At 35.9% G+C, this 144,179-nt stretch overlaps 4 protein-coding genes and 1 long non-coding RNA gene across 6 annotated transcripts; 2 read left to right on the top strand and 3 right to left on the bottom strand.

Annotated features, from left to right (window-relative positions):
- Nucleotides 1–24,712: 24,712 nt before the first annotated feature.
- On the bottom strand, nt 24,713–30,989 carry LOC127854549 (uncharacterized protein TM_0508-like). Its single transcript, XM_052389614.1, has 4 exons — nt 30,983–30,989; nt 26,968–27,293; nt 26,045–26,492; nt 24,713–25,801 (listed from the first exon to the last, which is right to left on the bottom strand). The coding sequence occupies exons 1-4, from the start codon at nt 30,987–30,989 to the stop codon at nt 25,512–25,514; spliced, it is 1,071 nt and encodes a 356-aa protein (XP_052245574.1). The 3' UTR covers nt 24,713–25,511.
- A 14,847-nt stretch (nt 30,990–45,836) lies between these two features.
- On the top strand, nt 45,837–65,491 carry LOC127855063 (NCK-interacting protein with SH3 domain-like). The gene is made up of 11 exons (XM_052390398.1): nt 45,837–46,095; nt 48,725–48,834; nt 49,398–49,456; nt 50,293–50,807; nt 51,512–51,685; nt 52,162–52,248; nt 53,288–53,432; nt 54,242–54,322; nt 57,905–58,126; nt 59,469–59,641; nt 62,866–65,491. The coding sequence occupies exons 1-11, from the start codon at nt 45,928–45,930 to the stop codon at nt 63,049–63,051; spliced, it is 1,920 nt and encodes a 639-aa protein (XP_052246358.1). The 5' UTR covers nt 45,837–45,927; the 3' UTR covers nt 63,052–65,491.
- Nucleotides 65,492–68,929: 3,438 nt separating this feature from the next.
- LOC127855086 (dolichol-phosphate mannosyltransferase subunit 3-like) lies at nt 68,930–80,710 on the bottom strand. The gene is made up of 5 exons (XM_052390443.1): nt 80,589–80,710; nt 74,118–74,240; nt 73,421–73,450; nt 70,630–70,707; nt 68,930–70,138 (listed from the first exon to the last, which is right to left on the bottom strand). The coding sequence occupies exons 1-5, from the start codon at nt 80,589–80,591 to the stop codon at nt 70,085–70,087; spliced, it is 288 nt and encodes a 95-aa protein (XP_052246403.1). The 5' UTR covers nt 80,592–80,710; the 3' UTR covers nt 68,930–70,084.
- Nucleotides 80,711–80,934: 224 nt separating this feature from the next.
- LOC127855077 (GDP-fucose transporter 1-like) lies at nt 80,935–122,499 on the top strand. 2 transcript variants are annotated; one of them, XM_052390432.1, is made up of 7 exons: nt 80,935–81,078; nt 102,235–102,295; nt 105,315–105,455; nt 110,059–110,175; nt 111,025–111,133; nt 114,538–115,028; nt 116,660–122,499. In XM_052390432.1, exons 1-7 carry the CDS (start codon nt 81,023–81,025, stop codon nt 116,675–116,677), a joined length of 993 nt encoding a protein of 330 aa, XP_052246392.1. In that variant the 5' UTR covers nt 80,935–81,022; the 3' UTR covers nt 116,678–122,499. The 2 variants fall into 2 exon arrangements, with proteins under 2 accessions (XP_052246392.1, XP_052246391.1); XM_052390431.1 differs by having other exon boundaries at nt 114,538–122,499.
- A 6,739-nt stretch (nt 122,500–129,238) lies between these two features.
- Nucleotides 129,239–134,966, bottom strand: LOC127855091 (uncharacterized). Its single transcript, XR_008037348.1, has 2 exons — nt 134,903–134,966; nt 129,239–129,327 (listed from the first exon to the last, which is right to left on the bottom strand). It is a non-coding gene; the product is annotated as an uncharacterized LOC127855091 (long non-coding RNA).
- Nucleotides 134,967–144,179: the final 9,213 nt, after the last annotated feature.

Raw genomic sequence — 144,179 nt, 5'->3', positions numbered from 1 at the left:
AAGAGTATGAAAGTGATGATAATTATAGAATGTTTTTAATTAAATGAATTAAAAAAATAAATTAAATCAATTCTAATCATTACAAATCACAAATTGCCTTAACCACATAAGGGATTTTAAAGTCAAAATAAATTAGTATAAAGCATCATTACAACATCTTATTTATGCATTTACTCCTCTCAAATATTAATTTCAGAATTTAATGAATAAAATTAAAATGCCTTGGCCATAAAGTATTAAAAAAAGTACAACGTATCTACAAAATAGGGTTAAAGACTTTATTATATATGGGGACGAAGTAATTCGATTCCTGTGTAATGACGGTTCAAGTGCCGTGGGCTCAATTATCTTTTCCTCTTAATAGTCATGCTATATACATGGTACTGTAATTTATTGACAATTTGTCATTTGTATTTTAGATGTGAACAACAATATTTCTTATTACAATTGATCTGCAGTTTCATATTTAATATATCTTGACATTATACGATAAAATGATTTTTTTTTTTTTAACCTAAAAGGAAATTCGGTAATCTGATATCAATAAGTGCGAATGGGTGTTTCAAATCGTTTGACTATTCAGTGAGAAAATTTCTAATATGAAGATAGCAAAACCAATAGAATAACAAATACAAGTAATGCACATGTAAATTGAATTGGTTATACATATATTAAGGCACTTAAACTAAAACAAATCATTCAAATTATGCAGATATGACAGAAGCATATGGTTTAATTACCTATGATAAATTAACATTAATAGGAAATGGTACATGGAAATAAATCTCAACAGTGTGCAGTATGCTAACAAAATGGTAGAACACCAACCATTTAATAACACTATTGCTCAGGAAATGCAATACATCTAATTGTGAAACTGACATACTTAAGGGTAACATGGATTCTTGTCATGAAACGTAACTATGTGTATTTTCGATCCTAAACATACTAATAGATCATATATATTTTACAAAACGTTTCTTAAAAAGTAGTCTTACGAGCAATATGTCAGATCCAACTTGTGACACTGTCGCTTTAAGTAACTTTTATCGTATTTTATATTGATAAGAGGACGTTTTGTCATTACATTTTCACTGTTCGAAGAGCCGTTGATCGTTACCATCAACGTTAAAATATATTATCAGTGAAGCGCCCATTATGTTTAAAGTGAACCATCTAAACAACCCAAATAATTTTCCGTCTGGTTAATATTTTCATTAAATTTATCAATGCCAGTCGACGTATGCATAAAATGCATCAAATAAGAACGTTTTTTGTTTAAAAGATTTGTTTTAATGTTTGCTTCGCAATGGTAACATAATAAATTTCTATTCGGCACACTGTAAGGTGTACCAACCTATTATAGTTTAAGTCTTTTCTTTGCGGACAGACTTTACATTCGCGCGTGTTCAGACCTAGGCAGTTTATTTACAACGAGCGTAATATCCTTAACAGTTACTTACGCCTGAAGGTGGTGTTATCAACCTTTTTAAAATGGCAATATTACTAATAAATAAAGCTTTTAAGAATTAAAATCTTTCAAATGTGAGGCCCTGATATAATTATAAATAATCATATTTAAATTTACATATTAACATACACCTTTTCAACAAAATATTTGATAGTGGTTGATTTTAAACTTCTTGTTCTATAGGTTGCGTTATAGATAGGCAAACGCAAGGTAGTATAAATGACAATAATAACTTAATACGTATTACATTATTGGGTATTTTAGGAAAAAGGTTTTCTCGCATTGAAATATCGGACTCTCCCAATGGGTGAAACATAATTATGTATACATTCGAGATCATCGACAATAAAATGAGCATTCTTGATAATATTTTTGTATTTTATTGTCTAGTGACTCACTTATTTAATAAAAGGAAAACAGTTTAAGAGTGTATAAGTGGACGTAAGTGAAGTACAGCCTTTGATTATGTTGTTCGAAAAAAGCTTTTGTGCAACTCATTAAAGCCACACACTTTGCCTCTGACCTTGAAATGAAATACATGTAAATCAAAACATAAAGATGCAATTTGAAAGTGTGCAAAATGTCATTTAATCTATAGCTTAGTTAGCAAGTAATATATTATTAAACGGTACCGCTTGTAAAGCTGACAGTAGGATTTCTATACGTATACGTGCATTCCGAAAAACGCGATTGTTTTTAAGTTTTAAAACGCAAAAAGATGGATTTCTATCTTGAAACCACCAGATATATTCTAATTGGCATAGATAAAATTGAATCTATAGCCTAGTAAGCAAGTAATTTATTATTTTTCAAACGGTACCGCTTTTAACACCGAAAGAAGGATTTCAATACGTATGCGTCCATTTCGACAAACGCGATTGTATTTAAGTTTTAAGACGGATTTCTACCTTGTAACCACCAGATATATTCGTATTGGCAAAGATAAAATTAAATATATAGTCTAGTTAGCAAGTAAGTTATTATTTTTTAAACGGTACCGCTTTTAAAACCGAAAGTAGGATTTCTAGACGCAAACGTCCATTTCAACAAACGCGATTATTTTTAAGTTTTAAAGCGCAAAAAAGACTGATTTCTATCTTGTAACCACCAGATATATTATAATTTGCATAGATAAAATATGTTTCTAATTTATACTTAATATAACTATGCCAAATAAGTTGTGTGGCTTTAAACTAGGAATACAAGGCACCAAGTTCGATATTGTTTAAACAATATAATCATCTGTTAAATCTGTTGAATATTGTAAAAGATACAATTGAAATTTCGAAAACTAAAATTATGATTTTCAGGATAAGAGGGACGGCACACAGTATATAATTCCACTACAATGATACTGAACTAAAGATACATACGAAGTTTAATTACCTTGTTGTTGTATTAATATAACATGTACACGAATTACTGTGAAAATCAGACTCGATTTACTTAGTATTTGATTGACTTTAATTACCGCTGCTTAATTATGAAAGCGAAATTAGGGGTTTGCCATGGGCGATGAACTTGTTTCTATGCACTTTTATCAAAGTCTGCTTGGTTTTAACAAAAGTTATCAAAATGATATTATATGCGTTGAACGTTGGCTTTAAAACTGTCAAACAAGTAGATATTATAACATGATTCAATCAAAGCGCTGAAGGCACTGAAGTTGTTCGCTGTTGTCGTCCTTGTTTAGCTTGTGCGCATTGCACAGGTTAATCAGTGTACACAGGCTAATCTCATTTGACATGCAATGAGCCCCGTTGTCCCTGAAAGCAGCCAATATGTACAGATTTCAAAGATAAACACTAGAATGGCCAATGTCGTCTTACAAGCTGGTAAATACACTCACTGCAAGAGTGGAGCAGACGCAGTAGTAGTAGTTGTTGTAGTAGTTGTTGTTGTTGTTGTTGTTGTAGTAGTAGTTGTTGTTGTTGTAGTAGTAGTAGTAGTAGTAGTAGTAGTAGTAGTAGTAGTAGTAGTAGTAGTAGTAGTAGTAGTAGTAGTAGTAGTAGTAGTAGTAGTAGTAGTAGTTGTAGTAGTAGTAGTAGTAGTAGTAGCAGCAGAAGTAGTAGTAGTAGTAGTAGTAGTAGTAGTAGTAGTAGTAGTAGTAGTAGTAGTAGTAGTAGAAGTAGTAGTAGTAGTAGTAGTAGTAGTAGTAGTAGTAGTAGTAGTAGTAGTAGTAGTAGTAGAAGTAGTAGTAGTAGTAGTAGTAGTATTTCGTGAGTCCGCGTGATTTCATATTGCGGCCCGGTCGGATACCATACGCAAACATTCGATAATACGATAACAATGAGCGAAATCAAGGGACGATTTACGACAAAAATGCAAACTTTTTTTGCAAAAACATTTTAATACAGAAGTAAGTTTTTTTCAAAAATAATTCTCGAAAAAAACTTTTTTTCATATATTGTCTTTAGGACAACAAACATATGAAAAACGAAAAACCCTTTAATAATTACAAAGATGTATTTATAGTCTAGTTGGAACGAAGGTCTACGGTGCATGATTGGAACCTTTTTTAAACATGCTGATGATGTTCTACATTGTATTGGGTTAAATAAAAAAAAAATGCCCACGGGATCTTATGCCAAGATGGCCGCCAAGATGGCCGACCAAAATCATGGGAAATACCGTTCCTTTCGCTACTGACACAAACAACATATATTTTCCATGTTTTTGGTAAGCTTTTTTATTTAAGCAATTGAGAACATATTATTCTTATTAAACAAAAACGTTTTTGGTGAACTATGAAAAATATGAATGTATCAATGAAAAAATGTAAAAAAAAACAACAAAACATGTGTGTTTGTGCTAATGACATGTTTCAAATTGTACCTGAAAAGAGTTTAGATACAATTTTCATCCTATATAATTCTACAGTTATACATTCTTATGGGACTAAGGAATATAAATATGTAATATGTCATTTGAATATAATCAATAATTATGATCTGTAAGACAAGAAAAGTGGGCGGGGTAAATGAGTAAAGAGAAAATGCCTAATGTGCATATTGATATATTTTGAGAAATACTAAATTTGTTAACTTGTTAAAAAGCTTACCGAAATCATGGTAAATATATGTTGTTTGTGTCTTTAGCCATCTTGGCGGCCATCTTGGATTTAGACCCCGTGGGTATAATTATTTTCTTGGGAACAAATATTTTCTTTTACCCAAGACAATGAAGATCATCATCAGCATAGAAAAAAAGTTTCTAATCATTCACCGTAGACCTCGTTTTCTTCTTGACTATTATGTTACTTCCACCGATTGAAACTAGTGTTTCACAAAAATTACCTTAATCATCATCATATTTTGGCTTGCTTAACTTTTCTTCGATGTTTCCTTATAGATGCTCTGATCATATAATGATAATAATGTCACCCTGTTAAATCTAAAGTGGCAAATAGGGACATACACTCCATTTGTTTAATGATCTCCTCTTTTCTCTATCTCGTTACCAGGAAATACTTACTCGAGGGAAAGAGTCACTTGCTCGTGGGAACGAGTAACTATGTCGTGGGGACGACTTACTACGTCGTGGGAAAGAGATAGAAAAAAGAGATGAGTGCACAACTAAATTAATGAGGTGCAATTAAAAAAAAGAGCGATGCAGTCAATAAAGAAGCGTTGCATTTAACAAAAGAGGAGATAATTTTAGCTATCTCGAGGAAACGAGTTATTCAACTAATCATGTGCAAATATTCTGGAAGCATATATAAATATAGCCGGCGTGGTATGATATAACACCGGATGCATGTGATTTTAGTTGGTGGCCACCATACCGGACAGGAGGGGTTTTCCTCCTGGCACTATGGCTTCCCCCACAGCACAGGACCACAACAACATTATAAATATCTTTCAATAAAAAAAAGAAAATAGCTGGACATTGCAGCTTTTATCCAATATTCGTAATTCCAAAAGTGCTCGTGTGTCAAATAGTTAAATAATTAGGAGTGCTGGGACACACTCCGGGCCCTCACATAACGAAGCCTCGGACTCGTGTGTCAAATAGTTAAATAATTAGGAGTGCTGGGACACACTCCGGGCCCTCACATAACGAAGCCTCGGACGTGGAAGTACCTCATAAACTTCGTAATACACACAATTTAACATCGAAAACCCACGCAAAATCTGCGAAATCTCAAGACAACGTATTAAACACCACAGTATCAATGTGTATCGCATGTTCTGGCTATTAGATAAAGATATTTGACAAATAAGGTTCAATGAACAAATTTAAATTGGGGTTTGATTTTCCTTTGATTTATCTTTGATTCAATTCGCTTCATTTCTTTAGGTTTTAAGATTACACAGTTGACGATATGAAAGTCCTTTCTGAAAATACCTTACGATCATCTCGTTTCTGTCGGCCATGATGATCATGGGTAAATGTTAAATTTATATAAGAAACCATTCGATTTGCTGACTAACACAAGTGAACAAATTAGCGAACTCTTTCCCTCGAGATAGCTAAACTTCTGTCCTCTGTTGTTTAATTCACCCTTCCTTAATGTACTGCATCGCTAAGTTTTTCATTGCACTCCTCTTTTATTTAGTTTTTCACTCCTCTTTTTTTCTCGTTCCCTTGACTTAATTAGTAGTTTCGACTACATGGTAACCTCGTTCCCACGAGTTAGTACATGAATGTGGTTCCCTCGAGTTAGTATTCCGTGTGAACGAGATGAAAAAAAAAGAGGAATGCAAATTTAAAGCAAGCGGAGTAAATCTCACCTCTATGCCACTGTAAAAATACTAGCTAAAGAAATTTCAGCGTACCGTTTATATAGTATTGACATACCTGTACGCTGAAGCCAACCCCTTATCGAAAGTCAACCAGAGTCGTAACATATTTGTGTCACTCTATAAATCAAAGAAAGCTCATTTTCTTGGATACATTTCTACATATATTGGTGAATGAATATAGATTACTGCATCGGGGAATAGTTTAAGGTTCAACTGTTTCAAATGCATCTTACAATAGATGAAAATGACTCTCATCAGTCTGAAATTCACAATTTTGACGCCATTGTCGTTTTGTCATGTGACGAGTTTTCATTAGGATACTTTCGGATCGACCTTGACATATTTTGCTGAAATTGTAAACATTACTTTCGTTTTCTGAAATCTATTATTTGCGATTAACAACTTACGTCTGGTGGATTATAAGACTAATTTCAGTGTGAATCAGGTAGTTATAAATAATATTTACTTTGAGTTTGTATTTACACTACAATTTTTTTTACAAAACAAGCCAGTATAATATTTAATACCGGGAAATGTAATTCTAAATTTGAAAACACTTGAGCACATGGTATGTTACTAAAAATAGAAATAACGTCATATGACCGTGAAATCTCGGGAGATTCGCATTTCAAGAAAGTCTGTCACATCGCTGTTTTTGTCGATATGTAAGAGCAGAATAGATAAATTTTGATTGTTTTAGATGGTATTTTGTGAAAGAATATATCAGTTAAATGTGAAAAATGTCAATCTTTCCGATTAAGTGGTTGATTTTTGGCCAATAACGCTGTTTTTGACTGGTCTTTGTTAACTGTACTTTTCGGGAATTTCTGGCTGACTTTCCTAATGGGGTTGGTCCATAACTATAAAGTCGCGCCAGTCAAAAATCATAAAAAGCGACATTTAAAGTTATGGTAGCCAGAACTATATAAAATCTTACACGTATATACACTTACATCTTCTTTAACTATCATGTATTGGTTAATAGTGAAGTATAAATCATCATTTGTTGTTTTACAAGCTCACACTGCAATCACATGACACATTTAGATTCCGGCGTTTGGATGTTTTGGAGTTTGATTGATTGTCAACATATCGGAAACAAGTCCAGTTATATACAGTTTATTAATTGGCACATGTATAGGATATTTTTATACGTGTAAGGGGATATTGCAAACAAATACAAAGCAAGTGCAATAAGCCGACCAAGTTTGGTTGTACAAATATGACATTCCTTGTGCGAATCAGAATACATTATTTAAATAACCGTCACAAAAACAAAACACATACCATCTAATACACCTTCAAATAGCATACGCATACACGAAATTAATACACATTATATCATTTGCCGTTCTCACGCTTTGTCAGTGTGATGCCTGTTTAACCTGTCACATTGAAAAACAACATCAAAAACGACGTTAAATCAAATATCTATTGAATCCGTTGTTGTTTTAGCACATTTCACTCCGATATGATGCTTGATGAGAGACGCCGTCGTGCAAAACGTATTGGCGTACGTAACAAAATATCTAAGGTTCAGTGTAACCTCGACGTGAACCCTTTTGTTATAAGGCAATACATGCGCTGCCGTTGTCGCTAAAGCTGTCGTTTCTAACGCCGTAACAAAATATGTAAGGTGCATTGTTACCTCGACGTGAACCATTCGGTAATATTATCGCTCTTATTTTCAAGATGTGGGAAATAGGCATATAATTAGGCAGTGCATGGTAATAATAATAATAATAATAATAATAATAATAATAATTACAATCTCTTAATTTTGAGAAGATAACTCATTAACACAACACATTGATACAAAGTCATGCAAACAGTTAAACAATGGCGGCGTTACTACGGTGTTACCTCGGGAGGCGGAAAACTACAACGGGCAAGGCATGGTCAGGGGTGATAACCCCAAAAAAGGGTTAGGGTAAGAGTTAGGGTTAGGGGTCGGGTTAGGGTTGGGTTTAGGCTAACCAAAACCCTAACCCGACCCCTAACACTAACCCTAACCCTAACCATAACCCTCTAACCCCCCCCCCTTGCGCAATACCATACCATGCCTCGCCCGTTGTAGTTTCCCGCCTCCCTGTTACCTCGACGTGAACCCTTTGGTAATATTATCGCTCTTATTTGATAGATGTGGGAAATATGCATATAATAAGGCAGTGCATGCGCTGCCATTGTTGCTAAAGCTGTCGTTTATTAACTAACGTGTTAGTTTTTGCGCCGCGAGAATGCACGAATACAATTTCATTATAAAGATAAATGCGTCTGAAGCGTTATTCTTCAAAGTTATTATAAAGAATAACAATTGTGCAAAACAAATATAAAATTAATAAAATATATTTAAATAATAATAAACTCAATTAAAATACGAATACCTGTGACATGAGGAAGAACTGCGGATTCGTTGATATAGTTAGCCAGCAAACAAAACTGTACGTTATTTAAACTTCAATACATAATTGCTTTGTTAAATCTTACTGAAGTGCATAGTCAATCCACATTATTACGTTTTATTCTAAGAGCTTAGAAGATTTTTTGGCACTTAAATTTACGTAAAATTTTGTTTTACATTCAACAAGCCGTGTATGTTTTTTAATTATTAATAACAAAAGAAATGAATAAATGCATGTATTCAATCCACCACTTTGGAAATATAAGATAAAGCACCGCATATCTGTCCATATTTTATATCGGCAAGAAAGTGTAAAATTCATCAAATTAATGATGATATTATTATTAAAAAGGTGATATCACAGGTGACGTATAATAAAATACATCATCAAGCTATGCAGTTTAATGCACTAACATCAACGTTACAGATGACAAAGATAAAAGCAAAATACGTGTATAAACAAAATCGAAAAATTGTAAAAAAAAAATAATAAATAAATAAATAATAGAGCGTTAATATACATTCTTGAAAGCATGCCAATAAACCTATTTTAATATACGTTGAAATAAAAAATGTTATTTAACATGAATGCTGTCAGGGTAAACATGTATAATTTAACACTTGCGAACTTATTTTTTGCGTGTATTGTGTTTTGCAGACTGTGCAGACTACGTCCTGTGTAAATATTACTTTTAACCAGTCTATATACGCATACATATATAATTTTCTTATTTAACATGGTTAATATCTTTACACTTTTTTATCAATATATCAAATCACAGTTATTGTATTTTTTGCAAATTGTATTACTTGTTTATATATCAACAACATAATGATTGTTGCACTCAAATGTATGAGGAATTGGAAAGTATTTACGTCGGATCGGGAGAGTCAGGGGGAATACATCTAATTATATACAAGCACGACTCGTTTATTGACGACGCCCAATAATGTTCGCACGAAATCATGCAAAAGTCAAAATAAGTATAATTTCAACGTTACCCTATTATTAGTGAATGACCCACGGGTAGCTCTTGTGGAATCTTTCAATACATGAACTAGCCAACATTTTATGTTCTATTTCAATTACACATCATTGATGAAGGGTCTCCAGATTTTTTTCTATTTTACTTGGTGGCAAGACCCCGGGAAACTCCTGCGTTTAAGCCTTGTACCTAAAAAGTTTACAAAAGTCGATTTACTTGATAATTTGTAATACCCCATTCTGTTGAGCCCTTCTACGCATGCCCAGGATAAGATACCAGATATTCCGAGGATAAAAATTAATTATATACCATGTACATACCTTAATTGACATGCCAAAGTCCTTCTGACTCCTGTCAAAGTAATTTAATGCCATTATTACTTAAGTATGCGAAATTAAACATGAAATGTAAATGTATCGATGGGTTTGATACTTTGAAAACTTATTTTGATTAGTTGATGGTTATTCATAGTACTTGTACAAGAACTGTACGTTCAAGCAGTATATGTGCATGTTATACTTAAAGTTAAATATCATTAGTTGAAAGTAGAACAGGAATTCTTCCCCTGATTTGATATTAATGAAATGGTTCCCCACGAGAAAATAACTTTTATATTTTACTCGTATATATATATATATATATATATATATATATATATATATATATATATATATATAAAGTATTTCGGTTAATCTTAGTAAGTTTTCCAGTAAGTTTAAGATTATGAATTTTGAAAACGCGGCTCTAAATGATATTTAGACCCATCAGGTCAAATATGACTTCCTGTTTAGCATATATTATGGTCATACTACTTATGACAAAATAATCTGAAATTTGAGCTTACGATTCCGAACACTGACTCTATTCTTGCTATGAGCATAACCTACATCTGGGTGCAAAATTCTGAGGAAAAAACACAACAACATCGAAATTCATTGGTTGCCAATGGAACAATTTACTTTATTTTTATATTTATTTTCATTTTGTAGCTAATCCATAAAATATCAGCAAATGTAAAAAAGATATTTAAGGCTGCTTTTATATAAATGCCCTCATTTCCATTCCAAAGAAAAATATCTTGAAAAGTATGAAGTTCTTTATAATTTAATTGTGTGCAATGGCCTAATATTCTAAACTGTGCTATACACTTTAACAGGACATTGATTATTGAGAGATGAAAATCGATGGATAGCATCATATTCCTTTTGTGACTTTTCTGCTACTATACAACTTTTAGTGAATGAAGTCGTTGCATAATATTTTGTGTAAATTAGTAAACGTTGGAGAAAAATGTGGAAACAAAATCGTGGTTGCTCAGGAAACAAACATCGCAATGATATTAATAACAATTCAAAGGCAAATTTTTTAAATGTGATTATTTAATGTTGACAAAAGTACACATAACTTGTTCATAAAATATGTGTGTATTAGCAGATATTAGTGCATATGTAAGCAACACAATGAATAAGACAGAACAAAGTGGAAAAGTTTACGATTGCATTAAAAACAATAAATAACAAAGCAACCAGTTTTACACGTAATATGCTAACGGTATAATTTGCAAACGTTGAATAATAAACAATGCACATTTTTAGTTTTATACTTCACACTTAATTCGACAATGATATATGTCGTAATGTACAATAATCCCCCGATGTACACTTACAATGTTCATTTAGTATGTTTGTTCGTAATTGTTGTTGTTTGTGATCCATTAAGTCAGCATTATACAATATTTTTGTACAAATGATATCTCAAATGTGCAGTCAAACACAATTTTAGGTTGATCTTATCATACAAACATAAAAATACTCCTTCCAACTGAAACTACTCAATTATCAAATATCTTACTCTCCGAAGTAGTTCAAAAGACAGCCTAACTGCCTGCTTGAGTGTGTGTGTATATCGAAGTTTTTGAGGTCCTTTCCGAGCCAGATGCTACCTAATTCGTGGTTCCCCAGCTCTCCTACTTAATGTACGTACTAGAATCATGAAAATGTGGATGAATTTCGAATTATAGCTGCAGTTTCAAGCTACATGTCATTTGTTGTCATTGAAATGTTGTTGTCACTTTTGGTGTGGTCTTGTGTTGTGGAGGAGGCCGGAGTACCCAGAGGAAACCCTAACTGTCCGGTATTGTGACCACCAACCAATCTCACATACTGGGGAGAACGGAAACTGAAACCGGGTCGCCTAGGGGAGCAGCAAGTGTACCAAAAATTGCGCTAACCGGACAGTCCGATACTGCCTTCTCTGTGTGTGTGTATGTCAGAGTTTATTTACAGGTCATCGCTAAGTCTAGTCTTTACGACTACCTTATATGCTGACCTGCTCCTGTGACCTATCAGGGGAAAATAATTAATTTTGAGCCAAAGTAGGTCAAATTTACCCCGGCTGTCCGGCTTTTCGCCAAGTTGTGTTTTAAATACAAATACACCAGTGCACGGTGACCAATGGAATCTTAATGTTCACTGGTAGTCATCATTATCATTACCATCATTATGATTATTAATATTAGTAGTAGTATCCTTATTCCCATCATCACCCCATCATCAGTATTATTATCAGTTTTACAATTATTACCACCATTATTATTTGTATTCATGATTGGTTATTTATAGTTTGTTTATAACATTGTGTGTTTCTGTGCTCTCCGCCTTACTGCCTTCTGTGTGTGTATGTCAGAGTTTATTTACAGGTCATCGCAGAGTCTTCACGGCAACCTTATGTGCTGAACTGCCCATGTGACCTATCAGGGGAAAAACAATAATCCAAAGTAGATCAATTTTCCCCCGGCTGCCCGGGTTTTCGCCGATATTTTTAAAACAAATACACAAGTGCACGGTTGCCAATTGGACCTTAATTTATGTCTTTTTAAGAGAAAATTGTTGTGCGGGTATACTGTTACTTTCCTAAATTATACCGCTTACTCGTCGCCCATATAACACATATCATGCACTGTAAACCAAATAATAAGAAAAATACGAGATAGCGTGCGATAACAAGAGAAAGCCATCACCATTTCTTTGTTTTATTAAGTAGGTTATGTCATCAGGATCAAGCGAGCGGTCGAGATGGAAATTCGCCAGGTGTGCGCCACTAGCGCCACTGACATGCTCTATCCAATATATTATAGTATATGTACCTAAATTTGGAAGTAGAAGTCATATTTAGATAAAAATATAATTTACACTTACGCGTACTTTTTGTTATTGAGCACTGTGGTGGACAGTGAGGTTGGTGAGGTGAGGTGGACCAATGTTCGCACTTTTTGCATCTTCAAACGATGGGTTGAAGTGTGTTATACACGCGCATGTCCCCTATCGCGTAGTCGGCAGCTGGTTACAGCTTACGAGAGGGAAATTAAGAGGGTCTCGCGGAACTCTGGTTTTGTTACATAAAGCGTTTTTATTAAAGTTTTACCATAGTGGTAATTCAGCCTAACGATATGCGTTTGGTGAGTACCCTTCCGTCAGTTTAGTGTGCGAGATTTGCTGTACGTTATATCAGTCTGTCCCCGGCCAATACCATTGGTGTGTAGGCAAGGCAACGACATAACGGCTAATGGGTAATCTCCCTTAGCCCGTCGTCGGTGTCATCATACTGCCTTCTTTTCTTGTAATAAAGAGTTTATTAACAGGTCGTCCCGGCGTTTTCACGACGTCATTCAGGATCAACCTGCTTACTGCCTTCATGTGTGTATCAGAGTTTATTTACAGGTCCTACCGGCCTCTTCACGAGGTCTTTGAGGTCCGACCTGAAAGTAGTGCCTTCATATCGATTACCGGCCTTTATATACAGGCTAACCGAGCTCCACCTTGTTCGTGAATGGAGCAGGTACGACTCAAAAACTAACAGCGCACCTATTGCATTCGACAAAGATTTATCATCATAGAATACAGAAATCAGCCGACATTATGAGAACGATTTTTTTAAATATATAACTAAGCTATGAAATGCCCTGAAAATGCTTACTTAGTGAATTCCGAACAAAACATCCATATCATTTACTTGGTTGATGGAAAATTTGGGAGTTATGAATAATAAAATATTAACGAAAATTGAAGCATCTACTTCGACCACCATCGTCTTATCTTTCTTGCTGCTTGTTTAAAAAAAACGTTGTCTTTCATTTTGTACTGAAAGGACGAAGCTTGCATCATTCGGTGCTAACATTTTGTCGTATCATGCAATCCAAGGATGCCTAGATTGTATTTACTGTGTCCATATTATCGTCAACGAAATGAATTTCTTATAGTGATGTATTTTATACATGTTACAGAAATCAAATACGGCCTTTGCATACTTGGATGTGCAATACTTAATCGGGATACCAAATATATTTGGAACAAACAAACACTGTTTATGATAAAAAAAATATGTGGCTTTACAATAGATACAAAAGCGCAAAAATATCTTTAACGTGTAGCTGCTGCATAAGATATATAATTGAAATCATTTCGTTTGCTGCAACAAAACAGCATTGTACAGATCTCGCCCACATGAGGCATAGCCTTATAATATGTTTATATCATACTCATACCATCGCGAACCTATGGCATAGATAACGCTCCGATAACAGAGCCGTCCAGCTGTTGTCACGGCAACCTCTCCTACATTAATGCGTCCATTTGTTTTGACATAATTGTCGCACTCTCTCGTAAATTCACTTCCAGCGCCACTTTAAATGGCGTACGAAACTCCTGCATCGTGACTCAGCATATCATTAGATGCACTCACTATGCAAATAACATATAGATGACAAATGCTGGCTTTATAAACAAAAACTGTTCAGGGTGTTTTGGTATTCTGAAAGCGTTTTGTATTCACTTGTCCTATTGCCCCACGTCTGTAAGTTTAATGCTCACATAAACATTCAAGGAACACATTATGTGAACACAACGAAACAACAATCATTCGATGAATACCGATTTAATAATAATTTAAAATAATGCAATTTAACAAATGAATTAATTTACTTTTTTTAAATAAATTGTAGTCCGTATATTTTCGATATTGTTTTAACTGCATTAAAACGTTTAAAGACATATGTATTGCCCTCCTTCCGACAAAAAATATTGTTTTTCAAATTATGAGCTTTAGAATGAGGAGTTCTGTAATGAGTTTGAAAGAATTTCGTTTTAAGTTTGAACAAAGTAATTATGTCATTAGTTAGAACGAAATGTTAATTCAACCATTGCAGCATTTCAATGTCGAGGGTCGTTAAATAAATAAAAAAAATGGGATGTGTATAAATGTATAAATTGGTTTTACATATCGAATAATGTTAATAGTAACATATTTTCAAATGTGTTACTATGCACTTTATAATCAAATCAAAATCAAAGCCTCTCACCTGCCAACTCCCGGAATTCATCACTACCAGTAGCCGCCTCTTGCAAAGAACCAATAACAGAATTAGTGCTGAACAACACTTGTTGTAAGGCGTCGTTTGGCTTGAAACGGAATTTCTGAATATGATATGTTCTGACCCACATTTGTTAATTTGGGTTTTATTACTCCTTTTTCTAAGGAAAACTCATCATTGCTACATAAAGCCGCCCCTGGTTCTTTATCACAAGCTATTCCTCGATTAATCTATTTTTGTTCACTAACAATCTTCATAACATTCTTACATTTGTGACGTAGTCTTTGAAACATAATAAACGTACACAATTCTATTTCAATGCTCATAGCGATTTATTTCTATTAATTTATTAATTTAATTCTAACACAACGTTTTCCAATATTCATAAAATATTCTGAACTACAAGCTAAATGTTGCCTGTCAACCCCTTGACAATAACAAATTGTAAAACCGCAATATCCGGCCGTTTGCGTGGCACTCTTCTGTCTACTGAAGAACAATATATTAGTATAGATTGGAACACTCAATCGTGACGTGTACAATTTCTGACGGGAACGTGTGCAAAACCACGTGCCCAAAGGTAGCGACGTAACATGATTTATGCAACGGACGTATATGGATATCAGCGCGCCATTTGCATGATATTATACAACACTTAATGGTCTGCATGCATACCCAAAACATGACTTATTAGCGAGATAAGCCAGGGGTTTTTTTTAGAAAAAGGGGAAGACGCTGGACGCTGGGTAAAAGGGGAAAATCGAGCGCGAAAAAGACATATTTGGGGAAAAAATGAAAACTGTTCATTTCAATGTCTATAACTCGCCAACAGACTTCAGGTTTTTTTTTTGAAAAAGAGACATGTCTCTGACCTTTTTGTTCTTAAACACATGTCCTAAATAAAGTTGCAGGGGTAGATCTAATAATGGGAAATGTTTTCAACTGGGGCCGGGGAACGATTTTAATATTGTGATTTCAATTTCATGATGAATGGGTTGACGATCTAGATCTGCTACAGTATTGGAAGGGAAAGGTGCGGCAGCTGCCGATTGTCTACTTTCACTTTCACAATAATCCGACAGTATTAATCGATGTTGATTACATGTACCTCCGAATCCTGCTGGGTTTCAACGGTTTTTGATGATTTATTCTTAAAAAATGCGTCAACGCAATTAATATTTTCCGAGTCCGAACGTTTTATTTTGTTCGTGTATGAACGCCAATTGTGAGACTTTTTTTCTGTTTTAACGTTTATACCCATCTTGGCTTTCACATAACCCGGATGAAAACTCGACTGGTTTCCGGTAATTAATTGACGAATCACCCTTCTCGCGCAAGACCGGAATCCAGTAAAATAGTCACATGATTAATACGATTAGGTGCCCGGTTTCCATGGCGTAATTTAAGAGCTATATATAGAATCACTGGGATTCCCAGATTTGAGTGTTCGTCGGGAGAGAGAGAGAGCGAGATCGTTGTACATGGTACAAATAGGATAAGTGTCGACTTCCCAAAAGAAAGAAAAAAAAACATTTTTTTGAGGGTAAAATATTATATTTTGGTGAAAAATTATATCTTTGGAGGGGAAATGGTAGTTTTAGGGGAAAAATTCTGGTAGGGGAAGACGCCGATTATCGGCGTCACTTTCTTAGTAAAAAAAACCCCTGTAAGCAATGAGTAATTAACTTGGTGCGTTCTTCTCGTCTAGTTTTACGTTATTTAGAAGATACAAGGGATGGGAACGAATACTGAAAATGATATTCGAATATTCGTGTGTCATTATTCAAATATATTCGAATATTCGATTTTTAAACCTTATATTAAAATGTCCGAACTTATGACCGTCCAGAGCAACATACTATTTCATATTACCACTAATAACACAAAAAATCGTATCATATGTGCAGCTTTAAAGAAAATGATTGAGTAATAATTTTAGAAAAAAATATTATTGATTATTGACTATTTAGTTCTTTTTAGATAAATACTGTTTATTTTCATAATACATATTTCCGGAAAACACATTACCGTATTTCTAATTTATTTTAATACTTCTAATTGATTCGGATTACTTCCCATCGGTAATATTCATGCTTTTGATTTCTCTATTTATTTTCTGGAATTAAGAACAACGACGATTTATTCTATTAATATGAGAGAAACTAAATTCTGATTAAATAAAAATGTGTTAAATATACGGATAAAGCATTCAAAACAAACATGCCATACGTCCCGATCCCGGTGTTACAGTCCCGCTTTAGGGGTATTTGGCCCGTCTTCCTGATATGAGACAATTTCTCCCGACATTCGTTAAATACGACGTACGTTCAATAAATTAACAATTTATTACGCTATTCAAGGTTTGTATTGCTAAAACGTACTATCACTTATCCCTTTATCGCCGGTTATTAATTATGGCGTACCATTTTGGTCGAAGGTCAAAAAGACCTACTAGGTCAAAAGAGAAATGTACTTCGACGTACAATATGACCCTTGAGATATTTGACATTGAACACTATTAGTATTAGTATTATTATTACTATTTATTATTACTATTATTATTATTTATACCAAATTATGCGACTGTCGACCGCTTACTTATAGATATTGTGCGTATTTATTGAACATTATTATTATTATTCATACCAAATTATGTGACAATCGACCGCTAATTCATAGATAGTGTGCGTATTTATTGACCTGGTGCGGTGGAATTAGCCTCTGACTTATGCAAATAATGGTTATCAGAGTATACGGCCAAACCAGGGAAGTTATTATTCATTTTAAATCCCGTAATCGTTTGGTAACTGTTTTGTTACCGTTGGGAATTTCCTACTTAGAAATGCGCTGGACCGTGATGCTCTGCCCCGTATGGTCAATAAATACTCACATTATGCTTGATAATTTTAATTTTAAAAAGGTAACCTTGAATCTTCTTCAAATTGGTCTATAATCAAAGCATTATATACTTGAAACTTCTTTGTTTTTTTTTTGTTTTTTTTTAACTTTAATATTTTTATTCATTTTGTCCTCAATTAAAAAGAGATTTTAAACATTTGTTATGAATAAATCTGAAGGAAAAGCGGCTCAAGAGACGAGTGTTTTGATATGCTGTTCAGAAAATTTGTACGTCGAAGTACAAACATGTACGTCGAAGTACAAATTGTACTTCGACGTACAAATATATACTTCGAAGTGTATTTCATATTTGTACGTCGAAGTACAATTTTTGTACTTCGACGTACATTTTGTAGGTCGAAGTACATTTCTCTGTTTACCTCTTAGATCTTGTTGACTTTCTGTGCGCCATAGTTATTACCATCTACTTCTACTACTCGAGTGCACCAGTGTAGTTTTTGATACCTTATCAGCGATTTATCGGCAAATTATTAACTTTATCAGGCATTCACACCATGGTGTTTCATGATATGGGTCGCTAATTGCTATTGATAGATGTGTCGCACTGAAATAAAAGCCAACTGCCGCCCAATCATGTCCGAAGATACTGTTTAGTGTGTATTATACCACCTGAGCTAAAAAGACCTGTCAAAACACAGACTTTGTATGTCAAACAAATTTAATGCTTATGGATACACATTGATTGTTCACATAAATTAATTTTCATTTTCGGCGGATTATCAGAAAATTGTTTGTACATGTTGCATCAAAATAAATTTAAAGAAAATTGGCGATTGGTCCCTCTTATTATACCCTCCCGTTTGCCAATTATCATCTTGTTTATTGATGGCAGCTGTTATCAAAACAATAACATATACAGGTAAGTCGTCTGCACTAAACCTTAACTGCGACTCTGTACATGTACTTATGACAACTTTTTTATAAGTATCTTTGCATAAAAATGTGAATTTTGGAATCGAATATTCGGCCGATTTTCGAATATTCGGTCCCATCCCTAATGACGAAGCACCCACTCACTTAGTATAAAACTCATTTATTTAACCTGCCTGTATATGCTTTAGGCACCTGCAGCCAATTGTATAAATATGGATAACTTTAGCCAATCCAAAAGATAACCTTTGGTTAACTTTATCCGTTTTTGGATATGTTATCCAATGTGGTTATCCTATTGTATAGTATTGTATTGTAAAGTTAGCCAAACATAAAAAAAACACAATGCATATTTAATCTGTTTCCGGTCAAGACGGTTTCGCGGAAAGTGTCATTTCAGACGACAACAAAATGGCTGAAACGCTTTCGCTTCGTAAAAAACGTTCAGTTAACTTTTCCCATGAGGAAAATGCTATTATCCGTGAAGGTGTTCTGAAATTTGACAAAGTATTGACAAAGAAATTTTCAAGCGGCTCAACACCAGTCACCAAGAAAATTCAAGATGGGGCTTGGGCCGAAATAACAGAAAAAGTGAATTCCGTCGGTCGTGCGTGTCGCACGATTGACGACGTGAAAGGTATGCGAATGCTAACATTGATATTTTTCGGCCATTCGTTAATATGAGATATGTAAATATATTTATTTATTAATACTTAACTGATGTATTTAATTGTTAGTATTCCACAAGCCGAAGTCGAAGATCAACGTCCATGCGCATGTAATCATTGCGCCGTTTGAAACGCAATATGAATCCGTACACAATTTCTTGAGACTATTATATAGAGATTATGCATAGTTACAAAAATTTATAGAGCTTATTGTCATTCCTTCAATTTCAGAAATGAACAATTCGCATTTTCCGTAAATATCTGACAAGTTTCAAATTGCGCGAGTGACTGATTGTAATATGTTGCCGAGATAGAATAAGAAAGAAAAGAATTATGTAATCAGTAATTTTATTGTGTGTTATTTATTTAGAAAAATATCGGAAAATGGTCGCGAAGGCCAGAGAGTCGCTTACGATGGAGCGAAAAAAACGCCCGGCAGACGGGTGGCGGACATCCGATGAAAGCCGCAGACACGGTAACGATGTCAATCATCGAAACAATGAAGGACACGCCGTCCTTCAGTGGGATTCATGGTGCTTCTCAAGGCGAAACCACCATCGGTATGTGACCACCCGTGTACTTAATTATGAAAAAAATAACTATGTTGATTATGAAAGCTCCACTGCAATTGTACCTAATTTATAAATACAACACAATTAGATACCTAAATCATAAACCACTGAAAAGACACTGTCGAGTGCGTAATTTTTCTGTGCCAGCTACATACATGTATCTAACTATTCTTACCTTTCATTCAATATATTCACATAATTCCAATTTAATCCATACATATTTTTATTCTCGTTATGAGCAGTGCAGTGCAACAGGATTTGTTGAGCTGCTCCAACTGGATGGTAATTAAATCCAATTTATTTTAATTTCCTTTGCAAGAAACAAAACACATTCCATGTGCCTCCATGTCGCTCAAAAATCACACTGGCACTGATAAAGCATTACACGCTTCTATGCATAGTATTTTCTAGATTGTGTAGTCTTTTGGAAGAGTTCATTTTTTTCGTACCTATTTATTTAAGCTCGATTGCATCGAAAGCTGTAGGCTTATATAAACGCTCTCGAGTCCGTTTCCTGGGACTATAAGCAGTACTTGGTGTCTTTGGGGGAGATCAAAGGAACGTTCCCAGTGGGGTTCGAACCCATGACATCCAGTTCGCTAGGCGGACACCATATCCATTACGCCACGGCGAATAACCTTTTAAAAGTATACATTTATAAATGAGAAACAGGAACATGCACAACAATTAATGAAATCGCATTAAAAAAAATCAATCCATTTTAGAATATGCGCTTACCATGATGATGGGCTTCCAAATAATCAGACAGTACTGAGGTTCTGAAAACATGAGCATCATGAGTACTTCCAGGCCATGTGGCATTTATGCTGGTGAATACACCTGAAATATGATTACATAGAATATAATGTATGCAATTTAACTATAGACGTTCCAGTGCAGTAAATCATTCAAATAGTATGATACATCTTATTATTAAAATGTAGCAAGAAAATAATTCTTTGTAGCCTCTTTTACTGTATATTCATCCACTTAAGAGTGAAATTGACTTTTTCTACTGAATGAAAAGAATTTCACCACAAGTGAGACATTTAATTAAACATTTTATATCTTTCCAACAAAAGTATGGCAAAATAATTTACAACGCACATCCTAGCAACCACTAATTTGTCTGTATCTTTCCTATCAATCTGTTCAGTCAACATTTTTATAGGAAAACATAAATCTTTTGAAGTAATTTTGATATAATCATTAAAAAATATATCTTATAGACTAATAAACACAAAAACACTGTTTAAAAATTAATATTTTCAAAATTATTGTTTTTTCTCTAACAAAATCTAAAATTCACATGTTTTTAACCAAAATACAACATCTATGTTGTATGTTTTTAAATAAGCATTACTAACTTAAGTTTTATCAGAAAAATGTCATAATTACCAAAATAAGGGGGTGGATGAATTTATAGGGCTGGATGAATAGAGAGGAAAGAAGGCTATTGGAATTCCCTGTCTTGTGCCTCTATAATACAAAGGATCAGACTATATTTTAACCATGAAACAGACTTTACCTATCTTTATTTAGAATCGTTACGTCATTTGAACTGAGTAAATGTGAGTTTTTGGGCGCAAAATATGCATTACACTGTGGAAGTTTGGACTTAAAGGACGTGTGTTAGACGAAAAACGGAATTATAATAAATCGTACCAGATCACAAGTAAGTGTTACGGAATCTTTGATCTGGTGTGTAAAACAGCAGGATGCATATAAATATAAATAAATGGATATATAAAACGAAGGGATACTCAAACTTGAAGGTAAGACCTAAATAATGTTTTGAACTTTTGTGTACAAATTGATAAATACCTCGATGGTCGCACGTTGCTTGTACATTGAAACTGTGATAGTGCTTTCTGTTCACATATTGCTCCTCGGGTTCATGGGGAGCAATGATGCGAACGTGTGTTCCGTCGATCGCCGCAATTACAGACGGAAATCCAGCGATTTTGAAAAAATTATGTTTAATAATTGATTTATGTCTGTCCGTCGTCGGGAATTTAATTGTTTGGTCTTTCAGGTCACACAGTTCGTCAGTTACTCTGGTCACTACCCTTGAAACCGTGGCAATGTCCACCCCAAAAGTATCCCCTATTAATTGCAAAAAAATTCCGGAAGCAAACAATCTCAGTGTTATCAATATTTGCTGCCTCGGTGTCAAGGGTTGATTCCGTCCAGTTGGTCTCTCAAGTCTATGTCCGAACAGTCGTTCTATGCGGTCGATGCTGTCAGGTGTAAATCTAAATCGTCGTCGTATTTCTTCAGGGTCGTCAGTTTCCGTAAATCTGTCAATTCGTCGAAATTGTATTGATCGTCTAGCGTTCGGTATGTCAATGTTAGCCATTTTGTCAGCGCGTTCTTCATTTGGATAAAGATAACCGACGTCAAATATCTTGGCTAAATCTTATCCAAAACTTAACCGGAACGTGAACCGTTTTGAATAACTATTTTTTATACAATCGCTAACCAAAAAAGATATCCTAAAATTGAAGATAACCAAAAGTTATCCGCTGGATAAGAGTTATCCATATTTATACAATTGGCTGCTGGTCGATTTTTGCAGCGAAACGCTGTAGCGTATTGAAACGTATACAATTTTTCTCTCTTTAGAACCGGGGCTTTTTTAAAGGTTACACCTACAACGTTGTTTTTTCACAATTTTCAATACTGTAACGGATTTTCGCGTTTTTTAAAATACATTTTACGGTTCACAACTAAAATCGGGCCTAAAATACGTTTTTATCCGTCACAGTTGTTTATCGTCAAAAAATTATCTGGTTAAATACGTTATAATTTTTTTCAGAAAGGGATGCCCCATAGTGGTTTCTACCGTTTTTTTACGCTTTTATACAACTGAAAAATGAAGTGCATGAGAATACTAAGAACTGTAACGTATTTTTACGGACTTTGTCAATAGAAAATAAACCTCTGTAACGTATAAAAACTTATTTTTGAAAAAATCAATACAGATCAATAAACAATATTACACAGGATCCGTTGTATGATTTGATCTTTTTTTGCCAAAACGTTGTCATATAAACATTCGAAATGCAGAACTGTCTTAAGTTTATACCACAAACATGACAGAAAATCATTGTTTTCGAAATACCACTCATTTGCTTTTTTAAGATGAATTTTGAGCATTTAAATATTTTTTGATTTTAACTAGTAATTATTAACCATAAATGGTCGAAACTTTATTTGACAAGTTTATAGTCAACATACTGTATATTGAACATTCGAACGTCGCAGTCTTATTTGATAAAGTTTCAGTTCATTTACAAACATTGATTATTGTAATTTTTAAGAAAAAAAGTTTCAGGGTTCCTAGGCTTAATAGGGGTCAGGTTTTGAAACAACGAAATGTGTATGCGTTCTATAACGTTGTAGTCGTTCACTGTAAAAATCGCCCCGGTTTTGAGGAGAGAAAAAACGAGTACGTTCTAATACGTTTCAGGTGTGCAAAGGATATAGAAAACATTTTATGTAATAGTTTTTTCTCCCGGCCACTATATGCGAACAGCATGACTTTAAATAAGTTCAAGATCTATTAAATGTATGTATGTTTACCGTATGTTATTGTACCGAAAATGTGTCTGTTCGAAGCACATTAAGAGCGTTAAACTTAATTTGCTTATTGTCAATGAACTAATTTTTGCGAACAATCGTCACCTAGACTTCTAAATGAAACATACAATACACGACTTTTGTGGGGCTAAATTCGCTGGAACAATATCGGATGTACATGTATGCAAGTAGCTGCTAGTACTGTAAATGTTCCCCTATCTCTTATTGAAGTAGGATCATCACAAGCTACTTGCAAAAGTATGTGAATATCAATTAGTACTGCTTAACCGCTTATATACCGGTAAGCCTGTAGCATACCGCTTTACACATATTGATATCTGCCTGATATAAAACTGCCATCCCCGTACATATCTTCGATGTTGTTATATTTTCAGCCTTCAGAGGCTGGTGGCGGTATTGTGTTTTTATTATTTTTTAATTGTTTTTAATGAAAATTCAATACTGCTCCAGCAGCTGGAGTTTCACTTCTTTATATTGCATGGCACAACAGTTTGATGTGTGCTGCGTGGATGCAGTAGCGTGTATCCCCGTACATATCTTCGATGTTGTTATATTTTCAGCCTTCAGAGGCTGGTGGCGTTATTGTGTTTTTATTATTTTTTAATTGTTTTTAATGAAAATTCAATACTGCTCCAGCAGCTGGAGTTTCACTTCTTTATATTGCATTGCACAACAGTTTGATGTGTGCTGCGTGGATGCAGTAGCGTGTATCCCCGTACATATCTTCGATGTTGTTATATTTTCAGCCTTCAGAGGCTGGTGGCGTTATTGTGTTTTTATTATTTTTTAATTGTTTTTAATGAAAATTCAATACTGCTCCAGCAGCTGGAGTTTCACTTCTTTATATTGCATTGCACAACAGTTTGATGTGTGCTGCGTGGATGCAGTAGCGTGTATCCCCGTACATATCTTCGATGTTGTTATATTTTCAGCCTTCAGAGGCTGGTGGCGGTATTGTGTTTTTATTATTTTTTAATTGTTTTTAATGAAAATTCAATACTGCTCCAGCAGCTGGAGTTTCACTTCTTTATACTGATATATATATATTTATATCAGTTCAACAGGAAGTTCTTATATCAGTCGATGATATGAACTATAAATGAATCAACTATAAAGCCATCATTTTTATTAAAATAGAATCAGATTCAACAAAACAAACAATATGATACCAAGATGTAATATATTTTAGACACAAAAAGCAACACAAACATAAAAAAAAAAGTTTTATAAATGTTAAGCGCAAGTGCTCATTACGTCAGAATAAACACGTCAAACAATACAGCAAGTTAAATGTCAGATTATATTGTCACTTATGTGATCACTTTAACTTCCAACATCACTTAATGTGAAGGATAACGGCATTAATAGGAATCATACTTGATATGTCACTATATTTATACTCACTGGTTTGATTGGACTGGATTCTCTTAGGTTTTCTAAATCTGCATGGAGCTGACATCAGATATGTCAGCCCCTTAATCAAACCCCTATTTGAGCACTTAAACTTAAGGACTTCTTAAGTAATACAGACTTCTCTTATTATTTGAACAATTTAATTACTGATGCTTGATTTTCCTCAAATTTGATTTAGCCTATGAACCAGGACCCAACACTCTTGCAAGATACTCTGTCTATCGACGTCCACAAACACCACCGTAACTGCCGCCGCAATATCCACCACCGCCACCACAACCATAACCGCCGCCGCCATATCCAACACCACCGCCTCAACTGTAGCTGTCCTAGCTGCCGCCGCCACCACCACCGTTTCCGAAGCTTCCACCACCGCTGTAAGCCTGGTTACCATAGCTAATATATCCAACCTGGTATCCACCATCGCCATAGCCGCCGTATCCACCACCTCCATAACCACCCTGGGGGCCCATGTCATTCTTGACTTGCTTGTGCTTATATCCATGTCTTTGTGAAGCGACCGTTTGCCTTCCGGTTTGCATTTTTTGTTTGTAGTTGCAGTGTTCTTGCATTTTGTACTGGAAGAAAGCAGCGTGAATCATACGTTGCTGGTTTTTCGTCGCGTATCATGCAATCAAACGATTCCTGGATAGCCTTTACTGTGTTCATATTTATGTCAACGAAATGAATTTCTTGCAGTGATGTATTGTTAGACAAGGTGCAAAAGTCCAATACCGCCTTTGCATACTGGACTGTGCAATAGTTCAGCGGGACACCAAATATTGCTGAAAGATACCTATTACGGTTATATAAAATACATTTTGCTTTATATCGTTACAAATACAAAAGCGATAAAAATATGTAACATAAAGATACGTATCACGTCGGTAGAATTTGTTGCATTTATTTTACATATACGTGGCAACTTAAACCAATGCATGGTTAAATCGATGCACAATGTTATTATTGGATTGCGCTTAAAATTGCAAAGAACTCAAATATGTAAATTTCGCATACACATGTCTTACCAGAACTGATCGCCGGTAATGCCACTGATCTCATGCTCAATTTGTTGGCCTCAATGAAACTGTTCAAGACAGCTCTGTACAGATGCCCACCACATGATTCGATACCCTCTAAGCTGCTCGTATCATAATCACCCCATCTAGGTCCAATAGCATGGATAACGTACTTATAACTAAGACACCCAGCTGTTGATACGACAACCATTCCGGTAGGAATAGGCCCGTGTGCTATGATATACTTGTCGCATTCTTTCGTTAGTTCGTCTCCAGCTCCTCTTGCAATGGCGTTCGATACTCCTCCATCGTGACTCAGCCTTTCATTAGATCCACTAACTATGCAATCAACATTCAGATGACATATGCTGGCTTTATAAACAAACACTACTTTAACTGTGGACTTTGTATGGTATACACAAAGCTCGCTGTATTGGCTTTTCCAATTGCCACCCGTCTGTAATGTAGTTTAAGGCATACATAAACAAGACACAAATCATGTGGGTAAAAATTCATTGGATTAATTACAATTTTTCTATCACTAAAACTCAAACAATTAAAAAAGTAATCAATTTACATGTTCTTTAGTCAATGGTATCCATTTGTTTTTTTCACTGTATTAAAACATATTAAAGACATATACATTTCCCTCTTTCCGACGAAAAAGACATTTTAATTCAAATTTGAAAGGACAAATTGTGTAATGAGTTAGAAAAAAAAGGAATATCGAAAAAAGTTTGAAAAAAAAGGCATTGTGTCCAGAGTTGGAACAACTATTAATTCGACCATTTCAGTATTTGAATGTCGATGGGAGTTGAATAAACATAACAATTGGGACATTGGTTTATCACGTTGAAAAAAATGTTAGTAGTAACAGGCAATATTTAAATGTGTTACTATGCATTTTGTGTTTTTAACCAAAGCCTCTTTACCTGTACTGGCAACTCCTGTAATCTATCACTACCAGTAGCCTCCTCGTGCAAAGAACCTTTAACGGAATTAGAGCCTAACAACACATGTTCCAATTCATCGTTTGGCTTCTTTCTGAACTCATAATAATTACTCTTTTCCTGCACTTCCAACTCCTGAAATTCATCACTACCAGTAGCCGCCTCTTGCAAAATACCTATAACGGAATTATAGCTGAACAATACATGTTGCAATGCGTCGTTTGGCTTAAAACTGAACTTTTGAATATGATTTTTCTGACAGACATTTCTTAATTTTGTTTTTATGTCTCCTGTTTTTCTTAAGAAAACTCCTCATTGCTACATAAAGGCGCCCTGTGTGCTTTTTCTCAACTAATTCCACTAATAACCTCTTTTTGTCACTAACAATCTTCTTTACATCTTTACATTCAACAGTAAGTTTAATTAGTGCATTGCCATTAAGATTATGTTTAACCGAGCCTGCTTCTTCTGCTTGATTTTTCATCAAACTGAGCTGTTCCGTAAGTTTTAAGAAAAACGTTTCAATTTCTCTCTTAAATGTTGAGTTACAATCATCGTTCACTTGACCATTTTCAGCTATGACATCTTCAGTTTTGGTTATTTCGTCTTCTAACTCTTCTATAATTGACAAGCTCTCTCTCACATTTAGCTCTTCCAGTTTAATGTCCAGAAGGTCTATAGTTTTATCTATGCAATCTTTATGATTAATTCGTAAACAACGCACACATATTGCAACATTGTGATTTTCACAATACATTCTCGTTTTTTCTGTTTTATGAATCTCACAATTTTCATTATGCAAATCGTGTTCTAACTTTAACTCATTTGTAAGTTTGATAAACCCACTTTCTGCGTTGGTACATGGTTACAAATCTTCAAAAGTAAAAGTAACGTGATCTGCAAATACTGGAAGTTTCTTATGATTTTGAAGGCAGTTTGAGCCGAGCATGCAATTACAGTTTTCACAAAACCCCATCACTGATTCAGCAGAACAAAACGCGCACATTTCGATTTTGGATTCCATACTCGTGTTTACTAAAATAAAATATATAATATTATAACATAAGTATTACCATAAAAGTTATAACAAAATCAAGAAACAATTTTTTAGAAATCAACAATAATAATGCTATGCGAACGAAGCAAACACTCATTCTTCATAAAACTCGTATTATTCTTCCCGCCTGTGAATTGAAAACATTTTATTAAACTATATTGTCTACGCGACATAACAGCTATACTTTGCAAAAGTTTTATTAAGGGGTGTTGCAGCAGTTTATTAAACCGGGGATATATTTAAAGAAACACCGATTATGCCTATTATTACAACCCAATAAAAAATGTCTTTGATACAGCGTTAGTTTTTCATGATGCCACGCAAAAAGATAAATTTGGATAAGAGAAAAAGTTAAAAACGAGCATTTTTGTCATACACTGGCCTAGTTGCAATAATGCAACTCTATGCTTCATAACTTAAAGGATTGCTGAGAATTGCAAAGCGTCGTCTTTGTTCCAAAGGTGCAAAATTTGACCACCAATGCAAGGGCTAAGGAACACTGAAACTGAAAAAAACTTATCAACGTTTACCTGTCTAAACCACAAACCCATGCAAATAGCACCATTAAAGCTACAAATATTTGCTTTTTATTTTCTTTCTTTTTCTTTCGTACTCTCTTTCGGTCACCACGGTTACCATGAAAAACGTTATCAGTTAGGCTGCAGAACACCAATATTTTGCGCCTTGTTATCTGTGATGTAGCGTAGGTCGATAACGATTTTCTTATTTTGACACTGTCCCAAAATTTCAACATAAAAATGTCAACAAGGAGAGTGTGTTGACACGTTGTCGTGTTTTAAAAGGATTGTTGCAAAGGATAACTTCCGTAGATTGCTATTCTGGTAAATTTAATGTGTTTTGAAGTGTATGCATCGCTTTCCTAAAAAGGTTCTAGAACCACGTCTGTTAAGTGATGCGCACTGATCAGTTGTGGAGAACTGCAGTTGTGTTTACGAATGGGTTTATATGGACTCCCGCAGCAAATATTTTCAAAGGCTCTGGGAGTCCGTGTATATGGACTTACACAGAACTGAAGGCCTGTTTGAAAGAAGGTAGGCAAACAACTGACGATGTCCAACATAAGGCAATAGCGGTAGTTTCGGATACGATTGTTTAGGACACAACCAAAGCGATATTCTGCCAAAAAGTGCGTCCCTCACAGAATATGAGATTCCGAAAGAAGGCGATGTTACTTCTTATACCCCTTTAAGTAATAAAGCTGAATGTGACACAGGTAAATCTGTCATAACTATAAATTGTATTTATTTAACAGCAAACCATAAAACATTGTGTTGTAATATTACTATATTCAAACAGTATTTAAGACAAAGCCCTATTGTTTATACACATGATGAGCTGCAAAGTCTTGTCGCAAGAGCAAATGTTAAGTTTTTTTCACATGTGTTTAATTATGCAGAAGCGTTAGACAAAATTATCTATGATCAAAACTTTGAAAATCCCAAATTTAAAGAGAAACGGTGTATACCAATTGTTGTTTCAAACATAATTGTTTTTATACGTCATTGTTATGTTTTTCTGATCAGTTACATAAACAAAAGTTTAGTTTATACACTAGAATAGACTATATAGTAAAAAAATACAGTTGCTGTTGGTGCATAAACCTAATTACGATCAGACTATACATATTCAATGTTATAGGCTGCCTTTCAGGGCAATTCAAATATGACACAGGACTCCTGAAGATGCTATGACAGCAGATCAGTCGAAGGAACTATGATCAGTAACTTGAAAGGCAAAATCAGTGCATACGGTTTTGGCTCCAAAAGTGAAAGAAATGTGACAACCATATGGCTAAGGGCAGCATGGTTCCTGATCATAAATGCAAAAGAAAGAGAAGAAGAAGTTAGCTCTAAAGCAATGGAGCCTGATGTTGTAGGAGAGCAGATTAAAGATATTGAATAAAAAATGTATATGTTTGTGTCCTTATAAGTAATGAAGACGTAACTATGTTAGCCAGGGTACATACAGATCTGACACACAATGTAGAAAAATGAAGTGACCAAAACCACGCGTTGAAGCATATTGACAATTGTTTGGTATATCTTTCAGACGAAACATTAAGTTCTTTAAGTAATGATAATTAAACATAAACAAAAGTGTTTCAACTGTGGTCAATAGGTCAAATCATAGAAAAACCTTGTGTAGACAATAGAGGTCACAGTTTCCATCAGATCTTTATGAAATTATGTCAGAATGTTTATCTTAATGAAATCTGGATTGGGATTGTATTTGGGTCATCTGGGTACAGAAACTAGGTCACTAGGTCAAATCATAGAAAAACCTTGTGAAGACAATAGAGGTCATAGTTTTTATATGATGTTATTGAAATATGGTCAGAATGTTTATCTTGATAATATCTGACTTTGGATCGTATATGGGTCATCTGGGGTCAAAAATTAGGTCATCGGGCCAATTCTAGTAAAACCTTGTGTAGATGAAAAGGGTCACAGTTTTCATCACGTCTTAATAAAATGTTGTCAGAATGTATTAATTGATGACATCTGGCTTAGAATTGTATATGGGTCATCTGAAGTCATAAAGAAGGTCATCTGGCCAAATCAAAGTAAAATTTCCTGTAGACGATAGAGGTCACAGTTTATCAGATCTTTATGAAATATAGTCAGAATGTTTATCTTGATTGAATCTGGGTTGGGATTATATATAATTCAACTCAATTCCTAAAAATGAACTTATTCACAATGATGACCTTTAATTTTTGACCACTTGTGCAACTTAATTTATTGATATGAACTGTATGAGTTATCAAGTTAATAAAGAAATTATTTATACTATATGTTCTGTCAATGAGAGATTTCATTACTTAACATACTAATATCTTTAGTTTATTTATATTTTAGTGTACTATGCGAAGAAGGTCAGCCGTAAACGTTATGGAATTCTTTCGAGATGATGTGTTACATCTCATTTTATTCTGCATTATGTTTGATTTAAAATGACCTAATTGAGATGTTATATTCAACAAACATTATGTATGTAACTCAGTCATGCAAAGTTACCAAAAATAATTCTGACCATTAACTTCGATTGAATCATTTTTTAAGATACTTTAGCTATGGTCCTGAAATTTGGCCCATTGGTACGTCATGATATAGCTAGCCATAGTCTGACTGAATTTAAGTTGATGTAGCAAGGTTAGTCAGGTGAGCGATTTAGAGCCATCATGACCCTCTTGTTTATTTGTTTGGTAAGATGTTATGATACCAGTTAAGACTGCAAATAATGACTCATATGTGAATAAGTATTTCAAGCAATCTATATACCTGTACTGGGACTGGTAAATTTCTGAAGTTTGTTGAATTTGACTTAGACGCTTGTGATTGTTGAAAAATTAGTATCTGTTAAAAGTGCGGTGACTTTTTTTTGTTTTATGATGACACCACGTAGATGAAGACATTTGAGCAATTTCGCAGAATTCTATTAGTCAAAGCGTTTTATAATGCCAACTATGAGGTTAAAATAGTGATAAAAAAAATCTGTTTTTAGGTGAAGTTAAAATGATAAATTATTATTTAAAAAAATATATTTCTTAAAATTTAACTTGTGTCCTCTATTTTATTAGTAATGTTCAAATTCATTAAATAGTATGAGACTGATGAATCTTTGATCGAATAATATCTTAATGTTGCAAATTTAATAAATTATTTGTTATTATGACGCAATGAGAGATTTTTCGGTTTTAATGAAAAGTACATTTTATATAATGGTAAATACAATCAAAACAAATCCAGATATCCAAAGTTTTTATTTAATTTGTTTAGTATTTGTATGTAATACTTGCATATAAACTGTGAACAAAATCTATGAGATGAAAAACACTGCAGTAACACCCCTTAAATATATATGACAGTGTGTACGTTCATACTTTTTATTCCATCGACAACATGTCTATTGGAAGCGAAATGCGAGGGCTAAAATAAATTTGCGTATTGTTCATTAACTGATTCTGCGTACAATCGTCCCCTTGTCCAGTAAATGAGACAACAAATAAAGAAATTTTGCAAAACTTAATTCGCTGGAGCAATAAGTATTGGAGTACCGATAGCTAATAGTAGTGATATAAAGCTAACTTCAAAATGATGTGACAATAAATTAGTGCTATTTAACCGCTTGCATTAGCCTGGCTCTTAATATAAACAAGAGCAACTGATCCCCGTCATACGTTACTGTACGATTCTTTAACCGCAAAAAATCATTTTGATATCTTTCATTGACATATGCCTTTATTTTGACAGAGTTTACGCAAACACGCCCACAATTAGCGCATTTTTGATAAACAAATAGTGTTATATTACTGATACTAATTTAACAAATCTTTTTAATAATAATGCACTGCAGATCACAGAAATATAATAGTAGATCTAATACTACTTTTATTTTATAAGTTACCTCAACACAAAAATTCGGATTCGTTTCAATACTTATTTGCAAAGACCTAACATAAATTATACAAATGTGTACTTTCGATTTTAAAACGTAGTAAAATAAATACAATAAACACATGTTATTTAAAACGTTTCCGACACTGTTGTTTGTGGTAGAAGATCTCATTTATACCTGCTTCCAATTGAAATTAAGTTTTTAATTGTAAGTTATAGAAAATGGAGCTTACTTGTTTAACAAAAGAGAATAAGCGTTCTTATCAACTACTGCTGTGTTGAAGCGGTCTACACGTATACACCCACCGACGTACACAAATTGCGCAGTTCCGTTTACACTGGTGGGAAGTTTAAAATAAATTAATCAAAGTACTGACAGTACTGGTGTGACGATGCTTTTGAGAGGATGGATATAAAAGCATCAAGTTAAGTTTATCTACATCACCACAATCACCACAATTGTGTATGTTGATACGAAAAAAAAATTGGTACAAAAATTTTGCGAAAAAATATTTGGGAACAAAACAATTGGGACCGAAAAAAATTTGGGTACGAACACAAAATTGAGGATGAAAAAAAAAATGGGTACGAAAAAAAATTGGGTACGAAAAATTTAAGGTACGGAAAAAAAAATTGGGGGAACAGTAAAGTAGTACCTGTGGGGAACTTGACCAACACTCGCACATTTTCGGCCCTTTCCGTCAAACATCAGATAAGTTCCTCGAAGGCAATAGTATGAATACACATTTCGGAAGCGGTAATGCGGTCCTACCTACGCGCGTCAAAATGTAAGCGAAATATGTACACAAGTCTGTCAGGAATGATTGAATTAACGAAGAAAATCGTGTATTGATGTAAGTTTTTTGAAGAAATGTGTAGAAAATATATTAAACAACAGCTGTGTTTGTGAAACGCAATGCCCACTGCTGCGCACCTTTGAAGCCATATATTTTACCTTTGACCTTGAAGGATGACCTTGACCTTTCACCACTCAAAATGTGCAGCTCCATGACATACACATACATGCCGCATATGGAGTTGCTATCTTCAATATTGCAAAATTTGACCTTTAACCTTGACCTTGAAGGACGACCTTGACCTTTCACCAATCAATATGTGCAGCTCTATGAGATACGCATGCACACCAATATTGAAAAAGTTATGGCTAATGTTAAAGTTTTTTGACAGACAGACAGACGTTTTATATTTGACATTTGATCTTGAAGGATGACCTTCACCTTCACCTTTCACAACTGAAAATGTGCAGTTCAATGAGATGCACATGTATGCCAAATATCAAGTTGCTATGTTCAATATTAAAAAAGTTATGGCCATTAAAGTTTTCGGACGGACGGACAGACTGACACACTGACTGACTGACTGACTGACAGTTCAACTGATATAGGCCATCCTACCGGGGGCATAAAACGCAGCCACATTATTGTTAATAGTTTGATATCACAAAATGAAAGTGAAAGTAGAACTGTCAAAAATGACAAGCTGTCAATGTGTTGTTTTTGCTGGCATGAGAGGGCGATTACACTCAATGTGTTCACATTTTGACCATAGGCTTTGTCAATGACCTTTATAGTATGGGTAGCTTTAATATTATTTATTGCTATCATGTAACTGCATCATTGTGTATATGTTTACAATACACAAAGCATCAATAATTATATAAATATACTGATTGAGCTTATAATAATCTGAGAACTATAGCCAGGTCAATTAAGGACTTAAAATACAATTTTGTGTCCTGATTTCATGAAGAAATTCCCATGCATGTCCTAGATTTCAAATTCAAGGCCCTGGTGTGACACATTGGTAGCATTACCGTTAAACTGTTACCAGGCTTATGAAATTAGTTTTTATTGAACTATCTAAGAAAATCTAAATCAGGCACTGATTTTTCTTGTTTTTATACAGTAATAGATCAGTTGTGGCCTCTGGGTAATGACCAATGTTTGCTTACTTGTCACACCCTTAAAACTTTCCACACGTCTATAATAGCAAATCTGGATTTAGGTGATCTTCAATGGTACATTTAATCTTTAGCTCTGTTACAAGAGTGCTGGTAAAGTCCAGTCACATATTTAAATCTAGGCCATGTCAAAATCAAAGTGTCAAAGACAAATGAAAGATGCGTTCATTAATTATTGTCCAGTTGTTTACTACTGCTGTAAGTTTTTATATAATATGACTGATGAACATCATGTGAGAGAAAATTCACATTATCATTGTATATCAGGTTTAGCAGCCTTTTAGATAACAAAGTATGCTAGTTTTCAATGTCGCTTCTGGGGATCAAACCCGTGAGGCTTTTAGGAAGATTCTGAAATTTTCGATCCCTCGAGAGCAACCAAACCAAAAATTAAGTAAAATATTGCCGAATCGGTTTTTTGAGTCGGTTCATGAGGGATAATGGAGCTCGATTGGACATTGTCGGCTCTGGTACTACTTACATGTACCCCGGGTACTCTTAAGTATACTTACATGTACCTTGGATACTCTAAGTATACTTACATGTACCCCAGGTATGGTAAATAAACGTAATTGTACTCGGTCCATATTAGACTGTACCCGAGTTGTATTCGCGCCCAAAATCCGATGTAAAACGCGCAACCTATTATCTTAAACACACTTCTCTTCAAAAAACACTAGATCAACATGCTTTTTGAGTATGTGTTCCGGTAATATAGAGGCCATTCTACAGAAAATTGACATAAATGTGCAGGGCTTAACACTAAGGCACGTCCGAACGACATTCACTGCCCGTACCTTGGTCCGGGCTAGCCAATGTCCCAGGAACATGCCCGACCGGTGGTGTGTATTTTGGGCGGGATTATATGTTCTATATCAATAAACCGCGTTTTAAATAAGCTTTTCAAAGATGCAAAAATCTTAATACAGTACGATCAGATGACAATTAAATCCCAGAGTGAGTTCGGAGACAACAAACGGATTGTATCTCGAAATAGATTCGGAACCACCTGATTGCAATCAAAAAGAGGCCGACAATTCAGAAAATCCCCGGCGGTTTTCCTGGTAAAACACGTCAGTGACTATTTTTAAACGGAATGCCGACACGGTTTTTGATTGGTTTCCTCGAAGTGACGTGTTTTCTTAATGAAAATACGTTTGAAACTAAAAGCCGGGATCGCCCAGGATCGTCCGGAATGATGAAGGTATAAAACTCGACATTAACACAAAGTAACTATAAAATTATTAGTTATTTATCAATTTTAAATAATTTTAATTTGTTGTCAATATGGAAAAGTTATTCCATCCTTTAGACGATTAATAAATCCATTTAGAGGAAGATAGAGACTTTATTTAGATAAGAAGTGTTTTGACAATATTTTTTACGCATTTCAATTAGCAAAACTAATATTAATGGTCGATCCCGGCTTTTAGTAGAGAGTTAACCCTGTACAATTGGTACAACTACCGTAACACGTTATTTTGCTAAGATTCACTTACCATTTCTTTTAAGACGGTAACCCGGCAATCTATGTAAAAAAGGTTTTAACATTCATGTCGTTGTTTAAGTTTGGCTTTACGGGTGGGGATGCGGGTTCCTCGGATACGAAAAGAAAAGGGAAGGAGGAAAGTAAGAGGAAGTATGAGGAAATAAAAAAACAAGAAAAATTCTCCAGAAATGGCGTGAAGATTACAAATAGATGTCTTAAATTAATGAATATTGAATTCAATAGCATTAGTAATGCAAGCTAATAAGAATGATTTCATCATAATTGCGCATCTCCAAGCACAAGAAAATACAAGTTGAATGATAAATATAAAGGTTTTTATAATACTTGGGTCAGGGCACATGAAAGATTGGTCAGGGCTAGTAGGTTCTGCATTTACTAGCCCGAACGGGCTAGTTGAAAAAAAAAGTTAGTGTTAAGCCCTGATGTGTTTATTAGAAAAAAATAGTCGACAACGACGGATTTAGGGTTAAATTTCCCGGGTTCATTTTAGTATATTTACCGTACCCGGGATTCATGTAAGTATACTAAAGAGTACCCGGGGTACATGTACGTAGTACCCGAACCGACAATGAACAATCGAACGATACTGGAAGGTGCAACATCTCTCACGCCCCCTAGCATCGCCTTTAGCAGTATTCAATTCTCAACAGGAACGTGCTGGAGTCATTGATCCCGAGGGACAAGAAAAACAATTGATTATTTTACGAAATAAATAATTTGATTAATGACAATTCTATTATTTGAGCCAGGTCACAGGAAAAGCGCAGTCAAATCAGTATCCAATTAAATTATTTGTTATTGTCAGAAAAACGCTTTTAAGCAAACAGCTTTCAGGCGACTGCAGGCTGATCTAGATCCAAACTGGCCACAATCGCCTTAATGTCTCTTTTACTGTGACACAGTTCATTTAACTTTAATATGATAAAAAGTACTAACACTAAGAAATAGTACAAACCAGTAAAGAGTTTGAAATCAATGTTGAATTTCAGTACAGCTTGGTGATCTGCAAATCCCCGATGACATGTTGATATCGGGTATCATAGTCATTCAATAAGTCGCAAAATGCTCGAATACAATTTATAAAGCACATTGTGACTTATATTGATAACTAAAAATACCAGTATGCCAGTTTTGCCGCGTCAAGCTGTTACGATCCAGAAAGTCCTTCATTCACATCGAGTATATATCCTTCGAATTCCAACTATTGTTGTCATAAGCGGAGATTTAGTGAATAAATAATTCATATATACTAAAAAACAGCTTCTAAATAGCGAAACAAGCCAATTTATGCAGTAAGAAAGTTTTGAATCGAGACTCTCACGGGGGCGGCCATTGTTGAATGTTGAAACACGAACGACAACTCTGCTAGGAGAATGTTATCAATGACGAGCAATTTCCTACGCAGTGGCGAATGCAAAAGGGACGTAACTGAAAAATGGAGTTATCTCAATCGGACTGGCTCGGTCTTTTACATAGGTCGCCATTGTGAAAAAAATTCTACTGTTATGATACCTTGGACGATGCTGTTCGCATCGTCAAAAAGTGATCACAAGGCATGTGGACGGTTGTTCACCTAAATAAAGACACGTATAAAACCGTTCCATATTAAATAATTTCAAGCAGATATTTATCTTGTATCAATGTTATATAGATGAATTAGTTAAGACATAATAATTATTTCATATAATGCCAATTTATTCTATACACGCTTTCGGAAAGACTCAAACTCATGCCAGCAAAATAGCAAACTTCAAGTGATTCATTGCGTCCGTGTGTTCTTTTAAACAATGAAAAGAACGATGTGCGTAATTATCGGGGGATAACTCTGGTAAACTGCATGACCATTGATGAGCGTTTTAAATAGTCGATATATTTATTTTCTGTTGAACTGTTGTTTTGTCGATATGGAACGTGCATTTCATTCCGTATATTTAAATAAGCTATGGTATAAGATTTTTATCTTACAGCTAAATGATTTCATCGAAGGAAACCATGGGTGTCGAATAAACTTGAGATTTTCATGCATGATGGTATTTATCCCGCTTCTCAATGTACACAGCGGACCACTTGTTTGGCCTTTCACATACGGTTAATGGTCAAATGGAGTGAAGACCTGTATGTATCTATCTAAATTTAAGAACAAATGAATGAGGATGTTTATACATTTTATACACTTAAATCGTCTACAAATGTTCTTAAATTTTAAAATAATCATATTAATTGAATGAAAATACAACATGTAGTCAAATTAGTGCACCGTATAATAATTAATACAATACTGCATTTTCATAGATTTTGTTTTAACTGAATACAAAACAAATCGCCAAACTGCATGAGCATGCCTTCTAATATTAAGTCCCTTTATTGCATCAAATTGCAACAACTGACATATAATTCACTGGCCGTGAAGCCATTAAATGTGTATTAATTAAAGTACATCATTCATTCATGATTGCAAATGGCGACCTTAAACTTTTTTTTAAAGAAAACAATTTTTCTATAATTATTGAATACTTGATAGTTTTCACCCAAAGCGATCGATATTTAGCTCTTTTCGCTCCGAAATATGCATATATTAAAAACCTAAACGGCTTGCGGCGTTTTTCGAACAGAAACAAGCAAACGACAAGACTGCTGCTGCTTATGAAGATGATGATAACATATTTACTGATGTTCATTCATCTGTCATAAATACCAATGCTGATACTGATTATGTTGTTGTTGATGATAATGATAACTATGACGACGATGCTGACGATGTTGATGATTTGGGATCTTCATTTTGGAACGTCAAGCAATTGATATGTTGTTAGTCAATTGAGCAATTGCCGCTGTTTACAGGTCAAATGTTTATACACTAGTGACTGCGAAACAAACTGTCAGTTATTGTTTACCACCTGAAATGGAAATAAGGCCACGACCTTAAGAATCTGAAAATGGAAAGTGACGACGAAAAAGCTTAGTCGAAGTCATTGAAAACACGTCCACATAACAGAGGGGAAACCACTGCTCCACGTGAGATTTGGTTACGATTAAAAAAGCACATCTGATTTGTTCAATTCTTCGAATAAAACATACCATGACTTTTAATGAAATGTTAACAAATTTCTGCAATGTTTAACGTACCACAGAACAAGACTAAAATCCCATCTGCAAGACAGGGTAAACGAGCCCGCAAGGAAAGGCTATGTCAACTATGACCAAATAGTAATTATGAACAAATCAATAATGCCCTTAAACAAATGGTCCATTGCAGAACACAAAACTTTACAACGTTTGCCAAGTTGCTGAATACTTTGATTCAGGGCTAATTTAACCCTTTGCATGCTGGGAAATTTGTCGTCTGCTTAAATGTCTTCTGCTGAATTTCTAAAATTAGCATTTTCTTTGATTTTTTTCAAAGAACACTATCAGAATAGCAAACAGTTTGGATCCTGATGAGACGCCACGTTCTGTGGCGTCTCATCTGGATCCAAACTGTTTGCAAAGGCCTTCAAAATCCGATTCCAGCGCTCAAAGGGTTAAGGAAATTCGAAGTGCTCAGCTGTTAGCGGAACACTGTTACTAGCTGGTTAGTGCAAACACCAAAACGCTCCGGATTAGTATGTCAATCCAGGAACAAACGTGTAATTCAAGAAATTGAGCCAATGCAAAATTTCAGCAACTAAGCTAGTTACGTCCTCTAATGATCAAGCTTGAACTGCTGCCCCAACGACTAACGGCAAAAAATCCAGTTACTTTAGGTAATATAAATGTCCGAACTACAACACTGAATCGCCCAAAAATTCGCAAAAAGGTTTAGTAACCAAGTAAAAGAAGATAACAGTATTGCGGAAACACATTGTTATTGCGCAAACTAATTAAGTACCATTATTTATTTAGAGCACACGCCCGTGTTGTATATCAAGACATTTGGTCATGTTGTTAAGAAGCTTTGTAATTGAATCTCGCAATTTTCATTGATAAACGTTTTATAGTTTGTATATATTTTTGTGTTTGTATGTATGTATGAATAATAATGTTCAGGTATTCAGAGTCAACATAATAATTTAAAGGTGATGGAATATGACGGGAAACGATATCCTGACGAAATTCTAGATGGTGATGTGGATAAATTGGAGGTTACCGTTATGAACCATAGTCAACAACATGAATAGGCAACAACATATTTTTCTGGCCACTGAGTTAAGACAGACTGTGGTATAACAGAATCCCAGGTTGTAACACTTCTTGACATACAGCCGCCATCGGTTACATATACTAGAAGACACTGTCAGATTCACCCATCGGTTTGGCGGGCTAAAGTTGAAGAACAAAATCTCGATTATTTTCCTTTTTTCAAGACAAGATTTATGGGTTTCCAACTGTTATCTTCTGCGTTAAGGCAAAGACGAAAGTTTTTTTTACATAAAACAAATTCTGGTGAATATAATCACTGCTAGAATGTATTTGAATGTAAAAGTTTATGGTTCGATAATTGCATATGAAGTCGCTTTTCTTAACGTACATGTTATTGCTTTTCTATGTCGTTTGCAGTTTGCTTGTTTCATTTGATTTTAATGGGTAATGTTCGCAACGCAATATGCCATGTTAATTGCATTATACAATATATAATAAAAAGGTTACATATTGATATGCTAAGTGTACATTTCAAAATGGTGTTTACGATTTGAAAACAAGAGTCTTGGCAGATTTTTTTTTTTATATTGTGATAATCTATGTTAAAATATTTTCAATATCCAGTGATACTTTTTTGTTCAGATTGGTGATTATCTGTGAAATATTCTGATTGGTTTATAATACCGGTATAGTGTTTTTGAAAGAGCTGTATTGAAATTACCATGTGCAGTCTCAATAAATGGTCATCATCGCAACGTTCGCGTCATGTCCGTAACACTAAGTCATTATCGCATAATTTCCCAATAAATCCCGTAGTCCGCATAGAAATATGTTTTGGTTAAATGACATTAATTGTGTGAACAATAAGATTTGTTTCAAGAATTCTAAACTTTAGCTAGAATTTTTCAAATTATCGTTTTTTTATTAGTTTTATTTTCAATCAAAATGTTATAAATGCATGATTTTTTACCCAAAAACTATTTAACTAAACATAAGTTTTCTGATAGAATTTAGAATTTTATGAATAAACATTAAAATCTAGCATATGCAAGTTGATAATGAGTTATTTAAAATAAATTTGTTAAATTTAATAAGACTTATTATCGTTACGGTAATGGCAACTGTGCGCACTGGCCATGATTATATATACGAATAATACACCGTTATGTGCTTTCGACAAGTGTGCTGACATTGTATTTCATTGCAGGGATGTTTATACAAATTGTTTACGTTGCAAATAATAATAAAATATGAGTTCTGGTTTTGTGTATCTAGTTTTCTCCTTTTTCACATTTTGAAGAATCGCCAATCGATGCACACTTGTTCGTGTGTTTTATACTTGATTGTTTATGTATATGATAAATATAATAAATGCATTAATTGCTTGTTATCATTAAGATATATTATCCTAACATACAATTAATATAACTTTAAAATATATATGTTGTGGTTTATTTAAATAGATTTTAGTAGATTACTGCAGACTTTTGTATTACCAGCTACCGGTTGACGACTTCCGGTGATGGTCGAAAAGAAAATTTGGAGAAAGAAAATTAAGAAAATTGTTGTGTGGTACAAGTATTTGCGTGAAATGCGACAGGTTTTGTGGCTAATAACTTTTATATTTGTCTCTAGTGTATGATTAGTGATGGATAGTATGAGATTTACGCTAGATTCGGTGGATTTGGAAGGTAAGCACATGCCCCCAAAAACGTCCAACGAAAAGGTTGATTTTTTTAAAAGCTCCCAGAGAAAGGCTAGTGTTAGCAAAGTTGCATGGACATGTATGGATTGTGATCAATCATTTACAAAGGACGGTGACATGCTCCTTCTCTGTCAGTATTGTGAAAAACCTAAATGTATCACATGTCTCGGTCTATCAAAAGCATTCTACAAGCAAGTCAGTGGTCGAGCAAACTTCCCATGGTTCTGCGATATTTGTGTAGGCAAGGCTATTGGAAGCGTAAAGACTAGTAAATCTATTGAAGATCAGTGTCACGACTTCTTGTCCAAGTTTCAGGAAAAAGTGGAGACCAGGTTAGTCGATATTGAAAAGGACGTGAAAGAGGTAAAACAGGAGCTTGCCGGGCTGAAGCAAGTAAAGGACGGAACTGATGGGAAGGGAGAGGCAGTCGCATCCGAGAACATTGCGAAACAGGCCACAACTGAAATCCAGTCAAGGTTTGATAGACGTAACAATATAGCATTTTATGGTATCAAGGAAAAAAATAAGAGTAATTTGAAAGAAGAGTGTGAAAAGTTAGGCAACGACTGTATAAATGATATAATCACAGAAATAGGGATCCATGTACATAGTGAAGAAATTAAAAACTTGAAAAGATTTGGCAAGAAAGGCTTGACTAGGGTTATTGAGAATAAGGACGGAAATAAGGAAGAGGTCGAGGTACCACGGGTTATAATTGGAACTTTCACGGAGGAAGCTAAAATTAGAATCATGAAAAATGCTCATAAACTTTCTTCTTCTAAATCAGATCATTTCAGGACGATTGGTATTAAGCACGATATGACAAAGGATAAGCGTGATAAGGACCTGAAGAAAGAAGCAAAAGACCGCACAGAAAAGGAGACTGAAAAATTCGTGCACGTAGTGCGCGGAATGCCGTGGGAGAGAAGAATCGTCAAAGTAAGGAAAGGTGGAGGCGTGGTGGCCCAGACCCATCCAGGTTAGATGAAAAAGGGACAAAAAATGACAATGTAAATATGTTTGAAAAGTTTTTTGTTATTTTCACGAACGCAGATACGTTCTCTGTAGATAAACTTCACGAAATCAGGGCCGGATTGGACCTCATGCAGGAGAAACCTGTCATTATTTCAATTTCAGAGGTTAAACCTAAGAATTTCAAGTTTGAAAGACAGTTATCCGAGTATATTATAGAGGGATATGAAATTTTACCATTAAACTTGGGCAAACATGATAAAGGGAGAGGAATACTTATATATATATACAAAAGTTTGAAATTTAACCAGGTTGAATTGAAGGTGGCATTTGTTGAACATGTTTGTATTGAAATAGAACTTAATAAGCATGAAAAATTAATGTATACTACCATTTACAGAAGTCCCAGTAGCGAAATTGAAAATAATTTAAATTTAAATGTTCTTTTGAAGGAAATATATTCTAGAAATTACAGTCATGTGCTGATTAACGGAGACCTGAATTATCCAGAAATAGACTGGGTGAATACAAGCACATCGCAGGGACCAGGTGAAATGGAGTATGAATTTTTGGAATCCGTGAGGGACTGTTTTCTCTACCAGCATTTTCAAGAGAGTACCCGTGGAAGAGGTAAAGACAAACCTTCATTAATTGATCTAGTATTCAGCAATGAAGAAGGTATGATCTCAGATTTGAATATTGAGGCGCCTCTAGGAAAAAGTGATCATGCATTTATCAGTAACTGTTTTAATGTCCACAGGTATGGACCTAATTGTGAAAAAATAGTGTATAAATATGATAAGGCGGACTGGGATAGAATGAAGGAAATACTCGATATAGACTGGGACAGTAAATGTAATAATTTAAGTACAAATGAGCAATGGGAAGTATTTAAGGAAACCTTAGGCAGTGCTGTTGACCAATGCATACCAAAAATATCAGTCAATAGAAATAGGAAAATTAAGGTTAACCTTGAAAGCAAGAAGTTTAAATCTAAAATTAGACAAAAGCAAAGACCATGGAACAGATATGTAAAAGAAGGTGACTTAAGGGCTTATGAGGATTATAAACGCACAAGAAATCAAATTAGGAATTTGACAAGGAAAATGATTAAACACAGAGAGAAGAAAATAGCTGACAATTCTAAAAGTAATCCGAAGGCTTTTTGGAACTATGTGAACAGGAAAACTAAAACTAAAGTATCAGTTACAGACTTATATAAAGATGAAAATAAAATAGACATGACAACAAACGATAGTAAAAAAGCAGGGGTTTTGGCGGACTTTTTTACATCAGTTTTTACTTTAGATGAGGATATTACACAACCAGATATTAGTGCTCCTCAAGATGTGCCATTTTGGATTTTTTAACAATTACTCCTCAAATTGTTGAGACAAGGTTGAAAAAATTAAATATTAGTAAATCCCCGGAGCCGGATAAATTACACCCAAGATTACTTCATGATTTACGTACAGTTTTGGCTACGCCATTATCGATTATCTTTAATAGTTCTTGGACTAAAGGTGAATTACCAGATGAGTGGAAATGTGCGAATATAACTGCGTTGTTTAAGAAGGGTGATCGCAAAGATGCGGGAAATTATAGACCAGTTAGTCTAACTTGTATTTTATGTAAAGTTATGGAGACCATTGTCAGGGAGGAAATGGTGAATCATATGAAAGTAAACAGATTATTTAGTGACAAGCAATATGGCTTTATCACTGATCGTTCGACAGTTTTGCAACTCTTAACAGTTATAGATAGGTGGGCTGAAATTTTAGATCAATGGGGAGCTGTAGACGTGGCCTATTGTGATTTCATGAAGGCATTCGATAAAGTAAGTCATGTAAAGTTAATTCACAAACTGAAAATGTATAATTTTGGGTCAAAAATATATAGACTGGATACAGTCTTTTTTGAGCAATCGAAAACAACGTGTTTTAGTAAACGGAGCGAGTTCAGAATGGAAAAGTGTTGTGAGTGGAATACCGCAAGGATCTGTGCTCGGGCCGATATGTTTTGTACTATATATAAATGACTTACCCCTGAGTCTATAAAATGAAATTGAAATATTTCTTTTTGCAGATGATACTAAATTTTTTAGGGAAATAATGAATCTAAATGATTGTGAGTTGCTTCAAGAAGATATATTTAAAATGAAAGAATGGTCAGATAAATGGAAATTAAAATTTCACCCGGACAAATGTAAAGTGATGAGAATTGGTAAAAATAAAACTAGTGACTTTGAATACAAGTAAGACAGGAATTTGAAACCTATGGCAAAAAGTATTGAAGAGAAAAATATAGGGGTTGTTATTGACAACAAATTGAAATTTGATAAACATATAAATGAAAAAGTTAATAAAGCAAATTCAATAGTTGGAGTAATAAGGCGAACGTTTGAATATATAAATAAAGAAGTTTTTAAAACTCTGTTCACATCGTTAGTAAGACCACACCTAGAATATGCTAATCCAGTCTGGAATCCACATCTAAAAAAGACATAGAAATGTTAGAGAATGTCCAAAGGCGTGCCACCAAACAAGTCCCTGATTTATCCGAAATGTCATATGAGGAGAGATTAAATGAATTGAAATTACCTACTCTTGCCTATAGAAGACTTCGAGGAGACCTCATTGAAGCATACAAAATAATTACAATGAAATATGACCCAGCAGTCTCAAACTTATTCGAGAAAAAGTCTAGTCAATCAACAAGGGGGCATGAGCATAAACTTTTTAAACTACGATCAAGACTGGATGTTAGGAAATATTCGTTTTGTTGTCGTATTGTGGACACATGGAACAAATTACCCGAACAGGTGATATCCGCCAAGACGGTACACTCTTTTGAAAGACGATTAGATAAATTCCTAAGCGATCAACCCATTAAATATCAATTCACGGAGTGTCTCAAATTTACTGGAGGTATAAGGGACAATTCTAGTGATGAAAACGAGGATCTAGCATTAAAGGATGCTGACACCAACCTACTGCTAGAACGACATCTGTATCTGTAAGCTACCTGCTTTAAAAAATAATTGTTAATGGGAAGTAACCGCTTAATCGGTTATGACAGCAATTCGCACAATCAAGCTCGCCAATTTTGGCAGATGCACCGGTTGTCAGTTTTTGCAATGATTCATTGATTTATGTCTTTGTTCTGATTATTTTTTCTACGATGTATCGTGCGTTGTATGATTATAAAACTGACGTGAACAAGTATTTGTCCTTTCAAACGGGCGATCAGTTCACCGTGCTTGACACTTCTCAACAAGACTGGTACTTGGCACAAAATGGTTTCGGAGAAGTCGGATACATTCCAAAAAACTATGTGGTTAAGGACGTAGTACGTTGATTGTAATTTTTTCGTTGAGTGCTTATTTTGCAGTTTAACATTCTATGACGTCTTTAAGAGACATTATCCGATGTTCTGTCCCCCGTGGCATTTGACATTTTATTGAAAATTAAAAAATTATGTAGCCGGTACTTATTTCTTCATCTGTATCTTTCAGACGCTTGACATGATTACGCCATATAGTAGGCGTGTGTAATATAAGTCATGTGGTATTATAAAACGGTCCAAAATCTGATGTCGTAAAATGCGTTACCGATTACCTTAAAATGATATTGTTTATCTTAAACAAACTTCTCTTTTAAAACAGACTGAATCAACATGCTTTTTGAGTATGAGTTTCGATTATATAGAGGCCATTTAACAGAAAATTGCCATAAATGTGAACATAATTAATTTGTTTTTAAATGCGGACAATGACCAATTTAGAATTTAATTTTTAATTCCGGGGTACGTTTGAGTATATTTACCGTACCCAGGGTTCATGTAAGTATACTTTAGAGTACCCAGGGTACATATAAGGTACCCGAGCCAACAATGACCAATCAAGCCTAACTAAGCCTACCTGGCATACTTCATCATAAAACAATTTGGATGTCCTGGGTAAAATACTGATCATCTTTTAAGTTGCGACATTTGAGAGCTAAATAGAAAAACAACAAGCTACATGTAACTTACAACAATACAACTTTTTTGTTTATGATTATATCATCAAAGTTGGCTAATTAGCACCACAGATTAAACTAAAATCTCAAAATATGCATGAACAGGTGTCAATAATCTTTAGTGTTTTATACAGGAAGGAAAAAGGGCGTGGTGCGAAATTTCAAAAAAGGGCACTTTAGCGCGCGACATCCATAAAAAGGGCACAAATATATCTGTATAGTGACTTAATAACAAGCTTTGTTACACACAAACATTGTATGTATAGTTTTGAGATTTATTGTTGAATAATTAAACCAACAAAACCCAGAATGTATATTTTATTATGTGTTTTATATTTTCATGTAGAAACAAAAAACAAGATTAAACACCATAGGATATATATCTTATACAAACTATAGCTTTTCAAAGAAGTCTTAGAATACTGTTAAATGAGTTACCCTCTTAAACAATTATTTATATTTAAAACGTTACACACATTGCACAAACAAGTCTTTTATATGCATCTTAAATGGAGATTCACACACACTAACACTTTGTTAAATAGTCAGAAAGTTCTGCGTAATGACATTGTTTTCATGACCACGTGATGTATTGTGTACATTTTATTTCGCAAAAAGTGTAATTAGGAACGGCGCCGTACTGTCTTTTGTTCATTGTCAATTAATTCAATACACGTTAATTGGTCTCCGATATAAACTTGTTTTGCTTACAAAGCAATTTGCATCAATTTCTAATTTATGTTACGTCGAAAGTGGAATGCCAAAATCGGAAAGCGTACGTTGCGACATTCTAAACACGAATGATAAGTGGTACAAGTTCAATATTTTTGTAAAATTCATATCTGTGTTTGCCAATTAACATATTTTGACAAGTTACAAACGGGTCATAATGTTCTTAAATGAACCAATGGTGCAGGCCTACTACTTTTACAACAATTAACAACTTTTGGCCAAGCAGGGTCCAAGACGGGGAATCAACTTCTTTGCCGACATTCACACGTTATTGTAATCAAAACATGGTGACAATAAACAAGCACGTGCTCCAATTAAGCCCGGTCTGCATAACCGTGAACAGCAAACGTGTTAAGATTGTCGTCTGCTACAATTCATCAACACACATCTACTGTGAGCCTGCGCCAATTGTATTGGATAGGAGGCGGAGCGTTATTTTAATCGACAGCTTTAATATGAGCCTGCGCCAATTGTATTGGATAGGAGGTGGAGCGTTATTTTAATCGACAGCTTTAATATGTCACGGGTTGCTATTTTCGGCGTATGGCCAATTTTCAGTAAGTACAGTGGACGTCATGGGGTTTTGTAATTGGCGTATGGAAACAATTATCGGGCGTAATATACGGCCGTACGCCGCTTAGTGCAAGCCCTGTAAATTAATTTTTATTAACTCACACTGTTTTAACTGAATTATGCATGAAATGCACAATTTCCACGTGAATAATATCGAGGTTTTCATCAAGTCTCCTAAGTAACTGTGCACGATTGTATCCGGACCGATTAGTGTTACAAAGCCACTGAAATTATCGATTGATATTGACACATGGTTATTCACGCATGACGTATTCACAACCGTGCGAATCTTCGCTGATAATAGTCGGCTTAGAAGCTTGGTTAAGAGGCAATTAAGATGTTATCAATAAGGTCGCGCACGGCGGAAAACAGGGCGGCGGCCTTTCAAAAGGGCAGCGTGGCGCTGATTTGCTTTGAAAGGGGCAGCGAGGCGCTTCAAAATAGCGGCGTGGCGCCGCGCCACGCTAAAACGGCCTGGATAAAACACTTATCTTACGTCATCACTAGAGCTGCTGAAATTTTGTCTAAAGAAACTACATGCGCAGCTCTGTGTGATGTTAATTTCCACCAGTGACCTAATGTTTCATCATAATGAACTATTGATATTAATGGTTGTTCCTTCAATGATTCAATTTTTGTTTTGTGCAATGCAGGTAGAACTTGCTGAGATCCTGAAATCCATTGATAGGGCACTGGAGATGATACATTATGAAGCTAGTAGCAAAGGTGGTCAGTACACACACATACAGAGAGAAAATCTCAAGTAATAATGACATATGTTTTTATTTAGTTTTGTATATTCACCAATCAACAGCATTTGTCAGTTTCAAAAAAACAACAACACAAGGTAGTTAGCCAGAGTAATTAAATAGTATGGTAAAGAAATATATATTAATCAAACATGATAATTAATAAAAATTCTTTATAAATTCTTAAATGATATTATATATATTTGTGCTATTGAACTGAGAACTAAATATAACCATAAAGTTAAGTACTTTGTTTTGCATTTGTATGAGACTTTTGATAACAATATTGTTTTGTAAGATAAGCAAGATGAACAAGTACCCTTTTACTTATATCTGTAAACCGATTTAAAACCTATCCATTGAGTCTGTAAATGTGGTCTGTAAATTGATGAAGATTATGGTATTTATAAACTTTTCAATGAATAGTTTAAGTGACTTTAGAATTAACGTAATTCATTCATGAAAAGCATTTCATTCACATACCCATGGCATTTGTTACACTAGTGTTACATGGTTGATGAAAGCATCACTTTTATCAACACCAACCAAACATAATTTTAATCTGTTTTTGTTTCAGAAAATTAACAGAACACAGACAGAATGTATTGCATAATTCACAAGCTGGGCATGAAGAGGGTAAAAAGCATATCCTTTCAAATATATTATTTGCTTTTTTATTCTTTGATTAATTCAATTAATTAATAAATTAAATTGTATGCTTAATTTGCTTCAAGACTACCGGTATACAATACATTGTATGCACTAACTGATGTTTTCCCTTAGTGGTATTTGTCTAAAGACTGAAGTAATGACTGAAATTATACAGTATAAAAACCTCCTAGGTTTAAAGACTTCAAGACTGAGAAATATACCATAGATCCCCTTTCGCCATTAAGTAGTACATCATCTCACATCGGGTAAGGGACAACGACAACGAGCGAGGCCTAGTATAGGGGAGATAACCCTGGGTTATGGTTATGGTTAGGGTTAGGGTAAGGGGTCGGGTTAAGGTTAAGGTTAGGGTTAAGGCTAACCCAAACCCGACCCCTAACCCTACCTCTAACCCCCCAATGCGCATTACAATACCCAGCCTCGCTCGTTGTCGTTGTCCTCTTCCCTCTCACATCTCTGATGTAGACAATAATTTTTTTGCCCTGCACACACTAGAATCATTTGATGTAAAAATTATAACAAATATCAATGAGAAATTAATGGAATAATTCATGAAACAATTATGGTTAAGTAATAAATTGAGGTAGTTTGTGCATTTTAGGAAGCAATGACTTGTACTTAGAAAAAAACAATACATTGAACTTGTGTATATGAACAAGCAATTTAAATTTGGAGAACACCAAATCAACTCAATATTTTAACAAATGGCTGTGATCTTGTTTTATCCCAGTTCAAGCTAGCAATGCCATATTGTGTAATATTAATTTAACCTCTTAAATACTTGAAATTGTTAATTTCAGTTGTGCAACCAAAACGTCAATCAGTAAAAAGATCTGCCCCTCCCCCACCCACCAGTGTGAATGAAATAAAAACCCAAGAAGGGGGACAACTCTTAAATACTGATGTATCAGCAAGAGTTACAGAACATGAACACAAAGAACAAACGAATAATTCTACCAAACACAATACTTTCAGTCATTTTGTATCAACTAGTCAAAACTTAGATACAGTCAAAGACAATTTGGACATGAATGTGAAATCTGCAGTGGACTCTATTGACACTGCTACAAGTCCCTTTCCATCACCCTCCAAACTGAAGACAGATGGAATATTATGTGGAGGTGGTATGGTTGTAGATGAAAATGTGGAGATCTCTGGACACCTAGGTAGCACTTTGATTGAGGAAGTCAGGAAAAGTACAGGCATTAGCTACAAGAAATCTTGTGTAGCTGTTGAAACTGTGTTGAGAATGATTTCTGAACATGTTCCAGAAATTGCTTCAGTTATCAACAGGATTTATAAAACAACTGAGGAGGTAATTTTCAATGTGCCATATACACAATATATTTTTTTATTGAGACTTTAAAAAGGATGTCAAAGACACAGTTCTGTGATTTATTCTGGTCAGTGAAAATTATTGTTTATTTAAGATTTAACTAAAGCTCTCATTTTGAACCTCTTTTGTATTAATTGAGGTCATGAACTTTGTAAGCGAGCCTTTCATACAACTTTTATAATATGCTTTTTAAGGCAAAGAAAACAGCTTAGTATTTTACCAGTATTTGTGGATAAATCTTCAATTTTATTTTTGTGTATTTACTCAAGTGTTGATGACAACAAATAACGTCCTGTAATTAATTCTCAAAGAATATGTATCCTCTGAAACTGTTCATAATATATCCTTAAAGAAATTGACAAAAAAATCTTCGAAATTTTACTTTGTATAACATGTAAGCCAACCTAAGGGAAAAGAGGGTTTAATGCGTGTGCGTAAAGTGTTGTTCCATATTAGCCTGTGCAGTCAGCTGTGCTGTGCTTTCCACCATAACTAGATTTTTGCTAAAAAGATACTTTCTGCATAGAATAAGTGCCTTAAAAGCAGAAAGTGTGGTCCCTGATTGACCTGTGCAAACTGCACAGGCTAATCTGGTACAACACTTTACAAATATCGGTATGCTTAAAGCCCCTTTTTCTCAGAGTGAGGCTCATGTTTATATATAGTTCTATCCCCCCATGCAGTCAGTGGTGAAGGCCGCAGTGTCTGCAGAGGAGGCCAGTTCTGACTATGAGCACCTGTGTGAGCTGTTCTCCCAGCTGACAGCCTGTAAGGACGACTCCCAGCAGAGGAGCTGGGCCCTGCATGAGGATGAGGGCACCATCTCGACATGCCTGCTTGACATGCTCTCAATACTGGTATGGTTTTGTGGGGCTAAATGCATGTGCGTAAAGTTTCGCCATAGATTAGCTTGTGCCGACCCAGTACGAGACTCATAAAGACAAATCTATCAAGCCCTTCAGGATAAAAGCTTGCAGATCATGAAGTTTATTCAAATTATAAATTTACCTTACCCTTTTACTATCTTGTTGATTAATTATTCTCAAGAATGGAAGGTTAGGCCCTTTTCTGGAATCTAGAAAAAAATGTATACTGGGTCTAACAAATGTTGAAAGCAGGTGCTATGGAGTCACTGTTAGTCTGTATGTTCATTGGTAAATATAGAAAAGGAAGCATTTTCGCATGTTGCTGCTCATATTAGTATCTTCAGAAACTGAAAATTCCTAGTAATACATTAAGCAATGGGTTTCAGTCGAATGTCCATAAAACATGTCTGGTGCATTGTTTAATCATCTTTGTGTCTTACACGGCTTAATAGTTGTTACGTTTTCAGGAGAATGCCAAGCCTTCTGTGTCACTCAGAGCCCTGGCCTCTGATAGCTATGAAAACATTCATCATTTAGTGCAATATTACCAAATGGTGAGTAAACATAAATGTATTTTTCGACATGGGAAATTACAATGTTATTCTTCTTTTAGGTAATTTGAATAAATACATGTATAAACACTTCTAAAATGTCAATCAAGTTTTGAGAAGTCGACTTTAGTTATCGTATATTTAGCAGTAAAACTCTTTTATTTATGTTTGTGATTTTTTAAAGCACTTGTCGTAGCGATTGTGTTTTAAAATGAAAGGTTATTTATTCTGTAGCTTGGAAGGAGTTTACATTGTAAACTTATTGTGTTAGAACTTAGACTTGCTTTTTAAAAAAGTTGAAAACATATTGCATTTTTTATTAAAATATCCTGAAAAAGGACAAATTGGTAAGAAATAATTAATTGGAGGAGCTGAAAATATTTTTTGCTGAAGTGTACATTATTGGCACGTGATGTTAACAAATTAAATTAAAAACTCTTTTTGTTAATTAAAGCCCTCTTTTGGTTCATAATTCCAAAGCTGTAATGGACTTCATCTGGACACTTCCATGTAATGGACTTCATCTGGACACTTCCATGTAATTGACTTCATCTGGACACTTCCATGTAATGGACTTCATCTGGACACTTCCATGTAATGGACTTCATCTGGACACTTCCATGTAATGGACTTCATCTGGACACTTCCATGTAATGGACTCATCTGGACACTTCCATGTAATGGACTTCATCTGGACACTTTCATTTAATGGACTTTATCTGGACACTTTCATGTAATGGACTTCATCTGGACACTTTCATGTAATGGACTTCATCTGGACACTTCCATGTAATGGACTTCATCTGGACACTTTCATGTAATAATGAGCAGCATTCTGGGGAAACTGTGCTTAATGCATGTGCGTAAAGTGTCATCCCAGATTAGCCTATGCAGTCTAAACCGACAGAAGACACTTTCCGCTTTTAAGGAATTTTAAGTTGAAAGGAGGTCTCTTTCAAACAAAACTCTAGTGTAGGTTAAAGCTTTACACACATGCATTGAGTCAAGTTTTCCCAGAACAAGGCTCTCATATCTCTAACAGGAGACCCGGTTAAAGCTGCGTCTGTTGCTGCTGCAAGTGTTTGGGGCCATGTGCACGCTGGACAAGCAGGGCCCAGTGATCACACTACTGCTGTGCTCTGTACTCACCACAGAGCTAGCCAAGGAACTACAGCTGAATATTGAAGGTACAGTGGCTTGATATGGGATCTTATGTGTCCTTCTCTGGAAACACGAGGTTAAATGCTTGTTAAACACTATAGCGTAAAGTATTGTCCCAGATTAGCCTGTGCAGTCAGCACAGGCTTATCAGGAATGACACTTTAAGCTGTTTATAGTTAGTCTCTTTCAAATTAAAATAAAGTGTAGGCGAAAAGTGTAGTCCCTGATAAGCCTGTGCCGACTGCACAGTCTAATCCGGGACAACACTTCACTTACATGCATTAAGCCCAGTGTACTCACCACAGAGTTGAATATTGCTGGTACAACAGCTGATAGTGGCAGTTAAATAAATCCGGTAAAACAGGGCATTACACATGTGCATAAGGTGTCATCCCAGATTAGCCTGTGTAGTCCTTTTATGTTATTTTTCGTATTAAAGGATGTCTCTTCTAAACAAAAATTCAAAAAACTTAGTACTGGTTATACCTATGAAAAAAACTTGAGAGTGTTTTGATAAGCCTATTGATGCATTCAAGCTTAAATATATAGGTTTAAACGTAATTGTATTAATTGAAAAGGCATTGTCTCGGCGGACATGCGCAGGTGATGGCAAAGTGTTTAAGAACATAAAAAATGTCAAGTGGAACTGCATATTAATTTGTTCTATGCAGTTATGTAAAGAACTAAGACTTAAACATCTGGTAAGACCGATATTTTGTTATAAATGATACGCCAAAATATGTAGGTCTTGTCTGTCCATTTGTGGGAAACCTGCATAGGAACTATGTTGTATTGCTGTTGTCATACCATGCTTTTATATATGTGTGTTTTACAGACTGCCAGCGTAGCAGCTATGTAGCGTTGCTGTTGTCCATGATATTTTCAACAGGGGAACCAGTGCCAGCCAGCTTGCATGGTATCTGATAATTTACTCATTTTTAAATTCTGTCTGTGACTGATTTACTCATAGTTGTGAAAAGAATAACTACCTCACTTGTTTTTTTTTTAAATTATAGGCCATTTAATTGAAGATTTTCCAGCATGTGTTCTAACAATGAATCAATCTTTTTTTCAAAAACTTGTATGTGTTTAGAAGTTTCTTAGGTCCTGCGGGGTCTGGGGCTGCTTTATGTGTAGACCTGGAGTGTGAGCACTCCTTCCTAAATTAATGAACTATTTGACTCAGGAAAGATGAGACAATTTGTGAACTATAGCTGCAATTTTCAATCAGAGTTTATTTTTTTACTCAAAGATATTAGCTCATCTATTTTTTGAAGAAAAAATGAGCTATTGTCATCACCTTGGCATCGGCGTCGGTGTCGGTGTCCGGTTAATTTTTGCGTTTAGGTCCACTTTTCTCATAAAGTATCAATGCTATTGCATTCAAACTTGGTACACTTACTAACTATCATGAGCGGACTGGGCAGGCAAAGTTAGATAACTCTGGCTTGCATTTTGACAGAATTATGTGCCCTTTTTATACTTAGAAAATTGAAAATTTTGGTTAAGTTTTGTGTTTAGGTCCATTTTATTCCTTAAGTATCAAAGCTATTGCTTTCATACTTGCAACACTTACTAACTATCATAAGGGGACTGTGCAGGCAAAGTTATGTAACTCTAACCTGCATTTTGACAGAATTATGTGCCATATTATACTTAGAAAATTGAAAATTTGGTTAAGTTTTGTGTTTAGGTCCACTTTTTTCCTAAAGTATCAAAGCTATTGCTTTCATACTTGCAACACTTACTAACTATCTTAAGGGGACTGTGTAGGCAAGTTATGTAACTCTGACAGGCATTTTGACGGAATTATTGGCCCTTTATACTTGAAAATTTGGTTACGTTTTGTGTTTTGGTCCACTTTACCCATAAAGTATCATAGATATTGCTTTCATACTTGGAACATTTGCAAACTATCATAAGGGGACAGTAAAGGACAAGTTGCATAACTCTGGTTGTCATTTTTATGGAATTAAGGCCCTTTTTTGACTAAGTAACTTTGAATATATGGTTACATTTTGGGTTAAGATCCACTTTACTTTTAAAGTATCAAGGCTAATGCTTTCAAACTTCAAATACTTTCATGCTATAATGAGGGTACTGTACCTGGCAAGTTGAATTTTACCTCGACCTTTGAATGACCTTGACTCTCAAGGTCAAATTATTACATTTTGGGAAAATTGCCATAACTTATTTATTTATGATTAGATTTGATTGATACTTTGACAAAACAACTATAACCTGACATACCACAATAGACTCCACCCAAACCATCCCCCAAGCCCCCCGAATCCCCCCCTCAATCCCCCCCAATTTTTTTTTTAAAGATCATCAAATAAATGACCACCACACCCTCACACTATACCCCCACCCCCCACCCCAAATTTTTGTTTATGCCCTCGGTAGGGTGGCATATAGCAGTTAAACTGTCCGTCAGTATTTTAGTGTGTCAGTATGTCAGTTAGTCCGTCCGTCCGTCCGTCCAAAAAAAACTTTTACATTGGCCATAACTTTTCAACTATTGAAGATAGCAACTTGATATTTGGCATGCACGTGTATCTCATGGAGCTGCACATTTTGAGTGGTGAAAGGTCAAGGTCATTCTTCAAGGTCAAATGTCAAATTTATGGCGTCTGTCCATCCGAAAACTTTAACATAGGCCATAACTTTTTCAATATTGAAGATAGCAATTTGATATTTGGCATGCATGTGTATCTCATGGAGCTGAACATTTTGAGTGGTGAAAGGTGAAAGTCAAGGTCATCCTTCAAGGTCAAATGTCAAATATATGGCGTCTGTCCGTCCGAAAACTTTAACATTGGCCGTAACTTTTAAAATATTGAAGATAGCAACTTGATATTTGGCATGCATGTGTATCTCATGAAGCTGCACATTTTGATCGGTGGAAGTTCAAGGTCAAGGTCATCTTTCAAGGTCAAAGTCATCCTTCAAGGTCAAAGGTCATTTTTTTTTTTAATTTCATAGCAGCATTCTCATGAAGCTGCACATTTTGAGTGGTGGAAGTTCAAGGTCACGGTCATCATTCAAGGTCAAAGGTCAAAAAAAAATCAAGGCGGCATTATCATGAAACTACACATTTTGAGTGGTGGAAGTTCAAGGTCAAGGTCATCTTTCAAGGTCAAGGTCATCCTTCGAGGTCAAAGGTCAAAAAATTAATATTTCAAAGCGGCGTTCTCATAAAGCTGCACATTTTGAGTGGTTGAAGTTCAAGGTCAAGGTCATCCTTCGAGGTCTAAGGTAAAAATAAAATAAAAAATAAAAAATTCAAAGCGGCGCAATAGGGGGCATTGTGTTTCTGTCAAACATATCTCTTGTTTTTTTCAAACATGGTTAAAAAACACAAATATTTATTTTTATTATTTTATTTTTAAAATACCGTCCAACCATCCCACCCAAGAATCCCCCCCCCAATTTTTTTTTTTAAAAATTGCATTTTTGGAAGATAATGTAATAAATGACCACACCCCCACACTATACACCCCCTCCACTCCACCCCTCCCTCCTTTGTGATTGAAATTGAGATAGGTCCCTACACCTTTAAAAAGAAAAAATAGATGAGCTGTCTGCACCCGCAAGGCGGTGCTCTTGTTTTAATTTTGGTATGGTCTTGTGCTGTGGGGGAAAGCCGGAGTATCTAGAGGAAACCCCACCTGTCCTGTATGGTAACCACCAACCAAACTCACATGCGCCATGAACGGGGATTGAACCTGGTCCGCCTAGGTGAGAGGTGTGTGTACCAACCATTTTTCTAGCCGGAAAGCTAGAACTGTTATTGTATTCAATAGGGACTGTTCAAATAACACTTGTATACTTATTACTGTGTATATTTTAAAATAACAAGAAAACTACAATTTATCATTGAAACTTGTTTTATAAAAACTATATTAATGAATAACAGTAATACTTATACTGTGTTTAGAAATAATATTAATTGGCAGTTAAGAAAGCATACATAACATGAATGAAACCCTTTTCATGCAGCATATTGAACATTTATTTGGGACTGTACTTTCATTTGGCATGCATTTTTAATTTGTTACATTTAACTCAAAATAAGAGAACAACTGTTAAGCAGACTGTGCATTTCACTGGAAACATTAAAACATATGGTATATAAACTTAATTCAAGTATCAAAATTGAGAATAATCATGAAAAAAACTTTTGCATATGAGATGTCCTTGTATAGGTTCATGTCAAACGTCATGTACTATGTTGTGGTGTACTTTTATTAGTGTTATTTCTCTTTATTTTATTAGACAAATTGCAATTGAATATACACTTGTTTGGCTTTTTGTTGCAATTGTTGAAACAAATTGGGCTTTCAAGTGTACAAGAACAAATGATGGACAAAAAGACGGCTTTTTTAAGTGAGTAAAAGTAAGATCAAAAGGAAAAATGTAGAACAAATTATGCTTGAAATTCTGAGGCATTAGCATTTATTACAAATATAATTGTTCAATGTTGTTGTTTTTTCAGAACACCTGAACTCAGAGTTTGTTCAGTTTCTTTTCAACAACATTGAGAACCCTGCCTCAGGAGAGCACGAAGATCAACTCAGTGATTTGCTTGTAAATCTTGTGCTAGCCTTCAACCTCCATTTTCATGTGCCCAGCAAAAACCTTGTCCTGCAGGTGATGGAGGAAAAGAAGACTGTGAAAGTGTTCACAGAGAAAATACTCCTGCTCTTTAATAGAGATGGTATGTGTGAAGTAATATTGCTGTTAAATGGAGATTGTATGTTTGAAAGTTTTGACAAAGGAAGTACTCTTGCTGTTAAATATAGAGAGATGGTATGTGTGAAAGTGTTGACAGAGACTATCCACAGGCTGTAAAATAGAGATGTATCGTGTGAAAGCATTGACTGAAAATATACTTCTGCTTTTCAATAGAGATGGTATGTATTATTAAATTTATGTGTGGGGTATGCCTTTGAGAGAAACAACATGGAGATAAACTATGAAATGGGTTATATTCGAGTCACTCCATAGGTTTGTTGATCTATCAATCGGTCTGTCCGCATAAAACAATATAAGTTTATTGAACAAAGAAGTACATTTCTTTAGTGATTTTATAAGCTCGGCTGTTTTCGGAGAAAACACGAGGTATTGTGATAGCCAGTCCGGCGTCTACCGTCCGCGTCGTGCTAAAACCATGACATTTGTTTCTAAAATCAAAGTGCTTCCACCTACATCTTTGAAACTTCATATGTAGGTGCACCTTGATGAATTCTACATGCCACACCCATTTTTGGGGTCACTTGGACAAAGGTTAAGGTCACTGTGACCTCTAAAAAAATAATAATCTGACAATCTTTCTTTTATTCAAAACTGCAACCGCAGCCGAGCGTTGGCACCCGTTATGCAGTGCTCTTGTTTAAACTTGCCATCACCATAAAGTGCAGACATAGGAGACAGCAGTTTCATGTGCAATAATCCATTTGTTCACGAGCTATGTGGCCCTAAACTTAGTCATAGGCATGGGTGCCATATAAAATGTTTAAAGTGTGTAGAGCTAACTACTTCATTTTTCAAGCCATTGAATTGAAAGATGATATTTTTTATCACTAAAGTGCAGATATGCCAAGCACAATTGTTACATTTATTGATTCACTTATTTTTGAGTAGTGTACCAATAAAATTGTCCATATTCATGGGTACCATAAACATGTTATTAGTGTTTACTACCTTACTCAAGTGACTGAATTTTAAGATTTAATTTGTTGTCACCATTATGTGTACATTTGAAAGACACAATTTGTACTCATAGTGGTCCATTTATTCTGAGCAATTTGCTCTTCACCATTGCCATGGACATGCAGTATTTAATTAAATATGTATACAATAAAAATAATAAACTAATAAGGGACAACACTCCACCTTCACTGGATTCAAGTTAAGAAGAGAACAAACCATTTGACAAAAGCTGAAAGTTTCATCCCTGATTATTCTGTACATACTTCACAGGCTAATCTGGGATGACAGTTTACCTTCATGCTTTAAGCCTAGTTTTCCCAGAATGCAGCTCATTTTGTCTCCCACAGAGGACCCTGTGAGTCTGAGTGAGGACACATCCAGCCCATGTAACAGCGTGATGAAGATGTTGCAGGACATGTACAGCCTGCCCGCCACCTCCTGTATCCTGTACACCAACGACGCCAAGGTTCTCATAGACATCATACTGAGACACGTCATTGACCTGTCGCCCGGAGACCAGGTGGGTGTAATATGACCTTGAGGTTGTCATGGACATCATACTTAAGCACGTCATTGACCTGTCGCCCGGAGACCAGGTGAGTGTAAAGTGACCTTGAGGTCCTAATAGACATCATACTGAGGCATGTCATTGACCTGTTGCCCGGAGACCAGGTGGGTGTAGTGTGATCTTGAGGTCCTAATAGACATCATACTGAGGCATGTCATTGACCTGTTGCCCATAGACCAGGTGAGTGTAGTGTGACCTTGAGGTCCTAATAGACATCAAACTGAGGCATGTCATTGACCTGTTGCCCGGAGACCAGGTGGGTGAAGTGTGACCATGAGTTCCTAATAGACATCATACTGAGGCATGTCATTAACCTGTCGCCCATAGACCAGGTGAGTGTAGTGTGACCTTGAGGTCCTAATAGACATCATACTGAGGCATGTCATTTACCTGTCGCCCGGAGACCAGGTGGGTGTAGTGTGACCTTGAGGTCCTAATAGACATCATACCGAGGCATGTCATTGACCTGTCGCCTGGAGACCAGGTGGGTGTAGTGTGACCTTGAGGTTCTAATAGACATCATACTGAGGCATGTCATTGACCTGTCGCCAGGAGACCAGGTGGGTGTAGTGTGACCTTGAGGTCCTAATAGACATCATACTGAGGCATGTCATTGACCTGTCGCCCGGAGACCAGGTGGGTGAAGTGTGACCTTGAGGTCCTAATAGACATCATACTGAGGCATGGCATTGACCTGTCACCCGGAGACCAGGTGAGTGTAGTGTGACCATGAGGTCCTAATAGACATCATACTGAGGCATGTCATTGACCTGTCGCCCGAAGACCAGGTGAGTGTAGTGTGACCTTGAGGTCCTAATAGACATCATACTGAGGCATGTCATTGATCTGTCGCCCGGAGACCAGATGAGTGTAGTGTGACCTTGAGGTCCTAATAGACATCATACTGAGGCATGTCATTGACCTGTTGCCCGGAGACCAGGTGGGTGTAGTATGACCTTGAGGTTGTCAAAGACATCATACTGGGACATGTCATTGACCTGTCGCCCGGAGACCAGGCGGGTGTAGTGTGACCTTGAGGTCCTAATAGACATCATACTGAGGCATGTCATTGACCTGTTGCCCCGAGACCAGGTGGGTGTAGTGTAACCTTGAGGACCTAATAGACATCATACTCAGGCATGTCATTGACCTGTCGCCCGGAGACCAGGTGGGTGTAGTGTGACCTTGAGGTCCTAATAGACATCATACTGAGGCATGTCATGTTTTATCATTAAATATTTATTATTTATTAAGGTGGTATTATTCATGGGACAGTTATTGTTTGTGGATTTCATTTGTTGCTGAAAGCACATATTCAAATGTCAAATTGTGACAGTAATTGATTGCATTAAAATAATTTAATCTATTTTTACAGAAATGTCCACATTTTCATGCCCCCTTTCGAAGAAAAGGGGGTACTAGTATATAGTTTTTACACTGTCCTTCAGTCTGTCTGTCTGTCTGTCACACTTTTCGTGTCCGCTCTCTTATTCAAATAGTTTTCATCCGATTTTTACCAAACTTTGTCAGAAGTTGTATCTAGACAATATCTAGGTCAAGTTCTAATATGGGTAATGTTGGGTCAAAAACAAGGTCACGGGGTCACCTAGTGCATTTCAATAACTTCTATCAAAGCGTTTATTGGGGGCATATGTCATCATATGGAGACAGCTCTTGTCAAGAAGATATTTTTCAAGAATGATTAAGACTCCAATTATCAAGTGACACTTAAGTTCAAACGTTTTATGCACATGTATAGTGAAGTTAAAGGGGAATTGCTGTTGTTATGGTTACAGAACTAGATAAAAACTGTATGAACAAGGGCTGTTTGTAAAACATGCATGCCCCCCATATGGGCTGTCAGTTGTAGTGGCAGCCATTGTGTGAATACGTTTTTTGGCACTGTGACCATGACCTAGTGACCTGAAAATCAATAGGGCATCTGCGAGTCATGATCAATGTACCTATAATGTTTCATGATCATAGGCGTAAGCTTTCTTGAGTTATCATCCGGAAACCATTTTACTGTGTCAAGTCACCGTGACCTTGACCTAGTGACCTGAAAGTCAATAGGGGTCATCTGTGAGTCATGATCAATGTACCTATGAAGTTTCATGATCCTAGGCTTAAGCGTTGTTGAGTTATCATCCGGAAACCATTTTTCTAAGCTGAGTCACTGTTACCTTTGACCTAGTGACCTAAAAATCGATAGAGGTAATCTGCGAGTTATGATCAATGTACCTATGAAGTTTCATTTTCCTAGGCATAAGCGTTCTTGAGTTATCAACCAGAAACCATTTTTCTATTTCGGGTCACCTTGACCTTTGACCTAGTGACCTGAAAATCAATAGGGGTCGTCAAGTTTCATGATCCTAGGCATAAGCATTCTTGAGTTATCATCCGGAAACCATTTTACTATTTCGGGTCACCGTGACCTTTGGCCTAGTGACCTGAAAATCAATAGAGGTCATCTGCGAGTCATGATCAATGTACCTATGAAGTTTCATGATCCTAGGAATAAACGTTCTTCAGTTATCATCCGGAAACCATTTTACTATTTTGGGTCACTTTGACCTAGTGACCTCAAAATCAATAGGGGTCATCTGCGAGTCATGATCAATGTACCTATGAAGTGGGTCACTTTGACCTAGTGACCTCAAAATCAATAGGGGTCATCTGCGAGTCATGATCAATGTACCTATGAAGTTTCATGATCCTAGGCCTAAGCGTTCTTGAGTCATCATCCGGAAACCATCTGGTGGACAGACATATGGACAGACATGTGCAAAACAATATACCCCCTCTTCTTCAAAGGGGGGCATAAAAATATACAATGTAGATCCTGCAAAACATAAATAAGTGCTTGAGCTAAGTTGATGGAACTCTGTATGTGGATAAAGGGCCATATGGAAAATATGCAGTTAGTTCGTGTTTTTTTCTTCCGATTAAATATTTGGTTGCTATGGTTACAGAAAATAGTAAAAAATATATTCTGGTTTTTGAGATTACTAAAAATGTATTTGAGCTGACTCCAAGACATTAACTTGGTAAGGGTCTGCTGTTTTTTTCTTTAACAAAGCACTTGTTAATCTTAATTACAATAAATTTGTGAATTAATTATAACAACACGAGGATCATAAGAAAAGTAATGTGATTTCATAAAAAATCTATTTCAGAATCGATCAGCCCACCTAAAGTTGATGCGACTTTACCTTGAAAATGCAGACTACTCCGAGACTCGACACAGGTATTCAGAACTCAAAGAGTGTCTGCACAGAATACACACGGAGGAAACAGAGATGGAGGACGATAAACATACTGTGGAGTACATTTTCAGGAAGCTCAACATGTTAAATGATTAGTTTTGTGTGTGTGTGTGTTTTCATTCCCCTGAAAGGGAAACATAGTTATGCACTGTCTGTCAGTTTGTCCGAATTTTTGGTTTTTCGCTTTCTAACCAGTTTTAAACTTTCTTGAAATGTTCATGACCATGGTAGCCAAGTTTAATAACCTGGCAACTCTCTCCAGGCACATCAGAGTTAGTGCTGTCTGTCTGTCCTGCTGTATGTACGAAAGTTCCTGTCACAGCCATAACTTTGCCATATATTGATGGGTTTCAAAATAACTGAACAAATGTGAACGACTTGTATGTGTAAAACTTGCCCCCCTACACAACAGGTCACACTTAGAGGTCAAATTTGGCCGTTAAACAGCCTGTCTTATAGTTGCTTGTATCACCCGTCTCTTTACCTCAAAGGTAAAGGTTACACTTAGTGGTCCAAAGTCAAATATGGCCATAACCAGCTTGTTTTTGGCAGATGTGAAGTTTTGAGACAAAAGATAAATGCACAGGCTGGCAAGGAGATAAATGCACAGGCTGGTAAGGAGATAAATGCACAGGCTGGTAAGGAGATAAATGCACAGGCTGGTAAGGAGATAAACGCACAGGCTGGTAAGGAGATAAATGCACAGGCTGGTAAGGAGATAAATGCACAGGCTGGTCTAGAGCTACTTTGACCAAGGACATCCATGCTGTTTGGACACGTCTTGTTGTATCTTTTTTTAATAGGTTGTTTAATGATGTTTTTAGCGTTAAGTCAAAGAAGTGTGCTAGCAATAAAATTATGTATAAATATATTTATGTATTTAATATCATTCATGAATGCATAGAAGTTACAGTATTGTGTATCCAGAGATTTCATTCAGAGGTATTCCTGAAATGCAATCAGAATAAACTTACTAAAACATTTATGTTATTTACTCATGTAAACAGAAAAGAAACTTGTTAATAGGTATGTTTGTATCAAAACAGGTGCTTTAATTGTAACAGAATGTTTAAAGATAATTTTTAAACCAGTTATTAGAATTAAAACATTTAAGCACCAATAGCATTCAAGAAAAGAAGTGAGCTTGGCTTAAAGATTTTTATACTTCCTTATCAAGTAGGTTTGTGTCATGGTACGGGTTACTATTATTAAATTATGCCTAATATCATAAGGAACAAATTGAGCTATTGTGATGTAACTTATCTTTATATACCTTATATCAAGACCTCACGGCTAATTATTAGGTATTTGGTGGGCAAGGTCAAGTGGGTTACTGTTATTAAATTATGAACATTAAGAACAAATTGAGCTATTGTGATGAAATGTATCTTTTTTTTTTAATTTTATCTTTATATTCAAGGTCACCAGCATTAAAAATATACAAATGGAACATGGTTAAACAGTTTGTGTTCAGTTATTTAAGTGCACATTACCCTTGTTAGTGATACAGAATTTTGTTTCATACCTACATGTTAATACATATAAAGCATTTCCACATGGTGTATTTAAGTACATTTTGAAACATTATTGAAACATGTTATTATGATTATATTCATATATGTCTTGTGTATAATCAGTTTTTTAACCTAGTAGCAGATAAGCTTTTTGTAAACCCACTTGTTTTTTTCATTTAAACAAATTGTAGCACATTAAAAATGTCACTTATTTTAAAGTTTTATATAAAATTTCACCTCTTTGTGTTATTGAACATGAATTTTTTTTTGTTTACAAAAAAATCAAAATAATGTTTAAACAATTCAATATGGATTTTAATCCTGCCCTATAAATCATTGTTTCTTTTTAAATTAATGTATTGTTCAGATTAAGTTTTAAAGCAATAACTTTTAAATAAAGGCTTTTTTCACTTTTAAATTCAGGCATTGTGCACTATAAAATTAAGTTTGTTAAGTGTAACTGGTATAGCTGCCTGACTGAAGCCCGAGTGCTCCGTCTCACTTACATTTGTATACCTTTATGTGTCAATAATAATATGATTGGAGCCTCGATCTAGAAAATCAAGCTACTTGCATGTGAGTAAAGTTTAGTCCTAGATAAGCCAGGGCAGTTTGCACAGGCTAATCAGAGGATTCTGCTTTAACAAATATTTTTTGATTGAAGGGAGTCTCTTGTTAGCGAAAATCCAGTTAAGGCAGAAAATGTCCCTGATTAGCCTGTTATGACTGTTAAGGCTAATCGGCCACAACACTGTACACATCAAGCCCAATTTTCTTGAGCAAGGCTTATATATTTCATATATCTTTCATACATTGTTGTTAGTTGGTGTTTTCCTTAACACTTTCTGATACTTTTATAAGTTACAGAAAAATAGCTTTTGGTTGTGGTACATTATAAAACAAATCGATCACACTTAAAATGTATGTTTTTAATATGTTTTTTCTTCCATTTGGTTATATTATCACAGTTTATTTATCATTCCACATGCTTAAAATATTGCCTCAATAAACCAACAAGTGTATTTGGTTTGTCTTCATGAATTACGCTATCATAGGCTGCAACCACAATCAGTTTCTCTGCACAATATATGCAAATAACTTGAAATAAGACGTTATGATTTCAGCTGAGGCAGACACACACAAAAACAGATTGATTTGAATGATTACCTATTTGCTCATCTGAATGACTACTTTGCATTTGCTTTATTGCAGGTGAAAATTTTATTTTTAAATGTAGTATTCTGGCTGCATGCAGCAGATGAATTTTACACTCTGATGCAACAATTAAAGATTTTCTATGGGAAATCTATATTTACCCCTTACAACAGGTGACCACTGGGTCAGGTTAGACAGTACATATTCCTAATGTCTAAAAGAGACTCGTTGCAGATTGAGAGAGAAGTTGCTAGGCAAAATGGTAAAAAACCCTTGACCTATCATAGAAGGACCTAAAACAAAATCACTGTATTTATCCCCTTCAAGATGCTGTGCACACAAAAGAAAGCAAACACTATGGACGTGTCAAACCCAGCCCTGTTGTATGCAATTCGGAATTATTTTACTTAGTAGTCATGAGCGTTTATCTAGAACATTATAAAGCGTTTGTAACGCAAAACAATGGCATAATTTTGAAAGTTAGTTTTAGTTAAAATTTTAAACACTGTTGCTTTCATAAAGTAACCCAAATAAGCCAGTTACTGGGGGGTTAGGTGTTATTCTATTGATGAAGAGATCCTGGATTTGATTTTGGATGTTTTCCTAATTTTACTTTAGTATTTTATTGTGTATCGTTCTCTTACAGATTACATTTCATGGCTTTTTTTCTTCTTTAACAAGGGCCTTATATTGGCTGCTTCCCCCCAAGAGGAAGGCCCCTTCCCCTAAGAGAATATCTTTAAAATGATGCAAATTTCCCCAAATTTCAAGCTTTGGGAAATGTCTTTCAGTTTTGTCGATAATTTTCCCCAAAATGAAAAGCCAGGTCCATTCCTTACACCCCCACCAAAAAAGCCCTGCATTTTGTATATCCAGCAATATTTAATGCATCTGCGCCTTGTTTTTTTAGAGAAGATTTTAAAGTTATTTTGCTACACAAGTCTGTATGAAGGATGGGTTTAGGAGGACAATTCTGTAGCAAAATGTTTATGCATGCACACACTGATTACTTAAGGACTCCACCATAAGCAGATATGTGTTCCGTTCAGCTTACATGAGCTGTCAGAGGACAGCGCGCTCGACTATTCGAATGCTTGACAGTATAACGTAAGCCATCATGGGGAGATTGTTCAAATTATTCAATAAAGTCAAGGTAATAGTTCATGTATATTTTCACAATCTATTGAACATTTGTAAAGACATAGAACAAACTAATAAGATTTTATTTCAAGTTTGATAGAAATAGCTTGGGTGGGATGGTTGGACGGTCCTTCAAAAATAAAGTAAATAAATATTTTTGTTTTTTTAACCATGTAATGTTTCAAAGAAAAAAATTTTATTTTTGGGTTGGGTAGGGGGTGGGTTGAGAGGGGGGTATAATGTGGGGTGTGGTCATTTATGAGACCATCTTTCAGAAATAAAAAATTGGAGTGGGGGGTTTGTTTTGTCAAAGTATTAATAAAATCTGATCATAAATAAAGAAGTTATGGCAATTTAACTAAAATTTATTCTTTTGACCTTGAGAGTAAGGTCATGGTCAAATTGAACTTGCTATGGGGTACAGTACCCTCATGATAGTAAGAAAATATTTGAAGTTTGAAAGCAATAGCTTTGATACTTTAGAAGTCAAGTGGATCTAAACACAAAATTTAACAAAATATTCAGTTACTAAGACAAACAAAAAACCGTCGGAGTCGGGTGATGCTCCCCAAAGGTTTTTTTGTCACAATATTGCACTATATATTCAGATAAAAGGAAACGTCTTGAGGGGCATAACTTTGGACAAAATAATACGACGGATGGTTTAGCAACTTCAAAATTTCAAAGGGCCATAACTCTCTAAATAAATCATCTAACCAAAACCCACTTATAACATGTGCATCTCCTCAAAGTAGTTAAGCTTCCCATAAAGCTTTATTGTATTCCAGTCAGTAGTTGGGAAGAAATAGCCCGGACAAGAATTGCACTATATGTACAGTTTATAGACAATTTCAAAGGGCAATAACTCTGTGAAAAATCATCCAACCATTACCAGCTGATAATATGCACATCTCCTGTTGGTAGTGAAGCTTCCCATAAAGTTTCTTTGAATTCCTGTAATATGTTGCTTAGAAATAGCTCGGACAAGAATTGCACTATATGTACAATGGAAAATTTCAAAGGGCCATAACTCTGTGAAAAATCATCCGACGAGAACCGGCTGATAATATGCACATCTCCTCTTGGTAGTGAAGCTTCCCATAAAGTTTCATTAAATTCCGGTAATAAGTTGCTGAGAAATAGCTCGGACAAGAATTGCACTATATGTACAATGGAAAATTTCAAAGGGCTATAACTGTGAAAAATCATCCGACGTGAACCTGCTGATAATATGCACATCTCCTTTTGGTAGTGAAGCTTCCCATAAAGTTTCATAGAATTCCGGTCATTAGTTGCTGAGAAATAGCCCGGACAAGAACTGCACTATATGTACAGTTAATGGAAAATTTCAAAGGGCCATAACTCTGTGAAAAATCATCCGACCAGAACCCGCTGATAATATGCACATCTCCTCTTGGTAGTGAAGCTTCCCATAAAGTTTAATTGAATTCCGGTCATAAGTTGCTGAGAAATAGCCCGGACAAAAATTGCACTATATGTACAGTTAATGGAAAATTTGAAAGGGCCACAACTCGGTGAAAAATCATCCGACCAGAACCCGCTGATAATATGCACATCTCCTCTTGGTAGTGAAGCTTCCCATAAAGTTTCATTGGATTCCGGTCATTAGTTGCTGAGAAATAGCCCGGACAAAAGTTGTGCACGGACGGATGGACGGACACATGGACGGACGGACAAAGCAGCGACTATATGCTCCCCCCCAAATTTTTTTGGGGGAGCATAAAAAGGGCCATAATTCTTACAAAATGCTTAATACAGTTGTCTGCTCTTGTTCATAGATTGGGGTCATGTTGGTAAAGAAGTTTGCAAAATATAAAAGCAATATGTCAAGGGACATTGAAAATATTTGAGGTGGTACGCAAACTTTAACATAGATTTATCAATAATATGCATATTCTAAATGGAAAAAGGGCCATTATTCTTACAAAATGCTTGATACAGTTGTCTGCTCTTATTTATAGATTGGGGTCATGTTGGTAAAGAAGTTTGCAAAATATGAAAGCAATATGTCAAGGGACATTGAAAATATGTGAGGTGGTACGCAAACTTTAACATTTGCACGCTCACGCCAACGTGAGTAGGATAGCTCCACTATATATCTTTCATATATAATAGTTGAGCTAATAAAACACATACTATTTGAATGCATTGCAATGAGCTTTATTTACTATTAAGACGAAGAAGTGGCTAGCATGTGAGTTTGAATGGTGGTCACTATACTGGACCATACCGGACAGCTAAGGTTTCCTTCCGGGACTCCTGTTTCCCCCCCATAACACAATACCACACCAAAATTAACAATCTTTCAGTAACAACCAAATACCTGTACATTGCAGCTATAATTTAAAATTCCTACCAACTTTCGTGAGTCTAGTTATTTAATTAGGTAGGAGTACTGGGGCACACTCCAGGTCTACACAGAATGTAGCCTCTGGCTCGGAAAGAACCTCATGAACTTGAAAATAAACAAACACAGACATAGAGGTCTTTATGTTAACTGTTACACAGTTAAACATAAAAACTAAATCATGTGAATACATATATATTTGTATATGGAAAAACTGTAAATGAATGATTCAAATGAATGAAAATGTATATGGGATTTCATTCAAGTTAATATATACAGGGCATTTTAACAGAATGATAAAACAATGTACATAGCACTTGATAACATGTAAAATAACAATTATTAAGAAACCAGTCCACTCGAGTATCGGTCAAAAATGTTTTGGTTACAAAGTACTTTTAACACATTTATCCAGGCAGTTCACAATGCACATTAAAACTTGTCCCCCTTTTTATAAAGATCCTGACTTAACATTTAAATAACAATTAAGTCTAAAGCTCTGGGGAAAACAAACAGTCTTGATATATGTATGTAAAGTGTGTTCCAAGATTAGGGAGTCTGCACAGACTTATCAGGGACGACACTTTCTGCCTAAACAGGATTCACGCTGAGAAGAGACTTCCTGTACACACAAAAAAATCCATGAAAGTGTATAGTGTCCTCCCTGATTAGCATGTGCAGACTGGATAAGCAAATCTGGGATGACACTTTACACACATGCAATAATCCCCGTTATCCAAGAGCATGACTTGAATAATTCCTTAATCCTGTGCACAGATCTCGAGTACTGGACTTAAAAACATCAAGTTTAATTGCTAAACATCAAGTTTAATTGCTATCAGTGTCTATCTGCTGGTATTGCATTGAAATCATTTTGAAACCTGCCAAGTTCCAGACATATATATATATATATATATATATATACAAAAGTGTAAATGTGTACTGAAAGCATTCAGTCAAACTTAAATCCTTTTGACTTTAAATCTGCTTTTGCTTCCTCGATTTCCTGAAATAAATTTAAAAAATTGATCAAAGAGCAAACTGGAAAAATTTAATAAAAAGGACATGAATATTTTAATATTTAATAGAACCATTATCAGACTTGTCAAGTGTGTATATCAAAGCCTTTGATCTTTTATCATCTGTTTATTCATTCACATGTACTTTAATTAAATCCATTAAATTATTTAATTTGTCAAATAGTTAAAATTAAAATGACCTTTTTTGCATGTCAAGAAGAAAGTTAAAAGTGATCACTGATAATGATTTGAAGTTAACAGCGTTAAATTTCAACTCATTTCTACATGTTTTAATTACTGTAAATACAACTGAAATTTTGCAAGAAATCTGTCCAAGCCAAACAAATTGGCAACTACCGGTAACCATAACTTTAACTCCAACATACAATTAATATACTCCCTCTTCTTCATTTGCAGGTGTGTTATTAGTAGAGCCATCATTTAATTTAATCAAAGAGTTCTTTGCTTGACTACTTACTGTTTGTAATTCTTTAGCAGCCTCAATGCAGTCATTAAAGGTCGCAACTCTGTATCCTATCACAGCCACGGAAAATAACTGTAATGTAACAAAGAAATGAACAATTATTCGAGTCTCAGTCTGGAAAAACTGGGTTTAACCCTTTCAGTGCTGGAACCGAATTTTGAAGGCCTTTGCAAACAGTTTGCTGTTCTTACAGTATTCTTTGAGAAAAATCGAAGAAAATGCTAATTTTAGAAATTCAGCAGACGACATTTTAGCAGACGAAAAATTTCCCAGCATGCAAAGGGTTAATGCATTTGCATAATGTACCATCCCAGATAAGACTGAACAGTTCTCACAGGCTCATCATGGACAACAGTTTCTTTTTATATGTTTTTTGTTGAAAGAAAGTCTCTTCTGAAAGATGATACATTCTAGGCAGACAGTGTTGTCGCAGATAAGCCTGTGCTCGTTGCACAGGCTAGTCTAGGATGACCCTTTACGCATATGCATTCAAGTCCAGTTTTCCCAGAACAAAGCTTATTATGTCAAATATACACTAAACAATGTATTATGTGAATTTGGAATAAGACATAACTGGGAATGAAAATCATTTTGGTGATTTTCTCAAACAAAACTTTTTATTTCATGATCTAAATTTATTTTTGTAATATTTTATCTATACTTCAAGCTTAATAAGCAATTTTCCATGACTTTTTCATTAACAGTGATTGTATTTTTATCCTTTTTACTGTATTTTTAAACTGTGTTCATGCACCACATGCACACAGTTTTATTTTATGAGTATTTAAAAAAAAATCAAAGAAAAATCCAATTTTGTAGTAAAATCAATTTAAATGATGCTATTATATATGCAAGTATCTACTTTAATTATAATATGTCAAACTAAACAAGAGGGCCATGATGGCCCTGAATCGCTCACCTGACTCATTAAGATCAGATGAAAACTATGACCTCTATTGTCTACACAATGTTTTTCTATGATTTGACCTAGTGACCTAGTTCCTGACTCTAGATGACCCAAATACAATCCCAATCCAGATTTCATCAAGATAAACATTCTGACCACAGTTCATAAATATTGGATGAAAACTGTGACCTCTATTGTCAACACAAGGTTTTTCTATTTATTTGACCTAGATTTTTACCCCAGATGACCCAAATACAATCCCACCCAGATTTCATCAAGAATTCTGACCAAATTTCATAAAGGTTGTATGAAAACTGTGATCTCTAATGTCTACACAAGGTTTTTCTATTATTTGACCTAGTGACCTAGTTTTTGACCCCAGATGACCCAAATAAAATCCCAACCCAGATTTCATCAAGATAAACATTCTGACCAAATTTCATAAAGATTGGATGAAAACTGTGACCTCTATTGTCTACAGAAGGTTGTTCTATTATTTGACCTAGTGACCTTGTTTTTGACCCCAGATGACCCAAATACAATCCCAAACCGGATTTCATCAAGATAAACATGTTGACCAAATTTCATCAAGATTGGATGCAAACTGTGACCTCTACTGTCTACACAAACAAATTGTTGACGGACGGACGCACGGACAAACGCAGGCACGCACAACGGTCGCCGGACATCACACGATCACATAAGCTCACCGTGTCACTTCATGACAGGTGACCTAAAAATATGTGTCGGAGATAAACATGAACAGTTGTGGTTAAAATCCCATAGAAACAAGGGCTGTTTGTAAAACATGCATGCCCCCCTATATGGGCTATAAGTTGTAGTAGCAGCCATTGTGTGAATACGTTTTTTGTCACTGTGAATGGTGGTGGAGGTGGTGGTGGTGTAGTAGTAGTAGTAGTAGTAGTGGTAGTAGTAGTAGTAGTAGTAGTAGTAGTAGTAGTAGTAGTAATAGTAGTTGTAGTAGTAGTAGTAGTAGTAGTAGTAGTAGTAGTAGTAGTAGTAGTAGTAGTAGTAGTAGAAGTAGTAGTAGTAGAAGTAGTAGTAGTAGTAGTAGTAGTAGTAGTAGTAGTAGTAGTAGTAGTAGTAGTAGTAGTAGTAGTAGTAGTAGTAGTAGTAGTAGTAGTGGTAGTAGTAGTATTAGTAGTAGTAGTAGTGGTTAAAAGTAGTAGTAGTAGTGGCAGTAGTAGTAGAAGTAGTAATAGTAGACGTTGGTGTGGTGGTGGTGGTGGTGGTGGTGGTGGTAGTAGTAGTACTAGTAGTAGTAGAACTAGTAGTAGTAGTAGAAGTAGTAGTAGTAGTAGTAGTAGTAGTAGTAGTAGTAGTAGTAGTAGTAGTAGTAGTAGTAGTGGTAGTAGTAGTAGTAGAAGTAGTAGTAGTAGTAGTAGAAGTAGTAGTAGTAGTAGTAGTAGTAGTAGTAGTAGTAGTAGTAGTTGTAGTAGTAGTAGCAGTAGCAGTAGCAGAAGCAGTAGCAGCATTACAAGACCAATACTTAAGAATGATCAAATGGGAAAAGGTAACCTAGCACTGGCAGTAAATATGGGGCTCATTTACAGGTCAGATTTGGAATCTCTGCTGTAAAATGAGATTTTGAATGCAATTTTTTATGTCCCCACTTTTAAGAGAGAGTAATATACATGTAGATTTTATATTGTCTTTTTTGCACTGTCTGATTTTTGTGTCACTGAGTGTCTATACGCAATAAATTGAATGGAAATGCATTCCCACACACATTTTAGTCCTGAAAAAAATGCACCAATTCTAGTCATTTTCTAGGTTGTGAGAGTGAAAAATCGAAGTTTATTTTGTTGCTTTGCGCTTGTATTGTAGATGTCCAAAATATTTATATGGAACACTTACCCCAAAAGTAATTATCACATATAATGGAAGCTGAAAATAGAAGAAATAACACATGTCAATGACAAGAAGCAATTCGAACTCATAAAAAGTATAATAGAGCTACGTTGACCATCAAATATGTTTTTCTCCCTAATTTTGTTAGTTAAAATCATATCTGACTTGAACTTGACATTTAACCACAGAATTGCTACTGAAATTGTTGTCACAAATTCCATGACAACAAGAAATGGCAGCTATGATTGTGAAAAGAATTAAAAATGTATGCACCATGATAACTGTCGAAGATATATTGGACATATCACCTGTTGTTCTTTAACTTATTTGATAATAAATTACTTTAAACTCCAATAAACTACTTTTACAGTAAAAGTTTTTGTAACTCTTTTCTTTGATGTTTCAGATGCGTCACTTTGTTCTTCCATAATGATATACATGGAAATAAATATACATCACATTTACCTTACTAATAAATAGCAAAGATTGAAAATAGGCATTATGTCAAGATATTTATTGTTTTTAAATCATACATTTAAGCAAAAAATTAACTTAACAATTGGATTTGTTTGTTTCCCTTATTTTTCTTTGGTAGTATCTCATAGGAAAGAGCGCTGACTTTAGTCCTCCAATGTCTGACATTGTCCTGCTATGTGTGACATTTTCCTGAAAATGATGGGTTAGAATAGTGTTATTGACTTACAAACAGAACCACAGTTGGTGTGGAGGTGCTGGTCCCATCCTGTTCTCTATAGCCGAGTACCAGGGCAATCCACAACACAATGAATGTCACGCCTGCCAGCAACCACTGGAACAGCTTGGGAATCTACAAGACAACACAAACAACATTGATATATTTTGGTAAGACAAATGAGACTCCCTCTATTAAAAACATGCATAATGCATGTCTGTAAAGTGTCATTCCAGATCAGCCTGTGCAGTCTTCACAAGCCAATAAGGTAGGACACTTTCCACTTTGATGGAATATTTCATTGCAAATAAGTCTCTTCTTAGCAAAAATTGTGTTTAAACAGAAAGTGTCTTCCCGGAATGCACAGTCTAATCTGGGACGACATTTTTACACATGCATTTAAGTCTGTTTCCCAGAGCGAGGCTCAAATGTTTGCAGATGACACCAAGTAGATCCTTATTGCATAGTCACATAAATCAAATGTTTGCAGATGACACCAAGTAGATCCTTATTGCATAGTCACATAAATCAAATGTTTGCAGATGACACCAAGTAGATCCTTATTGCATAGTCACATAAATCAAATGTTTGCAGATGACACCAAGTAGATCCTTATTGCATAGTCACATAAATCGTGCAGTAACACTACACAGCAATTCCACCAATTATTATGTATGGTCTGATTTTTTTTAAACAAATTAAGTGATATTGCTTTTTGAAGAAGTTGTTCATATAGGATTGTGTTTCTTTCTGTTTCAATGTTATTATATTCAATGTATTTATTTACAATACTGTTATATTGAGGACAATATAAAATAATAACTACACTTCAACAAAATAAACATGTTATTTCCCCAGATGCTTTAATTGGTAGCAAAATAGAACAGGCTGTTTATGGGCTATTCAGCATTTGCAAACTTTTCCAAAAATAAATAAATATGTGAAATGGTTTTCCTGGTTGGAATGTTACTGTTCTTAACTTATATTATGTTGTTGTTTTTTAATTTTGTTTTATTGGGTAAAATTATGATTTTCAAAATAATTTTCATATATACAAAGAAGAATGTATGCATTATTTTTAATCAAACAAACTCAACACAAAACAGACTGACATCATTTTATTCTTTTAAAAAATAGTATACATAAATACATGTAGTTCTGTTTAATATTTAAGCAATTTGTATATGTTGCTTATGCATGTTTTTTATCTGAGTGCTGTTCCTCACATGTGCTTGTAAATGTGCTATGTATACACGTTCTGTTATAATTTATAATATGATATTTGTTTGATTGTATGTGTAACTGTTTGAAAATATTGATTAATTAACAAAGTAATTAATATTAGTAAGTATATATTTGGCTCTTATTAATTAAAAAGCAGTGAAATGTAACGACTATTAGCGGCATCATTGAATAAATACAATACTTAAATTTTTTATCAACATACAATCTTCAAAAAGCAGTTTCGCCTATAGCATTTCATTGCCTCAGGTATTAAAAGATCAAAACATCGGTCAATTACGTATGTTTTTGTTATTTGTCCGTTGCATACGTCATATTTACGCTGCAATTGTTAGACATGTGACTTTGCACACAGACCGTCAGAATTTGCACATGTTACAATCAACTGTTTCATTATTTACATCTGTATTTTGACTTTAGTAACAAGACAGAACTACGCACACAGCCGGACATAGAAGGCTCACAATTTGTTTTGTAGTGGTGAGCTTGTGCCGTTACGCGGAATATATCTTGTAGTTCACAATATTGTACGGACATTGGAAAACGTTATGATATAATTAAATCAACAGAAATAAATCAATATAAGCAATGAAATGGAGTTGCGTACCTTTATTGAGTTTCAAAGACTACGTGACTGCAGAAAGTAGTAATGAGTAGTACCGAGTTTAGGCAGTATGAATACTCTTCAATTGGAAATGCAAATCTTTTGCAGATTCTTGTTAGTAAACACATGTATATAAGAAATTAGTTGGCTTAATTTTCGGATGGCTCAAACTTTTGTTGGTGGTCCCCGTGAGTTCAAGCTATTGAGTTGATGACTGTTAATACATGTAGACAACACAAACTGGAAACTCCATTTGTTTCTCAACCACACACTGGCACAGTATCTCATTTTGGAACTGTTCATGAACATACTGGTATTGTTTCATAAAGGTCTACATAGGTTCTAAGAGATTATTGCATTTCTGTGATTTAACTATGTCCTTCACATATACTTATGTTGCTATAATAAACATTAACAAATGCACTTCATAAAAATAAAGTCGACTTAAGTTATCTTTAATTTGTTCAATAACTATTTAAAATGTCAGTAATGTCAGTTATTATGTCACATTGCCAGTTCCCTTCAAAACCATTACTTAATTCCTGCAGTACATGTTCTCTTGACAAATTTAACAGTGTTGATGTAACATCAATTACTACACTGAAGTGCACAATCAGTGGCTTGACTGGTTTAGATGCGAAATGATTTAAATGTTAAAATGCAGAAAAATATGTGTGTTATTAAACTGGAAATATTAAGACACAGGTCCATTGATTTCATTGCAAAGTAGACAGTATATTTGACGGCAAGTTAAAAACAAGAGCACCGCCTTGCGGGTGCAGACCGCTCATCTATTTTCTTTTTAAAGGTGAAGGGACTCTCATTTTCAATCACAAAGGAGGGAGGGGTGGAGTGAAGAGGGGTGTATAGTGTGGGGTTGTGGACATTTATTACATTATTTTCCAAAAAAGCGAAAAAAAAAGGGGAGTTTTTGGGTGCGATGGTAAATAAAAAAATTAAAAAAAATAAAAATAAAAATTGGGGGGGGTGGGGTGGGGTGGGGGGTATAGTGTGAGGGTGTGGTGGTCATTTGTGAGATGATCTTAAAAAAAAAAAATTGGGGGGTGAGGGGGCGAGGGGGGGGAGGGGGGAGGGCATTGGGGATGGTTTGGGTGGAGTCTATTGTGGTATGTCAGGTAAGAGTAGTTTTGTCAAAGTATCAATCAAATCTAATCATAAATAAAGAAGTTATGGCAATTTTAGGAAAATTTAATAATTTGACCTTAAGAGTCAAGGTCATTCAAAGGTCAAGGTAAAATTCAACTTGCCAGGTACAGTAACCTCATGATAGCATGAAAGTATTTGAAGTTTGAAAGCAATAGCCTAGATACTTAAGAAGTAAAGTGGATCGAAACACAAAATTTAACCATATATTCAAAGTTACTAAGTCAAAAAAGGGCCATAATTCCGTAACAATGACAACCAGAGTTATGCAACTTGTCCTTTTACTGTACCCTTATGATAGTTTGTGAGTGTTCCAAGTATGAAAGCAATGTCTATGATACTTTAGGGGTAAAGTGGACCAAAACACAAATCTTAACCAAATTTTCAATTTTCTAAGTAAAAAGGGCCCATAATTCCGTCCAAATGCCAGTCAGAGTTACATAACTTTGCCTGCACGGTCCCATTATGATAGTTAATAAGTGTTGCAAGTATGAAAGCAATAGCTTTGATACTGTAGGAATAAAGTGGACCTAAACACAAAACTTAACCAAATTTTCAATTTTCTAAGTATAAAAAGGGCACATAATTCTGTCAAAATGCCAGTCAGAGTTACATTACTTTGCCTGCAGAGTCCCCTTATGATAGTTAGTAAGTGTTGCAAGTATGAAAGCAATAGCTTTTATACTTACGGAATAAAATGGACCTAAACACAAAACCAAAATTTTCAATTTTCTAAGTATAAAAAGGGCACATAATTCTGTCAAAATGAACGCCAGAGTTATCTAACTTTGCCGGCCCAGTCCCCTCATGATAGTAAGTAAGTGTACCAAGTTTGAATGCAATAGCATTGATACTTTCTGAGAAAAGTGGACCTAAACGCAAAACTTAACCAAAATTTTCAATTTTCTAAGTATAAAAAGGGCACATAATTCTGTCAAAATGCACGCCAGAGTTATCTAACTTTGCCTGCCCAGTCCCCTCATGATAGTAAGTAAGTGTACCAAGTTTGAATGCAATAGCATTGATACTTTCTGAGAAAAGTGGACCTTAACGCAAAACTTAACCAAAATTTTCAATTTTCTAAGTATAAAAAGGGCACATTATTCTGTCAAAATGCACGCCAGAGTTATCTTACTTTGCCTGCCCAGTCCCCTCATGATAGTAAGTAAGTGTACCAAGTTTGAATGCAATAGCATTGATACTTTCTGAGAAAAGTGGACCTAAACGCAAAACTTAACCGGACGCCGACGCCAACGCCAACGCCGACGCCAAGGTGATGACAATAGCTCATTATTTCTTTATAAAAAATAGATGAGCTAAAAAAGGTAGTACTCACTACTCAAGGCTGATTTGACTTAAAGGGGCCTTTTCACAGATTTTGGAATGTTTTGAAGTTCGTAAATAAATGCTATATATTGATAAATGTAAACATTGGATCTAAAAAGCTTCAGTAAAAAATCAAGAATAAAATGTAAAAAAGAAAAAAAAAGTATCCCGCAGCAGGGCTCGAACCAGTGACCCCCGGAGTCCTGGAGTAAGAACCAATAAGTCCGCTCGGCCAGTCTGCCAAGTATGCATGATTGAGGTATTTTATACTTTATATAAGGAATCTTCGTAGTTTCACAAAATTAAACAACTCTCCAAATTCTTCAATCGTTTTGCGTTGCAACGCTTTATAATTTTCAGGTTTTTAAATCGTCAAAAGATGCATATAATGGCTATATTAGACCATGGAACCTGTTCAGTATAACTGTTTACTCACAAATATCATACTTAAAATGAACATTTGCGAATCTGAACAACTTTTATCAATTTTGTCAATTTACCAAAACGTGAAAAGATCCCTTTAGAAGGAATTATAGTCAAGTAACCATTACCGCATCATTACCATTTCTAGACGATTGTTTGCACACAGAATCTTCATGACCTGTTCTTTAAAACGCATTGATTGAGTCGTAATCGGAGCTACTATTTGTCAAACATTTCGGTATGTTTTGCTGACATGTATATATACGACTTTGTTGACTTCCGTCTCGTTTCTAAATCGAGATTGAACATTTTTCGCTGCCACATGCTATAACTCTGTTGGGAAGTAAGAAATTTACGCAATAATTCAAAGGCCATTTAGTAGTCTTTCTTCCTGCAAAAGTCCATTTCAGTTTTGATTTGTGTTTAAGATTTTGCAACACCTTAAGCGAAATGAAGAATAAGGGCAATAATGGATCAAGCTTGATAATATGCATATATTACGGGCAAAAGCCCGCAAAGCGGGCGTTGAACGTTTATTTTTATCAATTTTCTGAAATACAGAGAGACATTACCTTATAGGCTATCAAGTCAAATAATTCCTGCCGTCATCTATTTTCGCGATGGAAAATCAAAGACCGCTGGAGCAAGATAGGCACTTTGACAAAGCTACATGACACGTAGATGCATTCCTCAAGAAATATGTCACGGCAGTGATTATTGTGTAGCGAATCGTACTCTATGTTATTGTATTACATGTTTTTTCAACGCCAAATGCTATTTTGTTTTTTTCTTCCTGTTTTCCTGTTTCCCGGCCTAACACCGTTACGGGAATAAGCCAAATACCAAAGACTGCTATACTAAATTTCGCGTTCACTTTCTCCAAACATAATTTCAGAAATATAACCCTTCTAAAATGTATTGCCTAAATCCCAATGCAATTAATCGAATAAGATTAGTCTCGAATTTATTTTATTCGTTCAATTATGCACCTTATTTTTATTATTATCCTCATAAATTAATAAAAAAATATATATTTAAAAAGCCGTTTTAGTTAAAATCATTAACCCCAGCATTGTTTAGAGGTCTTAAATTTAAAGGGAGGTCACCACTGCGAAAATAACAATACAGAAATCCAGCATCTGGTGTGTATTCCCTAATTCCGGTCGCGAGCGGTGCATTTTTGGTATTTGTCTGCAGCAGATATTGAGGGAAGAACTGTTCTGTTGATTGCTCCTGGTCTTGGTATATTTTATTTTTTTTTTTAAATGGTTTATTTATGAATTATATTTTGAACACAATCATGTCCATATATTTATTAAAAATACATGGTTATCAGCAAAACTTAAAAAGCTTTTGCCCGTAAATTAGGTAGCACCTATAATCATATTATTAAATATCTTAGAAACAGACCAAGTATACAGCAGTTTCGTCTTGCAAATATTACAGAAGATGCCTAGTATTGGCAAAAGGCCAAATTTGCAAACTTTAAAGCTGGCCGTTTAATAAAAAATCCAATGAGAATTAGATTTAGTGTAATCTAACCATATTCGTCACACTATTATTGTTTTGCAACCTATATCACGAAAACATGTTGCAAAATAATTTAACCTGATAATATATAGGTTCGAGTGAAATATTTTATGGAAATGATTTAGTGCGAATGATTTTTATCTTTTCTGTGCCACTATTCGCTCCATATTACAAATACACTATGGGTATTTTACCATTTTTAGTAAAAGACTGCGGACGTGTCGGCTGCAATGTTGGAAACGAAATTTAGACGAAATTAAATATAAATAGATTTTTGAGATATATTTTAAATCGTATTATTCTACCTGCTTAAATTGCAAATTCGGCTTTGATTGATAAAAAAAACATTTTATTTCATTGATTGTCATTACAATATATCCTTTATTTAAACACGATATTTATTTTCGTTTATTTTGTATCCCTTACCGTAAATTATGTTTTTGTTGCAAAATATATTTTATGGATTTAGACAAAATCTGTGTTATAATGTGCACAGAGCTGTATGATAATTATTTTTTGGTCGTACACATATTGTTAAATAGAAACAGTAAACAGCTTTTCCTTTTTACGACATACCGGCAAGTTGTCACTCGATTTCGCTGGTGACGTTCCAAAAACCAAGACGAAAATGGAGTCTTTTCTGTCAAAATCACTGAAAATTGCAGCCGTTGTTTCGGCATATTGGTAAGGCATTAACATTGCAAATTAGTTGCATAACAATACATGTTAACTTCATCCGAATCCATTGATTGATCAATATAGTTATAGAACTACTCCTATAAATATGAGGTCGATTTACATCGACCTCATATCGTTTAACGTTATTTTGCAATAGCATCGTTCCGACATGAATTCATGTCGGAAGCTTTAACGGCATCAAATTCATATAACAGCACAGAATAATCATGCAATATATTATTAAACATAAAATATAAACATTATTTTACTAATTGCATTAGAAAAATGTTTATACAAACTTACAAGTAATGATAGTCCAGACCTTAAAACACTACCACTGTTAAAATTCCATATTGTTGTCATATAGCATTGTGTAAATTGAAAGTTGCATAATGTTACCTCATTGGTCGGTTATAAATACATTGTTTCTCTATATATAGTATTCGATTTAGACGAAAATAATAATTTACGTGGAATGTCATATTAGTTTTCCATTAAAACTTTGATCTTGCCGTGTGTGTTTATGGACGTTATTAATTATGTTATACTTATTTTTGTATTTCATTAAGAATTAGAACGTGTAGCCCTTTTTGTTAACTGTTTTTAGCAAACGATTCGCGGCTTAATAGACACGGAAAATAGTTAAAGCGACACTTTCATTTAAAGGTTTAATGTGAACAATATTAAATGAAACCTTTTTTGGTATTAATATATTTAATTGACATTTTAAATTCGATACTTGAAAAGGTGTTTAGTCTTTAAAAAGATGTCGCTGATATTGTTAATTTCAATAACTGTTAATATGCTTAATGTTGTATAAAAAATTGAATAGTTTCACTGAGTTGTATTCCCGCCTAAAATCCGATATCGTATAACGCGCAACGGTTAAGAATAAGGTCTGAATAAGTTTAAGTATTCAGATCCGAATATCAGCAGCTGTGCCAGCTGGGAAGCCCCGTTTTGGCTTTAACAACCGCAAGCGAAACAACATACTTTTTTAAGTCTTGCACTTAGACTCCATGATCACAAGTATAGGTCCCTGCTGTGGCGTATGACACCATAGTGTTATTTAGTATTGGTCGGCACAGTATCTGATCATAACGAGATAATTGGTTTGTGCTGAACACAGGGGCAATAAAACCACAGATCTATCAATAAACAAGATTATTGAGATATCTTTTATTGAACACCGCGATAAAAAAGCTCAAACCACGGACTCTAGATTGCACGGATAAGAAACATGGCAACATTCTCAGAATCATCACTGCTATATGTGTAATCACCTAACAATTCGTCTAAAAATAATTTATATATTTGAGTTGAAGACGATGTACTGTTGTATAAGTCTGAATAAACTATCTGTCTGCCTGTCTAAATCTAAGCCGTCATCGCCCCAGTGAAGAAAAATCTGATTTTGAATAGTTGGACATGATTCCCTGATGTCAAAATACGTAATGACCCGCGTAACACCGACCGTGATTTTCAAGAATCTTTAATAAACTGATAATTTAAGGTAAATAACATTATATATAATTATACATAATTCCCTCGTTGATAATTAACAGCAAACGATAAATGTTTTGACACCCATTTTATTTCAAGTATGCATGCAAAGCCGCAAAATATCAAGAGGGTCCGCTATATACGCTGTTTCATCATAAATTTAACACCCTTTCTGTGTTATAAACAAGAGCTGAAATCGTTAATTTGTTAAGATTTATTTATAATAAGCTTTATTGATATGTTCCGTGAACAAAATACTACAATATATTTCATAAAAAATATAATAATCATGGCAAAGGAAATTCGATGGCCGGTTTCTAAACAAAAGCGTAATCGCCAAGACCGTAGCATCAGTTCAGTGCGTAAGGAACGCGCGCTACTTTCTTCCGCCTTCATTCCTTAATTACTTTCGTTTTTAAACATTTTTTTTCTATCGTATACAGAATTCTATTCTCCTAAGCATGATGAAATTTTTTAAACTGAACTCCATATATAAACGCTACAAATTGGTATTAGGTACGAACATGTCAACCGTAAATCTAGATTCTAAAACTCCAAAACGGTATGATATTTGCAAAAGTTAAAGTTATAACTCGCCGGGCTGTCGAAATCAGAAGAAAAACTTAATATATATTTATATATCTTTTTACTACGTAACGTAAGCTTTCTAATGATATATAATTTGTCAAAATCGGTCGAGAAATGAAACTATAATTTAACAAAAGACGTGAGTGGGTACATCAAAATGTATAACCTCGGCGCTTCGCTGTACGCTAATTGTACAAGATCGATAGCCACAACACGGTAAAACGCGCGGTGGTAAAACATAAAATGTGTATTTCTTGAGTTTATCTCGCTATAAATCCATTAAGAACAACGGGAATATACTAAAACGTATATTTTTTGAAAGAGGAATTAATAAGCAACAAGATAACGTATAAACCAATAAAATCGGATGAATAGTTTTTGCATAAGATTGAATTTACTACAGTAAGGGTCAAATACTCGATTCATCTCCTAACAATATACACTCCGTGATACAACTGGTAGTTTTAACACACACATATAGGTTCCATTTAATTAAAGAGTACAGAAAGCTAAAAAGTGATGTGGTTTGTTGTACAACAACAATTGGTTATGTGTAACCTATTCAAAAAATAATTTCGTTCAAGATAATTCAATGTAATTCTATAAACGACAAACACACTTCGTGTGTTGTGTATGTTTATTTTTAAAAATGTACATATGTGGTTTAAAAGCAAAATTTTTACACATTTAAGAGGTAATCGCACACATTTATGTCTAATTAATGATAATTTTATGCATTAGCAAAGATTTAACGAGAAAAACTGAAGTTTAAAGTGAACTCAATTTGCTATAGGAAAACGACGGTAGCCGTTTAGACGTAAGCGGGGTAGCTTACGTCTAATTATTTGGACTATTATAGAACTTGAATTTGACCAGTTGACAACCACAAACAAAAACACTGACAGTGACATCACAGAATTATAGTACTTATGCTATAAAACACTATAGAACTTACCTAAGCAAGTTGCTTGGGGTAGATTCCATCGTCTACAGTGTGTACAAGCGCAGAAATACTCTCCGCAAGATATAAAGGAACGTCCTGTCAAGAGGGTTGTTTACTGCACACACATTCGTCATGATTACGTCATTCGCGCGTTCTTCGGTAAAGAGGGCAATAGGGCAAAACAGTCGGGATGGTCCACTGACAGTCCGGTCAATTTTACCATATTCCTCCCCATTTTATAGCCCTCCTCTTCACCCCATCAAGACAGTCTGCCACACCCCTATACCACGTTCCAAGACCACACAATATGATCTCATACTTACAGAAACATTCCTGACTAGTTTTTTCCTTTGCATTACCCACTCACCATGTGACCTTTGTATTTTATTTATATATCACCATGTGACCTTTGTATTTTATTTATTTATTTTTAAACCCAGAGCACTCATTTGATAATTTGACCAACCGTTTCCTTAAGCATAGACCACATTACTGAATCCTGACACATTCTATTATCGACGCCCCTTGGCCAGTGTTTAACAGACATCCGACCGCCTCAATCACTAATTAAAGGGCGCGCGCAAACGCATCACCCTCCTATGGTTCGATCCCCAACTCGCCAACAGACTATTTCCAGTATCCGACCCCTACAGGTTATAGAGACGCCTGCTATTTCCAGTATCCGACCCCTACAGGTTATAGAGACGCCTGCCGTTCTCAGCAGTAGTGCGCAATATCTCCCTGAGGGTCTCCTTTTGGATCTGGGCCACCGTATTTGCAACTTCACCCACGTACGCCGGCGTATTGTCTTTCTTACATCGGACTCGCAAGTAAGGAGAATCGGTCTCAACTAGGAGTCGGTCGGCCGGAATCCCTCGCACAGCTGACTTTTGCACCTCATCAAAACGCGCAGCCAGACCTGAGATGCTAAAGTAGCAACGGGGAAATGCAGCGGACCAACTCAGAACCTGATCGAGAGTTCCCGTGAAGCAGTGAAGGTGTATCCGCTGAGTCGGACTAACGTTCTTCTGCATGAGTCGGAGGGCAAGGGCACTAGCCTCACAAGAGTACGTGTCCCGCCCCCGAATATGCAAAATAACTGGTCGCCTAGGGCAAGCCAGCTCCAACAGCCCTACAAACATCTCCTCCTGCCTTCCCCACTCTCTTTCAGGCACAGTTCTGTCTAAACTGATCTCTCCAAGCGCTACCACCCCATCCTTCCTCAACTCTCTCTCCACCTGTCCTACCACCCCTTTAACGTCCCTTAGAGGCGCCTTAGGATGTACCCCGACAGCCGACCCGAAACCAGTGACACTGGGATATTCCCTTGGGTAGTTGGGTGGATCGCAGAAAACTGCAACTCCCCCATTTACCCGCACTGGTACCTCAGGCATTGGCCCCACGGTATGCCCCACCAACGCCTCAATAGAACCAACCTTGGTCGTCTTACAACTGCGGTCCAAGTGAAAGTGGCTGTCGAACGCGGTGAGTTCAGCATTCCTAACCAAAATCCACTCTTGAACCACAGGTGCAATTTCAAAGTCATCACCCAATTCACACTCATTCCCTAGAGACCCGGGCTCTGGAACCGACTCTGCCACTTGAGCCAACGCCATCACCTGGGCCCCTTTTGCTACACAAGTGACTGGCTCGGGTCTCTGAATCAAATCCATCTCTGGACTCGACACAGTCGCCTGAGCCTCCATGACCACACTCCGATCTGATCCGGCTCCCTGCACCAACTCAGTTGCCTGAGTCGACCCAGTAGCCTGGGCTGCCACACAACAATCTGGTCAGGATCTCTGCATCAACTCAGTTGCCTGAGTCGACCCAGTCACCTGGACCACGCCGCGCGGCCTGACAAACCTTTGGGCAAGGAAATCGTCTCTTACCTCTTGGCTGCATAGCTTCAGCAACGCGGCCAACACTCTCCAGTGGAAGAGGAGCGCTCGCGAGTTTACCCGTGCAACGTGGAATATAGGGGGAATGTAAAACATAAACCTGCGAGAGACCCTTTCTAACCAGACCTGGTCCTTGTCGTTCAGGCAGGACTGCTCAGAAATTGATAACCTCTGGCGGCCCACGAAAAGCATAGCCTCATCAAAGCTCTGGAGACCCAGACTATTGATGACGCATATTACCCCTCTAAACCGCACATGGTTCTTTTCCGGATTCTCCCATGCCTCCCGACGAAACACAGGCGGAAAATGCCGGGCCTCAACATGGTGTCTTATCGATCTTGCCCTTAATCCACACACGGGACAACCCTGGGTCTTTTTCCTCTTAAAACCCACATCATCCTGCTGGGACCAGGATCTATCCCTGGTCCCAACCCCGCCATTAAACTCTGCCCCTCTATCAAGAGGCCTGGACCGTCTCTCACTCCGGTCCATACCTCTTATCATCCTACCTTGAAGTGACATTGCCCCTGCGGGCTCTGCCATTTCATCTATAGGCCGTGCAAAACCGGGTTCCCCCACAATTTCCTGGTCAAGGTTAGCCGCCAAAGGAGCATCAACCTCCATGTCTTCCTCATCAGAGATGATGATGACCCCTTCTTCGAGGCCAACCTTGCACGCAGCCTCCACCAACCTCACTGGCGACACAAGGAAGTCCAGTGCTGATGGCTGCGAGGCCATGAAGGCCTCCCCTTCAGGCTCGGCCTTGACCTCCACCAACCTCACTGGCGACTCAGGGACAACCAGCGATGTCGAATCGGAGACAAATGCCTCCTCCTCAGGTTCGACCTTCACCCTCCCACACTCCGACCCTACTGGCAACACAAGTGAGTCCAGCGAGGAAGGATTGGGCACGAGTGACTCTACCCCAGGTTCAACCTTGACCCCCTCCGATCCCAACTGTGCTGGCAACGCAGGGAAGTCCAGCGCTGTCAGGATCGGAGCCGGCTTTGGTCTCGATCTGGACAACTCTACAGTACCCCGGGGCCTTCCGCTCAGTGAAGCCTCAGGGGTCCTCCGTTGTTTTTCAGGACCGGCCAACACCCTCTTAATGAATGAATCACTAAGAATTTGATGGCCGTACTTCCTGACCTCGGATACAAACCCTAGGCGCCCTCTCCTCCTGGCCAAACTTACTTGGCCTTCCACCGCCCTTTCTACCCTACCATGGTCCAAGGGCAACATCGTCCCCAGCTCAATGACGAGGTCCCGCCCCGAACTCCAAAGCGTACCCCGACCGCTGGCCTCCTCAACCTCAATAAATATGTCACGTCCATCCATGCGACAAACCACACGTGGCGTTCTGCAAAACACCACAGATTTATAATATAATGTGCCTTAGCTTCACAAGCTACCGGCATATACGATAAGTATAGACCTAACCTGTCCTACAACTTAGACATGTATACAGATCTATTTCTTCACCCTGTTCCTCCGTGACTCCCACACACTTTCCGTGGAACCACTCCTCACACACATCGCAAGCAATCATAAAGGAACCATCATCAATCCCCCTACACATACAGTATACTTGCTCATCTTGCACATCTTTCGCAAGACCGCAACTCTCTCGCTCTCGAACCACCCAGGCAGGAAGGTTGTTCAATTTACAACTTTTCAATCGGTCATGATTCACATTAACCCTCTTCCCTCGTAATCGGACCTGGTAAAGGAAATCGGTGAATTTTTTCACAACAACCCCCGGCCCAGTCCATTGTGGCGACAACTTCTTAGCTTTGCCTTTCTTTCCCGACACATTAAGCACATATACCATGTCACCAACCCGGTAGGAGTTTTGACATAACCTCACATCATGATCCTGCCTCATGTGAGCCTGATACCCGCTTAAACACTTGCGAGCGGTTTCATGGACTGACACCATACTTTGTTCTAGATTGTGGACATACTCAGTCACAGGCTGTGCCTCATGAGGTGGTAATGGGTAAACCAACTCAGAAGGAGTATAAACCTCTCTCCCTAGCATCATACGGTTAGCGGTGAAACCAGTACTCCTACACACTGATGAACGCATTGCCGCCGCGATTTGCGGTAGATTTTCGTCCCAAGTATTTTCTCGGGAACCTACATAGCAACGGACTGCATCCATGAGTGTGCGATTGTACCTTTCCACTTGACCATTGGTGCTTGGTCGATAGGCAGTTGTTCGCGTCTTATGAATGTGCAATAATTTACACATTTGCGTGAACAGAATGCTCTCAAAGTTGGTACCCCGATCAGTCATTATTTCCATAGGTACCCCATACCTACAGAACACTTGATTTACCACTGCCTCTGCAGTAACCTCAGCGGTTTGCGAAGGCAACGGTATACATTCTACCCATTTAGTGAACTGATCCACCACCATCATCACATACCGATTTCCCCTTTTCGTTAAGGGCAAAGGACCTAGAAAGTCAATGTGCACCCTCTCCATTGGGAGTCCAGAATGAAACTTTATCATCTCGCCCTTAGCCTTACGGTTAGGTTTTTTGCTTACAGAGCAACGCGGGCATTTGGATACGTACTTGATTATGTACTTTGACATGCGGTACCAGAAATACTTGGCCTTAACCCTTTCAATAGTACGCTGTTCGCCCTGATGTCCTGACAGAGGAATATCATGGTTCAGCACCAGGATCTCTTGGCACAATTCCCGTGGAACCAATAACTGCTGACGATCTGACTTTGGGTCGATTCGCCAAAGCAGATCCGCCTCCAATTTAAAACATTGGCGATTAATCCAATAAAACTTGGAGGCTGCGTTTGCTAGAAACAACTCTCCATCAGGAGGCTCGGTACCATGCAATAACCACTTCCGGATATACCGGAAGTCGTCATCCGCCCACTGATGTTCTTTAAGTAGAGCGTCCCGGTCCTGGACTGGGGCGGCTCTATCAGTACTCTCGACACCAGAGTCTTCTCCGGTTCTTACCTCCTGGATTATGACCGGTGCAAGAGAAACAACGTTATCCACCTCGCGAATAAACCCACCCCATTGTTCTTCTGCCCTAGTACATTTCGGACAACCACCACATGGCAAAACCTCAAGGGTTACACCATGCTCATAATGGTCTCCTCCATCAACCAGCAATCGTGACAATGCATCAGCATTTGCATGTTTCTTGCCAGCACGGTGGACTATGTCCATATCATACTGGCTCAACTCCTCCATCCAGCGAGCTATCTGCCCTTGTGGCTCCTTGAAATTCCATAACCAAGTAAGGCTACTGTGGTCCGTGCGAACCGTGAAACGTTTGCCCAGCAAGTAGTGGCGGAACTGTCGAGTAAACCTCACTACCGCTAGCAATTCTTTCCGCGTGGTACAATACCGCCTCTGTTCTTTAGTCAGCGCATATGACCCATAACTAACAACCCTAGGAGCCCCTGCCTGTATTTGACTAAGAACCGCACCAATTGCTTTATCAGAAGCATCGGTGTCAAGTACAAAAGGGTCATTCCGATTAGGAAGTCCTAAAACCGGGGCGGACATTAGGGCCTCCTTCAAATCAAGGAAGGCCGTATCTTGGTCATCCCCCCACTGATAGTCTTTAACTATTTCATACAGCGCCCTCGACCGTCCGGCATAATCCGATATGAACATTCGGTGGTAATTTACCAATCCCAAGAAACGTTCTACATCTTTAGAGCAGGTTGGCACTGGCCAGTCTACCACCACCCTAACGTCATTTGAGGACAACCCCAAACCCTCTGGTCCTTCAGTACGCCCCAAGAACTCCACCTTATGCTGAAACAGCTCACACTTCGCGGGTTTTAATTTCAGTTGGTATTGGCGTAATCTGACAAATACCCCCCGTATTGTAAGCATATGTTCAGCGAATGTCTTGTTCATAGCAAGGATGTCGTCAAGAAAGGCTAGAACACTGTTCCAGTTCAAACCCTGCAGTACTAAGCCTACAACCCGAGAAAATGTCGCCGGTGCATTACATAGACCGAATGCCATCCGGACAAACTCAAATAGCCCATACTTAGTTGTGAAAGCAGTTTTCTTTCTGTCTGACTCCTTGATCTTAATCTGCCAATTAGCAGAATTAGCATCCAGCTTTGAAAACCACTTCTGGCCAGCTAACATGTCTATACAGTCTTCAATCAGGGGCAAAGGATACACGTCCTTCACCGTGACTGAGTTCAACCCCCTGTAATCTACACACCACCTAACAGACCCATCACGCTTTCTAACTTACACAGGCGCGGAGCACCATTCTGAGTTAGACGGCTGGATCACCCCCGCCTCTAACATCTTTTTAAGATGGTTCTCTTCCTCAGTTACAAAGGCGACAGGCGTCCTACGCATTTTCTGCCTAATGGGTTTGGCTTCCCCCGTGTCTATGCAATGCTCAACAGCAGTAAAATTGCCAAGATCATACTCGTTTTTAGCGAATACATCCTCAAACTCACGTAAGAACCCAGCCACCTGCACCTGTTCTTCATCCCTCAAGTTTAATTTCGAACGTTCATAAAGGTCTCTGAGATGGTCTGGCACTGTGATATCTTTATCACATTTTGCCGCCTCTCGTACCACCTTTACTGAGGTCAGTTCCTCGCGCAATGGTCTCACTAAACGTACCTCTTCTGCCTTTCCAACCAATTTCCCTTGCTTCAGCCTTACATGGTGACCCGACATGTTCACCATTGGTAGCCGAAGCACAGCCTCACTAACATGGACCGACATAGGCACTATCACATCAGCACACTCAGCCTCCACTGCAAAGGTGCTGATTGGTTTTTCCAAAGAGCACTTTACCATGGCCACCGAGTTGGGTGATATTACAACAGTTCGAGCGACAGTCACATTTGCCACTCTTGCCTCCACTAACTCTCCTTCTTGAACCATGGGAACTACCTGGCCATTTAAACACATGGTGGCCCCTACGATATCGATAGTGGCTCCATGCTTTTTCAAGAAATCCAGCTCGAGCAACATGCAATCTTCAATAGGGGCTACATAAACCCTCTCTTGAAAAACCATATCACCCAGTTGGATGGTTACTGGTCCCACAATGGAACCATTCATCTGCAGACCTCTCCCTGCAGTCTTCATGTACACATGTTCCAACACCGGAACCTTTTCCGACAACTGAGCCACTACCCGGTCCGAAACCAAGGTAACCTCAGCCGCCGTATCTACTACAACCTGTACTGCAAGGCCGTTCAGCCTCACTTTAACCAGGAACATCGAATCAGACCTTATCTGTCTGATTATGACCGGTGGGCCCCTATCATTGTGGATCAGGTCTGGACCCTCTACACTGACCCCTTGCCGTTTAAATCGGCAAATGACACCTTCCTACCTTCTCTAGGGGTATCACCGACTTAATCACTTGTCTGTTTGGGACAATCTCTGGCCATGTGACCAAGCTCGTAACAACGGTAACAGCGGTCACCCCTAGCCGGGGACGGTGTCCTGCTCCTAAGTTTAGGACAGTCCCTTTTGAAATGCCCTGCCTCGTTGCAATTAAAACATTGGCGTCTGGCTGGGGATGGAGATTGACTTCTGGTGGGTCTTGCCAACAGTTGGTCTAGTTTACCCATCAGGATGTCCATTTTCTCCTCCAACTTGACCACCCTTTCAACCAGTCTATTCTGAGAGGCCACCTTCACCTCAGCAACCTCTACCTGCCCCTCACATTCCACTTTTCGCACCAACTTTGGTCTTCCATACATTAACCCGTGAGTATGGATAGCCCATTTAAGTTTGTCAATTGCCTGTTCTATTGACACAGGCCGCTGATTTATAACTTGTTCCCCAGCCTCTCTCTCCTTAGCTCCCATGCAGAATTTCAAAATCGCTTCCTGCACCATATACTCCTCTGGCAAACCCCTAAAGGCTTTGCCAGCAAGGGTCAAAACCCTGTCCGCCCAGTCATCCACAGACTCCTCCTCTCCCTGTCGCGCACCCGAAAAGGTTACCCTTGCCGTTTCCGGCAATTCCCGGTAACCAAACCTCCTCTCGAGCTTGTCAACTACTTCTATGTAGCCCAGCTCCACCTCCCTGTCCATCACTAAGGCATAGTACTCACTTGCCTTATCGGTGAGACAGAGACACAAAAAATCCCGCTTCTCAAAGTCATCCCATTCGAAAATACCCGCATATTTTTCAAATTTGGTCAGGAAAGCATGCCAGCTTCCCCGGCCATCATAGACCAGTGCTTTAGGTAAGGACTGGATTCTAGATTTCTGTTGACCTAAAAGCATAGCTCTCTGGCCAACAGGTGTTGCAACTGTGTTATTGGTAGCACCGCGCACCGCATGTGTAGCATGTCGCGAAACACAACGTGGGGTTGCTACGCTCCTGCACACCTGCGGTGTAGGTACCACCTGTGGCGCGGCAACATACCCTGACTGTACAGGCGAGGTCATATATGTCATATGTGGTTGGTCTACAGGGTCAATTAATTGACCCTGAGATCCAACCAACATATATTGCAGCTGACCCGCTTGTGATACCGGCACATGTGTCATGATCTGATACTGACCAGGCTGTGCCCCATGCCCCATGGCATGGAACTGAACAGGGTACGTCCCATGTGCCTGGGGCATGTTTCTAATGTTTGCTGATAAAATATCTATTTGAGTATATAGATACACCCAAAGAGAACAAGTCAGAAATTCACCAGTTATTACTCGATAACTATAGTGAAATTGTGATAAAATAACAAATCAAATTTTACTGATATCTATTTGAGTATATAAATACACCCAAAGAGAAAAAGTTAGAAATTCACCAATTAATACTTGATAAATAGTGAATTGTTTTCACTACAATACAGTTACACAAACAAATTCAATGAAACAATCAAATTCAATACGAAGAACACTCAAATCCATCATCACTTATAGCGGAATTATTAATGATGAAAATGTGAAATTATCAGAATTAAATTGAGTAGTAGAAATACTCTACTGAAACGTTATGCTGATTACCTAAAAATGTGGCGATTCGCCTGACGATAGACAATAGACAAAACAATCACAATTCAAATGTACAGCCAGCTTAATATAGATGGCTTATAAGGAGCCGAAACAAGTTACAGATTCGACAGAGCAATGTAAATAAACACTGCTCTAAATATAAACGTGTGATGATTTGAATAGAATTCACAATTCAACACATTAAACATAAACAACCTAAAAATAGACGTCACAGATGAGCTGTTAAACGGTTCAGTGAACCGCAATATGACGTAAATAGTTAAACCTAAAATTTAGGCAATAAGCTGACAAAATCCGACGAAATCGGTTTAGTTTAATGAAAAGTACTTTAAGTATATTAAAGAAATATTTTATTCACTAAAAGTGAACAAAACAACGATAGGAAACTTAAATTTAAATGAAACTTTATTTATTTTCAAGATGGCTGACTTTTAACGCTGACGGTTAAAAATAGCCGATTGTTTATAAGTGAAAATACTGCAAGTTTGGTGCTCGCAGCGCCAATTATAGTACTTATGCTATAAAACACTATAGAACTTACCTAAGCAAGTTGCTTGGGGTAGATTCCATCGTCTACAGTGTGGACAAGCGCAGAAATACTCTCCGCAAGATATAAAGGAACGTCCTGTCAAGAGGGTTGTTTACTGCACACACATTCGTCATGATTACGTCATTCGCGCGTTCTTCGGTAAAGAGGGCAATAGGGCAAAACGGTCGGGATGGTCCACTGACAGTCCGGTCAATTTTACCATAGAACATTCAATTTTTAGCTCGGCTGTTTTCGGAGAAAACCCGAGGTATTGTCATAGCCAGCTCGTCGTGTTGTGTCCGCTGTCCGCGTCGTGCTAAAACCTTAACATTTTGTCAAGGTTTTGAACAATGGCTCTACCAAATTTTGTTTTGTTGTGGGGTTGCAAAAACGTTTTAGTAATCTATTATCTATTCAAAACTGCACCCGCAGCCGAGCGTGGCACCCGTTACGCGGTGCTCTTGTTGGATTTGTTGTACACTAGCCATTTGTATTTTTCGCTTTTTACATCAAATTAGGCCATCCTTAAAAAATTGTTTGTTTGGCATAACCCTACCCAGGTAAATTTGGGTTGGTAGGTAGGTAGGGATTTTATTTTTTTTTAGGGATTTTTTTTTCTGACATTGAACTCCGACATATACCAAACTGAAAGGTAATTATCAAATAAAGCTCCAAGTCTTCTGCCTCTGGTAAAGATTTTTCTGCACCGTCCATATCACCGCACGTGTATTCGTAAGTCTATTTTTTCTATAAAGAACTTCGAAAATATAATATAATCCACGAAAAATACTTTGTCTGAAAACGACTTTTGTATACGACTTTTGTCATCGGCCGTTATATTGTAGGCAGACGACAATATCAACTGTGTATGCCATTATCTGCGCATAAATGATACAATATTACCCGATAGCGAACTCAATGTTGATTGGCCAGCTACCATATGCGGGCCACCCCCATATGCGCTTCAAATTGTTCATGGAAACAAACAGAAAAATAGTTTTAAAAAACACTCCGGATTAAAATGGCGGATGTTTTCTATGAAATTTACTGAGATTTAAGCATTTTCGCAAATTATTATTTTTTTGAACCAAATTCGCTATACTTTCGCAAATGGTGAATGACAACGCAAGCCCTGTAATAGTGAGCATTTATTCCAATAATAACACGTTCGCAATGCTCGCGCTGCCGTTCGCCATTTTAGTCATTTACGAAGTATTGAGAATTTGGCACAAGAAAAATCTAAATTGTGAAAATCTAGTAATATTTTGTTGAAAACATCCGCCATTTTAATCCGGACTGGTTTCCTATATATTTGTCTCTTTGTTTCAATGAAAGTGTTCGAAATTCGAACAGTTAACAAAACCCGGTCTGTACCCGATTAGACATTGCTTGACCTTATTGTTAATGAAGTGCAAATATGGTAGCTGGCTAATCAGCATTGAGCTCGCTTACACATGACATGACGTTGTGGAATGAAACGTGAGGACGGGTGGAGCTATTGGATAATATTGGGTCATTCATGCACAGATGGTGTATAATTTGAATACACATTTAATATCGCCGTCTGCCTCCAAAATAGCGACTGGTCGAAAAGTCGTATAAACGTATAAGCAAAAGAAACAAAAACATGACAATAACCCTCAATAAATATTTCTAAGCTGACCACTTTTTATCTTTCTACCGAATATTTACCGATCTGAATTAAAGAGTAATAATAAAATAATTAGTTTTATTGCGATAATATTACACATCTGTGCCGATGGCCAAATTGAATTGAACGGTGATAAGTAATTAATGTGTTTTTTTACTCCCAAACTTTCCTGCACGACATAAGCGTATTTTAATTAAAGGGATACGAGCAAAACAGGAGCGGTTTAATTGTATTTAAAGTCTGATTAATCGCATATGCATAGGCTAAATAAATAGGCGACTCAAATTAATACTGGTACGCGTTTTGTTCATTGCTATTCTAGATATCCTGCTATTCTAGATATCCTTGAAAGAGCATTCAATTAAATGACGCAAATAACCAAAAAGGATAAAAAGCGGAAAGGAAAAATTAAGCGGAAAGAATTTTCGGCGAGCAAAAAAAATTTGTTTTTAGAGGTAACAAAAAAAAAATTTAGTCGGGCGGATTTTAGTGGGTCGGTCAGGTTATGCCAAACAAAAGAATTTTTAAGGATGGCCTTATATGTGAAAGTTTACTAGTGTTTGTTTTGTATTCCCTTAGCAGCACATTTTTCAGTTTTTGCCTTTTATTTTGCTTGAAAACATATCCAAGATAACACCATGTATTTACTAATTTTAGCGCTTCCACTAAAATCTAAAAATGTAGAAAATAGACACTACTGGGGCTAATAAATTACACTAAGACACTTACTGACACTGAGACAATCTGGCAAAAAAATAAAATCTGTGGCAATATATAAGTCTAAATTCATAAATAATACCACACAAAAAACATTTAATTAATATCATACATTAATATTAAACCATATCTCTATATATTATATATATGGTACATGAAGTGTCAGATAGTGGTACATAAAGTACCGGTACATCAACGGACTGGTACGTAAGCAAGGTGTGAAATTCGCTTTGAAAAGTTGGACGTCCTGACTTCCAAGCCTTGAAATTTGGATGTACCAAATATAACAGTTGGAAGTCCCAATTTTATTTCAATGAATATTTTAGTAAACCTTACCGTATGTGTTGATCGCTGGAAACATACATGTTCCAACACTAGCCATTACCTTGTAATCCATTATAATTGCGATTTCAATGTCCAAAACCAAAATATGACCAGTATTGAGGCTAATGTGTTTAAAAATTTCAGAAACACAAACATCCGCAATTTTACGTAAGCGCATGTGAAAAATGAATTTTCGGATAGGATAATTCCAATTGGAGCTCTGTATATTGCTGCTACAAGTTCCTTCTTACGCATCCACTATACACTATGCATGTCCACGATGTAAAACCTGTGTATTAATAAGGGCGCAAAATTGTTGCTTTCGTCTGTCAAAGTTCACGCATTAAAAGCGTGCGTGTTGCAACATACCACGTGCTGTATAAACTAAATATAGATGTGCATTTCAATATTGTAGTATTTTATAATGAAAGAAATTACATGTACATCGAAATCGATGCACACAAGTGCCTTTGTAAACATATTAGTGAGGGGGGAGCATAGAGGAGTTACCCATTACTCTCTTTACAGGAAAACAAATATTTTATGTAAAAGTGATTTGTTTGATTATTATTATGGTGTTGTTTATTCTGTGTTAGTCTCACATAAAAAGCAAAAGGTACACTCATATAGAGCAAATGATAAGGGCTGTCATCATAACGCTGAAATTTGGCTACATGTACTACTCTTTTTTCCTTAGCGCCAACCTAGAATAGGCACATATAGGATTACATATTTACTCTGCACAATCGAAATAATCAACACCCCACAATTGATTGTATACATGTACTTCTTAAAAGTGGCAAGTGCTGATGTTTGTGAAATTCTTTAACACATATATCAAGAATTTAACCAAAAAAAACAACATACGCTATTTAAAGTAAAAAATTTCAGAGAGCAAACAGTTCTTAAATGAAAGCACTTCATTAGACTATAATTAGTCCATTTAAATGTATTCATTTTAAGTTCTTGATAGTTTTAGCTCATATATTCAATGAACAGTCTCATTTTTAGCCGGATTTTTTTCGAAAAAATCTCGGCTTATAGATTGATGTTGTCGGGCGGGCGGGGGGGGGGCGGGCGGGCGGGCGGGCGGGGTGGCGGCGTGCTCGAAAATGTTAAAGTTCTTATTTCATGGTATAACTTTGGTATGCTTGGACCTAGAGTCTTCAAACTTGACATGAAGGTTGGCCAGGATTAACAGATGACCACTGGTCATTTCAAGGTCATTCATTTGAAGGTCAAGGTCACTGTGACCTTCAATATAAAAAATGTTAAAGTTGTTATAACTTTGGTATGCTTGGACCTAGAGTCTTGAAACTTGACATGAAGGTTTGCCATAACTAGGTAGTAACCACTGGTCATTTCAAGGTCATTCATTTGAAGGTCAAGGTCACTGTGACCTTGAATGTAAAAATGTTAAAGTTCTTATTTCATGGTATAACTTTGGTATGCTTGGACCTAGAGTCTTCAAACTTGACATGAAGGTTGGCCAGGATTAACAGATGACCACTGGTCATTTCAAGGTCATTCATTTGAAGGTGAAGGTCACTGTGACCTTCAATATAAAAATGTTAAAGTTGTTATAACTTTGGTATGCTTGGACCTAGAGTCTTGAAACTTGACATGAAGGTTGGCCAGAACTAGTAAGTAACCACTGGACATTTCAAGGTCATTCATTTGAAGGTCAAGGTCACTGTGACCTTGAATGTAAAAATGTTAAAGTTGTTATAACTTTGGTATGCTTGGACCTAGAGTCTTGAAACTTGACATGAAGGTTGGCCAGAACTAGTAAGTAACCACTGGACATTTCAAGGTCATTCATTTGAAGGTCAAGGTCACTGTGACCTTGAATGTAAAAATGTTAAAGTTCTTATTTCATGTTATAACTTTGGTATGCTTGTACCTAGAGTCTTCAAACTTGAAATAAAGATTGGCCAGTACTAGAAGATGACCACTGGTCATTTCAATGTCATTCATTTGAAGGTCAAGGTCACTGTGACCTTAAATGTTAAAATGTTAAAATTGTTATAACTTTGGTATGCTTGGACATAGAGTCTTCAAACTTGACATGAAGGTTTGCAAGCACACTTAGATGATCACTGGTCATTTCAAGGTCATTCATTCTAAGGTCAAGGTCACTGTGACCTTGAATGTAAAAATGTTAATGTTCTTATAACTTTGGTAGGTAAAAATGTTAAATGTCAATTCAAGTTCATATTTGTGACCTTAAATGTTATTGTTGTTCATGTATATGCATGCATTCAAAACATAACACAAGGTTTGCTCATGCCTTGAAAAGTACTTACATTTCATTTTGACCTTTGAACAATATTTCAGTAATTTAAGTATTGCATTGACAAAAACACGAAAGGTACTTTCCTGTCATTTAAATCAAAAATCCGGCTTCAATGCGGTCATCTCCGACCGCGGAACTCTTGTTTGCCATTGATATGGGTCTGCCTAATGCACAGGTTAAGGTTAATGTGGAATATATCAATATTACTATTTGTTAAATAGCAAAGCATTTGAAAATTCATTCATGTTTTGGGGGTTATTTTGTGTGGTTACTTACCAACTTTCATAAGTCCAATTTTCGGAGAAATTTAAGGTTTACTTTTGTCTGCAACAACTTCATATCTCTAGGTGTACTACATAAATATTGCAATGAAATGTTACATATGTGTTCGCAATCTTTGTAACAAGTCACTCACCTATAACTGTAATCAAACTTTTAGCAGAATTATGGACATCTTTCTACTTAGTCAGGTTAAGGATTGTGTGCAAATTGAAATTTATGTGAAAAGTTTCATGCAACAAGTACTCATGTACTTATTAACTCCTACAAATATTAAATTGAAAATTCTTACATGGGATTACCATTAAAGGTCATTGATTAAGGCCCATAACACTGGCCTTCAATTTAGCAGATTTATGGTTGTTTTTGTAACCTGTAAAAAATTCAGGTTAAAAATATATATAATCACTGATAAATTTTTTGACTATGACCAGCTGTTAAGGAGAATTATGCCCCTTTTTGCACTGCCTGGTTAAGGTTTATGTGCATCAATGAAGATGAAATTCCATGTAGGTTTGGGTACATTACGTTCTTATCTCTGTAGCTTTTAATAGATAAAGATCACATAGCAGGGTTCTGCACCCTGCTATTTTCAAGTTCCCTCAGTTCTTACCCATTGGGCTGCTGAAGACAGAAAAGCTTTATATCTTTTAAAATGTTAATTTGTTTGCAAAAATAAAATAAACGGGTGATGGGGTATGCCTTATGATAGTATTAGAAGCACTCTTAAAACGAAATCCAACCCTGTCAGCAAACTGACCTGTCTTTCAAAGATTTTACTTTTTAGTAGTACCCTGTACCTAGATTTTATGCTCCCCTAAAATTTTTAGGAGGAGCATATAGTCGCTGCTTCGTCTGTCTGTGCGTGTGTCCGTCCAACCGTGCACAATTTTTGTCCAGGCATTTCTAAGTAATTAATGACCGGAATTCAATCAAACTTTATGGGAAGCTTCACTACCAAGAGGAGATGTGCATATTATCTGCCGGTTCTGGTCGGATGATTTTTCACAGAGTTATGGCCCTTTGAAATTTTCCATTAACTGTTCATATAGTGTAATTCTTGTCCGGGCTATTTCTCAGCAACTAATGACCAGAATTCAATGAAACTTTATGGGAAGCTTCACTACCAACAGGAGATGTGCATATTATCAGCCGGTTATGGTCGGATGATACAGAGTTATGGCCCTTTGAAATTTTCTATAAACTGTACATATCAGGGTTGGCATATTGACCGGTCAATTGAGTATTGACCGGGCCAGCGGTCAATACCCAGTTAAAACCGGTCAATACTGGTCAATATTGGTGGATTGAAAATTATAGCATTTACACATCACAAAGGAAGACTTTAAGCTATTCTATATTAAATCAATAATTATTCTGTAATTGATAAACTTTTTTTGAGTTATTTATTGTAAAAAAATCTTAAAAGCTGTACAAAATTACTTATTTATTATTTATTGAAACGGCCTCAAATACTTAAGGACTAAGGTAATATCTTTATCTCAGTGTATCACATCTGTAACTAAAGTAGTATTACTATTGTACATGTAGTTACCATAGTATTTCACTGATCTATTGATATATCTATTTGATAAGCAGATGGACAAACAAAACTCTTGTGTTTTCTAGGGTCATAAATCTGGCCCCTAAGCCTTAATTGGTAATAAAATGCATGCTGTGTTATGTCTCTGATATTGACAATGAAGCAAATCTGCCCTTAGGCTATTTCATATCACTCAAAAAAGGAGACATAACTTGCTTGTAATTTAATAGTACCATCTAACTTGTCTTCTTTTTGTATTAAGAAGTTTTTTTTTACTTTCATATTTAAAAGCTCAATTGGCCTCAACATGAATAAGCAATCAAAGTTCTTGATTTTGCCAAAAAATAATGTTTTCCAATTGTGGGTCTACTCAAGACTCTTCAATTATTTAGTTCTTTTAATAATTATTTCTTTTTCTTTTTTTACATGTATGAATGGAAAATAAAATATTTTGTTTAAAAAGAATTAAAAGAAATCTAGGCAAGAATCATGTCAAAAAGGTCCTATATTATCAGTTTTGGGTACCCCAACCTTTTTAAATCTCAAAAACATTGAACATTCTTTTGAAAATGCACATCATTGGTGTGTCATATTGTTATTCTTGTTGAATCAAGCACAGAATTATCTGAACATTCATTATAATTTTTTTTTAAGTTCAATCGACCAGAAAAATCCAATTGACCAACTGCAACTTTGACTAATTTTCAAAATTTTGAGAGATTGGCCTTAAAATTGCATGAACAGGTATAAAATATTGGGTATTAATAGCTTAAGACATTATTGGCAACATGTCTGTTTAATTTGCATTATCAATATTGTTTAATTAAGCATGGAATATTAATCAAAATTGGGGGTAAAGTTCAATCGACCAGTATTGACCAGTAATGACCACTTCGGGAGTATTGACCGGGTCGGTTTTAACCGGTAAAAACCACCGGTTAAAACCGGGGGCGGTCGATTGGTGCCAACCCTGGTACATATAGTGCAATTCTATTCCGGGCTATTTCTACCCAACTACTGACCCAGGAATTCAATGAAGCTTTATGGGAAGCTTAACTACCTTGAGGAGATGTGCATGTTATTTGTGGGTTCTGGTTAGATGATTTATTTAGACAGTTATGGCCCTTGAAATTTTTAAGTTGCTAAACCATCCATCGTATTATTTTGTCCAAAGTTATGCCCCTCAAGACGTTTCCTTTTATCTGGATATATAGTGCAATATTGTGACAAAAAAAAACCTATGGGGAGCATCACCCGTCTCCGACGGTTTCTTGTTCCCAATTCTTCAGATATTCATTTGAAACATCTACCCTGTCTTTAATATTTTCATGCGAGGCCATCAACAAAGGCCCAAAAATCTGACCAGCAATAAAGCAGTTCTTTGAAAATTTAGATAAATGTTTGCATGCACCAGCTCCTATATCTAACTGACACCCAGGCCTAGCATGGGGTTGCATTTGGGGCCATTTGTGTTGAGGTAAATGTTGCTGATGTTAAACATAGATAAAAAGTTTGCGCTAAATAACTTATCTCACAATGGCAATACATGTATGCTGCTTAAATTATGTGTGTAGGTAAGCTTCCTTCTGATATAGCAAAGGATATAGTTTGGAACCAGTTGGATCAAGGTCACTGATTCTAAAAATAGAAAAACAGTTTCACTCTATAACTTGAATTTAGATAGAGGTATTTTTTTGTATTGTTTATGTGTATCTACTACTTTATTTAGCTTAAGATTTATCTTTGTGTTATTTTATCAGGTGACTGACAGAAAATGTACGTTATACTTTCAAAGCGGAGGAATTTACTCTGGCCAGCTCAATATTATTACAAGCATCTCATATGTATTCCTTTACTTATGTTCTATGTTTGTATTTCAGGTTTATTTCTATTTCTATGGTTTTCTTGAATAAGTACCTGTTGAGCAGCAAAGATCTCAAGGTAAACTTATTATTTAATCCCTAATTTAAATGTTTTCAGTCTTAAAACGGAAGATAATACTAACTAAACACGAAGCATAAACAAACTCTTAAATTTTTTTGTTTGTAACTAAGTTTTGGTTGGACAAAATATTAAGCAAAAGTTAAAATGCTTCACCCTAATCCATATGTGTTAATTAATATGAGGCTTTTGAACATTTTATTAATGTATATAAAAAGTTTGTTATGCCCCCGGTAGGGTGGCATATAGCAGTTGAACTGTCCGTCAGTCAGTCCGTCCGTCTGAAAACTTTAATGGTCATAACTTTTTCAATATTGAAGATAGCAACTTGATATTTGGCATGCATGTGCATCTCAGGGAGCTGCACATTTTGAGTGGTGAAAGGTGATGGTCAAGGTCATCGTTCAAGGTCAAATGTCAAATATATGGCGTCTGTCCGAAAAACTTTAACATTGGCCATAACTTTTTCAATATTAAAGATAGCAACTTTATATTTGGCATGCATATGTATCTCATAAAGCTGAACATTTTCAGTGGTGGAAGGTGATGGTCAAGGTCATCCTTGAAGGTTAAATGTCAAATATTTGGCGTCCGTCCGTATGAAAACGTTAACCTTGGCCATAACTTTTTCAATATTGAAGGTAGCAACTTGATATTTGGCATGCATGTGCATCTCACAGAGCTGCACATTTTGAGTGGTGAAAGGTGAAGGTCAAGGTCATCCTTCAAGGTCAAATGTCAAATATATGGCGTCTGGCCGTCCGAAAACTTTAACATTGGCCATAACTTGTTCAATACTGAAGATGGCAACATGATGTTTGGCATGTATGAGCATCTCACGGAGCTGCACATTTTGAGTGGTGAAAGGTGAAGGTCAAGGTTATCCTTCAAGGTCAAATGTCAAATATATGGCGTCTGTCCGTCGGAAAACTTTAATGTTGGCCATAACTTTTTCAATATTGAAGATAGCAACATGATATTTGGCATGCATGTGTATCTCATGGAGCTGAACATTTTGAGTGGTGAAAGGTTAAGGTCAAGGTTATTCTTTAAGGTCAAATGTCAAATATATGGCATCTGTCCGTCCGAAAACTTTTACATTGGCCATAACTTTTTCAATATTGAAGATAGAAACTTGATATTTGGCATGATGTGCATCTCATTGAGCTGTACATTTTGAGTGGTAAAAGGTGAAGGTGAAGGTCATCCTTCTAGGTCAAGGTCAAAGGTCAAATTTTGCAATATTAAAGATAGCAACTCAATATTTGGCATTCATGCATATATAATGGAGCTGCACATTTTGAGTGGTGAAAGGCCAAGGTCATCCTTCAAGGTCAAAGGTTAATGTCAAAGGTCAAATTTTGCAAAATTGAAGATAGCAACTCGATATTTGGCATACATGTGTATCTCATGGAGTTGCACATTTTGAAAGGTGAAATGTCAAGGTCAAGATCATCCTTCAAGGTCAGATGTCAAATATATGGCGTCTGTTTGTCCGAAAACTTTAACTTTGGCCATTACTTTTTCAATATTGAAGATAGCAACTTGATATTTGGCATGCATGTGCATCTCATGGAGCTGCACATTTTGAGTGGTGAAAGGTGAAGGTCAAGGTCATCCTTTAAGGTCAATGTCAAAGGTCAAATTTTGCAATATTGAAGATAGCAATTCGATATTTGGCATTCATGCATATCCCATGGAGCTGCACATTTGAGTGGTGAAAGGTCAATGTCAAAGGTTAAGGTCAAAGGTCAATTTTTGCAATATTGAAGATAGCAACTCGATATTTGGCATACATGCGTATCTCATGGAGCTGCACATTTTAAAAGGTGAAATGTCAAGGTCAAGGTCATCCTTCAAGGTCAAAGGTCAAATATATGTTTTTAAAGTGGTGCAGTAGGGGGCATTGTGTTTCACGAACATAGCTCTTGTTCCCTCATGGTTTGCAGTTTGACAAAATATGTACATTTCAATAGGCATATCAATAGAACACAGACAGGTTTCAAATTAGTGCATATGCCACAGTTATTTATTTATACACAATTATATTATATAAATAAAGTCATGAATAATTGGTTTGATACAAAACTTGTATTCATAAAGTTGGAAGTAACTACCCAAAACATTTTATCCAGATGGAAACGCTGACATCAACTCTTTTTTTTTAATAGAGCAAAAATTATCAGCTTCAGTTGCTAAATTTGTTATCACATGTGTTTTTGCCTTGCTCTGGGACAACAGGGGCTAATGCATTTGCGTAGAATGTCTTTCCAGATTAGCCTTTGCATAGATGACTTTCTCCTTTTTAAACGGATTTTCACTAAGAAGAGACTTCCTTCAAACCAAAAATATCATAAAAGCAGAAAGTGTCCCCCCTTATTAGACTGCACAGGCTAATTTAGGAGGACATTATGCACATACATTTATCCCTGTTTTCCCAAACTAAGGCTCATTGAAAATATTGTTGTGGTACTGTTATCATAAGTTTACAAGAAGTTGTTGCAATAAGCAATTAACTGTAATTGTTTAACTTCTTCTGATGTTATTGCGTAATCCTGTCTAACATTTGAGCGTTTAGAGACACTGAGCTGTATATAGTGAGTATCCAAGTCTTACCGGTATATTGGACATGGACCATATGGACATTAAATAAATGTTTTTGTAATTTTTGATAAAAATCTGTGTTGATATTTATTAAAACTTGTTTTTTCAAGTCTAAAATTAAAGGGTTTTATGAATTTGCGATTATTTGAATGGTATTTCAATCATTTTATTGGCAATTATTCAATCAAATATTAAACTAGTTTTTCCATCCCACTATTTTACAAATGAGCCTTAAGTTATTCTGGGAAAACGGGTTAAATGTTCATGTGCACAAAGTGTTTCAATGATAAGCCTGGGCACTCTTTTTCTGGGACAACACAAAGAGCTCATGTGTGAAACTCCATTTACCCAGATTCTGGCTCAAATGTATGTATGATTTATTAGTATTTGATTGTATTTATATAATTGATTTCAGCTGGATGCCCCACTGTTTGTAACCTGGTATCAGTGCGTTGTAACCGTACTCTTCTGCTTCCTGCTCAGTTTTCTGTCCAAGGTCTTCCCTGGGTATATATCCTTCCCAAGTATGAGGGTTGATCCAAAATTATGTAGAGAGGTGAGTATTATTTATGCTGCTTTGTTGAATTTTTAAGAGCATTGACAAATATGACTTAACATTTGGCAGTCTTATATTAAAAGAGAAAGACATTCATTTGCAATGCAAATATTAATATTGTCATCAGTTTTACTGTTAATCGATTTGTATAGAAATGCTTGATTATGTGTAATGAAACAAGAATTTCCTTGATAACTAATATTGAATACAGATGGTCTGATATTTGAAATTGCAAGCATAACATTTGTATATTCTACTGTTGTTGTATCAAAGAAAATAAAGTCCCCTGAAGATTGTGTTTTCAACCATTCTTTAATGACTGGGTAGATCTTTATTTGCTGAAACTTTCACTGTTAAATGATCTTAATGTGCAGATGATGGCATGGAAATGAATTTTGGCTGCATCCTGTTTTGGAAGAAATATGGTCCTTGTATGCTTTTTCCACTGTAGAATATATAGTCTGAAACATTTGTGTTTTCAACTCCTATTTAACTTGCTTAAACTTCCACAATTTAATGACCTTAATGTGTAGATGATCTTAAAAAAGGGAATGTTGGCTGCATCAAGGTTTGGAAGAATTATGGCCCTTTGTTTGTTTTTTCCTCTATAGAACATAATAATAGTTCCACATTTGTGTGAATATAATTCCCATTTAACAACAGAGTAAATCTCACTCATACTTTAAAGAACTCCATTGTTTTTAAGATTGTAAAGAAAAGAATTTCAATGATAGTATATACCATGGATTGTTCTGTGCCCAAACATATGTTGTGTGGGCATCAGTGTCCGTAATACATTTCTAGTGAAAAATAAAGTCATAACATTGTTAGTATGACGAAATAAATAATTCCACAAAAATATTAATGTTTATAACATGACTTACGCTCCAGAAGTGAAATAACGTAATGCTCAATTCTGTTTATTACACAGGTGTTTTTATTAACCAGGTTTTCCGAAAGGAAAAAACTGGTTATTAGATTGGCGAATGCTGGCGGGCTGGCTGGCGGGCGGAACAAGCTTGTCCGGGCCATAACTATGTCGTTCATTGTCAGATTTTTAAAATCATTTGGCACATTTGTTCACCATCATTTGACGGTGTGTCGCGCGAAATAATTACGTCGATATCTCCAAGGTCAAGGTCACACTTTGAGTTCAAAGGTCAAAAATGGCCATAAATGAGCTTGTCCTGGCCATAACTATGTCATTCATTGTGAGATTTTAAAATCATTTGGCACATTTGTTCACCATCATGGGACGGTGAGTCGCACGAAAGAATCACGTCAATATCTCCAATGTCAAGGTCGCCACGACTAAAAATAGATTTTTTTAAAAAACAAACTTACAAAGGGGGTTAATTTTGTTTGTTCATTTCAAAAGTTCAGTTTGAGTTTTCTCCCTTTATCAGATTTTTTTTTCACAATGAAAACCTGGTTTTGTGACAATTTTGTCCCTTGTTACACTAATTTTATTACTGTGAAATGATGTCCTTTTTAGCTCAACGTGCTCATGGTGAGCTTTTGTGATCACTTTTTGTCCGTTGTGCGTCGTCTGTCATGCGTCGTCCGTCGTCAACATTTTGCCTTGTGAACACTCTAGAGGCCACATTTATTGTCTGATCTTCATGAAATTTGGTCAGAACATTTGTCCTATTGATAACCTAACTGAGTTCGAAACTGGGTCATGCTGGGTCAAAAACTAGGTCACTAGGTCAAAAAAAATAAAAACCTTGTGAACACTATAGAAGTCACATTTGATGCCCAATCTTCATGTAACTTTGTCAAAATGTTTGTCTAAATGATATGTTGGTTGAGTTCAAAAATGGTCCGTTGAAAAACATGACCGCCAGGCGGCGGGGCAGTATTCCTTATATGGCTATTGAGAAACCTTGTGAACACTTTAGAGGTCACAATTTTTTCCAAATCATCATGAAACTTGCTCAAAACATTGGTTTTATTGATATCTCGGACGAGGTCAAAATGGTCCAGATCGGTGAAAAAAACATGGCCTCCAAGGGCGGGGCAGTTTTCCTTAAATGGCTATAGTAAAACCTTGTTAACCATCTAGAGGCCACATTTATTGTCCAATCTTCATGAAATTTGATCGGAAGATTGGTCTCAATGATATCTTGGATGAGTTTGAAAATGGTTACGTTTGCTTGAAAAACATGCCTGCCAAGGGGCGGGGCATTTTTCCTTATATGGCTATAGTAAAACCTTGTAAACACTCTAGAGGCCACATTTATTGTCCGATCTTCATGAAACTTGGTCAGAAGATTCACCCCAATAATATCTTGGATGAGTTCAAAAATGATGCTGGTTGGTTAAAAAACATGGCTGCCAGGGGGCGGGGCATTTTTCCTTATATGGCTATAGTAAAACCTTGTTAACACTCTAGAGGCCACATTTATTTTCTGATCTTCATGAAACTTGGTCAGAAGATTTGTCCTAATGATATCTTGGATGAGTTCGAAAATGGTTTCAGTTGCTTAAAAAACATGGCCAACAGGGTCGGGGCATTTTTCCTAATATGGCTATATATCATGCTTTAGTAAAACCTTGTTAACACTCTAGAGGCCACATTTATTTCCGATCATCATGAAACTTGGTCAGATGATTCGTCCCAATGATATCTTGGAAGCGTTCGAAAATGGTTCCGGTTGGTGGAAAAACATGGCCGCCAAGGGGGCATGGCATTTTTCCTTATATAGCTATATTTTAACCTTGTTAACACTCTAGAAGCCATATTTATTGTAAGATCATCATGAAACTTAGTCAGAAGATTTGTCCCAATGATATTTTGGACAAGTTCGAAAGTGGTTCCAGTTGCTTGAAAAACATGGCCACCAGTGGGCGGGGCATTTTTTCTTATATGGACTTTGGATCTTCATGAAACTTTGTCAGTATATTTGTTTAAATGATATCTTGGATGTGTATAAAAATGGTTCTGGTCTGTTGACAAACATGGCTGCCAGGCTTTTCACTAGTCATGAAAGTTGGTAAGAACATATTGTTCTAATGACATCTTGGGCTGCACAGAACAGGTCAGTTCCTTTGAATCTCAGGTGAGCGACTTTGGGCCTTTCAGGCCCTCTGCCCTCTTGTTTGATTAAATTATGTCATTATTCCAGCGAATTTCTTCAGTTAAACTCTTTTACAATGTGAATAAATGGTGAAAAAAGCATAAAATAAAAAGAAATTTGTTGGTCATGTTAAAAAAAGAATCTTAGATTTGTGGTCATTTTGTATTGAATTTATAAAACTTGTCATCTAAATAAAGATAAAAACTCGGCAAGCCTCGTTTTTATCTTTATTTAGATGACTTGTTTCATAAATTCAATACAAAACGACCACTCATGCAAGATCCTATATATTGATTCAACCCTAACTTAGTTTCCTGTAAAGCAGCCATCAAATGAGCATTGTTCTTGGAAAACTGGGCTTACTGTATGTGCATAAGCCAGGCCTTGAAGAATCCACTCGACCGCTCGCATATGCGAGTGAAGTTGACGGTCGGGCGAGTATAGTTTGTTAAATACTCGACTGACCGGGCGAGTGCTGTTTTTCAAGTTGAGAAATATAAATTCAGTTCCAGAACTCCTGCCACATCGATACAAATTGCGAACAATTTTTCGAACGAACAAAAACAAGATTTAGTACACAAAAAAACTTAACTTTCGTTTTGACAATTAAAAATGACGTCACAGGCACATTAAAAATAATTCTCGTAATCGGCTACGCTCTTTTCGTAGGTGTCAGTGCTCTTAGCTAATTGATTAAAAGTGAAAAAAACAGTTAAATATATTGGTCATTCTGTGAAGAATAAAATTTCATTTTAATGTAAATATCAATAAAAAAACAATACATAACTGGTTAATTATCATACTTCTTATATTTAATTAAAAATAAACAGAAAAATAATTATTAATAAACAGAATAATTCGTGATCAGAAGCCTTAGCCAAAATTTACCATATTGTAACCATTTGTCAATCAAGCGTGTCTTTCAGTAAAAGTTCGTCTGAAATATTAAAACTCAGCATGGAAAAGGGTTCTATTTTAAAATATCTGCAAGGTGGTGGAGACAGGGAACAGAAAGAAAGGTCATCAAAATGAGAAGCGGAAAGTATTGAGAAAAGGAAACAGGTGTAGAAAACGTAAGGAAAGCAAATAAAATCCATCAGATAATGTAGTGAATTTGTTTGCAATTTAGTGTCACTATGTTACGTAGGTTAAAAGGTTCTGGTTGATCATAACTATAAATATAGATATATATTTTTTTTTAATGCAGGATGAGGAGATTAAAGTGAAGGGCGAGTGGATTGTCAGAACTACTCGCCCTGGAGGGCGAGTGGCTCTGAAAAAATTCTTTAAGTCCTGCATAAGCTGTAATTCCTGATTAGCCTATGCGGTCTGCTCTTATGGAAATTTCAGTTTATAGGAAGTCTCTTCTTAGCAAAATTACAGTGTAGTTGGAAAGTTTTGTCCCAGATTAGCCTGTTCAGACTGAGAGGTCTATCTGGTTTGTCACTTTACGAACATGCATTAAGCCCTTTTTTCCCAGAGCCAGACTCAATTGAAATGTAAGTGTGCACTGCTGTTTTCAGACCCTGCCGCTGTCAGTGGTCTTCGTGTGCATGATCACCTTCAACAACCTGTGCCTGCAGAATGTGGGCGTGGCCTTCTACAATGTTGGCAGGTCCCTCACAACAGTGTTCAATGTGGTAAGAAAATGTTCTACAATAGTTTTCATTATGGTAAGGAGTTTAATGTGGTAAGAACAGATTTTACAGTCCTCACAACAGTGTTAAATGTGGTAAGCAATCATTGTACACGACAATCTCAACATGCTTTTTATTGGCAGTTGACGATTTTGTAGAGTAACATAATATTAATTGGTGTAAGCATAAAAATATTGTTAATAAGGAACATGCCTTATGGAATATTTGTTGAATGGACTGTAAGTTTTTCAGTAGAGCACAACAACTGGCCATGTTCAACATATATCTGGGCAATTTTACCCGTAAGATGTCCCCCTTCCCCGTTTCATGTCCTCCCCTGCCATTGTTTTCGTTGTGGTTAATTCCTAGTCAAGGCTCTATTTCTGTGTGAAAGCAGTATTTAAAGGTATAAATAACTAGCAGTGAGGATAATACTAATAGCTCAAGTTGGCCAAAAAATCTTAACATCTGTGATTGAACAAAGGTTTACTTGGGTATTTCAATATCTGTCTGGAAAGTTGTTAAAATATTTCATTAAAAATATCCAATATAAATATGAGCATTGCTCTCATAGAACATGGCTTCAGGCATGTGTGTAAAGTGTTGTCCCAGGTTAGCCTGTGTGACATGAAATACATGCATTAAGCCCCATTTTTCCAGAATGCTGCTTATTTGTAGGTTTTTTTAGTGTATGTTGCAGTTGTGGGTGTTTTCTATGTATGTTGTATGTTTCAGGTGTTTTCTTTGTATGTTTCAAGTGTGTTATATGTATGTTGTATGTTTCAGGTGTATTCTATGTATGTTTTAGGTGTTTTCTAAGTATGTTTCAAGTGTTTTCTATGTATGTTGCAGGTGTTTTCCTACTTGATGCTGAAGCAGTCTACCTCAGTGCCAGCCCTGGGTTGCTGTGGTGTGATCATCGCTGGTTTCTTCCTGGGTGTAGACCAGGAGGGAGCATCTGGTATGGGGGGCTCTTGATTGTTAAAGGCTGCCCAGATATATTATTTGATGCAGTCTTTTCTGGCTGAACTTTTTAATTCATGCAATGGCCTACATCATGCGAATAAGGGTCTTATGCTATTTGCGGCAAGCATAGCTTCATCCCTTCCTGTGCATTGGTGCAGTCTGGTTAGTAACGAGGCAGTCTGCTTAAAGGTCACGCAAGGTTTGTTTGGCTAATTAGCAGACAAGGTAGCTCCTAACTCACTGCACAAATGCACAGTCTGACATGGAGCTACACTGGCCGAATATTGCATTAGAACAATGAATATTTTGTCATGGTTTGGTTAAATTTACTGAATATAGTGGACTATTTTTAGCTCATCTATTTTTTGAGAAAAAAAACAGCTATTGTCATCGGGTTGGAGTCGGCGTCCGGTTAAGTTTTGCGTTTAGGTCCACTTTTCTCATTAAGTATCAATGCTATTGCATTCAAACTTGGTACTTACTATCATGAGGAGACTGGGCAGGCAAAGTTAGATAACTTTGGCTTGCATTTTGACAGAATTATGTGCCCATTTTAGAAAATTGAAAGTTTTGTGTTTAGGTCCATTTTATTCCTTAAGTATGAAAGCTATTGCTTTCATACTTGCAACACTTACTAACTATCATAAGGGGACTGTGCAGGCAAAGTTATTTAACTCTGACTGGCATTTTGATGGAGTTATGGGCCCTTTATACTTAAAAATTTGGTTAAGTTTTGTGTTTTGGTCCACTTTACCCCGTAAGTATCATAGATATAATGGCTTTCATACTTGGAACACTCGCAAACTATCATAAGGGGACAGTAAAGGACAAGTTGCATAACTCTGGTTGTCATTTTTACGGAATTATGGCCCTTTTTTGACTTAGTAACTTTGAATATATGGTTACATTTTGTGTTTGAATCCACTTTACTTCTAAAGTATCAAGGCTATTGCTGTTAAACTTCAAATACTTTCATTCTATCATGAGGGTACTGTACCTGGCAAGTTGAATTTTACCTTCCCTTTGAATGACCTTCAAGATCAAATTATTAAATTTTGCTAAAATTGCCATAACTTCTTTATTTATAATAAGATTTGATTGATACTTTGACAAAACAACTCTTACCTGACATACCACAATAGACTCCCCCCATTTTTTATTTTTTTTTTTTAAGATCATCTCATAAATGACCACCACACTCTCACAGTATACTCCACCCCCCACCTCAAAAAAATAATTTGTATGCCCCCGGTAGGGTGGCATATAGCAGTCGAACTGTCCGTCAGTATGTCAGTCAGTCTGTCTGTCCGTCCGAAAAAAACTTTAACTTTGGCCATAACTTTTTCACTATTGAAGATAGCAATTTGATATTTGGCATGCATGTGTATCTCATGGACCTGCACATTTTGAGTGTTGAAAGGTCAAGGTCATCCTTCAAGGTAAAATGTCAAATTTATGGCGTCTGTCCGTCCGAAAACTTTAACATTGGCCATAACTTTTTCAATATTAAAGATAGCAACTTGATATTTGGCATGCATGTGCATCTCACGGAGCTGAACATTTTGAGTGGTGAAAGGTGAAGGTGCAGGTCATCCTTCAAGATTGAATGTCAAATATATGGCGTCTGTCCGTCCGAAAACTTTAACATTGGTCATACATGTACCATGTTTAATATTGAAGATAGCAACTTGATATTTTGCATGCATGTGTATCTCATAAAGCTGCACATTTTGAGTGGTGGGAGTTCAAGGTCAAGGTCATCCTTCAAGGTCAAAAACATATAAAAAATTCAAAGCGGTGTTCTCATGAAGCTGCACATTTTGAGTGGTGGAAATTCAAGGTCAAGGTCATTCTTCAAGGTCAAGGTCATCCTTCAATGTCAAAGGTTAAAAAAAAATCAAAGCGGCGTTCTCATGAAGCTGCACATTGTGAGTGGTGGAAGTTCAAGGTCAAGGTCTTCCGTCAAGGTCATCCTTCAAGGTCAAAGGTCAAAAAAAATATTTCAAAGTGGCATTATCATGAAGCTGCACATTTTGAGTGGTGGAAGTTCAAGGTCAAAGTCATCCTTCAAGGTCAAAGGTCAAAAAAAATTATTTCAAAGCGGCGTTGTCATAAAGCTGCACATTTTGAGTGGTGGAAGTTCAAGGTCAAGGTCATCCTTCAAAGTCAAAGGTAAAAAAAAAAAAAGCATTTATCAAAGCAGCGCAAAAGGGGGCATTGTTTTTCTGACGAACACATCTCTTGTTATTTTCACACATGGTTAAAAAACACAAATATTCATTTTTATTGTTATAGCCCGTTTTTAAAAACGGGACATATTATAGTTTCACCCTTGGCGGGCGGGCGGCGTCCACAGCAGTGTCCGCTCTCTAATTCAAATAGTTTTCATACGATCTTCACCAAACTTGGTCAGAAGTTGTGTCTAGACAATATCTAGGTCAAGTTCGAATATGGGTCATTCCGGGTCAAAAACTAGGTCACTGGGTCACTTAGTGCATTTCAAGGATTAAGCATGGTGTTCGCTCTCTAATTAAAGTAGTTTTCACCCAATCGTCATCAAATTTGGTTAGAAGTTGTGTCTAGATGATATGTAGATCAAGTTCAAATATGGGTCATGCCGGGTCAAAAACGAGGTCACGAGGTCACATAGTGCATTTCAAGCATTAAGCATGGTGTCCGCTCTCTAATTGAAGTAGTTTTCATCTGATCTTCACCAAATTTAGTCAGATGTTACATCTAAATGATATGTAGGTCAAGTTCAAATATGGGTCATGCTGGGTCAATAACTAGGTCTCGAGGTCACGTAGTGCATTTCAAGCATTGAGCATGGTGTCCAAAACCTTCGAAGGGGCGTATCTTGTGACAGTTTGGCACTCTTGTTTTTTATTTGAAATACCGTCCATCCATCCCACCCAAGAATCCCCCCCCCCCCCCAATTTTGCATTTTTGGAAGATAATGTTATAAATGACCACACCCACACACTGTACACCCCTCTCCACTCCACCCCTCCCTCCTTTGTGATTGAAATTGAGATAGGTCCCTACACCTTTAAAAATGTCTGCACCCGCAAGGCGGTGCTCTTTTTAACATTGGGTCTACCAGGATTCAGCATTTCTTAATGGTCTGCCCATAAATTTTAATTTTTTGCCAGTTTATCATTTTTCTCCAAATATGAGCCTTGCTCAGGGAAAATTGGGTTTAATAAAGTGTCGTCCCAGATTAGCCTGTGCGAGCTGTGCAGACACTTACCGCTTAGACTGGATTTGTTTAGAAAAAACAAAATTATGTGCAACTGGAAAGCGTCATCCCAGATAAGCCTGTGCGGACTTAATAGGAAAATTTGGTTCAACACTTGCATGAAGCCTTGTTTTTGCAGAATGAGCATTTGTTTTTTTCAGGTGATCTGTCAATAAAGGGTGTGATGTTTGGAGTGATTGCCAGCGCCTGTGTTGCCCTTAATGCAATCTACACTAAGAAAATATTACCAATAGTCGACAACAACATCTGGCAGTTAACCCTGTACAATAATGTCAACGCGACCTTTCTTTTCATGCCACTTATGCTCATATTTGGCGAAGGAAGGGAAGTGTATAATTTCCCGTTGTTATATGACTTAAAGTTCTGGTTCTTCATGACCCTAAGTGGTGTTTTCGGTTTCGCTATCGGGACTGTCACAGGGCTTCAGATTCAGTTCACGTCTCCGTTGACTCACAATATATCAGGGACCGCCAAAGCTGCCGTCCAGACGGTGATCGCGTGTTTGTACTTCAATAACGTCAAGTCAATGTTGTGGTGGCTGGGCAACGTTACTGTGCTGGGTGGCTCGGCTGCCTACACTGAGGTCAAACGTCGTGAGATGAAGAAGGCACACACCCATCAGTCTGAATTGGCAAGTAAATTGGAGTCAGGGGATAAAGAAGCAATGTTAAGTGGGGATAGCAAACCTTGATATGAGAAAGTTTGACAGGTTTGATTGAATTGAAGATCTATTGTTGATATAGATTTAATTGGGGGCCTTATTTTTTAAAGTTAAGTTTGTGGGAAATTTGTATTGCGGTATTCATGTGATATATTTGTTACTATGCAGACAAAATTTATGTGAAGAGTTATTTTTGTATGTATTTATATTTGTTTACTAATATTACTGTGGAACATTTTAACAGAAAGATATATTGCCTAAAAATATCTATTTGCTTTTGCTCTGCTTATATTGTAGACTCCATGTATCATATTAATCAACTAAGCAAACGCTGTAATTTGGAGGCTGTTAGATTACATGTATCATTCTAATCACACAGGGTTTACATGGCCTGTTGCGTAATTAGCAAATTACTACAACTTTACCTATTTTGATACAGAAACTTATATTTGTCTCAATGTTTTCTTTAGAAAATATATAAATATGCTAAATTGAGATGAATGTTGTTATGGCAAATTTTGATCCTGACGAAACCCTGTCACACAAACGGTGCCTTGCCTGGGAAATTGTTGCTTAATGCATGTGCGTAAAGTGTCAGCCTAGATAAGCCTGTGTGGTCTGCTGGAATTTTGTTTAGAAATGACATCATTTAAACGAAAAATTACATGAAAGTGGAAAATGTAACTGCACTGGCTAATATTGGATTAAATTCTACACACATGCATTAAGCCCAGTTTCCAGAATAATGCTCAATGCATTACCAGCACTTGCTGTTTGCCACGCTGTGCATGTTGATTATAGTTCAACTTGTTTGGGATGTAACAGTCTCCTCAATTACTAACACAAAACTTTACGACTGGCAACTCATGCTTTTTGGCTTAAGATTAACCAGGTGTCAACTTTTGTATGGATCTTAAAATATGCTGGAATTGAATTTCTTTGCTTGGAAACTTTAGATGTTTGAGTAGCATTGAATTCTCTCCAGTAGTTGAATGTGTTTTCTATTTGTGCCATATAAAATTGTTGTTTCTTTCATGCGATTTGGTCCTAATACTTCTTAATAATATTTACCATAACCTATATAATCCGTAATGTATAGGTCACTTTTGCATATTCAGTTTGAGTTTTTTTGTTGGAACATATCAAACAAGTCAAATGGTGTCATTTTGCATTTTGAACATCACATCTTCATTAAATCGGTCCATTAGTTTGTCTCTCAGTCCTTCCATGTAAAGTTATGCAAAAGAGCATGTTTCATATGTCACCAATTATGCGACCTACTTTTAGACTTATTCAAATGGACCAATGAATGAATCATACTGACAAAGCTTTCACTGTTTATTGAATGCAGCATATTGTGAGATACTGGTATAAGTAGATGTTTAATGTACATGCAGGGATTGATTTTCAAAAATGCTGATGTTGGATTGAGCATGAAAAATAAACTGTGTGCTACTCACTTTCATATAATGGTAATGTGACAGATATCAAGCAATATAAAGACTATTCTTTTAGTTCATACCCTAATAAGTATAGTCACATTCTGATGCTGTGTGTTTAATATGTTTATACAACATTTAATTATCTTTCTTGTTACACAGGTTAAAGAGAAACCATGATGGAAATTTCTTCAAAATTATCATCAGAGTCAGCGCATTAAGTCGCCATTAGCCTGTGATATTTGGTCTGTGGCAAGCCATGCCATCTACCTGTCATTCTCTCTTCTTTGTGACAGGCATAAAAACCTGATTATTTGAGCCTCGCTCTGGGAAAACATGGCTCAATGCATCTGCGTTTAGTGTCAGCAAAGACTAGCCTGTGCAGTCTCAATATTTGAACTTAGCTACCATCACAGGTGTTTCATTGAGACCTGGGAGGCATGTTCCTTGTTATTTTGACACCAATAATATAGCCCCACTCTAGGAAAACCAGGCTTAACACATGTGCATCAAGTATTTCCCAGGCTTATCAGTAGCGACACCTCTGGTAAAAAGTCTTTTCTAAATGTAAATCCAGGCGGAAAATGTTGTCCAAGATTGACAAGTGCAAAATGCACAGGCTTATCTGGGAATATACTTTACAACCATGCATTAAGCCTGGTTTTCAACACCCGTGCACTACTTTTTGGAGCTTAAGTAGAAATTAAAATTGCATTTTCACTCCTACCGTATGCAATCATACTCAATACTTGCAAACTTAATGAAACACCTGCATTAGTTTTGCTTGGATTAAGAATGGTACACATAACACAATTATGCTTTTAAGATATTTAAAATGTAAACTTAGAATGACTTATCACTTTTTAAATTTATTCGAATGTATAATAACATTTCTACAAATGTTCAAATATCACCAGGTGAAGATAATCTCATTTTTTTAATATTCATGTAATATATATTAGCCTGGCATTGAAAAAAACAGGCTCAATGCGTGTGCCTGAAGTGTCGTCCCAGATAAGCCTGTGCAGTCCGCAACAACAGACTTCCTTCAAACAAAAAATACATTACAAGCAGAAGACATTGTCCCTGACAAATCTGTGCGGACACAGTCTTAACTGGAAGGATACATGTACTTCATGCACATGCAGTAAGCCCCATTTTTCCCAGAGATCACCTCATTTATTCAAAGTTAAATGTACCAGCATTTCATTTTGGCCTTTTTGTGTATATTAAGTACACCAGTACTTTGGTATTATTCATGACTTGACTCAGGTTGAGTGTTGTGAAGTGATAATCTTAAAAAACCAATATTAAATGGATTTATTAAAAGTCGAAAGTGTTTTGAGAAACTTAGGTCATTATGGAAGATTTGTTTTTAAATCATTTTTTGTTGGTCTGTAAAAATGTGTGTGTCTGCGGAGGGTCATGTCATGTAAGGTTTTTTTTTCAGACATTTACCTAAGCATTTGTTATTTTGATAGTTTAAAAGGCTGATCAGTAACAGTTGTCATATATATTTAACAATTCAAAAAGTGAATTTTGGTTACCCCAGTATAGTGGGAAGTGCTTTTGGTGCTTAGTGTAAATAGCTATGTCTCTAGAAAATGAGTCACATCATTAGAAAATGGGTCTTAAGCAAAAAAAGCTGCCAGCGTAGCTCCAGACCAGCCTACGCAGTCGAGTAAGGAGATACCTGGTCCTTTTATGAGACTACAAAACCTTGGCGGACTATACAGAGTAGCTCTTGACCCGACTGTTCATGGTGGTCTGGAGCAACACTTGCTGGATATGGTGTTAGACCTATTTTCCTATGACACAGCTCTAATATAGCCAGACATTTATGGTTCAGCATTTTCATATATAATGGAATTTGCCATCTAGCTTATAGATGATTTGACGTATTTTTCTAAATCTATTTTAATTGATACCATCCAATCATTTCTTAAAATTTTGTTGTTATTTGATTTATCAAACATTGAATATAAGCCCATCACTTGCAAAAGTAAGCTAAATGCATGTAAAGTATCATCCCAGATAATCCTGTTTAGTCTGCACAGGCCAAGCAGGGCAACACTTTCCACTTATTTTGGATTTTTGTGTTGAAGAAACTTCATGTTCACAAAAATTAATAAGAGTGGTTAGTGTCGACCCTGATTTGCTTGTGCAAACTGCACAGGCTTTTCTGGGACCACACTTACAAACATACATTAAGTCAACTATTCCCAAAGACCAGCTCATTCGATGCTTTAGGGTTTTGGTTGTAACACATGTTTCAGAAGGCTGCATTAAATGCAGCCATTGTATTCATTATTTAATATAATTTGTTATTTTATAAGTTTTGATAGCGTTAGTACATTTATAATATCGATTTAATAGCAATTGGTAGATAAATTTGGCAAGTAATAATGTATAGCTTAGCTTGCAAATTAGCAAGAACATTAGAAAACATTTTTAAAATTGACAATTAGACTGATACTCAATTCTGACAATCATGGTATGTGTTAAAATACACTAGCATTGGGTTTTTGTTGTGTACTGAGAACGATTTGTATTTTAATAGTGATAAATGCTTGAAATGAAACAGAAATGAAATCTTATTTCCTCTGAAAGAATCTCACAATGTTAACCTTTTTAGAATAAATACAATTCAGTTTTGTTTATTTTTATCCCCCCCCCCCCCACATATTGTGAGGCATTAATAATTGCACTTGACAGTCCAGTCTGTCCATGCATCCATACCTATGTGTTGAAGCTTGTCTTTTCAACTTTTCTTTAACTCCCAAGTGGATTCGCTCGCTCGTTTGACAGTTACAATGACCTTCATGTGTAGAGGGTCTAAAAAACTGAAATTTTGGCTGTGACAATTTTTGACAGAATGTTTACCCTCGGTCTGTTTTTCACATTCTAAAGCTTTTATTTTGAACTCATCTCTCAAAAATTAACAGTTGAATTACCTTAATTTATAGGTAAATGTTTAAAAAGAAATTGAGGCTCCAGCGTGTTTTGACTGGATTTAGGCCCTTTTTCTGTTCTTCCACTATAGAATATATAGTCCCAAAATTGTGTTATTGTTTTTGTATCTCACTAAAAAATTTAACTTGAAAGACCTTATATATATGATTGTAAAAACGGAATGTTAAATGTGACAAGTTTGAAGTAAATTATGGCTTTTCCTATTTCTACAGGATAAAATATAGTGAATGAGTCTATGTCAAAACATGTCGTTCGGGGGATCAGTTTATATGACTCATTGTTAATTTATTTTCATTTTGTGCAATTTATGTTAATCATTTGCATACAATAAGAGTTAAACAAAAGTTGGTTGATCTCTTTTAGAAAATCACAATCACATTTCTATTAGTAAAAAAATGTTTTAATGCATTCTCTGTTCGTTTATATATGTTCATCTTTTACTTATGTATGCCTTTGTTATTGGGAAAGATCTAGAACAATGCCCTATAGCTTGAATTTGTGCACATCGTAAGCTGTTATTTACAGCTTTATTAACAACTCAAAATTACAAGTATTTCTTACTCTTAATTTTCAAAACTAATACAAACAGTTAAGTGTGGAATTGTTGTTTCTGCTTAATGTATAATGTATGCATTGATTAGGTACAAGTGTTTCCTGTTCAAACCTCAATACATGCTTTAGACATTTCAAGAGATGAACATTTCTGCTTTGAAGAGCCGAGAGAGACTAAAACGAACAAAAAAGGAGCAGGGCCTGTAATCATTATATTCCTTTAAGTTTCAGTAAAAGTCTTGAATGCATGAGATTCCATAAGTCAGAAGTAGTTTACTTGTTCCTTGTTAAAATTAAAGTACTTAACATGCTTCATTTGGACAGTTCTTGATATTTTGCACTGGATCTTTCCCGGCTATCATACTAGTGTTCTTTTTTCAAATATATATTTATGAAATCCAAAATTATAGTAATACAGATGTATTTATGTTCTAGCTTGGTAATACAGCGCAAATTAACAATCAATTATAAAGTATTTATATACAACGAATATATTTCCTGTATCATATTTTTACACAATTTCTATATTTTGTTTTGTATTGGTTATATTGGTTTAAAAAAAATGTGATTATACATGTTTGTTGTTGTTTGCATCAATATTCATTATAAAGTTGAATATGTAAGCTACTGTTATTGTCTTTTGTTTGAGATGAAATCCATCTGCTACATGTACTTATGGTACTTCTAAGATTTATCAACAAGAAATGTTGGATTTTTGTATATTGTTTGATATAAAAGAAAAATTACAAATATGTTTGTTTAACTTTTAAAAACAAAACAAGTTACCACACATATTAAGATAGCCCGCTTTGTTATTTAATTATTATACAAAAAAACATGCTTATGTTTGTAAAATATATGTTAAATTTCAAGTTATTATGCTTTCTACTTGTGACAATAAATATATATTGACTATAAAAGAACATATACAATTAAAACAATTTTTTCACTTAAAAAGTCAATTATGTTCAGGACCTTCATTGTGTATTTAAACCATTTGAATTTAATAATATATTCTTATGCCCCCGAAGGTGGGCACATAGTGATCGGATAGTCCGTCTGTCTGTCTGTTTGTCCGTCACACTTTGCGTTTATGTTTCGAAAAATGCTCATAACTTCTATGTCGCTTCAGATAGCAACTTGATATTCGGCATGAATGTGTATCTCATGGAGCTGCACATTTTGAGTGGTGAAAGGTCAAGGTCAGGGACATCCTTCAAGGTCAAAGGTCAAAAAACAAATCCAAGGGAAGTAAAAAGCTTTTAAGGGAGATAATTATCTGTACCTGCCAAATGAAAAAAAAATTCAAAGCGACGCAGTAGGTGGCATAGTGTTTCTGACAAACACATCTCTTTTTTAATTTAAACCATTATTAATCAACACATGGATTCTGTTACTTTAATACGCCCGTTTTAAAGAAAGGGACGTATCATAGTTTCACCTTGGCGCCGGGCGGGCGGGCATTGTCTACAGCAGTTTCCGCTCTCTAATTCAAATAGTTTTCATTCGATCTTCACCAAACTTGGTCAGAAGTTTTATCTAGACAATATCTAGGTTATGCCGGGTCAAAAACTAGGTCACAGGGTCACTTATTGCATTTCAAGAATTTAGCATGGTTTCCGGTCTCTATTTGAAGTAGTTTTTATCGGATCTTCACCAAACTTGGTCAGAAGTTGTATCTGGACAATATATGGGTCATGCCGGGTCAAAAACTAGGTCACAGGGTCACTTAGTGAATTTCAAGCATTTAACATGGTGTCCGCTCTGTAATAGAAGTAGTTTTCATCTGATAATCACCATACTTGGTCAGAAGTTTATCTAGACAATATCTAGGCCAAGTTCGAATATGGATCATGCAGGGTCAAAAGCTAGGTCACCAGGTCACTTAGTGCGTTTCAAGCATTTAGCATGGTGTCCGCTCTCTAACTGAAGTAGTTTTCATCCAATCTTCACCAAATTTGGTCAGAAGTTGTGTCTAGACAATACCTAGGTCAAGTTCAAATATGGGTCATGCTGGGTCAAAAAATAGATCACGAGGTCACTTAGTGCATTTCAGCCATTTAGCATGGTGTCCGCTCTCTAATCGAAGTAGTTTTCATTTGATATTCACCAAATTTGGTCAGAAGTTGTGTCTAGATGATATGTAGGTCAAGTTCAAATATAGGTCATGGTAAAGTTATCAAGTTGTCCAAAATCTTCAAACGGGCGTATCTTGTGACAGTTTGGCACTCTTGTTTAGTTATTAAACTAACAATTAGTATTAGTTTACTTTGTTGATATGACATGTTGTTTACAAAACTAGGTCAAACAATTTCATCCAATTAATTTATACCAGCAAGCAGATTGTGTTGTATTTCAATGACTTAAAATCTGCCTTTATGTCACACCATATCGGGCTACATGTTTTCATGTTTTAGTGTGGGTTGTTATATATGTATATTTTAAGGACAAAAATAAAATATTTTACTAAAGGGAAACTTGCGTCGTTGTGGTTAGCTCACATGAACAGGCAGTGCTGATGATGAAAGAATGAGGTCCGTGGCTGTCTGGAGTCTGTCGTTTCGAGTCATCGGTTGTCATCAGTTAACTTGGAATAACAACTCCATCTGAACCCATAGGTAGATGTTACAAACCTTCTCAGAAATAATCATTGAGTTTACCTGTTTTAAGTTATCAAAACCATTAGTTTTGCTTCTTATATAGGCCACCAGAACTGATATTTTAAAGAGTAGAAAATCTCATGTGAAACAATAAGGCCTCAAAGTGTTTAACATTGTAATGAGTTATCCTCCAAAGTTATTTCAAGTCACTTACACGTGATGGGGTTAATATAATAATTATTCAGTAGAGATGCGACGGTTTCTACCGTTTTCCTGTCGCATTCAATCACGCTAAGCGTTCCTTCTGTGTACGAAAACATTGTACCATTGTTGTCAAATCTGCTGTAACAGCGTGATCGACACTTTTGTATCCTGACCAAACCTAATGGCTCCATTTAAAAAGTCATAAACTCGTTTTGTTATCATAAACTTGTATTTCTTTCTCCAAAATGGATTGTAAGTTAAATTATTAATTTATGTGTCTCGATGAGGTAATTTGGCATGTACATATCCATTTAAGTGTTTCTTGAACAAGGGCGTTTGTAAAACATGCATGTCCCCCATATGGGCTCTCTGTTGTAGTGACAGCCATTGTGTGAATATGTTTTTTGTCACTGTGACCTTGACCTTTGATCTAGTGACCTGAAAATCAATAGGGGTCATCTGCCAGTCATGGTCAATGTACCTATGAAGTTTCATGATCCTAGCCATAAGCATTCTTGAGTTATCATCCGGAAACCATTTTACTATTTTGGGTCACCTTGACCTTTGACCTAGTGACCTGAAAATCAATAGGGGTCATCTGCGAGTCATGATCAATCTACATATCAAGATTCATGATCCTAGGAATAAGCTTTCTTCAGTTATCATCCGGAAACCATTTTACTATTTCGGGTCACCGTGAACTTGACCTTTGACCTCAAAATCGATAGTGGTCATCTGCGAGTCATGATCAATGTACCTATGAAGTTTCATGACCCTAGGCATAAGCGTTCTTGAGTTATCATCCGGAAACCATTTTACTATTTCGGGTCACCGTGACCTTGACCTTTGACCTAGTGACCTGAAAATCAATAGGGGTCATCTGCGAGTCATTATCAATCTACCTATCAAGTTTCATGATCCTAGGCCTAAGCGTTTTTGAGTTATCATCCGGAAAACATTTTACTATTTCGGGTCACTGTGACCTTGACCTTTGACCTAGTGACCTGAAAATCAATAGGGGTCAACTGTTAGTCATGATCAATCAACCTATCAAGTTTCATGATCCTAGGCCGAAGCGTTCTTGAGTTATCATCCGGAAACCATTTTACTATTTCGGGTCACCGTGACCTTGACCTTTGACCTATTGACCTCAAAATCAATAGGGGTCATCTGCGAGTCATGATCAGTTTACCTATGAAGTTTCATGATCCTAGCCCCAAGCGCTCTTGAGTAATCATCCGGAAACCACCTGGTGGACGGACCAACAGACCAACATGTGCAAAGCAATATACCCCCTCTTCTTCGAAGGGGGGCCATAATAATGCTGGGCCACTTAAAACGTGCTTTGAATGTAATGAATCTCCTGAATCTCCCTGAATGTAAACATTACACAAAGAGATAATCCAACCAGAGAACCATAATTAATTATATTTAAATTGGCCATAAAAAGTAACACAAGTATACATTCGCTTTTTAAATATGATACAGCCACAATTAAGCCAAGAAGTTCGCATAGAAGTGTTCTTCCAAGAAAATCATTGGAATAACACTTTATCACAACAAACAGAAGAGGTATGCTTACGTAGCTGCACATTTTGTATCAGTTGTTTTAATTTGAGAATTATTGAAACAATGTGTGGACAATGTTGTAGGATAGTCATAGAGACGTTAATATTTGACTTCGAAAATTATTTTGAATGGGAAGAGAAAGACAAACATTTCAATGCATTAATGTTTGCCAAAAACGAATTCTGAGTATATAAACAGGATTCTTCAACTTCAACACCTGCTGGTGATAAATCTTTATAAGCCAGTGGCTTCTAGCATATGACAAAGGAAGTGAGTTCCTGGGACTCGCAAAAACAGGTCCGCACACACATGCATTCGTGAAGACGCATGGGGGTGGGGGAAGGTGTGTAAATAAACTCTGAAATACACACACGGGGACGGCAAAGCACGAGGTGGTAAAATAGGGAGCAGGACAGTAAGGGGGAAAGGCTTCGAACAAAAGTGAAAGAAAGGTATGTTTTGCTTCTAAGCAAGGCAACAACAACGAATGTTAGAATTAAACATAACACTCTTGCACTTGTTTAGGTTTATAATGAAATTGCACGCTACACAAAGCTTCTATGAATATTAATTAACACATGATTTCATGGAAAATATGTTTTTCTATTTGTAATTGTCATTACAATGTATGAGATAATTATGATCTTACTGTTCAAAACATTTATTGCATTTTTGTTTTAATGCAGATATGACTTTTCTAAGATATGATGGACCACCTTTCTTCTGACAAAGCAAAGGTGACTGTTAAAAAAACTACTGCCAGACAGCCAACAAAAATCCTTCATGTGGCAGCGATGCTATCTTCATGACAGCCTGTCCCAGACAAGCTCGACAATCCACACCCGATCTTATTTGCGTGTTTGCGGGATTTGTCGCACCGTAGACCTTAAAGAAGAGAAGTTTTCTGTGTGGCATGGTCCATAAATACTGTACAAGCTAGAAACTGGTTTGTTTTTGTTGTTGAATCTGAACACGTTTTCAAGTTAATGTGTATGTGTGCCTGGTTAAGAAAATTAATAATGCATTATCTATAGCATTTTGTTTGTAAACTTTTCATAAATATGTCTAAACTTAAACAATCAAGTTTGGAAACTCATTTAGGGACAGAACAGTGGCGATTGCATCTTTAAAAATTGATAATAACATAAAATAATAATAATATAATATGATACTATATTTAATTGGGTGTTGATACTTGGACGCCTCCAACGGGATAACCGCAGAACCTGCCCGTTGGTTGTGTAAAGGTCATCCGAGGTAGATATTCGAGTTTTACTGGCAACTATAAAGGTTTTGGTCGAGTCCGAGAGGGATATCATGGTGAAAATTGCATCATCATAAGTGCTTAATCATCAAGGATTCTAATTAACTTTGTCCGGTTCTTTATTTTCACAGTAAGTAGTAATTACAATTATTACTACAAGGATTTTTAAGGATTGCTGTTGAAGTGTGTTTTCAACATATAAGAGGATGATTGGTACAAATATCAATCATCGATGATGCTTACTTTATTACATGGCGTTAAGTTAATTTATTGCATTATATTGTATTTAGTAAGAGAATCGAGCCAATTATCATTTGTATGCATAATTTAAAAAAAAAACATTTACTGTTTTATTTATTAATCGTCCTCTTTTGCCATAAATATTATAGGGATGTATTTACATTATTTCCCACATAAAAAGTACAATTCTTTGCCGTACAGGTCCATGTTTTTGAACAGTGCATATTCTGACTGTTCACACATATTTTTATCCACCAACAATTGAGTTTGATTAAGCAAAAAAATAAAATAAGCATAAAGCAACGCCAACTAAAATCAAATTTATACTCATCTACAGAACCGTTAGTTAAGCGTGGAACTTCATGCATATTTCATGACTAATTTTACGTTAGTTCTAAATTCTAGTGATCCCAAATTAAATGTTTGCTTAACATCAATTATACATCCGTAAAAGCTTTGATACTTGAGTTCAACACCCAGCACACTCACATGACCTGGCCTCATTTAGACCTAACATCGACCTACTTTTAGACTTATTCAAATGGACCAATGAATGAATCATACTGACAAAGCTTTCACTGTTTATTGAATGCAGCATCTTGTTAGATACCGGTATAAGTAGATGGTTAATGTACATGCAGGGACTGATTTTCAAAAATGCTGATGTTGGATTGAGCATGAAAAATAAACTGTGTGCTACTCACTTTCATATAATGGTAATGTGACAGATATCAAGCAATATAAAGACTATTCTTTTAGTTCATACCCTAATAAGTATAGTCTCATTCTGATGCTGTGTGTTTAATATGTTTATACAACATTTAATTATCTTTCTTGTTACACAGGTTAAAGAGAAATCATGATGGAAATTTCTTCAAAATTATCATCAGCGAATTTAGTCGCCATTAGCCTGTGATATTTGGTCTGTGTCAAGCCATGCCATCTACCTGTCATTCTCTCTTCTTTGTGACAGGCATAAAAACATGAATATTTGAGCCTCGCTCTGGGTAAACATGGCTCAATGCATCTGTGTTTAGTGTCAGCAAAGATTAGCCTGTGCAGTCTCAATATTTGAACTTTGCTACCATGGCAGGTGTTTCATTGTGACCTAGGAGGCATGTACCTTGTTATTTTGACACCAATAATTGAGCCCCACTCTAGGAAAACCAGGCTTAACACATGTGCATCAAGTATTTCCCAGGCTTATCAGTAGCGACACCTCGGGTAAAAAAGTCTTCTCTAAATGTAAATCCAGGCGGAAAATGTTGTACAAGATTGACATGTGCGCAATGCACAGGCTAATCTGGGAATATACTTTACAACCATGCAATAAGCCTGGTTTTCAACACCCGTGCACTACTTTTTGGAGCTAAAGTAGAAATTAAAATTGCATTTTCAATCCTACCGTATGCAATCATACTCAGTACTTGCAAACTTAATGAAACACCTGCATTAGTTTTGCTTGGATTAAGAATGGTACACATAACACAATTATGCTTTTACAATATTTAAAATGTAAACTTAGAATAACATATCACTTTTTAAATTTATTAAAATGTATAATAACATTTCTACAAATGTTCAAATATCACCAGGTGAAGTGAATCTCATTTTCTTTAATAATCATGTAAAATATATATTAAACCTCCATTGAAAAAAACAGGCTCAATGCGTGTGCCTGAAGTGTCGTCCCAGATAAGCCTGTGCAGTCTGCAACAACAGACTTCCTTCAAACAAAAAATACATTTCAAGCAGAACGCATTGTCCCTGATAAATCTGTGCGGAAACAGTCTTAACTGGAAGGATACTTCATGCACATGCAATAAGCCCCATTTTTCCCAGAGAGCACCTCATTTATTTTAAGTTAAATGTACCAGCATTTCATTTTGACATTTTTGTGTGTATTTAGTACACCAGTACTTTGGTATTATTCATGACTTGACTCAGGTTGAGTGTTGTGAAGTAATAATCTTTAAAAACCAACATTAAATGGATTTATTAAAAGTCGAAAGTGTTTTGAGAACCTAAGGTCATTATGGAAGATTAAAAAAAAATCTTTTTTTGTTGGTCTGTAAAAATGTGTTTGTCTGCGGAGGGTCATGTCATGTAAGGTTTTCTTTTTTCAGACATTCACCTAAGCATTTCTTATTTTGATAGTTAAAAAGGCTGATCAGTAACAGTTGTCATATATATTTAACAATTCAAAAAGTGAATTTAGGTTACCCCAGTATAGTGGGAAGGGTTTTTGGTGCTTAGTGTAAAAAGCTTTGCCTCTAGAAAATAAGTCACATCATTAGAAAATGGGTCTTAAGCCAAAAAGCTGCCAGCGTAGCTCCAGAGCAGCCTACTCCGTCGAGTAAGGAGATACCTGGTGCTTTTATGAGACTACAAAACCTTGGCGGACTATACAGAGTAGCTCTTGACCCGACTGTGCATGGAGGTCTGGAGCAACACTTGCTGGATATGGTGTTATACCTATTTTTCTATGACACAGCTCTAATATAGCCAGACATTTATGGTTCAGCATTATAATATATAATGGAATATGCCTTCTAGCATATAGATGAGTTGACGTATTTTTCTAAAGCTATTTTAATTGATACCAACCAATCATTTCTTAAAATTTTGTTGTTAATTGAATATTATTTAAGATTTATCAAACATTGAATATAAGCCCATCACTTGCAAAAGTAAGCTAAATGCATGTAAAGTATCATCCCAGATAATCCTGTTTAGTCTGCACAGGCCAAGCAGGGCAACACTTTCCACTTATTATGGATTTTTGTGTTGAAGAAACTTCATGTTCACAAAAATTAATAAGAGTGGAAAGTGTCGACCCTTATTTGCTTGTGCAAACTGCACAGGCTATTCTGGGACCACACTTACAAACATGCATTAAGTCAACTATTCCCCAGGACCGGCTCATTCGATGCTTTAGGGTTTTGGTTGTAACACATGTTTCAGAAGGCTGCATTAAATGCAGCCATTTTATTCATTATTTTATATAATTTGTTAGTTTATAAGTTTTGATAGCGTTAGTACATTTATAATATCGATTTAATAGCAATTGGTAGATAAATTTGGCAAGTAATAATGTATAGCTTAGCTTGCAAACTAGCAAGAACATTAGAAGACATTTCTAAAATTGACAATTAGGCTGATACTCAATTCTGACAATCATGGTATGTGTTAAAATACACTAGCATTGGGTTTTTGTTGTTTACTAAGAACGATTTGTATTTTAATAGTGATAAATGCTTAAAATGAAACAGAAATGAAATCTTATTTCCTCTGAAAGAATCTCACAATGTTAACCTTTTTAGAATTAATACAATTCAGTTTTGTTTATTTTTATGCCCCCCCCCCCCCACATATTGTGAGGCATTAATAATTGCACTTGACAGTCCAGTCTGTCCATGCATCCATACCTATGTGTTGAAGCTTGTCTTTTCAACTTTTCTTTAACTCCTAAGTGGATTCGCTCGCTCTTTTAACAGTTAAATGACCTTCAGGTGTAGAGGGTCTTAAAAACAGAAATTTTGGCTGTGACAATTTTTGACAGAATGTTTACCCTCGGTCTGTTTTTCACATTCTAAAGCTTTTATTTTGAACTTATCTCTCAAAAATTCACAGTTGAATTACCTTAATTTATAGGTAAATGTTTAAAAAGAAATTGAGGCTCAAACGTGTTTTGACAGGATTTAGGCCCTTTTTCTGTTTTTCCACTATAGAATATATAGTCCCAAAATTGTGTTATTGTTTTTGTATCTCACTAAAAAAATTAACTTGAAAGACCTTATATATATGATAGTAAAAAGGGAATGTTACATGTGACAAGTTTGAAGTAAATTATGGCTTTTCCTATATCTACAAGATAAAATATAGTGAATTAGTCTATGTCAAAACATGTTGTTTGGGGGATCAGTTTATATGACTCATTGTTAATTTATTTTCATTTTTTGCAATTTATGTGTTAATCATTTGCATACAATAATAGTTAAACAAAAGTTGGTTGATCTCTTTAAGAAAATTACAATCACATTTCTATTAGTAAAAAAATGTTTTAATGCATTCACTGTACGTTTATATATGTTCATCTTTTACTTATGTATGACAGACAGACAGACAGACAGACAGACAGACAGACAGACAGACAGACAGACAGACAGACAGACAGACAGACAGACAGACAGACAGACAGACAGACGTTTTTATTCAAGACTTGCACATAGTGCATCGTCTAAACACATATATTTACAACTAATATGTCAACATGTTAAGACATCCATATTTCCGTATTTTGTGAAGAGAAAAAAAAACAAAAAACAAAAAACATAACAACAAAAAATCAACCGTTGTGAAAAAGGTGTTAAGTTAACATAAATGATCATACCATTTCTATAGTGGAGATGAGCAAATATCGAATATGTTTTTGAATTTTCAAAACATATGTATGCACATGAGATTAACAATTGTTTAAATAAATACAATACATACAATTATTTGCTCTAAGTTTATTTTAACACAGCTAACAATTTTGAAATAAATATCAATAACATTTGCTGCAATTAATAAATTCCAATAATTGCTCCATTTGTATCCTTACATAAATTAATCAGCAAACATTAATTTGTATTCGATACATCACGAGCATTTAAATTTTCAGACCGCATGGTAAGTGATTCTTTTATAAAAAGTGATATTTTAATAAGTTCAGCTCTGTTACTGGATTTAAGTAATTCTAAATATTTATAAACTGATGGCCTTATATAGTATTTACTTTTGATATATTTTGTTCTTATTGTTTGGTATCTGGAGCACACACAAACAAAATGATATTCATCTTCTATATCGTTTGTGTTACAAATTAAACAGTGTCGTTCCTGTCTTGGTGTATTATTCCTTGCATATCTACCTGACTGGATACGTAATGGATGTGCCGACATGCGCAATCTACAAAAATAGAATCTTAGACTTTTTGGGAGAACATCCAGATACATTTCATACTCTAGCGTTTGTTTAAATTGCATATAGATTTCTAAAACAGAGCTCTTTTCTAGGGTACCAAACTATTCTTGTTTAAAGGTGTCAATTACTCGTTGTTTAAAAATATGTTCAAATTCTTTAGGGTTAATAGTATGAACGTTATTAGAAACATCTGCAAAACCATGATTTTCCAACATCAGCTTAATATGATAAACCCAGTTACGGTGTCCTTTAGAACAGTTATTAAGTGATTGTTCGTAAACCTTTTTTAAAATAATATTTTCTGTAGATACTAGCTTAAACCAATAATTTAACATACGGATGTACCTATTTACATATAATGGGTATCTACCCAAGTCACCGTACACTGTGGCATTACAAGTATTAGGTTTAACATTTAGAATTCTTTTACAAAATTTTAAGTGTATTCTTTCGCTTTCTGTTGCTTTTGAATATCCCCATGTTTCTGTTGCATAATTTAACGTAGATCCAACAAAGGCATCGACTAATTGGCAATAAATTCTAGGTTTTAAATCAAATTGATTACACTTACTTAGTAAAACATTCATGGCTTTAAGCGCCTTACCCACTTAATGCTCTTGATTCAGATTAAAATTACCAGTATAGTTAAACACATTCCCCAAGTAATTAAAAGCATTAACTACTTCAATTTTTTGCCCATTATAGTGCCAATGTTCAGATTCTAATAAACCTCCACGTTTCCGAAAAAACATAATTTTCGTTTTTTCAACATTAACCTTTAAACCCCATGAATCACAGTATTGATAGAGCTTATTTAAAAGATACTGAACTTCAGTAGGTGTTTTGCCTATAATGGCCATATCATCGGCAAAAAGCAAAAGTATTAATACAATATCATCAATAAGTATACCAGATTGAACATCTTGTTGTAGGAACATTTCTAAATCTTCAACAAATAGAGAAAACAATAATGGGGACATTACCTCCCCTTGTCGTAAGCCAACGGCATAATTAAAATAATCAGAGTAGTTAGTGCATGATTTAACACATGATTTTACATTAGAATACATATCCTTAATATTCTTAAAATTTTGCCCTGTATTCCAGATTTATACAATTTTAGCCACATACCATTTATATATATTGAATCAAAACATTTCATCATATCAACAAATATAACATAAAGCCTTTTGTTTTCAAACAAATAATTATGAACTAGTGACAAAAGAATAAATATTGCGTCAACTGTAGATCGCCCCTTGTGAAATCCAAATTTGGCGTCAGAAATTATATTATTTTGTTCACATACATGCTCAATACGTTTATTTAAAACTGTAGTGAATATTTTAGATAGACAACTGACAAGAGTTATGCCCCTGTAATTATTAACATCAACAGTTGAACCTTTCTTATGTAATGGGATAATTATTCCCTTTGTCCACTGCTCGGGGAAAAAGCCCGAGTCAATGATTGTGTTAAATATATCACACAAATGACCTGATAAAATATCAATGGTTTCAATAAAGTACTCGTTTAACAAATGGTCACATCCATAGGCTTTGTTACGCTTCAGCGATTTGACAGCATTTGTGATTTCTTCTGTGGTAATCCGATTATCAAGTTCAGGGTAAACAGTATTTGGTATATTAAAGTCATTGTTAATATTGAAATTATCTGCCTCTTCATTTTTACAATCGAATAAATTTCATTGTGACCCAGGAGGCATGTTCCTTGTTATTTTGACACCAATAATTGAGCTCCTCTCTAGGAAAACCAGGCTTAACACATGTGCATCAAGTATTTCCCAGGCTTATCAGTAGCGACACCTCTGGTAAAAAGAGTCTTCTCTAAATGTAAATCCGGGCGGAAAATGTTGTCCAAGATTGACATGTGCGGAATGCACAGGCTAATTTGGGAATATACTTTACAACCATGCATTAAGCCTGGTTTTCAACACATGTGTGCTTCTTTTTGGAGCTTAAGTAGAAATAAAAATTGCATTTTCACTCCTACCGTATGCAATCATACTCAGTACTTGCAAACTTAATGAAACACCTGCATTAGTTTTGCTTGGATTAAGAATGGTACACATAACACAATTATGCTTTTACAATATTTAAAATGTAAAACTTAGAATAACATATCACTTTTTAAATTATTAAAATGTATAATAACATTTTTACAAATGTTCAAATATCACCAGGTGAAGTGAATCTCATTTTCTTTAATAATCATGTAAAATATATATTAAACCTCCATTGAAAAAAACAGGCTCAATGCGTGTGCCTGAAGTGTCGTCCCAGATAAGCCTGTGCAGTCTGCAACAACAGACTTCCTTCAAACAAAAAATACATTTCAAGCAGAACGCATTGTCCCTGATAAATCTGTGCGGAAACAGTCTTAACTGGAAGGATACTTCATGCACATGCAGTAAGCCCCATTTTTCCCAGAGAGCACCTCATTTATTTTAAGTTAAATGTACCAGCATTTCATTTTGGCCTTTTTGTGTATATTAAGTACACCAGTACTTTGGTATTATTCATGACTTGACTCAGGTTGAGTGTTGTGAAGTAATAATCTTTAAAAACCAACATTAAATGGATTTATTAAAAGTCGAAAGTGTTTTGAGAACCTAAGGTCATTATGGAAGATTTAAAAAAAATCATTTTTTGTTGGTCTGTAAAAATGTGTTTGTCTGCGGAGGGTCATGTCATGTAAGGTTTTCTTTTTTCAGACATTTACCTAAGCATTTCTTATTTTGATAGTTAAAAAGGCTGATCAGTAACAGTTGTCATATACATTTAACAATTCAAAAAGTGAATTTAGGTTACCCCAGTATAGTGGGAAGTGCTTTTGGTGCTTAGTGTAAATGCCGGTAGCTTTGCCTTTAGAAAATAAGTCACATCATTAGAAAATGGGTCTTAAGAGAAAAAGCTGCCAGCGTAGCTCCAGAGCAGCCTACACAGTCGAGTAATGAGATACCTGGTGCTTTTATGAGACTACAAAACCTTGGCGGACTATACAGAGAAGCTCTTGACCCGACTGTTCATGGTGGTCTGGAGCAACACATGCTGGATATGGTGTTAGACCTTTTTTCCTATGACACAGCTCTTATATAGCCAGACATTTATGGTTCAGCATTATAATATATAATGGAATTTGCCTTCTAGCTTATAGATGAGTTGATGTATTTTTCTAAAGCTATTTTAATTGATACTAACCAATCATTTCTTAAAATTTTGTTGTTATTTGAATATTATTTAAGATTTATAAAACATTGAATATAAGCCCATCACTTGCAAAAGTGAGCTAAATGCATGTAAAGTATCATCCCAAATAATCCTGTTTAGTCTGCACAGGCCAAGCAGGGCAACACTTTCCACTTATTATGGATTTTTGTGTTGAAGAAACTTCATGTTCACAAAAATTAATAAGAGTGGAAAGTGTCGACCCTGATTTGCTTGTGCAAACTGCACCGGCTATTCTGGGACCACAATTACAAACATGCATTAAGTCAACTATTCCCAAAGACCGGCTCATTCGATGCTTTAGGGTTTTGGTTGTAACACATGTTTCAGAAGGCTGCATTAAATGCAGCCATTTTATTTATTATTTTATATAACTTGTTAGTTTATAAGTTTTGATAGCGTTAGTACATTTATAACATCGATTTAATAGCAATTGGTAGATAAATTTGTCAAGTAATAATGTATAGCTTAGCTTGCAAACTAGCAAGAACATTAGAAGACATTTCTAAAATTGACAATTAGACTGATACTCAATTCTGACAATCATGGTATGTGTTAAAATACACTAGCATTGGGTTTTTGTTGTGTACTGAGAACTATTTGTATTTTAATAGTGATAAATGCTTGAAATGAAACAGAAATGAAATCTTATTTCCTCTGAAAGAATCTCACAATGTTAACCTTTTTAGAATTAATACAATTCAGTTTTGTTTATTTTTATGCCCCCCACATATTGTGAGGCATTAATAATTGCACTTGACAGTCCTGTCTGTCCATGCATCCATACCTATGTGTTGAAGCTTGTCTTTTCAACTTTTCTTTAACTCCCAAGTGGATTCGCTCGCTCTTTTAACAGCTAAATGACCTTCATGTGTAGAGGGTCTTAAAAACAGAAATTTTGGCTGTGACAATTTTTGACAGAATGTTTACCCTCGGTCTGTTTTTCACATTCTAAAGCTTTTATTTTGAACTCATCTCTCGAAAATTCACAGTTGAATTACCTTAATTTATAGGTAAATGTTTAAAAAGAAATTGAGGCTCCAGCGTGTTTTGACTGGATTTAGGCCCTTTTTCTGTTTTTCCACTAAAGAATATATAGTCCCAAAATTGTGTTATTGTTTTTGTATCTCACTAAAAAAATTAACTTGAAAGACCTTATATATATGATAGTAAAAAGGGAATGTTACATGTGACAAGTTTGAAGTAAATTATGGCTTTTTCTATTTTTACATGATAAAATATAGTGAATGAGTCTATGTCAAAACATGTCGTTCGGGGGATCAGTTTATATGACTCATTGTTAATTTATTTTCATTTTGTGCAATTTATTTTAATCATTTGCATACAATAATAGTTAAACAAAAGTTGGTTGATCTCTTTTAGAAAATCACAATCACATTTCTATTAGTAAAAAAATGTTTTAATGCATTCTCTGTACGTTTATATATGTTCATCTTTTACTTATGTATGCCTTTGTTATTGGGGAAGATCTAGAACAATGCCCTATAGCTTAAATTTGTGCACATCGTAAGCTGTTGTTTACATCTTTATTAACAACTCAAGATTACAAGTATTTCTTACTCTTAATTTTCAAAACTAATACAAACAGTTAAGTGTGGAATTGTTGTTTCTGCTTAATGTATAATGTATGCATTGATTAGGTACAAGTGTTTCCTGTTCAAACCTCAATACATGCTTTAGACATTTCAAGAGATGAACATTTCCGCTTTGAAGAGCCCAGAGAGAGACTGAAAGGAACCAAAAAGGAGCAGGGCCTGTAATCATTATATTCCTTTAAGTTTCAGTAAAAGTCTTGAATGCATGAGATTCCATAAGTCAGAAGTATTTTACTTGCTCCTTTGTTAGAATTAAAGTACTTAACATGCTTCATTTGGACAGTTCTTGATATTTTGCACTGGATCTTTCCCGGCTATCATACTAGTGTTCTATTTTCAAATATTTATTTATGAAATCCAAAATTATAGTAATACAGATGTATTTATGTTCTAGCTTGGTAATACAGCGCAAATTAACAATCAATTATAAAGTATTTATATACAACGAATATATTTCCTGTATCATATTTTTACACGATTTCTATATTTTGTTTTGTATTGGTTATATTGGTTTAAAAAATGTGATTATACATGTTTGTAGTTGTTTGCATCAATATTCATTATAAAGTTGAATATGCAAGCTACTGTTATTGTCTTTTGTTTGAGATGAAATCCATCTGCTACATGTACTTATGGTACTTCTAAGATTTATCAACAAGAAATGTTGGATTTTTGTATATTGTTTGATATAAAAGAAAAATTACAAATATGTTTGTTTAACTTTTAAAAACAAAACAAGTTACCACACATATTAAGATAGCCCGCTTTGTTATTTAATTATTATACAAAAAAACATGCTTATGTTTGTAAAATATATGTTAAATTTCAAGTTATTATGCTTTCTACTTGTGACAATAAATATATATTGACTATAAAAGAACATATACAATAAAAACAATTTTTTCACTTAAAAAGTCAATTATGTTCAGGACCTTCATTGTGTATTTAAACCATTTGAATTTAATAATATATTTTTATGCCCTCGAAGGTGGGCACATAGTGATCGGATAGTCTGTCTGTCTGTCCGTTTGTCCGTCACACTTTCCGTTTATGTTTCGCAAAATGCTCATAACTTCTAGGTCGCTTCAGATAGCAACTTGATATTCAGCATGAATGTGTATCTCATGGAGCTGCACATTTTGAGTGGTGAAAGGTCAAGGTCAGGGACATCATTCAAGGTCAAAGGTCAAAAAAACAAATCCAAGGGAAGTAAAAAGCTTTTAAGGGAGATAATTATCTGTACCTGCCAAATGAAAAAAATTCAAAGCGGCGCAGTAGGTGGCATTGTGTTTCTGACAAACACATCTCTTTTTTAATTTAAACCATTATGAATCAACACACGGATTCTGTTACTTTTTATACGCCCGTTTTAAAGAAAGGGACGTATTATAGTTTCACCTTCGGCTTGGCGGGCGGGCATTGTCCACAGCAGTTTCCGCTCTCTAATTCAAATAGTTTTCATTCGATCTTCACCAAACTTGGTCAGAAGTTTTATCTAGACAATATCTAGGTAAAGTTCGAATATGGGTTATGCCGGGTCAAAAACTAGGTCACAGGGTCACTTATTGCATTTCAAGAATTTAGCATGGTTTCCGGTCTCTAATTGAAGTAGTTTTAATCCGATCTTCACCAAACTTGGTCAGAAGTTGTATCTGGACAATATATGGGTCATGCCGGGTCAAAAACAAGGTCACAGGGTCACTTAGTGAATTTCAAGCATTTAACATGGTGTCCGCTCTGTAATAGAAGTAGTTTTCATCTGATAATCACTATACTTGGTCAGAAGTTTATCTAGACAATATCTAGGCCAAGTTCGAATATGGATCATGCAGGGTCAAAAACTAGGTCACCGGGTCACTTAGTGCGTTTCAAACATTAAGAATGGTGTCTGCTCTCTAACTTAAGTAGTTTTCATCCAATCTTCACCAAATTTGGTCAGAAGTTGTGTCTAGACAATATCTAGGTCAATTTCAAATATGGGTCATGCCGGGTCAAAAAATAGATCACGAGGTCACTTAGTGCATTTCAGCCGTTTAGCATGGTGTCCGCTCTCTAACTGAAGTAGTTTTCATTTGATCATCACCAAATTTGGTCAGAAGTTGTGTCTAGGTGATATGTAGGTCAAGTACAAATATGGGTCATGGTAAAGTTATCAAGTTGTCCAAAATCTTCAAACGGGCGTATCTTGTGACAGTTTGGCACTCTTGTTTAGTTATTAAACTAACAATTAGTATTAGTTTACTTTGTTGATATGACATGTTGTTTACAAAACTAGGTCAAACAATTTCATCCAATTAATTTATACCAGCAAGCAGATTGTGTTGTATTTCAATGACTTAAAATCTGCCTTTATGTCACACCATATCGGGCTACATGTTTTAGTGTGGGTTGTTGTATATGTATATTTTAAGGACAAAAATAAAATATTTTACTAAAAGGAAACTTGCGTCGTTGTGGTCAGCTCACATGAACAGGCAGTGCTGATGATGAAAGAATAAGGTCCGTGGCTGTCTGGAGTCTGTCGTTTCGAGTCATCGGTTGTCATCAGTTTACTTGGAATAACAACTCCATCTGAACCCATAGGTAGATGTTACAAACCTTCTCAGAAATAATCATTGAGTTTACCTGTTTTAAGTTATCAAAAGCATTAGTTCTGCTTCTTATATAGGCCACCAGAACTGATATTTTAAAGAATAGAAAATCTCATGTGAAACAATAAGGCCTCAAAGTGTTTAACATTGTAATGTGTTATCCTCCAAAGTTATTTCAAGTCACTTACACGTGATGGGGTTAATATAATAATTATTCAGTAGAGATGCGACAGTTTCTACCGTTTTCCTGTCGCATTCAATCACGCTAAGCGTTCCTTCTGTGTACGAAAACATTGTACCATTGTTGTCAAATCGCTGTAACAGCGTGATCGACACTTTTGTATCCTGACCAAACCTAATGGCTCCATTTAAAAAGCCATAAACTCGTTTTGTTATCATAAACTTTTATTAATTTATGTGTCTCGATGAGGTAATTTGGCATGTACATATCCATTTAAGTGTTTCTTGAACAAGGGCTGTTTGTAAAACATGCATGCCCCCCATATGGGCCCAGTCATGATCAATGTACCTATGAAGTTTCATGATCCTAGCCATAAGCATTCTTTAGTTATCATCCGGAAACCATTTTACTATTTCGGGTCACCGTGACCTTGACCTTTGACCTAGTGACCTGAAAATCAATAGGGGTCATCTGCCAGTCATGATCAATCTACCTATCAAGTTTCATGATCCTGGGAATAAGCGTTCTTCAGTTATCATCAGGAAACCATTTTACTATTTCGGGTCACCGTGAACTTGACCTTTGACCTCAAAATCGATAGTGGTCATCTGCGAGTCATGATCAATGTACCTATGAAGTTTCATGACCCTAGGCATAAGCGTTCTTGAGTTATCATCCGTAAACCATTTTACTATTTCGGGTCACCGTGACCTTGACCTTTGAACTAGTGACCTGAAAATCACTAGGGGTCATCTGCGAGTCATTATCAATCTACCTATCAAGTTTCATGATCCTGGGAATAAGCGTTCTTCAGTTATCATCAGGAAACCATTTTACTATTTCGGGTCACCGTGAACTTGACCTTTGACCTCAAAATCGATAGTGGTCATCTGCTAGTCATGATCAATGTTCCTATGAAGTTTCATGACCCTAGGCATAAGCGTTCTTGAGTTATCATCCGTAAACCATTTTACTATTTCGGGTCACCGTGACCTTGACCTTTGACCTAGTGACCTGAAAATCACTAGGGGTCATCTGCGAGTCATTATCAATCTACCTATCAAGTTTCATGATCCTAGGCATAAGCGTTCTTGAGTTATCATCCGGAAACCATTTTACTATTTCAGGTGACTGTGACCTTGACCTTTGACCTAGTGACCTGAAAATCAATAGGGGTCAACTGCGAGTCATGATCAATCTACCTATCAAGTTTCATGATCCTAGGCCTAAGCGTTCTTGAGTTATCATCCGGAAACCATTTTACTATTTCGGGTCACCTTGACCTTTGATCTAGTGACCTCAAAATCAATAGGGGTCATCTGCAAGTTATGATCAGTGTACCTATGAAGTTTCATGATCCTAGCCCCAAGCGCTCTTGAGTTATCATCCGGAAACCACCTGGTGGACGGACCGACCGACAGACCAACATGTGCAAAGCAATATACCCCCTCTTCTTCGAAGGGGGGCCATATTAATGCTGGGCCACTTAAAACGTGCTTTGAATGAATGTAAAAATTACACAAAGAGATAATCCAACCAGAGAACTATAATTAATTACATTTAAATTGGCCATAAAAAGTAACACAAGTATACATTCGCTTTTTAAATATGATACAGCCACAATTAAGCCAAGAAGTTCGCAAAGAAGTGTTCTTCCAAGAAAATCATTGGAATAACACTTTATCACAACAAACAGAAGAGGTTTGCTTACGTAGCTGCACATTTTGTATCAGTTGTTTTAATTTGAGAATTATTGAAACAATGTGTGGACAATGTTGTAGGATATTCATGCTTTATGTGCTTGCATAGAGACGTTAATATTTGACTTCGAAAATTATTTTGAATGGGAAGAGAAAGACAAACATTTCAATGCATTAATGTTTGCCAAAAACGAATTCTAAGTATATAAACAGGATTCTTCAACTTCAACACCTGCTGGTGATAAATCTTTTAAGCCATTGGCTTCTAGCATATGACAAAGGAAGTGAGTTCCTGGGACTCGCAAAAACAGGTCCGCACACACATGCATTCGTGAAGACGCAGGGGGGGGGGGAGGTGTGTAAATAAACTCTGAAATACACACACGGGGACGGCCAAGCACGAGGTGGTAAAATAGGGAGCAGGACAGTAAGAGGGAAAGGCTTCGAACAGAAGTGAAAGAAAGGTATGTTTTGCTTCTGAGCAAGGCAACAACAACGAATGTTAGAATTAAACATAACACCCTGGCACTTGTTTAGGTTTTTAATGAAATTGCACGCTACACAAAGCTTCTATGATTATTAATTAACACATGATTTCATGGAAAATACGTTTTTCTATTTGTAATTGTCATTACAATGTATGAGATAATTATGATCTTACTGTTCAAAACATTTATTGCATTTTTGTTTTAATGCAGACATGACTTTTCTTAGATATGATGGACCACCTTACTTCTGACAAAGCAAAGGTGGCTGTTAAAAAAACTACTGCCAGACAGCAAACAAAAATCCTTCATGTGGCAGCGATGCTATCTTCATGACAGCCTGTCCCAGACAAGCTCGACAATCCACACCCAATCTAATTTGCGTGTTTGCGGGATTTGTCGCACCGTAGACCTTGAAGAAGAGAAGTCTTTGTGTGGCATGGTCCATAAATACTGTACAAGCTAGATACTGGTTTGTTTTTGTTGTTGAATCTGAACACGTTTTCAAGTTTATGTGTATGTGTGCCTGGTTAAGAAAATTAATAATGCATTATCTATAGCATTTTGTTTGTAAACTTTTCATATATATGTCTAAACTTAAACAATCAAGTTTGGAAACTCATTTAGGGTCAGAACAGTGGCGACTGCATCCTTAAAAATTGATAATAACATAAAATAATAATAATATAATATAATACTATATTTAATTGGGTGTTGATACTTGGACGCCTCCAACGGGATAACCGCAGAACCTGCCCGTTGGTTGTGTGAAGGTCATCCGAGCTAGATATTCGAGTTTTACTGGCAACTATAAAGGTTTTGTTCGAGTCCGAGAGGGATATCATGGTGAAAATTGCATCATCATAAGTGCTTAATCATCAAGGATTCTAAATAACTTTGTCCGTTTCTTTATTTTCATAGTAAGTTATTGTTTTTGTATTTCACTAAAAAAATTAACTTGAAAGACCTTATATATATGATAGTAAAAGGGGAATGTTACATGTGACAAGTTTGAAGTAAATTATGGCTTTTTCTATTTCTACAGGATAAAATATAGTGAATTAGTCTATGTCAAAACATGTCGTTCGGGGGATCAGTTTATATGACTCATTGTTAATTTATTTTCATTTTGTGCAATTTATGTTAATCATTTGCATACAATAATAGTAAAACAAAAGTTGGTTGATCTCTTTTAGAAAATCACAATCACATTTCTATTAGTAAAAAAATGTTTTAATGCATTCTCTGTACGTTTATATATGTTCATCTTTTACTTATGTATGCCTTTGTTATTGGGAAAGATCTAGAACAATGCCCTATGGCTTAAATTTGTGCACATCGTAAGCTCTTGTTTACATCTTTATTAACAACTCAAAATTACAAGTATTTCTTACTCTTAATTTTCAAAACTAATACAAACAGTTAAGTGTGGAATTGTTGTTTCTGCCTAATGTATAATGTATGCCTTGATTAGGTACAAGTGTTTCCTGTTCAAACCTCAATATATGCATTAGACATTTCAAGAGATGAACATTTCTGCTTTAAAGAGCCCAGAGAGAGACTGAAAAAGTAACCAAAAAGGAGCAGGGCCTGTAATCATTATATTCCTTTAAGTTTCAGTAAAAGTCTTGAATGCATGAGATTCCATAAAGTCAGAAATATTTTACTTGCTCCTTTGTTAAAATTAAATTACTAAACATGCTTCATTTGGACAGTTCTTGATATTTTGCACTGGATCTTTCCCGGCTATCATACTAGTGTTCTATTTTCAAATATTTGTTTATGAAATCCAAAATTATAGTAATACAGATGTATTTATGTTCTAGCTTGGTAATACAGCGCAAATTAACAATCAATTATAAAGTATTTATATACAACGAATATATTTCCTGTATCATATTTATACACAATTTCTATATTTTGTTTTGTATTGGTGATATTGGTTTTAAAAAAATGTGATTATACATGTTTGTTGTTGTTTTCATCAATATTCATTATAAAGTTGAATATGTAAGCTACTGTTATTGTCTTTTGTTTGAGATGAAATCCATCTGCTACATGTACTTATGGTTCTTCTAAGATTTATCAACAAGAAATGTTGGATTTAGTATATTGTTTGATATAAAAGAAAAATTACAAATATGTTTGTTAATCTTTCAAAAACAAAACAAGTTACCACACATATTAAGGTAGCCCGCTTTGTTATTCAATTAGTATACAAAAAACATGCTTATGTTTGTAAAAATATATGTTAAATCTCAAGTTATAATGCTTTCTACTTGTGACATTTAATATATATTGACTATAAAAGAACATATACAATTAAAACAATTTTTTCACTTAAAAAGTCAATTATGTTCAGGACCTTCATTGTGTATTGAAACCATTTGAATTTAATAATATATTCTTATGCCCCCGAAGGTGGGCACATCGTGATCGGATTGTCTGTCCGTTTGTCCGTCACACTTTGCGTTTATGTTTCGAAAAATGCTCATAACTTCTATGTCGCTTCAGATAGCAACTTGATATTCGGCATGCATGTGTATCTCATGGAGCTGCACATTTTGAGTGGTGAAAGGGCAAAATCAGGGACATCCTTCAAGGTCAAAGGTCAAAAAAACAAATCCAAGGAAAGTAAAAAGCTTTTAAGGGAGAGAATTATATGTACCTGCCAAAGGAAAAAAAATCAAAGCGGCGCAGGAGGGGGCATTGTGTTTCTGACAAACACATCTCTTTTTTAATTTAAACCATTATTAATCAACACACGGATTCTGTTACTATTTATACGCCCGTTTTAAAAAAGGGAGGTATTATAGTTTCACCTTGGCGGCGGGCTGGCGGGCATGTGGGGGGCGGGCGGGCATTGTCCACAGCAGTTTCCGCTCTCTAATTCAAAGATTTTTCATCCGATCTTCACCAAACTTGGTCAGAAGTTTTATCTAGACAATATCTAGGTAAAGTTCGAATATGGGTTATGCCGGGTCAAAAACTAGGTCACAGGGTCACTTATTGCATTTCAAGCATTTAGCAAGGTTTCCGCTCTCTAATTCAAGTAGTATTTATCCGATCTTCACCAAAATTTGGTCAGAATTTGTATCTGGACAATATATAGGTCAAGTTCGAATATGGGTTATACCGGGTCAAAAACTAGGTCACAGGGTCACTTAGTGCATTTCAAGCATTTAACATATTGTCCGCTCTGTAATAGAAGTAGTTTTCATCCGATAATCACCATACTTGGTCAGAAGTTGTATCTAGACAATATATAGGTCAAGCTTGAATATGGGTCATGCAGGGTAAAAAGCATTTAGCATGGTGTCCGCTCTCTAACTGAAGTAATTTTTATCCAATCTTCACCAAATTTGGTCAGAAGTTGTGTCTAGACAATATCTAGATCAAGTTCAAATATGGGTCATGCCGGGTCAAAAAAATAGATCACGAGGTCACTAAGTGCATTTCAAGCATTTAGCATGGTGTCCGCTCTCTAATTG

This window comes from Dreissena polymorpha, chromosome 13 (assembly GCF_020536995.1).
Source record: "Dreissena polymorpha isolate Duluth1 chromosome 13, UMN_Dpol_1.0, whole genome shotgun sequence".
Classification (NCBI taxonomy): Eukaryota; Metazoa; Mollusca; class Bivalvia; order Myida; family Dreissenidae; genus Dreissena; species Dreissena polymorpha.
Note: the sequence above shows the minus strand (reverse complement) of the source record. Positions and strands in the feature narration are given on the sequence as shown.

Bases quoted from the DNA above. Each gene is read 5' to 3' on its own strand.
- LOC127854549 (XM_052389614.1), bottom strand. The intron at 26,493-26,967 runs GTAAAGAGGCTT...ACTACATTACAG, and splicing joins TACAGGAGTTGCCAGTACAG to ACGGGTGGCAATTGGAAAAG. The intron at 25,802-26,044 runs GTAAGACATGTG...GGTATCTTTCAG, and splicing joins ATTACCGGCGATCAGTTCTG to CAATATTTGGTGTCCCGCTG.
- LOC127855063 (XM_052390398.1), top strand. From the start codon at position 45,928: ATGTATCGTGCGTTGTATGATTATAAAACTGACGTGAACAAGTATTTG. The intron at 53,433-54,241 runs GTACAGTGGCTT...TGTGTTTTACAG, and splicing joins ACTACAGCTGAATATTGAAG to ACTGCCAGCGTAGCAGCTAT. The intron at 59,642-62,865 runs GTGGGTGTAATA...AATCTATTTCAG, and splicing joins ACCTGTCGCCCGGAGACCAG to AATCGATCAGCCCACCTAAA.
- LOC127855086 (XM_052390443.1), bottom strand. The intron at 73,451-74,117 runs GTAAGTCAATAA...TTCTATTTTCAG, and splicing joins CACCAACTGTGGTTCTGTTT to CTTCCATTATATGTGATAAT. The intron at 70,139-70,629 runs GTAAGTAGTCAA...AATTTATTTCAG, and splicing joins CTGCTAAAGAATTACAAACA to GAAATCGAGGAAGCAAAAGC.
- LOC127855077 (XM_052390431.1), top strand. From the start codon at position 81,023: ATGGAGTCTTTTCTGTCAAAATCACTGAAAATTGCAGCCGTTGTTTCG. The intron at 81,079-102,234 runs GTAAGGCATTAA...TTTGTATTTCAG, and splicing joins GCCGTTGTTTCGGCATATTG to GTTTATTTCTATTTCTATGG. The intron at 102,296-105,314 runs GTAAACTTATTA...AATTGATTTCAG, and splicing joins TGAGCAGCAAAGATCTCAAG to CTGGATGCCCCACTGTTTGT.